Below are 144,179 nucleotides of genomic sequence, written 5' to 3' on the forward strand. Positions count from 1 at the left end.
CGCGGCCATTAGCGGCGCATAGAAATTGTGTCATCGAAGGAGTGTGAATCGAAAGGCTTGTGCGGCGAACACGGCGCCGCAGAAAAAGATGAACATTTTCATCTTTTTCTGCAGCGCCGCCGGGCGCCGCGCCTCCACAGCCAATCAGCGTTGAGATTGCCCGGTGGCGGTGGTCTGCAAGACGAGGTGGGCGTGTGGAGTGAGGACATTGGGCTTCCAATACATTCTGCAAATATGTGTATTTTGCATCTGTTTAGCTGTTTGTTGTACTTTAGCCAAGGTAGCGCCGGTTAGCATAGTGAAACTCACCCAGCTGTGTGCTGCTCCTGAGGATAATATGAACCCAAAGTTGACGGCAGTGTCCGTGTGGAATTCCATATAGGCTAGTACAGCGAAGCACCGGTGTTGTCCTCCGTCAGCCGGCACACTTTCACTTTCAGGTAGGCTGATGTCTGCCTTTATTTGTGCTGCTGAGCACACACTGCTGTTGTTAATGTGTTTAGTATGTTGCTGAATTGCTGTTAATGTGTGTGTATTTGCGATCGGGGTGCATGTTCAGGCTGTTTTAATGATATTTGTGACAAGACTGCCGCTGGTTACACAGTGAACCTACATCTGTATTTTTTGGCACACCTGGACCATGTTATTGTTGTTGTTGCACCGTAAGTGTGACAGGTCTGATCTCGGCGTCGGCGTCAGGAATATATGGCCCAATATGATCAAGCGGCGAGCCTCCTGCGGTCACGCGGCCAGCCGCCGCCTACGATGAGGCGGCGGTTGGCCGTGGCGGCGACTGCGGTGAACATGGCCCAATATGACCAAGCGGCGAGCCTCCTGCGTTCACGCGGCCAACCGCTGCAGGCGGCCAATGCGGTGTGTTCCCGGCTTTAGTCTTCATGGTTTCAAAATCTTTCACATAGTCTGTTTTTTCCTTTTCTTATTTGAATTTAATGCTTCTGTTTTTGATCCTTCCAGATTTTGCTTTTGGATACAATAGCTTGATAATGACTGACTAGTTTGACTAGATCTGTGTGGAAGAAGTTTTTTGGTTGAAGAAAACTTCACGAAAGTCCAATATGAAAACAAATCTTTACTTAGTTCCAAAAGACAATACAGATGATTATGGTCAGCATTCATGCATGGAGAGAAGACCATAGCATCCTGCTCAGAGCAATCAAATCAAAATCAAATCAGTTTTATTTGTATAGCCCAAAATCACAAATACATTTGTCTCAGTGGGCTTTACATTTCATACAATATGATATATGATACAATATGATACAATATGACACCCTGCCCTTACACCCTTAGCTCGGCTGAGAAAAAACTCCCAGTAAAAACCCTTTACCGGGAATAAAAAAAATTGAAGAAATCTCAGGGAGAGTCGACAGAGTAAGGGATCCCTCTCCCAGGACGGACATACTGTAATAGATGTCATAAAGCAATGCCAGGGTCTTGACTGAGTTGTATACACAAAATGAGCTGCTTTATACAAAAATGGTTGACATGGTCAGATATGTAGAATAACAATGGAACAATCAAGTTCGGCTCTTGATGACATCAATGCTAATCTGAATCTGGGAGCTTCCAGGATGGCCCACACCTAGGGTGTCAGCCCAATCTGACTGATTTAATTACAATAGAAAGTCCAGACAGGATACATCAGTAGTTAAGATCAGAGGAAATACACTTCATAAAATGATCAAATAATGAATGTAGAGACAAGAGTAGAATTAAACGAATCAATATAAAATTGGCTTCCACATCTGTGATTGGCTGGCAGAGCTGCTCAATCATGCCTACCCAAGAGGTGAATCCATTGTGATTGGTGCATCCTATAAATTGAGGTGGAACCAGGAAATAGTCAAGGAAACAGGAAAGACAGGATGCCCTTTCTTTATATGTCCATGAGGATGCCCTGACTCTGACTATCTGGCTAACTTGTGACTTTGAAAACAACTGCTGTTCACTGAAAAGAAAACATTTGTATTTCCAAAGGGTGTCAGGTCTTGCTGACTGCACCATGTTGGAAGATCTTTTCCAGTCCTTCACTTCAGTCTACCTGTTGGGGGCCATATTGGGCCTACTGGTCCTCCACCTTTTTAACTCCAGCTTCAGCTCCCCAGACCGGATAAAGGAGCCTCCAGGACCTACACCTATTCCCCTGCTCGGTAATTTGCTTCAGGTGGATCTCAAGAGACTCTACAAATCACTTTTCGACGTGAGTACTTTGTTGTTTGTTTCTATTTCTTCGATAGATGATTGTTCCTTTTTTATTCTTGTAGTCATTATTTAATTGCAGTCATATGCATTAGTGAATTCCAGTAAGTTTAATTTCTTACTTGCGTCTCACGTGTAACTGCCTCCACCTATTTAGCTGTCCAAAGAATATGGATCAGTGTTCACCGTCTACTTGGGACATAAGAAGGTGGTGGTCCTGGCAGGACACAGGACAGTCAGAGAGGCTCTGGTCAACCACTCTGAAGAGTTTGGAGACAGAGATGTCACTCCCATATTCTATGATTTCAACAAAGGAAATGGTAAGAAAACGTTCCAATGCTTTTATTTTATTTGTAATTAGCTTTTGTCCTGGTCTTAACGCGGCAACTGCTCTTTGTTTCCAGGCATAATATTTGCCAATGGGCCCTCGTGGAAAGAAATGAGGCGCTTTGCTCTAGCTACACTCAGGGATTTTGGGATGGGCAGAAGGATTATTGAAGAGAAGATCATAGAGGAATGTGGCTACCTAATTTCTGACTTTGAACAATATGAAGGTAAGACAATCTCCAATAAAAAGCACTGTACTTTAAATATGTTATGGTGGACTGTTAGTTAGTTTGGCTTATTCCAAACAAAGTGTGAGGTGTTTCTGCAACAAAATGTTGTCTTTTGTTTCAGGTTTTCATCTGGCATTGTCTTAGTGACATAGTAGAACATTCAGGTTCGAGATTTGAAGGTGCGAACACACCAAACGCGTTGGGTGCGGTGGCCAAAGCGCCCAACGCACCTGATCTGGCGCTTGGTCATTTTGTGTCAAGAAATGGTTCAACGCGCCCACCGCTACGCAGCTATAGTCTCCCCCCCCCCCCGATATATTTATTCCTCTAATCAACCATGGCTGCGATCAGACCCGACCCGACACAACAGCGTTCATGTCCGCACAAAAACAACAACAACAAGGCCAACAATTGTGCCAAAAGACAAATAAACAGCAACTGAACGGAACAAATAGCCTTAAAACAGCATTGCAGATTCACGCCACTCGGAAATGAACACAAACAGCAAGGCAGCACCATACCAAACACATTTACAGCAGCATTGTGCGCAGGGCAGTATAAAATAAAGGCAAGTAGCCTACATTACCCTACCTGGCTGTGACGGGACCGTGGCTGGCGTAGATATAGGCATAAACACCGGTGCTTCGCTGTACTCGTTGTGAAAGTTCTCCGGACTTAGCCGTTATGTTTGGGTTCATTATATGAAGGTGGTGGCCGCACACAACTGGGTGACGCTGTCCGACCGGTGCTAACTTGGTTTATCGGCTAAAGCACAGCCGCACATATTCACTGAATTAACCAGGAAGCCCATTCTCCTGGCTCACTTTCCCCACGTCTTCTAACCCAACCCCGAGCGGCTTTATATCACCAGCCAGCCGCAAATACAGTACATTTCCTACTCGGTGTTTCTCAGCCTCTGTGTTATCCTCCCACCGTGCCGATGTCTGTGACGTCGGGTCAAGCTCACCGCTGATTGGCCAACGTGGCTAAACGTCACGCGTTGGAGCGTTAAAAGTTAAATTTTTTGAACTCGCGCGATAGTGCGGTGACGCTTTGGTAACGCGGCTACCGCGCCCAAAGCGCCGCTTTACCGCGGCCAACGCATCATCGCGCCTAAACCAATGGTTCCCTATGCAAAAATAGGATTTTTCAACGCCGCCACCGCACCCAACGCGTTTGGTGTCTTCGCACCTTTAGATGTTCAATATCTTCAGTTTATTTTAAAAGCTCAGGTGGGCTCTCCAGATGGAAATTAGGCGAGACTCCACTTAAGGATAAGGCTTTCCGCCATGGTGATCTTCCATGAGAACCATTTTCACCCTATATTTTTCTTACTGGGTTACGATATAAATTGTGACCTCTGTGACTTGAGATATACAGAACAACTTGAACCACAATTGAACAATTTCATTATGTCATATGATTTTTTATATGAGATTATACAATCGATATGCCAAAACTTTAAAAAAAAAATCATTTATTTGAGTGTCATTCATTAACATAGAGGGCATTTGTCTATTATATGAACTTTGATGAAGATCAGTCACATTTTATGGATAAATTTATGCAATTATGTAGGTAATTCCAAAGCATTCGCTTCCTTTTTGTTGGCACTGTACCTTAAACCTTGAAATCTAAATCATGTCTATATTTTTTTTTCAGGTAAGGCCTTTGACAACAGCCAAGCAACGTGTTATGCCGCCTCAAACATTATATCAGCTATCATGTTTGGAACGAGGTTTGAATACAAAGACCCTGTCTTCCAGGCGATGGTGGCAAGAGACCACAAGTCCATCCATCTGACTGGATCAGCTCCCATCCTGGTACTACAAAGTGACTGATCATTGAATGATTGACATTGTTATGCCTACCATATCATTGCTCAGATTAATCGCTCATTCCATTCCAAGTAAAAATGTGTTCATTATCTTTTGGAAAGAGGGGTGCAGCTTCAAATCTAATCAAATCCATTACAGATCTACAACCTGTTCCCCTGGCTGGGCCCTTGCCTTAAAAACTGGAGGGATTTGATGAAGAATGTGGAGCGGAACAAGGAAGACACAAAAAGGATAATTGCAGATCTGAAGGAGACTCTAAACCCTGGGATGTGCAGATGCTTTGTCGATGCATTTTTGGCCCATAAGCTAAATCTGGAGGTGAGGTGTCCAACTCCCACGAATCCACCCTCTTATATTGATATTACAGATGAACCAATCATCCAGTATAATACCTCTTTTCTGTGTGTTATTCAAGGAGTCTGAAATCAAGGACTCCCACTATCACGATGAAAACCTGGTCAACACGGTACTGAATCTGTTTGCAGCTGGAACTGACACCACAGGAATTACGCTCCAGTGGTGTTTACTTCTCATGGCCAAATACCCTCACATTCAAGGTGCACAAATCACATCCACAACCGTGCTCGCAATTCATTTGGACTTTAGTAGCATCACATATTTGTCAAATTTGAATTCCACTTTTCACTTGCATACAGACCAAGTCCAGGAGGAGCTGGACAGGGTGGTCGGAAGCAGGCAGGTCCAAGTGGAAGATAGGAAGAAGCTGCCGTACATTGATGCAGTCATCCATGAGACTCAGAGACTGGCCAACATTGTCCCCATGGCTATTCCTCACAAAACCAGCCGAGACGTCACCTTCCAGGGCTATTTCATCAAGAAGGTTGGTTGACCAAATCAATCCAAATCCTCAAAATAGAGCCTTGATTCAAAAATGTATATGATACACAGTTTTTTAATATCTTTGCCTACAGGGGACTACGGTGTTTCCTCTGCTTACATCTGTCCTGCATGATGAGAGCGAATGGGAGACCCCACACACTTTCAATCCTTCCCACTTCCTTGATAAGGATGGTCAATTTGTCAGGAGAGAAGCCTTCATGGCCTTTTCTGCAGGTACAACAACTTTTTTTTGGATATGGATATAATTCTCTTAATGGATAATGGAACGATTGTAAAGACATGATCAAAGTTATCTCTTTGTTCTCACAGGTCGCAGGGTGTGTCCTGGAGAGAGTCTGGCCAGAATGGAGCTCTTCCTCTTCTTCACCTCCCTCCTTCAACACTTTCGTTTCACTCCTCCACCTGGAGTTACAGAAGATCAACTGGATCTCACACCAACTGTGGGCTTCACCCTCACCCCTGCGTTTCATGAGCTGTGTGCTGTCATTCGCAGATAACTCACACTCTATACTTATCATTGTATGATATAAATATATAGGCAAGGGACCCCAACAAACCATCACCAATCCTGTGCTGGATTGTATGGGAACTGGGGACTGGAGGGCTTTCAGAATCTGACTAGACCTGGTTTTTAAAGGTATTTACAGGTTTGCCATTTTTCTCGCAGGAGACAAAAGGTCCCAAATCTCCAGGACGCTTGAAAAAAGTATTCAGACATTTTTAGATTCTTATAGGGGAGAAAGGAACATTCTTGTTCTTGCTAAAGGGATTGTGGAATAGCACAAGGGGACCATGTCACATAAGTTGGTATCGTCAACATATTTAGTCTTTTTGAAACAGGGTGGAAGGCTTACTACCAAGGATACCGGGCTCTGGTATTGATGCCTTATTTATCTCTTTTTATTTTAAGGTTATTCCTGAAGACCTGTAAAACTGATTTTTTAAGTATATTGTTGACAGTCGCAGAATGCAATTTTACACTAGTACCTTGACTTTATGTGAAATAAAAAAAAGTTTTTAATTAAGAAAACTGAGACCAGTGACATTGTCTATTCATTCATTGAAAAAACTACTGACTTTTGCAATTACATTTCTATGTTTTTTTTTTGTTTTTTTTGGAACTACATTTTCACACCTACATTTTTCCATTGCTGACTTAATCTTGATTGACACTGTGATGTTATCTGTGTTTGTCTGAATGGCCTGCTGTGCCTGACAGAGTATAACTGGTGAAGGTGTCTAGAGAAAGGTGGGCCCAGAGTGGTTTACTTACGCATTCTCTTTTTAAAATATCAAAAATGGCATCTTTCCTCAGATTTCAACATCTTGTAGATATCTATTAATTTAACAATTTGAGCTCACTTACTGCTTGTAAAAGGGGTCATGTCTCTGTGACTGTACGATAATGTTTTAAACTTTGGTCTCCCTAATGGTAGCAAATCTTGGCCTGCTTGTCCTGCATCTTATTTAGTCCAGCTCTGTCTCATTAGAAAAGAGAAGGGAGCTTCCAGGACATAATTGAACCAAAGCTTGCCTGCATTGATATGCCGATGATATAGGAGGAAAATGAACACACAGAATTTTCTGATAAGATATTATGTTACCGATGTTAGGGTAGATGTTCACAGAGAAGCTGTGATGGAAGGGGTTTCATGTCATGTTCATGTAAAGTTGTTACGGTCAGAGCAGTCATATGAGTTACATGAATGGAATTGTGGAATAACGTTGACACCATCGGATAACTAAATTGGATACAAATACATATGTTGATTGGAATTGAAAAGAAGCTTCTCTATCACATATACATGGGAGAATACCTTCACAATAATGCATTATACTATCACTGCGGAAGAGTGTGAAGATGGTGATGTTAGAGTGAGAATATTAGGAGCTGTGTTTTGGCCATAGCCTCAGTCACAGAAGGACTTTCAACAACAGAACAAATATCTTCACTGAACACTTTAATGAACACTCACCGGCCACTTTATTAGGTACACCTGTTCAATGGTTTATAAAAACAAAAAGCTAATCAGCCAATCACATGGCAGCAATTTAATGCATTTATGCATTTAGACGTGGTCAAGACAATGTACTGAAGTCAAACCGAGCATCAGAATAGGGAAGAAAGGGGGTTTAGGTGACTTTGAACATGGCATGGTTGATGGTACATGGCAGGATGAATCCATACTTTCATGTTGTTTACGCCAAATTCTGAACCTGCCATCTGAATGTCTCAACTGAAATCGAGACTCATCAGACCAGGCATGATTTTTCAATCTTCTATTGTCCAATTTTGGTGATCCTGTGAGAATTGTTGCCTCATTTTCCTGTTTTTAGCTGTCAGGAGTGGCACCCGGTGGGGTCCTCTGTTGCTGTAGCCCATCTGCTTCAGGTTGGTTGTGTTTTGCGTCCAGAGATGGTATTCTGCATACCCTGGTTGTAACGAGTGGTTATTTGAGTTACTGTGGCCTTTCTATCATCTCCAACCAGTATGCCCATCCTCCACTGACCTCTGACTTCAACAAGGCATTTTACGTCCACACAAATGCCGCTCACTGGATATTTTTTCTTTTTCGGACCATTCTCTGTAAATCTTAGAGATGGTTTAGAGTGAAAATCCCAGTAGATCAGCAGTTTCTGAAATACTCATACCAGCCCTCCTGGCACCCTCAACATTGCCATGTTCAAAGTCACTTAAAACCCCTTTCTTCCCCATTCTGTTGCTCGGTTTCAACCTCAATAAGTTGTCCCGTCCAGGTCTACATGCCTAAATGCATTGAGTTGCTGACATGTGATTGGCTGATTAGTTATATGTGTTAACAAGAAAATGAACCGCTGTACCTAATAAAGTGGCCGGTGAGTGTATTTCTCTTTTCTATTTCCACCATGCTGTTGGGGACTGATACTCTGATACAATATGTCAAGCAAATTATGCAACATTCAATATTATCCCTTATATGTCACGTATCAACGTATTAAAACATACAATGCCCTCCAAACTTATAAAAGATTAAAATAAATGTGAGTCGAGAAAAGAAGGAGACCATACACATACGCTCACAAAACAGGGGGAATAAATAAAGAAGTGGCTGGTTTGACCAAGCACAAACGAGAGACGGCTGGCTTGACCACAGTTGTTCCACAGCCCGATAGTTTGACCCATATTCTGGTTGTCAATTATAAACTAACTGATTTGTGTCTGCTTTCTTTCATCATGTATTTATAAGGTTTGAGCTGTGTGGTGCAGACTGGAACAAAAACAGTTGTACAAATGACCCACATACATGAGTCCAGAAATAAACAAAATTGGGACGTGTTCATTTAAATCTGTGTGTCATCCATTTTGGCCAAACTGGAGCTCTTTCTCTCTTTCCTTCAGGCGTTTTAGTTTTACTGGTTTTACCTGGAGTGAAAGAGGATTAACTGGATCTTATATCAGCTTGGGGCTTCACCCCCAATCCTCACACAAACCAAAAACACAAACACTAAAGTTTAGAACTCACTATTGCTTTTGACTTTGTGATCAGAGTGACACTTGACATTTTTGACTGTAATGAAAAACACTAACAACTAACCCTCTCATTACAGGATCACACTGCTAAAAACTGCAAATATAAATAATCCGATTTTCGCATTTCTATAGGCACTTGAGACTGGTTCACAACTACAAGTAATGAAAGGAAAAATGTATTTTGTCTAGATCTAGATGTATTATCAAACTCCTTGTAGCCAAATGTGATACTTGTTTTGTCAATTTCATTCAGAGGGAAAGGGAAACCTAACAAGGGTGTTACTCTCACACACACTGAGACCAGATACTTAACGGCAGCACACGAAAGCAGGTGAGCTCTTATTCTAAGATTGAGAGTGTTTGATTTACCATGACACTAGGGCTATAGCACAAACTGCGCACTTTGTGGTCATACAAGATGTGTGTAATTCACAGTCCAGAGAGCTCTGCAAAACAGAGGGTCCTATTTGCCTGCTTTTTAAAACAAGCAACATGTAAAATAATGGGAGAAATAAAAAAATAAAAAGTCAATTAGAACACACCATCTTAATTTGCATATGTATTCTTGTAGATATTGATGCATACAGAGCAGCTTTGTGATGATGCTCCTGGAGGACTGAGCAGAACAGATTGTATGGCTCTAAGCTTTTGCATATCCTGTAAAGCTGGGAACACACTGCACTGGCCGCGCGGCGAGATTACATACAAAGTCAATGTACTAGCGCGTGGCCGCGCGTCCACCCAATAATCGGCGTCCAGCGGCCGGCGGCGGGGGCTTGCGCGGTGCGTGGCCGCGCCTCTCTCGGGAGCGCGGCCATTAGCGGCGCATAGAAATTGTGTCATCGAAGGAGCGTGAATCGAAAGGCTTGTGCGGCGAACACAGCGCCGCAGAAAAAGATGAACATTTTCATCTTTTTCTGCAGCGCCGCCGGGCGCCGCGCCTCCACAGCCAATCAGCGTTGAGATTGCCCGGTGGCGGTGGTCTGCAAGACGGGGTGGGCGTATGGAGTGAGGACATTGGGCTTCCAATACATTCTGCAAATATGTGTATTTTGCATCTGTTTAGCTGTTTGTTGTACTTTAGCCAAGGTAGCGCCGGTTAGCATAGTGAAACTCACCCAGCTGTGTGCTGCTCCTGAGGATAATATGAACCCAAAGTTGACGGCAGTGTCCGTGTGGAATTCCATATAGGCTAGTACAGCGAAGCACCGGTGTTGTCCTCCGTCAGCCGGCACACTTTCACTTTCAGGTAGGCTGATGTCTGCCTTTATTTGTGCTGCTGAGCACACACTGCTGTTGTTAATGTGTTTAGTATGTTGCTGAATTGCTGTTAATGTGTGTGTATTTGCGATCGGGGTGCGTGTTCAGGCTGTTTTAATGATATTTGTGACAAGACTGCCGCTGGTTACACAGTGAACCTACATCTGTATTTTTTGGCACACCTGGACCATGTTATTGTTGTTGTTGCACCGTAAGTGTGACAGGTCTGATCTCGGCGTCGGCGTCAGGAATATATGGCCCAATATGATCAAGCGGCGAGCCTCCTGCGGTCCCGCGGCCAACCGCCGCCTGCGATGAGGCGGCGGTTGGCCGTGGCGGCGACTGCGGTGAACATGGCCCAATATGACCAAGCGGCGAGCCTCCTGCGTTCACGCGGCCAACCGCCGCAGGCGGCCAATGCGGTGTGTTCCCGGCTTTAGTCTTCATGGTTTCAAAATCTTTCACATAGTCTGTTTTTTCCTTTTCTTATTTGAATTTAATGCTTCTGTTTTTGATCCTTCCAGATTTTGCTTTTGGATACAATAGCTTGATAATGACTGACTAGTTTGACTAGATCTGTGTGGAAGAAGTTTTTTGGTTGAAGAAAACTTCACGAAAGTCCAATATGAAAACAAATCTTTACTTAGTTCCAAAAGACAATACAGATGATTATGGTCAGCATTCATGCATGGAGAGAAGACCATAGCATCCTGCTCAGAGCAATCAAATCAAAATCAAATCAGTTTTATTTGTATAGCCCAAAATCACAAATACATTTGTCTCAGTGGGCTTTACATTTCATACAATATGATATATGATACAATATGATACAATATGACACCCTGCCCTTACACCCTTAGCTCGGCTGAGAAAAAACTCCCAGTAAAAACCCTTTACCGGGAATAAAAAAAATTGAAGAAATCTCAGGGAGAGTCGACAGAGTGAGGGATCCCTCTCCCAGGACGGACATACTGTAATAGATGTCATAAAGCAATGCCAGGGTCTTGACTGAGTTGTATACACAAAATGAGCTGCTTTATACAAAAATGGTTGACATCATAGACATTATAAAGGATAGACGCCGCATTGGGCGTTGAGCGCGAGAAATGCGGGCGCCATCTTGGACCGGTCACACGTTCCACTCAGTGTAGTCTGTTTGGCAGGTGGAATGAACTGTCAGCGCATGTAATTAATCATATCTCATTAAATACCAAACTGATTTTCACGTGGGTTTCTTTGCTGCAAAGATCATACATGTAGCTAAGATACAGGGCACAAGTTTCGACGTGTTTTAATATTCATAGTGGGCTTAACAGTCATAGAAGATTCTGATATGATATAAGTAACCAGACGTCCGAGTCACACACTTCGTCCGGGAGGAGATTGAAACGGAGGATGTGTTTCTGCTTGGGGAACATATTGAGGAGACACAGTTTGGAATCGACAACCACCATTCCGACTTGTTGTCATTGATTGTGTCTGTCTTTCACAAATTAAGGCTGCACCACATTGCCAAACTCGCCTCGCTTGAATTTCTCTTCGGAGTAAAATGCGATTGTAAGGATGGTTAACTTTATTTTATGCATTTGAGTATTATTGTTTGCTGTTGTTTGATTTTCCCTTAAATTAATACTTTTGATTGCTGTGGTTTTGTATTGAATGTGTTTTTAAATGTACCGCGCTGCAAGGCACGCATTGATTTCCTGTCTGTGTCTGAGGAACCAACTCGAGACTAGACTGAACTTGGTATTCCCCCCTATAGAACATTGGACAACCAAGAAGACTTTGCTTTTAAATAATCCCGTCCTCTTTTAAGAGGCAATTGCCTAACAAGCTTGTGCTTTAAATTAGAGAAATAAAACATATTTTTACATGAACACTCATGTTGTCCTTCTCTTTTAATGAGATATTATATACACTGGTTTTTATTTATAGGCTATTTAATGCCTTCATGGGAAACATCCACCCTTCATATGTACCATGCTCGACTACTCCTTCTAAATTGCCCCGAGCTAACTCCAGTTTAGGAATAACTGCCTTTTCATGTAGTGTCCCTAATTCATGGAACGCTCTGCAGAGCAACTTAAAAATGACTGCTTCCTACTCTTGGTTTATTTGAATCTATGATTTCTGAATTTTACACATCTGACTGTAACTCTTTTAGCTGAATTCATTGTTCATTTAGTATTTTATTTTTGCTCTTGTTTTGTATAGGCCTACTTTATTTAAATTAATATATTTTATCCTATTTTATTTCTGTTCTCTGTTTATGTTATCCCTGTGATTGTATTTATTGTGTATGCTCGTCACTGTACATGAATAAATATATGTATATATAGCCTAATCATATATTTTTAACTTATTAAAATAGCTGACTTTACTGCCCCTATCTGTTTCTGCTTCCCTTTTCGGGGGATGTTCCTCGTTTTGATCTCGGACGTCTGGTTACTTATATCATATCAGAATCTTCTATGACTGTTAAGCCCACTATGAATATTAAAACACGTCGAAACTTGTGCCCTGTATCTTAGCTACATGTATGATCTTTGCAGCAAAGAAAACCGCGTGAAAATCAGTTTGGTATTTAATGAGATATGATTAATTACATGCGCTGACAGTTCATTGCACCTGCCAAACAGACTACACTGAGTGGAACGTGTGACCGGTCCAAGATGGCGGCCGCATTTCTCGTCAGCGCCAATAGGCAGTAGCGGCCAACGCGGCGTCTATCCTTTATAATGTCTATGGTTGACATGGTCAGATAGGTAGAATAACAATGGAACAATCAAGTTTGGCTCTTGATGACATCAATGCTAATCTGAATCTGGGAGCTTCCAGGATGGCCCACACCTAGGGTGTCAGCCCAATGAGACTGATTTAATTACAATAGAAAGTCCAGACAGGATACATCAGTAGTTAAGATGAGAGGAAATACACTTCATAAAATGATCAAATAATGAATGTAGAGACAAGAGTAGAATTAAACAAATCAATATAAAATTGGCTTCCACATCTGTGATTGGCTGGCAGAGCTGCGCAATCACGCCTACCCAAGAGGTGAATCCATTGTGATCGGTGCATCCTATAAATTGAGGTGGAACCAGGAAATGGGCAAGGAAACAGGAAAGACAGGATGCCCTCGCTCTGACTATCTGGCTAACTTGTGACTTTGAAAACAACTGCTGTTCACTGAAAAGAAAACATTTGTATTTCCAAAGGGTGTCAGATCTTGCTGACTGCACCATGTTGGAAGATCTTTTCCAGTCCTTCACTTCAGTCTACCTGTTGGGGGCCATATTGGGCCTACTGGTCCTCCACCTTTTTAACTCCAGCTTCAGCTCCCCAGACCGGATAAAGGAGCCTCCAGGACCTACACCTATTCCCCTGCTCGGTAATTTGCTTCAGGTGGATCTCAAGAGACTCTACAAATCACTTTTCGACGTGAGTACTTTGTTGTTTGTTTCTATTTCTTCGATAGATGATTGTTCCTTTTTTATTCTTGTAGTCATTATTTAATTGCAGTCATATACATTAGTGAATTCCAGTAAGTTTAATTTCTTACTTGCGTCTCACGTGTAACTGCCTCCACCTATTTAGCTGTCCAAAGAATATGGATCAGTGTTCACCGTCTACTTGGGACATAAGAAGGTGGTGGTCCTGGCAGGACACAGGACAGTCAGAGAGGCTCTGGTCAACCACTCTGAAGAGTTTGGAGACAGAGATGTCACTCCCATATTCTATGATATCAGCAAAGGAAATGGTAAGAAAACGTTCCAATGTTTTTATTGTATTTGTAATTACCATTTGTCCTGGTCTTAACGCGGCAACTGCTCTTTGTTTCCAGGCATAATGTTTGCCAATGGCCCCTCGTGGAAAGAAATGAGGCGCTTTGCTCTAGCTACACTCAGGGAATTTGGGATGGGCACAAGGATTATTGAAGAGAAGATCATAGAGGAATGTGGCTACCTATTTGCTGACTTTGAACAATATGAAGGTAAGACAATCTCCAATGAAAAGCACTGTACTTTAAATATGTTATGGTGGACTGTTAGTTAGTTTGGCTTATTCCAAACAAAGTGTGAGGTGTTTCTGCAACAAAATGTTGTCTTGTTTCAGGTTTTCATCTGGCATTGTTTTAGTGACATAGTAGAACATTCAGGTTTGAGATTTTAGATGTTCAATATCTTCAGTTTATTTTAAAAGCTCAGATGGGCTCTCCAGATGAAAATAAGGCGAGACTCCATTTAAGGATAAGGCTTTCCGCCATTATGATCTTCCATGAGAACAATTTTCACCCTATATTTTTCTTACTGGGTTACGATATAAATTGTGACCTCTGTGACTTGAGATATACAGAACAACTTGAACCACAATTGAACAATTTCATTATGTCATATGATTTTTTTATATGAGATTATACAATCGATATGCCAAAACAAAAACAAAAAAAATCATCTATTTGAGTGTCATTAATTAACATAGAGTCAGTGCATTTGTCTTATTTGTATTATATGAACTTTGATGAAGATCAGTCACATTTTATGGATACATTTATGCAATTATGTAGGTAATTCCAAAGCATTCGCTTCCTTTTTCTTGGCACTGTACCTTAACCCTAAAACAGCCAACGTGCACTGGGAGATACATACTCTTTAACATCCTGTAGGGGGCTTGCTGGAAGGTTTTCACTAATCTAGTTAGCATTTATCAAAAGACTTGTCTGTTATTAGCATCTAGGTGACATGATTTGGTTCAAGCTATCTTTCATTGTTTAGTCAGCCTGATCAGAAATCAACATGGACGCCAGTGGTGAAGCGCCAGCTTCCCAGGGTGTAAGTAATCATATATTAGACATACTTATTTTTGTTAAAATAACAATCTAAATACATAGATTGAATTAGGACATTTGTCTTAACATGCTGATGAAGAAAAAATAATCCATCTGTGTTTGAGGAGTTTTTAGCAGAATTTGAAATGTATGTATCCCCAGAGATATGTTGCCTGAATAGGAGGTAGACATTTGGTCAATGTTTATTATTCTGAATTTTATTTAAAACTTGAAGGCATGTTGATAATGACTGCAGAACCATATATTATCATGAACAGTTGTGTCCATTACAACATTATTACTGTATTTCACTTTAAAAATTATCTTTCTATATTTATGTATACTTAGGGCAGTGCTGCCTGGAAGGCCCTAACCCTAACCGTTGGGGGAGGGGAGTGCCTTCCAGGCACAAAACACAAACTTAACTGCCCAGGGATGGCCAACGCCACTGGCAGGGAAAGTAAGCTGCTGTTTATTAAAGATATTATTTCAAGCTGGTGGCTGCTGGTCGTTCTAGGCGCACAGTGTAGCATCATGCCTGCATCGACTTCAGAGGAGCATCTGACACACCTGTGGCAGCTGTTTGAAAGGATCAGGGTGCAGTGACTAATAGTCAATCCTGCTTAGTTAGTTTGGCCTGTCATCCATTGACTTCCTTGGGCACTGCTTTCCACAAAGGGAGCCTCTAAACTGGTATAGTAGGACACCGTGCCAGGTTCATGCACACCGCACCATAAAGTCCCTGCATTCCTGTTGAACCGCCTCCATTTCACTGCCTTCGTGGACCACAAGCCACTGACTTCCGCAATTGCAAAGACTTCTGAGCCATGGCCCGTCCTCCAGCAACATCAGTTTTCCGCCGTCCCTGAGTTCACCACTGATATTCAGCATGGCTGGTAAGGACAACTTTGGGGTCTGTGCACTTGGGACTAGACTACGCTGTCAGGACTGCAGACCAGGCCGCTGGCTCAGATGTCCCTACTACACCATGTCCTACAACTTCAGGTCCGTGGCTGCTGTGCTGTGTTTGATGACAGCAAGGCTCCTGTGCGATGTCTCTACTGACCAGCCCCGCCCGATGGTGCACGTGGGTTGGGGGCGCCTATTTATATACAGTACCTGATCAATGGTTTATGCAATCTGGGTGTTAAGGCGTATACGAAGCTGGTGGGTGTTACATTTGTCTGGCCCCGCCTCAGGAGGGATGTAAAGACCTGGGCTAGCTTCAGTTTGACCTGTCAGCGTGTTCAAGGTACACATGATACCAAAGCCCCCTTGGCGCCGATTCTGGTCCCCGAGAGGCATTTCGACCAGGTCAAAAAGCACCTGGTGGGCCCCCTGCCTTCCACCCGTAGGCTCACTGACCTCCTCACCTTGGTGGGCAGCACCACCAGGTAGCCGGAAGCCATTCCTCTGTATTTGCTGAAGTGGACAGGGCGTTCTTCTGGTTGTGGGTGGCCCGTTTTGGTATGCAGGCTGACCTCACCTTGTACAGGGGCCCACAGTTCACATCTGAGCTGCATGGCTAAGGGATCGCAACTGGGTTGAATGCCTCCCGTGGTTAATGTTTGGCCTGCTCTCTGCCCCTAAGGAGGACATGCAGTTTTCATCTGCTGAATTAGTTTACGGACAGCCACTGGTGGGCCCAATAACTTTGTAGTGGACATGGGAGATAAGATAGAGCGGGTCACTATCGACCGTCTCAAGCCTGCCCATCTGGATGTGGCTGATCAAGTTTGATGAAACTAGATTGGTAAAACTGATTAAATTTATTTCAAAAGTAGTATTTGTAATTTAAATGGACAAGATAAACATCAATTTATCATTTCTATTCATCAACTTAAAAATTTATATTTTTACCATTTCGGCTTTTTTTACACCTTAATAGGGCAACGTATCCTGGGAGATACAACTCGTAAAACCCAAAATATACAAAGTATAAAAAAAATTGATGTGGAAATATTTTTCTTTGGTCTTGAAGAGATGAGTGATAACATGAAAATATTTTTAGAAACTCATTTTCCACTGTTGCCTGTTTCAGGGTTAAAGGTCCCATATTATGCTAAATGCACTTTTTAAATTTGTTCTAACATATCCATGGGCCCACGGTGTGCCTAGAGACTGCCAAAATATAAAAAAAGAACAATCTCTCCTTTTCTCATTCTCCCCCTTTCTGAAACCCCCACCCCTCCCCCCCAATGTACTCCGTTCAGAAATTCTTCCCGATATGTCGTCACAGCGAGAAGAAGCCACTTCCCCATATTTTCTTTATATGTCCATGCTTCATGATGCTTCCCCCCCACATTAGTAACCAGAAACTTCCACCGTGCAGTAGTCTATGATAACCCCCCCCCCCCCCCCCCATTTCTTATTGGTCCACGGCCTCGAGATCCTCTGGAAAATATTCAGAGCGACAGCCATGTTGTTTTCCCTGCTAAGCGACAAGATGCCCGTAGTACAGCAAACCATGCAGAGTGTTGCATAAACCAACACGGAAGCATTCTGCTCATAATCCACTAATTTATCTTAATCACAGCAGTCTTAATAATGCCGCGTTTATAACGAGACAAAGCTTAGGGAGCTACTTGTGTAGTAATTCCATCGGTGAAACTAAAAGGAATCTCCTCAATGGTTGTTTGCCTGTTATTTACCTAGTGTAGCATGTAGCTTCGGGAGTAGCACCCAACGTTTGCTTCTATTACACAAACTTAGCTTTCCCATTGCAGTTTAATAATGCCTCGTTTTTAACACCACAAAGGGTGGGAAGTTATTCCTGTAGAAATCAAACTGTGAAGGTACTGTTTTCACTGGTTTTAAATAGTCCGAGTGTTATTTTTAGCCGTTAGCGCACATGTAGCTTCGGATGTAGCATCCAACGTTTGCTTCTCTTACATTAACTCAGTGCTTCTCAAATGGTGGGGCGCGCCTCCCTGGGGGGGCGCCGTGCGTTGTCAGGGGGGGCGCGGGCTGCCTTGATTTCCAACTGACCAAAAAAAGAAAAAAAAAATATATATATATTTTTTTTTAAGTGCTAGCAAGGGTGATGTGTGCTTGTGTATGGTCATATCCGCGCGAAAGGCCGCGATTTGCAGTAAATAAATGTCCACGTGTCTCTGTAGGCTATTTTAAAAGAAATCAAGCAAGTAGACTAATAATAACATAATGAATTAGTGTTTATCACATCACTGAAGGCCTATTGGCCTATGATAAAAAAAACACCACCTTAACTATGTTTACAGTTTAAAATGTTTTGAATGAAATGCAAACCTCTGTTTCTCTGTCCTGAGATTCACACAGACTGAGTAGTCTTGTTTAAATGTTACAAATTGAGCTAATAAACTGAACTTTGAATTTTTTTGCTGCAGAAGTTATCTCAGTTAATTTTTGTTATCTAATTTGATAATAAGGTGATTGTACGGAGAATGCTCGTGCCAGAAACTCATACAGTGGTTTTGTACAGATAAATAAATAAATATTAGCAGGTTCTCAATAGTATTTCAATTTAGGGGGTGGGGGGGCGTGAAAAAAATTCTGTCCCCTAGGGGGGTCATGACAGAAAATAATTGAGAACCAATGCATTAACTTAACATACCCATTGCAGTTTAATAATGCCTCGTTTTTAACACCACAAAGGGTGGGAAGTTATTCCTGTAGAAATCAAACTGTGAAGCTACTGTTTTCACTGGTTTTAATCATGTCAGGTCATGTCAAACTGTTCAAAGTATGGCTTCGCTCCGGGTAAACACTGTGTTCGCAGTCACGCAGTGTCTCTCTAGTATCACGAGAGCACGGCAGAGACGGTGGGAGGGGCCAGCCAGATCGCAGGCTGCAGACACCAAGGTCATCATGAGACCAGAGGAACATCAGGGTATAGAGGCTTGCTACAATAAATGATCTGAACGGGTTTTTCAGCAAACATTTAAAAAAATAAGTATTAGGGACTACTTAGACCATATAAAATTGACAGCAAAGTGCATAATATGGGAGCTTCAAACTTGAAATCTAAATCATGTCCATATTTTTTTTCAGGTAAAGCCTTTGACAACAGCCAAGCAACGTGTTATGCCACCTCAAACATTATATCAGCAATCGTGTTTGGAAAGAGGTTTGAATACAAAGACCCTGTCTTCCAGGCGATGGTGGCAAGAATCCACAAGTCCATGCATCTGATTGGATCAGCTCCCATCCTGGTACTACAAAGTGACTGATCATTGAATGATTGACATTGTTATGCCTACCATATCATTGCTCAGATTAATCGCTCATTCCATTCCAAGTAAAAATGGGGTTCATTATCTTTTGGAAAGAGGGGTGCAGCTTCAAATCTAATCAAATCCATTACAGATCTACAACCTGTTCCCCTGGTTGGGCCCTTGCCTTAAAAACTGGAGGGATTTGATGAAGAATGTGGAGCGGATCAAGGAAGACACAAAAAGCATAATTGCAGATCTGAAGGAGACTCTGAACCCTGGGATGTGCAGATGCTTTGTCGATGCATTTTTGGCCCATAAGCTAAATCTAGAGGTGAGGTGTCCAACTCCCACGAATCCACCCTCTCCTATTGATATTACAGATGAACCAATCATCCAGTATAATACCTCTTTTCTGTGTGTTATTCAAGGAGTCTGAAATCAAGGACTCCCACTATCACGATGAAAACCTGGTCAACACGGTACTGAATCTGTTCGCAGCTGGAACTGACACCACAGGAATTGCGCTCCAGTGGTGTTTACTTCTCATGGCCAAATACCCTCACATTCAAGGTGCACAAATCACATCCACAACCGTGCTCGCAATTCATTTGGACTTTAGTAGCATCACATATTTGTCAAATTTGAATTCCACTTTTCACTTGCATACAGACCAAGTCCAGGAGGAGCTGGACAGGGTGGTCGGAAGCAGGCAGGTCCGAGTGGAAGATAGGAAGAAGCTGCCGTACATTGATGCAGTCATCCATGAGACTCAGAGACTGGCCAACATTGTCCCCATGGCTTTTCCTCACAAAACCAGCCAAGACGTCACCTTCCAGGGCTATTTCATCAAGAAGGTTGGTTGACCAAATCAATCCAAATCCTCAAAACAGAGCCTTGATTCAAAAATGTATATGATACACAGTTTTTTAATATCTTTGCCTACAGGGGACTACTGTGTTTCCTCTGCTTACATCTGTCCTGCATGATGAGAGCGAATGGGAGACCCCACACACTTTCAACCCTTCCCACTTCCTTGATAAGGATGGTAAATTTGTCAGGAGAGAAGCCTTCATGGCCTTTTCTGCAGGTACAACAACTTTTTTTGGGATATGGATATAATTCTCTTAATGGATAATGGAACAATTGTAAAGACATGATCAAAGTTATCTCTTTGTTCTCACAGGTCGCAGGGTGTGTCCTGGAGAGAGTCTGGCCAGAATGGAGCTCTTCCTCTTCTTCACCTCCCTCCTTCAACACTTTCGTTTCTCTCCTCCACCTGGAGTTACAGAAGATCAACTGGATCTCACACCAACTGTGGGCTTAACCCTCACCCCTGCGTTTCATGAGCTGTGTGCTGTCATTCGCAGATAACTCACACTCTATACTTATCATTGTATGATATAAATATATAGGCAAGGGACCCCAACAAACCATCACCAATCCTGTGCTGGATTGTATTGGAACTGGGAACTGGGAACTGGAGGGCTTTCAGAATCTGACTAGACCTGGTTTTTAAAGGTATTTACAGGTTTGCCATTTTTCTCGCAGGAGATAAGAGGTCCCAAATCTCCAGGACGCTTGAAAAAAGTATTCAGACATTTATAGATTCTTATAGGGGAGAAAGGAACATTCTTGTTCTTGCTAAAGGGATTGTGGAATAGCACAAGGGGACCATGTCACATAAGTTGGTATCGTCAACATATTTAGTCTTTTTGAAACAGGGTGGAAGGCTTAATACCAAGGATACCGGGCTCTGGTATTGATGCCTTATTTATCTCTTTTTATTTTAAGGTTATTCCTGAAGACCTGTAAAACAGATTTTTTAAGTATATTGTTGACAGTCGCAGAATGCAATTTTACACTAGTACCTTGACTTTATGTGAAATAAAAAAAAGTTTTTAATTAAGAAAACTGAGACCAGTGACAGTGTCTATTCATTCATTGAAAAAACGACTGACTTTTGCAATTACATTTCTATGTTTTTTTTTTGGTTTTTTTGGAACTACATTTTCACACCTACATTTTTCCATCGCTGACTTAATCTTGATTGACACTGTGATGTTATCTGTGTTTGTCTGAATGGCCTGCTGTGCCTGACAGAGTATAACTGGTGAAGGTGTCTAGAGAAAGGTGGGCCCAGAGTGGTTTACTTACGCATTCTCTTTTTAAAATATCAACAATGGCATCTTTCCTCAGATTTCAACATCCTGTAGATATCTATTCTTTTAACAATTTGAGCTCACTTACTGTTTGTAAAAGGGGTCATGTCTCTGTGACTGTACGATCAAGTTTTAAACTATGGTCTCCCTAATGGTAGCCAATCTTGGCCTGCTTGTCCTGTGTAGCAATGTAGAAGCATTTCTAATCAGTATTGAACCTAGTGCTCTTGAACACAGCCTGCAAATGGCCCAGTCCCCTAATCAAGCCCTGTATATAAAGCAGGTGTGTTGTGCCAGTATGGTGTTGTCTCTGCTGTGGCTGGTGACCATGTGAGTATCTGTTTTTAGAAGATGTACTGAACGTAATTTTAAACAAGCATCCATTAATTTGGTATCGTTTCTTTTAGCTTTAGGATAGCCCCCCTGTGACCGAGTGAATTTCATGCTTACCCCCAAACCCGTGGTGGTGAGTAGTTTGTAGGCCACACTAATTGATTCAAGTATGCAGCATAGTGAGCCAAAGTTAACTTTATTTTCCTCCATGTTGTAGGTTCACTTGCTGCTGTTTTGCCTTAGTTTAGTATTTAGTTGTTTGTCTTTCTTTTTGAGTGTTTATTGAACCAACTGGGGGTTAATTGTTGTTTTTGATTGATGTTTTAATAGTTATTTTGCTTTAGGCTGGAGCTGGGTGCCAAACTGTAAGGAGGCTAGGCACCCCTGGTGAGGTCCCGTCACTTGCATGCGAGTTAAAGCACAGGGATATAACACGTTTTTCACCAGTTTTAGTGTGTAGTGACTATTGACGTGAGGCACTTGTGGTGAGTGGTAGCACCCCTAGGCACTCCTCGGCGTAGTTTGCCTCTCAGCAGTTGGCCTCAGCTTTAGTCTGTTTTGTTTTGTTTAAGTTTGGGACTGCTACTTTAGATATTGTGACTTTTAGACGTTCTATATAAATGAGTTTTAGTAATTTTGTAATAAAGAATATTTTCTCTTTAGTTATCTTGTTTGTTCATTTTTACACACTAATCCCTTTTTTATCCTTAGTAGTTCCAGTTCCTGCACATTTTATCTGTTTTCCATCAAAATAAAGATTTGGTTTATTTTGAATTCCCGTCTCTGTCTGTCAGTTTAACGAATCTGTTTGCTTTATCAGCATTGTTCATATTATTCAACACAAAACTTACATCCCTTATCTTTACTTTATTTCCAGGGGTGTAATTCCCCTGGTGGCGTTGTCGGTACTCTCCCATTCCCCCCCCCAATTCTTCCCCCTTTATTGCCCCACTCGCTACAATCTGGCGTTGTCGGCAGGATGCTGTAAAGACAGAGACGTGTAGTTTAAAATTTTATTTTTTGGTACCCCAGTTGGCTCATTTATTTGATTGTAGAAGCTTTGTTGTGTGGGCAAAACAGCAGCAGGTCCTCGAAGGATCCGTGAATTGTACCCTGATAACCTCTTCTCTCTTCCATCATGGAGGAGGAACTCTCCCAGCTAAAAGACTTGATAATGCAGCTTCAAGCTGAGAATCGACAGATGCGTGAGGAACGAGAAGGCAACCAGCCGGGGCCCAGTGCGGCATCGAGTGCCTCTGCCCCAAGGAACCCAGTAAACGAGAGACTGATTTTTGTACCCAGAGACAGAAAGTGCCCCATGTTTAGGGGTAGAACAGGCCTCAATATTGTTGAGTGGGTTGAAGAGCTTCAGGCTTGTACACGTTCTAGGCGTTTGTCATCAGTTGAGAAAGCAATTTTCATTTATGATCACCTGGAAGGAGAAGCAAGAGAAGAAATTAAGTACAGATCTCAGACAGAAAAGGAAGATCCAGACAAGGTCCTAGCTATACTTCAGGAACAGTATGGGTGCACTAGATCATATGTGTCTCTGCAGGAAGATTTCTTTTCTAGGAAGCAACAAGAGGGAGAAACTCTGCAAGAATTTTCACATGCACTAATGAGTCTGATAGAGAAGGTTGTAAAGAAAGCCCCTAATGGTCTACCAAACAAAGATGTATTACTCAGAGATCAATTTGTGGAATATGTGTCTGATTGTACTCTTCGCAGAGAGCTTAAACAATTTGTTCGGGGCCACCCTGCTACCACCCTGATAGATGTCCGCAGTGAGGCCATTAGGTGGGAACAGGAGGGAATGCCAGGGGGTGGGAGAGGTAGAAGTCACTCTGTCCCCTCTGCTTTTGGGTTTCAGCACACTGTCCAGGGAGTCAATCCAAGCCACAGCAGGATGGGTAACCCATCAGGTAGCTCCGAGCTAGGTGAGTTAAAAGAAATCCTTAAGTCTCAGCAAGAGCAGTTAAACCAGCTTACCAGAAGTCTTGCAGCCATCACTTATGCCCCTAGACCCCAGTATGATAAGAAGAATCTTATCTGTAGGAGGTGCCAACAGCCTGGTCATTTTGCTAGGGAGTGTAATGGTGGCCATGTAGCTGCGCCATCCAAGCTAGCTACCACAGCAGTACAATCCAGCTCTAGGGATGAGCGCTGTCCACCAAACCAGGGAAACTTTCACCCCCTGAACTGTTGAGCCAAGGTTCAGGTGGGGGCTCTACGTGCTCCAAGTCTCAAGTTCATGATCCGGGAAATTTGGTTTCAGCTTGCCCTAATATTATCATAAATATGGGTGGGGTGGAGGTTCCATGCCTGGTTGATACAGGGTCAATGGTGTCAACCATAACCAAGAGTTTCTTTGAAAAGCATTTTGAACCCTGGGGCTCAGAAAAACTCCATTCCTGTAACTGGTTAAGGCTTACTGCTGCTAATGGGATAGCCATACCTTACATAGGATACCTTGAGTTAGATGTGCAGCTTTGTGGCAAGGAAATCGTTAAGCGGGGGGGTTTTGGTGGTAAAGGATCCCCCACACAGTACAGCTACAGTTCCTGGTGTGCTGGGAATGAACATAATTAAGGAATGCTACTTGGAGTTGTTTGTGCGGCATGGCCCTGCTCTTTTTAACCTACCTTCTGTGTTGCAGGCTCCCCCCCTAATTCAGCATGCCCTCCAGCAGTGTCACCAAATTCAGGCTACTACCCCTCCGGACTGCTCGGGTCGTGTAAAAGTAAAGGGAGGGAGGGTATGCAGAGTCCCCGGGGGTACCTTGAAAATTGTTGCCGCCACCTGTTCCCAACACTTAGCAAATGATGCCTTATTCGAGCCCCTGAGTAATGGCCTGCCTTCAGGGCTACTAGCCTCCCCAGCACTGGTCCGTGTGAGTAGAGGTACTGTTTACATCCCCATTGTCAATGTAGGGATTCAGGATGTTTTACTCTACCCCAGTACTGTCCTAGGCACCCTAAGTGATGCCCATCTCGTGAGTTTACCTGCAGGGCTTGAGGAGAGGGAATTAGCAGCCACAGTTTCCTCCCAGACAGTGACTAATGAAGTGCAGGATAAGATTGCTGCAGTTGATCTAACAGCTCTATCAGAGCAGGAACAAGGTCAGGTCAGAACCTTATTGCACAAGTACAGTGACGTATTTTCTGCAAACGAGGGAGATATAGGTTGCACTAACCTCCTTTCTCATGACATTCCTTTAGAGGATGAGGTACCGGTACGTCAAAGATATCGGCGCATCCGCCCTTCAGAGTATGAAGCAGCCAAGGCCCACATCCACCAGCTCCTTGAGGCACAGGTTATTAGAGAAAGTAGTAGCCCCTTTGCTTCCCCCATCGTGCTGGTCAAGAAGAAGGATGGCAGCCTCCGCTTGTGTGTGGACTACCGGCTCTTAAACAGTAAGACTCGCAAGGATGCCTTTCCCTTGCCCCGCATTGAAGAGTCCCTTGACTCTCTGTCAGGAGCCTGCTGGTTCTCCACCCTGGACCTTACTGCTGGGTACAACCAAGTACCAGTCACTGAAAAGGACAAAATGAAGACCGCATTCTGCACACCCTTTGGGCTGTTTGAGTGGAACCGGATGCCCTTTGGATTGTGCAACGCCCCAAGTACCTTCCAGAGGTTAATGGAGAGGATCTTTGGAGATCAGCACTGTCAGTCATTGTTGCTTTACCTGGATGATGTTGTTGTTTTCTCCTCAACAGTAACGGAGCATGTCGAGCGCTTGGAGTCTGTACTGGGCCGCCTACAGCAAGAAGGTCTCAAGGCCAAGTGGGAAAAGTGCTGCTTTTTCAAACCAGAGGTGAGCTACTTGGGGCACATCATATCAAAGGATGGTGTGTCTACTGACCCTGGCAAAATAGACGTTGTTTCAAAGTGGCAGCGACCTAACCACGTGTCAGAGTTGCGTTCCTTTTTAGGTTTTGCAAGCTACTACAGACGCTTCATCGATGGGTTTGCCAATTTGGCAGCACCCTTGCATCGCCTGGTGGCTGAAATGAATGGCACGAAATCCAGGAGACCATCTAAAGAGAGCCTACTTGTTGCATGGACGGAGGAGTGTGAGCGGAGTTTTGAAGGCCTTAAAAGTAGGTTTGTGACTGCTCCAGTTCTGGCCTATGCCAACTTCTCCTTGCCTTTCATCCTAGAAGTTGATGCCAGCTACAGTGGGCTCGGGGCTGTGCTCTCCCAAAATCAGGATGGTAGGGTCAGACCTATAGCTTATGCTAGCCGGGGCCTCAGACCTACGGAAAGAAACATGAGTAATTACAGCTCGATGAAATTGGAATTTCTGGCCCTTAAGTGGGCCCTTACTGAAAAATTCAGAGATTACCTGCTTGGACAGAAATGTGTGGTGTTCACGGACAATAACCCTCTCAGCCACTTATCTACAGCCAAGCTAGGTGCTACAGAACAGCGTTGGGCTTCACAACTTGCTGCATTTGATTTCACCATCAAGTACAGGCCTGGTCGAAGTAATCAAAATGCAGATGCACTCTCCCGACAGCACCCACCCAGCGCTACTGACTCTGAACGTGTAGCCTCTGGCAGTCATGTCCCAGAAACACTGAAGCAGTTATTTAAACCTGATCAGACAACCAGGGCTACCCAGGCCACCATCACTGTTTTCCCCTCTCACTCCCCATCTGATTTGTGTATCTTACAGGAAGCCGACCCTGCAATAAAGGAATTCCAGAGGTTTTGGACCCGGAAGAGGGGCCCAGATGCAGCTGAACGGCACCAGACCTCAAAGGAAGTGCTTGGGCTAGTCAGACAATGGGATCGAATGATGGAAAAAGATGGAGTATTGCACCGCGCGGTCTGCCACCCCAAAGCGGGGGATCTCCTTCAATTGGTGCTCCCCATGTCGCTCAAGAACCAGGTCCTTCATCAGCTGCATCAGGAGCATGGGCATCAAGGCGTTGAACGGACAACTGACTTGGTACGGCAGCGGTGCTATTGGCCAGGGATGCACCAGGACATCAAGCAATGGTGTCTGGACTGTGAACGATGTCAGGTAGCCAAAGATACTCATCCTGCTACTCGTACATACATGGGACATTTACTTGCTTCTCGCCCAAATCAGATACTCGCTGTTGACTTCACAACATTGGAGCCATCCAGTAATGGGATGGAGAATGTCCTTGTCATGACGGATGTCTTTTCCAAGTATACTCAAGCAGTCCCAACCCATGACCAAAGGGCTACCACAGTGGCACAGGTGTTGGTGAATGAGTGGTTCTATAAGTTTGGGGTACCAGGGCGTATTCATTCGGACCAAGGCAGAAACTTTGAGAGCCAACTCATCCAACAGCTCTGTGGTATGTATGGTATAGACAAAAGCCACACCACTCCCTACCACCCAGCTGGCAATGGCCAATGTGAACGTTTCAATCGCACCCTCCACAACCTCCTACGCACCCTGCCTGTTACCAAAAAGAGGGATTGGTCCTGCTACCTCCCGCAAGTGACATTCTCATATAACACAACAGCACATCAGTCCACTGGTGAGTCCCCATTTTTTCTGATGTTTGGGCAAGACCCCCAGTTACCTGTTGATTTTCTTTTGGGCAGAGTGCAGGAACCTGTAGCTGGCAGTGCCCATGATTGGATTGCTGAACACCAGACCCGGCTGGGCCATGCATTTGAGGGTGCCACCAAGAATCTCGCGGCTGCGGCTGAGCGGCGCAAGAAGCTCCATGATCAACATGTGCGGGATCCATCCTTACAAGAAGGAGAGCTAGTCTTCCTTAGAAATGTCGGGCTAAGAGGTCGCCACAAGATTCAGGACATCTGGAGCTCTGTAGTGTACAAGGTGTTGAAGGCCCCATCAGGACAAGGACCAGTGTACTCCATTGCCCCTGTAACTGACCTACATCAGGTAAAACATGTTCATCGTGTATTACTTAAAAGAAAATTGGATCATGTGACTGACTGCCTCTCTAGCAAGCCACTCCAGGAGGTAGAATCTCTTACAGAGGGGACTGCACAGGATGGTGAATGGTTCCTACTGGCTCCTTCAGCCTTGGACATCCAAACCAGTCGGCAAACCCAAGCCACCCCTCCACTTACTCCATCAGAAGTGCAGGTACCACCTTCTAGCCCACATCAAGCAAGTTATTTACCTGATATAACTGCTGTTTTTCCAGGCACCAGTGAGGCACCCCCGAGGAGGACCAACCGGACCAATGCCGGGAGGCACCACAACCTCCATCACCAACCTCAAGCGGCTGGAAGTAGAGCAATAGGGGCTACGAACTCTCAGGTGCCCAGTCCTAGCACTTTATTTATGTTTCGGCCTTGGCAGTAAGTGTCAATCGTCGGGCCGACGATTTAAAAACCTAGGGGTAGATTGTAGCAATGTAGAAGCATTTCTAATCAGTATTGAACCTAGTGCTCTTGAACACAGCCTGCAAATGGCCCAGTCCCCTAATCAAGCCCTGTATATAAAGCAGGTGTGTTGTGCCAGTATGGTGTTGTCTCTGCTGTGGCTGGTGACCATGTGAGTATCTGTTTTTAGAAGATGTACTGAACGTAATTTTAAACAAGCATCCATTAATTTGGTATCGTTTCTTTTAGCTTTAGGATAGCCCCCCTGTGACCGAGTGAATTTCATGCTTACCCCCAAACCCGTGGTGGTGAGTAGTTTGTAGGCCACACTAATTGATTCAAGTATGCAGCATAGTGAGCCAAAGTTAACTTTATTTTCCTCCATGTTGTAGGTTCACTTGCTGCTGTTTTGCCTTAGTTTAGTATTTAGTTGTTTGTCTTTCTTTTTGAGTGTTTATTGAACCAACTGGGGGTTAATTGTTGTTTTTGATTGATGTTTTAATAGTTATTTTGCTTTAGGCTGGAGCTGGGTGCCAAACTGTAAGGAGGCTAGGCACCCCTGGTGAGGTCCCGTCACTTGCATGCGAGTTAAAGCACAGGGATATAACACGTTTTTCACCAGTTTTAGTGTGTAGTGACTATTGACGTGAGGCACTTGTGGTGAGTGGTAGCACCCCTAGGCACTCCTCGGCGTAGTTTGCCTCTCAGCAGTTGGCCTCAGCTTTAGTCTGTTTTGTTTTGTTTAAGTTTGGGACTGCTACTTTAGATATTGTGACTTTTAGACGTTCTATATAAATGAGTTTTAGTAATTTTGTAATAAAGAATATTTTCTCTTTAGTTATCTTGTTTGTTCATTTTTACACACTAATCCCTTTTTTATCCTTAGTAGTTCCAGTTCCTGCACATTTTATCTGTTTTCCATCAAAATAAAGATTTGGTTTATTTTGAATTCCCGTCTCTGTCTGTCAGTTTAACGAATCTGTTTGCTTTATCAGCATTGTTCATATTATTCAACACAAAACTTACATCCCTTATCTTTACTTTATTTCCAGGGGTGTAATTCCCCTGGTGGCGTTGTCGGTACTCTCCCATTCCCCCCCCCAATTCTTCCCCCTTTATTGCCCCACTCGCTACACCTGCATCTTATTTAGTCCAGCTTTGTCTCATTAGAAAAGAGAAGGGAGCTTCCAGGACTTAATTGAACCAAAGCTTGCCTGCATTGATATGCCGATGATATAGGAGGAAAATGAACACTCAGAATTTTCTGATAAGATATAATGTTACCAATGTTGGGGTAGATGTTCACAGAGAAGCTTTGATGTAAGGGGTTTCATGTCATGTTCATGTAAAGTTGTTACGTTCAGAGCAGTCATATGAGTTACATGAATGGAATTGTGGAATAACGTTGACACCATCGGATAACTACATTGGATACAAATACATATGTTGATTGGAATTGAAAAGAAGCTTCTCCATCACATATACATGGGAGACTACCTTCACAATAATGCATTATACTATCACTGCGGAAGAGTGTGAAGATGGTGATGTTAGAGTGAGAATATTAGGAGCTGTGTTTTGGCCATAGCCTCAGTCACAGAAGGACTTTCAACAACAGAACAAATATCTTCACTGAACACTTTAATGAACACTCACCGGCCACTTTATTAGGTACACCTGTTCAATGGCTTATAAAAACAAAAAGCTAATCAGCCAATCACATGGCAGCAATTTAATGCATTTATGCATTTAGACGTGGTCAAGACAATGTACTGAAGTCAAACCGAGCATCAGAATGGGGAAGAAAGGGGGTTAAAGTGACTTTGAACATGGCATGGTTGATTTTGCACGGCAGGATGGATCCATACTCTCATGTTGTTTACGCCAAATTCTGAACCTGCCATCTGAATGTCGCAACTGAAATCGAGACTCATCAGACCAGGCATGATTTTTCAATCTTCTATTGTCCAATTTTGGTGATCCTGTGAGAATTGTAGCCTCATTTTCCTGTTTTTAGCTGACAGGAGTGGCACCCGGTGGGGTCCTCTGTTGCTGTAGCCCATCTGCTTCAGGTTGGTTGTGTTTTGCGTCCAGAGATGGTATTCTGCATACCCTGGTTGTAACGAGTGGTTATTTGAGTTACTGTGGCCTTTCTATCATCTCCAACCAGTATGCCCATCCTCCACTGACCTCTGACTTCAACAAGGCATTTTACGTCCACACAAATGCCGCTCACTGGATATTTTTTCTTTTTCGGACCATTCTCTGTAAACCTTAGAGATGGTTTGGAGTGAAAATCCCAGTAGATCAGCAGTTTCTGAAATACTCATACCAGACCTCCTGGCACCCTCAACATTGCCATGTTCAAAGTCACTTAAAACCCCTTTCTTCCCCATTCTGTTGCTCGGTTTCAACCTCAATAAGTTGTCCCGTCCAGGTCTACATGCCTAAATGCATTGAGTTGCTGACATGGGATTGGCTGATTAGTTATATGTGTTAACAAGAAAATGAACCGCTGTACCTAATAAAGTGGCCGGTGAGTGTATTTCTCTTTTCTATTTCCACCATGCTGTTGGGGACTGATACTCTGATACAATATGTCAAGCAAATTATGCAACATTCAATATTATCCCTTATATGTCACGTATCAACGTATTAAAACATACAATGCCCTCCAAACTTATAAAAGATTAAAAGAAATGTGAGTCGAGAAAAGAAGGAGACCATACACATTTCAAGTCCCGGGGTAACTGACAAATCTGACAGCTGGAAGTGTGAAAATGGACTAAATTATTTCGCAGGTACCAGTGTCATCTTACTTCAACATAAAACATAACAATTCACCATGTGTGTTATACTTGCACCGAGCCGTCTCTGCGCCTAATACGCTCACAAAACAGGGGGAATAAATAAAGAAGTGGCTGGTTTGACCAAGCACAAACGAGAGACGGCTGGCTTGACCACAGTTGTTCCACAGCCCGATAGTTTGACCCACATTCTGGTTGTCAATTATAAACTAACTGATTTGTGTCTGCTTTCTTTCATCATGTATTTATAAGGTTTGAGCTGTGTGGTGCAGACTGGAACAAAAACAGTTGTACAAATGACCCACATACATGAGTCCAGAAATAAACAAAATTGGGACGTGTTCATTTAAATCTGTGTCATCCATTTTGGCCAAACTGGAGCTCTTTCTCTCTTTCCTTCAGGCGTTTTAGTTTTACTGGTTTTACTGGATCTTATATCAGCTTGGGGCTTCACCCCCAATCCTCACACAAACCAAAAACACAAACACTAAAGTTTAGAACTCACTATTGCTTTTGACTTTGTGATCAGAGTGACACTTGACAGTTTTGACTGTAATGAAAAACATTTTCCTGCCTAATAACATAATAATGTTATTATGTAAATGTCCAGCCATCATTATACTGAATAAGAACCATAACTATTTACCGTGAAAAAAACATGAGCATCCTCAAACATGTTTTCACTTCCATCATATGTTAAGGGAACTACAGTGCTTGTTCTGATTTAATCTGTTCTTCGACACAGGTTGTGGGCTTCCTCCTCACCCCTTTATCTCATCAGCCCCTGGGCAGGGTCTGACAAACATTTCAAACAGTGAAAGATTCTACAAAAATGAGTCGATAATATTCAGTTTATGTTGTTAAGAAGTATAGTAGTAGTTCTGGTGATTTATTAAACTACAGCACTAACATTTCACTCCTCCAGCACAGATCACGACACTAACATAACCGCTACGTAGCTTCAGCTGTACTGCCAATATGCTGATCTCACTGTCGTCACTGTACACACAACTTTGAAGCACGATAATGACGATTTAACGTTTTTATCATAAAGTGTAATGGAAGATTTTTTTGTGCAAACACACACTGTCCGCAATGTGCTTTGGATCATAACAATCTCTTTATTTGTTTAAATCAGTAAGCATAGAGGTACGAAAAGTAACAGTTCCTAATGCCAGTCCTTGAGATACAAAAAATAATAGTTATAAAATAAACAAGTCTATAATAAAATAAGTGTTTTTTAATAAATAACCAAGTACCTGCATATAACTCGGATCTAATTTTGTCTCATCTAAAATTGCCTATAGTTAAGACAAATCACCAACACATTATCATTAAAGCATTGTAATCCCATTATCGTATTGTCTTAAAATGTACTTGTGTTTGTTGGCTTAAATAAGTATTCAAATCGTGACTCTAAAAGCACATCCAAGCTCTTATGGTCCCAATACACTGTTACACTGTGGCATTTCAAGCCCTCTACGGACCTTCCACTTTGACAGTATTGGTCTGTTGAACCTGTGAAGTCATTGCCGGCGGGGTGGACAAACTGCAGTCCTGGAGAGTCCTCGCTGAACAGCTGCTTGGGAAATCAGAAGCTTTCCCCTCCAACCCTCTGAAAGTCTGAGAATGTGGCTGGCTGTATGTGGAGACATAGGACTGTGTGTAGGGTGGCATGAGCGTTTGACTGTTTGGCTGCGAGTATGCTGCTGCATACGCTTGTGTTTGAGGGGGAGTGTGAGTTACTGCGAGGTTCTCGGCATTGCTACATGGTGGAAAACCATTCATGCCTGAAGAGCTATGTCCTGGCAGTTTAAAGGCCTCTACGTTTTCTAAACTCTCTAGAGAGTTGTAGCTGGGCTGGTTTTGGCCGCACTGAGGGTAGGGGCCTTGACTGAAACTAAAGGTGTTCTGACTGAAGGAGGTAGACGCAGGAGCTGTCTGCAAATTGGCGGGCGATGGAGTTTTGTTGAGCTGCTGCTGGGCACTACTACAGCGTCCCAGTTTAGAGGCCAAGCTCTGCAGAGTGCTGAGGATCTGCTTCTGGATCTGGGTCTGCTGCGCCTGCTCCCTCTCCATGCGGCACTGCTGCTCTACCAGCATCTTCACTGCCAGACCCAAGCTGCCCACCTCAGTGCCCAGGCTCTGAATCTGATCCTGCAGACCACTTCTCCCTCCCACATCCAGGACAGCCTGCTGGGGGCCGGGGTTCCCCTCACTACGTGCGACGCCCTGACTTCCAGGCGCCTGTAAACGGATGGCGGCCACCCCAGGAGCCGAGCACGTTAAAGGTGACGGTGAGCGGTTAGGAAGACGAATGCCAACCCGAGGGAGCGGGTGAAAGGAACGGACAGGCACACCAGGTCTCTGTGTGAGAAAACGCCTGGGGGCTGAGCCTCCTCCAGGCTGACCCTCCATAACAGTCTGTGCAACCTGAAAATGAATATCAGGAAAATAGTAAAACACAAAGAAATGTTATAATGAAATCTTAATAACAAAGGAATTAGGATCAAAATTAAAGGTGTCAGGTTCCCAGGATCAGATGAGAACAAGGTGGAACCTACTTAGTACAAGCTACTGGTGTAGAGGTTTTATTATACACAGATAACATTGGACTTAATGGGCACTGTGGCCCGGTCACAAGACGTGACAGTCAGTGATAACATTCAGGAACACACTTGAGTTAAGGTTAATTGAGGTTTCTCACCTTTTCAGTGGTCAGGTCATAGGTTTCAGATGGCTGTGGCCCTGTGCTTCTCAAATCAGCACCTTCTACACTCAAGGGATCTCTCCTCAACAATGAGGCCACCTGGTTAAATGACTGAAAGGCAAAGCAACATATGCAACTTCATACTGAAAGATGATTTGATTCTTATGATATTGAAAACATAATTCAGCTTTTGTGCTATTGTAAGCAGTAATTACAAACCTAAACATTGGGATTGTGACACATGTAATGAAAGACATTATGTGTAAATAGTGACCTTAATCCTGTGTGACAGCGCTTTATCCAGAAGCCTCTTTCGAGCCGCCAGCATTGCATTTGTGGCTGGAGAAGGAGTGACTCTCCTCCTCATCAATGATCCAGAAGTAGTCAGAGTAGAAGACGCGGCGCCCCTTTCTGCCATTGTAACACTGGACTGGGCACTTCTTTGTTGGCAGTTCTGTGCGAGCGAGGTAACGCTGACAATCTGGATGTCATTTTCCTCCTTATGTCCCACTTGTTGCTGTTCAGGCCTGCTGCCTCCGCGTGTCTCTCCAGACCCAGATGGCTTAGCGCCAGTGTCCGGATTCGAGGGAGTCCGGTTGGCTAAGTTCGCAGCTGCTGTAAAGCCGGAGCGGAGAGACGCCTCTCGCATAAGGTTCTGAATATGAGCGCTACTCCAGCTCTCTTGTATCGCTCCTGTTCGAGGCTGCACCTGTGCTGGTGTTGTGCTGCTTCCAGCCTCCAGAGGTCTGACCCTCCCGGGCGGCCTCCCTTGGTACTCCCTCAGGAACAGGTAGATGGCCTGGGCAGACACCTTGATGTTGTCCAGCTCCAGCACAGCTTTGATCTTACGGAAACTCAGACCCGCCTTCCGCAGCTCCACCACTTTGTGTTTGGCGGCATCATCCAGCCGGCCCATGGTCTCTCACTCTACAGGAACCCTATGAGTTTGGCTGTTAATCTTTAGAAGATCAATAAAATAACTACACAAACTAAATTAAACTTGTTGTATGTTCAATAGATAGATAGATGGGTGGATGGATAGCTACTTTATTAATACCTAAGATAAACTTGTGTTGTTGCAGTACTAAAACAATATTTATAGGACTATTTATTTATAATATTTATTAAAAATGAAAGATTAAAATGGGCATAGTTCATGTCCACTGATTGTTGAAGTAGGCCAATATGAAAGACAAGAGAAGACTAAATAATACCGATAAATAAACCTAATCTGCTCAGTTTATAACGATGTTATGTTGGATTGGAAGCATCGTCGTGGTTGCAGGAATGTAAACAGAGCAATCTTAGGATAACAGCTAGCAGAGTACCGTCATAAAGTCAAGCGCTCATCGCGACGACAAGAGGTTAAGATCGGTTACTGTCTCCAACTCTTTCAGATCATTCCCCGTTCCATAGTTAAACAGTTTGGCTCTGCATTGCTGCGATGTTGCTGTCACACACACACGCTCACATCTATCTTGACAACAACATAAATAAACAAGAGTTGGTTTTAAGAGGCGCTCGGCTTGTTACGTAACTTCCGCTTTGTCGTCATCACCGCGCGACGTCTTCTCTCTGGACTCAAGCGAATTAACCTCGTCCGAAAAATATGTAAGTTTTGGCTCTGTATTGTGTTGCAATCGAGCTTTTTTCAATTCCAGTATATGTTTTGTGAAACACGTGAAATCTGCGTCACATTTTATCGTCGTTCAGGCCAGTTTGAGCCGGGTAGTTGTCGATTCACGGCGCCCCCCGTGCTGCTTGCCACCACCGTGTTATGAGGAGGCAGTTGAATGAAAATAAATGGCGGCGGATTTCAGTCCGAGACTACCAGCTGTTTGTACTAAAGTTGAATAGTCGGTGATGTTTAAGTGAAAACACCAGTCATTTTAAATGCTGTAGGACCCATTCAATAGCTTAATTATGTAAATGCATATAACGTCAATCATGCAATTCGTGCAACGTTTGCTAAGGTTATGGGTTTTCGTATCGTCACTTACTTTGCTTTTGATTGTGAAGTCATTGTGCATGTGCTAAACAGAACCACATTTGATAAACTGACAGAAAATGTGTGGCCCACAACTTTGACTATTGAGTAATCATTTAATCAATCATCAGCCATAATTCTCATTACTATTGGTACCAGCTTCTCCAATGTCCTGTTTTATATAATAGTGGTTTGGATCTGGTGGTCGAAATCTAACTTGCCTCAAGCTGTAGGGAACCCTATCTTGTACTGACAGAGTGATTGACATTGTAAATAATAGTTGCAGAACTACACCACACAAAAAGTATATATATATGATCTCAAAGTAACAGCAGCTTGCCTCTGATTTTAGGGCACCATCACCCACAAAGCGGAAAGAAGAGGAAAAAACTAAAGACAGAGGCAAAGAAAAGACTGCTACCAAGGACGGAGACAAGGAGAGAGGACGGGACAAAGCAAGGAAACGCCGCAGTGCTTCTACAGGCAGCAGCAGCAGGTTGGTTCGCCTCTTTATGTTATTAAATGTTTTCATGTTAATGGCAAAATCCAGTTTCAATGGCTGCGTTCCAATCCCCATACTATCTACTATTTAGTATGGTAGAAAAAAGATTTAGGATGTCCCCATTCTTGTGGCCAGATTTAGTATGGTTAGAAATACCCGGATGTCTACTACATCCGGCCGAGATTTGTGTTAAAAACAGCATCCTGTTTGTCCGATTCTGACCCACAATCCAGTGCTCACCAGAGGTGACGTCACATCGACTGGAGTTTCCATATGAAAACAAACGGGGATGCGACGATATAATAGCAAGAGGCAAGATCAATGCGCAATGTTATGATGAAATGAATAAGTCAAAGTCTGTCCCAATGGTATACCTACTGCATCCTAACTAGATTATTTGTATGGTCAAATGTAGTATGTAGAATAGAAGAAAGAGAGTATGTGATTTGGTGCAGGTAATATTAGTATTTTCTTAGCTCTCATGCTGGTTGTATATTCCAGGTCCAGCTCCAGCTCCAGCAGCAGCTCTGGCTCTAGCTCTGGTTCCTCCTCTGGCTCCAGCTCCTCTGGCTCCAGTCGCTCTGGTTCTTCCAGCTCTCGCTCCTCCTCCTCTTCCAGCTCCTCAGCCTCCCCCGGCGACAACCGCAGACGCCGTGACAACCACCGCCGCTCCCGCTCAGCGTAAGTCAATTCATTTAATTGTTCAGGACAATATATTTCCCAGTGCCTTGAAACATGCCATTGTAACACCTGTGTTTAAGTATGGGGATAGGAAAGAGGTGGGCAACTATAGACCTATCAGCGTACTTCCTGTCATATGGAAGGACTTTGAAAAAGTGTTTGCAGGACAGCTGGTAGCCCATCTTAATGCAGAGGCCCTGCTACATCCTGGGCAGTTTGGGTTCAGGTCAAAACAAATTATCTGCCAGAAAATCCCAACAATGCGGCACCGTTAGCTCATTTGGTAGGGCGTTGTCGTCCCACCCCCCCCCCCCGGGCCGGGAGCAGTAGACCCGGGTTCGATTCCCGCCCGCGGTCGTTCTCTGCATGTCACTCCCCTCTCTGCCCCATTTCACCTCTGTCTCTCTGCACTATCAATAAAGCATAAAAAAATCCCCCAAAAAATATCTTAAAAAAATAAAAATAAAAAATCCCAACAATCACCACTGTCAAATACTCTCTCCTTTCAACATGCTAAACTTTAAAAATGTTGTCAGATTTTAATAGAATAATAAACAATTTTCTCCCTTGAAAATGTTTTTCCTAACCATCTGTTGAACTACAGGGAGTATTGAGTCCCTAAAAACAAGTTCTACATTTGGTCAGTACTCATTTTCATACAGAGCAATAAAAGATTGGAACATCATTCCAAATGAGCTAAACGTTTTGTCAGACTTTCACTTGTTTTCAGGCCAACTCAAGAAATGGATTGTCAATAACCGAACTTGCACACACATTAGTTTAGTTTTAATAGTGTTTTTTTATTGATTTTGTTTTTGTTTCAATGAGTGTAATTCTTAAATGGTTTTTTGGCATATTGTGATTTGATATGTTATATTGTATTCTGTGTTGACCTGCACAGGGACTACAGATGGAAATGAGCTAACTGCTATAATCTGTTACAAAGCATATTTTCTCGGTGAGATTGTTACTTTTGTAAACGGTCCCTACAAATAAACTAAAAAACTAATACAGCTACACAATATTGATACACTGCATCTGTGGCTTTTTTTTTCCTTTTCTTGTTTGAGTCATGATTAAGCTAAACAGTGTTCTTTGTTTGTGTTTGTGCAGGTCCAAAACCCAGAAGAGGGGAGAAGAGAAGGAGCGGAGGAAAAGAAGCCCAAGTCCCAAACCAACTAAAGTTCACTTAGGACGACTGACCAGGAACGTCACCAAGGTCAGCGGAGAACGCTTTCAATAGCTGAGCACATGACTATGATATAACATGACAGTATGGCAGCTCCTCAACAAGACTTCTGTTTGGTAGAAAGGATCATTTTCATTCCATTACACTTGTCAGAAGTCTTATTTTTAAAGCATATAAATTCAGATAACTATGTACATCAACAATAACATCTCCCCTACTCAGTTTTTCTGTATAACGGTTCTGATAGCTGCACTGTTATCTGTCTTTATTTGCATAGGACCACCTCCAGGAGATATTTGCCACGTATGGTAAAATCAAAATGGTTGAAATGCCAATGGACCGGTTCAACAACCACCTGTCCAGGGGCTACGCCTACGTGGATTTTGAGACCGCCGACGAGGCCCAGAAGGCCCTCAAACACATGGACGGAGGTAAGCCAGAGTGTTTGTTTTGTTGTGCCTCTGTCTCTCAGGATCACGTTCAACAGCTTACCGTGAGTACTCTCTGATTGACAGGTCAGATCGACGGACAGGAGATAACCGCGTCTGCCGTTCTGCCTCAGCGAGTCCGCCCCCCGCAGCGCAGACCGTCTCCTCCTCGCAGAATGCCCCCCCCTCCGCCCATGTGGCGCCGCAGCCCGCCACGCATGAGGAGAAGGTACATAGGATGATTTTCCCCCCACACCTGTACATTATGTTAACATGTGTTTATGTGCTTTGGTTCCGACCGTTAAAGACCTTACGGTACTTCACCAGTGGAAATATGAAGATGGATCAAACTGTTGAGATCCTATGTAGTATAAATGTGCAAACATTTTAGAAATCGGTTCATCCTTGCCTGAGAAAAGGCAGGAAAGTGTTTTATGGTCTCACTGTCTAACCCTACATATTCCCATGTGTGACATCACACATGGGAAAATGTAGGGTTAGGATTAACAGGACAGCTGGCGCTAGGGAAAACTGAGGGAAGAAAAACTTTGTTCATTATATTATAATAGCAATTTCTATAATGATAGAATGCCGGTTCCGTATGGGTGAAGTATTCCTTTAAGGCTATAAAGTATTCCTGCCTTCCCACAACCTATTTATTTAATTTTTCTGGTTGTGTCCTTGCAGGTCCCGTTCCCCCAGGAGGCGGTCCCCTGTGCGCCGTCACACTCGTTCCAGATCTCCTGGCCGCAGGCGTCACCGCTCTCGCTCCAGTTCTAACTCCTCCAGATAAGACACCATTCCTGCCTCCTGACAACCAACTCATCTCTAGGAGTCTCTGGCACCGGAGCAGCTGGATGTCTTGCTTTTCCCAGACCCAATGGACTCACAACAAATAAAAACCATCTGCATTGTAGCCGACATAAACATCAGCCTGCATATAGAAAGCAGATTTTTTTTTTTTTTTTTTTTCCAACAGATGTGAGATTTGTTTGGTATTTTGTGTTAAATGATTGGTGAAAAGCCGGCTCAGTGTTTCTGTTGTGTTTCAAGATGTGTTTTGGCTCCACCGAGAGATCTTTTTTTTTTGTGTAACTTCTTTTACCATGTACTGAATTTTTAGACATTTTTAAAAAATAAAACCGCTGAAACATTCCCAGTTTGTGAGTTCAGTTTGTTACAGCCGGGTCATGATTTTGAAAGGTCTTGGTTGTTCACCTCCTTGGCTGAGTGCATGCTCGCGCTCAACTCTTATGCAATCTTTGGAGAACATGTTATTGTACAACATGTAAAGCATTTTAGAATGGTAGCCAGAAAGCTATGATTACTGCAGATGCAGCTGTCTTAAGTATGGTTTACCATAGCACAATACAGACACAATGCAATTCATATACTCTTAAAATGATTTAATTTACATTATGTCTTCCTCCACAACACTGGATTCAAGACCCCTGGTACAATTGAGGACAGCAATGTATGTCCTCTGTAAAATATATGACATAAATCATATATTAACTTTTTCCATAGCAGACATTTTGAATGGGCAAAGCGTTTAATGTTGGCTGATCCATTTTAGTGTACCAGCAGTAAGCCATTGTGTCAGTAAGTCAGCAAGCAAAGTGTCAACTTAGGTCCTGAATGGAGTGAAGCTTAATGAGTTGCAGCCCAGTTGGATATTCTGAATTACACCAGTTTTTCTTTTGCTGTGCAATGCAACTGAGAACACCTGTGTGACATCTATTGTTAGGCTAAATATTCAAATCAAACAAAAATAAATATGAGTCTTTGCCAAAATTAGGCTATAACGGGCAGACCACAAGCCCTCTATTTAATTTGTATTAATTTTAAATGTTTTCCTTAATGAACGTTTGATCTATTATAATATTATTTATTCGCCTATATCCTGACATTATTAATGATGACCGCTGGGGGTCTTCCTTCTATGCAAGAAGGCTATAATAGCGTCTGTAGGATTTTATATTTTATTAACATCAGTCTGACTGTGCTCCTCCTCAAATGAGTCAGGCTGTAGTTGTCAAGGCACGTTGCGACGCGCTCCTACACATTCAGTACAGTGCGTCCGGCGGCAGATCTTTTACTTTTGATGCGTGGTGAGAGTTTGAGGAGCGCAGCCGCTGAGCAGGCGTCTGAGCAGGGCAGGAGAACACTTCTCGTTATGGCTTCGGATCCAGAAAAGAACCGAGAGCGCCTGAAAGAGCTTCTGGGCAAACCTGGGAATGGAAACTGTGTAGACTGCGGGGCTGCAGGTAGGAGGAGACGAGAGGGTGGAGAGGTCACTGACTGATGCTGGACTATTTTAGGTTTCAGACCCATTTAACGAGACCCTTTGATACTTCCATCTGTTTGTTTACTTTCTATGATCATCCCACTTCTTCTTATTTATGTAGAGAAATGTAGGCTATATTCAACTATCTCGCAGTGTGCCTCCAGCTCTCGGACATGGTCGTTGAGTCGTTTAGACGATCACGATGTGGCCTAGGGCTAGGCACGTAACGTTTATGAACTATGAAACAATTGACGCAAGAGGGATCATCATGAGAGCATGAGAGCAATGCTGTTGGCAATATAGGCCTACACTAATAAAAGTCCAAAATAAGTAATTCATGGGTATTTAAAAAGAAACTTATTTAGTAGGCCTGCACTTTTAACAGTTTTCATCGATAACTTTTCTAAATAACACATAGAACTGTGAGTTCTAAAAAAAAATTGCATTCAACTCTCTTTTGCATGTAGCCTACACGTGTGGTCACACAAACACACCCTGATGGGCACACCTAGTAGCCTAGGTTACAAGAAGTGAGGCAACAAAGAAAAAAAAACACAGTCAAACGGGTGTGGTGGTTTGTGAAATAAGGCTCATCTTTTGCCTGAGTGAAAATCAGAAAAGGTCTGCTGAAGCTCTATTGGATGGGTTATGCCTTACTTGGCCTTGCTCCAGACCTAAAAGTGTAAGCGTTTCTAATTACTATTCGAACATGTTGAAACATTGACACTCCTGAGAGTTTCCAGTGACGAGTCCGTACATATATTTGAGCATTTACTCAATCATCTCTCCTCAAGTCCATTCAGTCAGATGTCTGCTAACTAATGTATATATATTTTTTAATTATGTGCAAAATATTGATTATTTGAAATCAGAAAGGTCGGAAAAATGGTAGCCTAAAGAAAACTAAACAAAACAAAAAGACAACCTCCACAACTTTCCAGAGCCCAAAGTGACATCTTAAATGCATTTAGTTTGAAGAGACTCATCATGTTGCAGACCCTTTTCAATGTCTCAACCACACCCCATGTAGTGTTTCTTACTCTCTATCTGCTAATTGGCTGTCTGTCTTTGTGTGCATCCATTTTTTCTTGGAGAGTGACTTCTCTATAGAGACTAGTGGATTGTCTGGCAACACAACAGGCCCACATAATCCAGTGAAGATAGGAGTGGGATCCGCTACACAGCAGCCTCTTGTCTCTTGTGTGCAGATGCAGTCTGACATGTGTGCGGCTTTGTGATTATGCACAAGGAAGTACTAGTTTTTTTCTTCATAAGCAATGGTCGAAAGGGCTTCAGCACACTGACACAATCTTCTTGACATTGCCCCAGTTCTCTTGCTCATTTACAAAGAAAACAACACAGCCTACACACAAGCTTACCCCATGCGCTGATTGACTTAAGGAGAAGCTGTGTTTTCTTGTAAACAGTTTTGACACACTTGCTGCAACCCTTGCTTATTGTGTATTGGCTCATTGAAATTGATTCTTACCACACCGCACAATCTTTCCACGTGTGCCTTCCTCAAATGAGATGTTTTTTTTTAACTCTGTGATGGTTTGACCTTTCACTGAACCAAAATGTCTCAACACTGTATGGTAACTGGATTACGTTAGGCAGGTGGTGGAGGTAGCAGTGACTGTTATTGTGTTTGCTAGAGTGTGTGAATGTAAGTGTGAATGACACCTTGCAAACACTTGTATGTGATAAACTGTAGATATACAGTATACAAGCATTTTCAATATCAAATCTGATTCCAATTCAAACGATGGGGTATAAAGGCATGCATGTCATTTGTTATGTAATTTTTATTTGCATCATGGAAACACACATTTCAATAGATGTAGGCTAATATCTGTAATATGTAGAAGGTATATTAAGGTGCCTGTCTCTACAGATGCAACACTCTTAACTTCTAAGCCGCTTGGTTGCGGACGGCAAATGTGTGCTGTTGTTGTGTATACTGTTGTTTAGTATGTTTGTGTGTGTGCGTGCGTGTGTGTGTGTGTGTGTGTGTGTGTGTGTGTGTGTGTGTGTGTGTGTGTGTGTGTGTGTGTGTGCGCGTGTGTGTGTGTCCGCATGCAGAAATAGCAACGATGAAATGTGATTCAGGTTGATTCAAAGTAAACGGACAGTGTAGGGTCAACCCTCTCACAACTGACACAGTGTTGGGTAAAACAGGGAAACACCTCACACAAAACCTAAGTACAATCCAGATCTCAATTGAAACCATTTTCACATAAATATTAATCATCTGTAAAACTGGGGGAAGGGTTTTATGATCACACCGGGGATGTGGACAGAATTATTACATTTAGGTCATCGAGATAAGCTCAGTGCACTTTGGGTGACCTGCTTCCTGTATGGGCTGAAGTAAGCACACTTAGAACATGCCCTTTTTTAAATGAAATGACTTGGTATTGAGGGGAGTTACCAGAATGTGTTAAAGACATTGACGGACAGCATGCCTTACGTTTTGTGAGATAGCTCCATCTGCCAATAATGTTGTCAACCGTTATTTTTGTGATCTGTAGTTTACTCTTGTCATCTTTATCTGTCAGAAGGAAGTGTCAGTGTGTTCAGTTATTTCAAGCTTTAAATGTGTTGTTTTGTGTGCATGTACTCACATGTGTCTTTATGCTACATTGCAGATCCTGAGTGGGCATCCTACACCCTGGGCGTGTTTGTGTGTCACAGCTGCTCAGGCCTTCACAAAAACATTCCACAGATCAGCAAGGTGAAATCTGTCCTGCTGGATCCCTGGAGCTCTTCTGAGGTGGAGGTGAGAACTGATGTCTCTCTTGTGTACACACACATCCTGGACAAAGTACAATAGCTTTGTGTTTTGTGAGCAGAAAGTAATGTCTGCAGCCTGTGGCCTCACCCTGCTCCCTGGAAGAATAAGACAAGTCTCAATTCAGTATGGCCATGAAAGGCATGAGCTATACTGTAGCAGCTGGCAGATACAACCGATATCTTTGTGTCTGTGATGAATCCTTGGACTCTTGGACCTTTAAACTCACTCTAAAAACACATTGATTACACAGTGAGTGAAATGAATGATGTATTTTTTTTTATACATCTAGTCCAGTTGGGCTAGAACTGTTAACTTGTGTGCAACTTGTCCTCATCAACCAACTACACACATCTTTCTACACACACAGATGACTTGTAAACATCTGATGATTATCTTCCTCCCTTCTGCAGTTTGTGGACTCTATGGGTAACAATGCTGCCAAGGCCAAATATGAACAGCTCGTTCCTGCCTTCTACTATCGCCCCACACACAAAGACTGCACGTAAGTGATGTGTTTGCCTCCGCCCACGCTTATTGTCTGTATCTGCCACATCTTTACTAGTGGTCACCTCAAAATGTAAAAGTGATTAATACGTGTCTCATACTGTTTACATGTTGGTTTTGACCTCATTCTGAATAGCCATGGAGGTGGTTATCATACACACGTTTGCTGCCAATTCAGTTTTCTAAAAGGTAGTTAAGGATGAAATGACTGAAACCAGGTTTGTTTAAATGTTGAATCTGTCACATTAAAACGTGACACTTGAGTGTCATCGATTACAAGAACAATGAACACTTTTGCTTATCTACTAGAATGCAGTTATTTTGTGCGAAGACAGAGTCTGTGTTTACATATAGCATCAGGACTGCTATCTTTGTTCCACATATACTGTATGTATGCTTCCAGTAACATACAGTTGAGGATAGCATCATTAGCTCCCCTATGAAAATTTCCCTTTTTTAAAAGTATTTCCCAAGGGCTGTCTATGCTATGGCTCTACAAAAAGGTCCGCTCTTCAGGGGGCTAATCATTTTGACCCTGGTCGTTTTTGTTTTTTTGTGAAATAATTTATTTCTGTGTGCAAAGAAAATAAATGCAATCATCCAAAATAAAAGTAGGATGTTTGGGAACACTTTGTTAAACATTCCTTGCTCTGTTTGACAGCACTTGGGAAATACTAAAATTGTGAAATAATTCTGCCCTCAACTGTTGGTTAAACAAGTGGTTCTGCTAGCCAGGCTGACATGCAGAAACCCCTCAGTGATAAGACCAGCCAGTTCCTGTAGTTTTAACAGGAAGCAACAGTTGAGCACAAGGGTTTCTTCTCAACCGTCCAGTGATATGAATAACACTGAGCTGTGAGCTTTATTTGAGAGTGGATCTGCATTGTGTATGTGAAGGGCACATGTTTAGAGCAGTTCAGAAAGGAAATGATGAGTGGGTAAAGGAGAGTAAAAAAAGGGTGAGAAAACCACCAAGTCTGAATACTTTTGAGCACTTGGGGGGAGAGCTTTACAAAGCCATTGCATTAAATAGTGTCATGCTGATTTGTGGAAAGTGACATGGCATCCACTATGGATGGCCCCTCATCCATAGTGAAAGGATGAGGGGTCTTGTGGCAAAGCGTGCTGAAGATGCAAGTGAATGCAAAGCTATTTTCAATGAATGATAATCGCTATGGAAATAGAAAATACAGAGGAATGAATAAAAAAAGAGGGATATGATATGATTAAAGCAGAGCACAAGCCGTATAATCAATATCATGATAGATGGAGGTCAAGGGAGATTCGAGTGATAATTACGAGAATATTATTCAAGTAATATTTGATTGCTTTTGTTTAGCGACTGCATGTAGTGTAGCTGGGATGCTCGACATTCACGTCAGTTGATGTGACGTTTTTAACAAATAAGCTCAAACGTGATGTGAACGAACCCTGGTTGAGCTGAGTGTCTAACACCAACTGTTCTACAGGCTCCTGCGAGACCAATGGATCCAGGCCAAGTACGAGAGGAAGGAGTTTGTGTGCGTGGAGAGGCAGGAGCCCTACTCGGCAGGTAAGGATTACTACGTACGTCTCAGGAACTTGAAGGAATAGATCAATATTTGGGGGAGTAATAATAATAATAATGGTTTCAACATTTAACTCTAAATTACAATTTTTTTTAAAGGATTCTGATAATGTACAGTTAAAATAAAGATATATCAATTGAGAAGTAATCCTTTAGGTTGTTGGGGTTCACTTTGTGTTGAAGGAGCTGCTTTATTTAAATGTTGTATTATGTCATGTATGGTGGTAATTACGTGTGATAAAACTGTTCCATTCGTACAGTATATGTATAAGAAAAAAGAAATAGTTTTATTGTGATAGGTAAAGAGTAAAAAGTTGGGTTCCGGTTTTATTGTGAAAAAACCAACGGAAGAGGTGTTGTTTTTTTTTGTTACCAGAGTGTATTTATTAGAAGTAATTTGTATACGCCTACTATGACGAGGTAGGCTCCTCCTAGGAGGTTTCTCAGGAATGAGACGCCTTCTTGTCTTAAAAAGAGGGAGCAGAGGAGTTTGAGGCTGGGGGTTTTTCACAACACGGTGATAGACGGACGGACATGCAACAAGCATAACCTCTAATCTTCTCTCTACTCTATACACACGAAAATGACTTGATCAAGAATTTTTAGAACTAGAAAAACGGACTGAGATGCAGGGGGTTAGATGGACACTAATGGTTATATGGGGCCCGTAGCACTGGGACTTGTACTCGCTAGTGTGTACCGCCATGTGTATAGTGTCTGTTTAACTCACTGTAACTTTTCTGCAAAGGGATAGACTGATATTGATGGTTATATGGGGCCCGTAGCACTGGGACTTGCATATACTAATATGCCGCCATGTTGTACAATATCTGTCTAACTCCTTGTAATTCATGAAGTTTTGTAGCGCGGGGAATAATATTTACAGGCACGCAAGTGTTTGGGTATTGTTTCAAGAGTTACAACAAATTTAGAAAATGGATCAAGTGAACAAATATAATGAGAAATAGGACTAAAACATTTAAATAATATGTAAGCATATACTCTCTTTTGTCTTTTCTGTCTCTCTGTTATATGAAATTGTAACAATCATGTAAGTTTGAATAAATATAAGTAAAACGTTCCGCGAGTCTTTGTCACAGTAGATTAAGTTGTGGGAAGCAGGACCTAGAATAAGGTTGTTTTTTATCCATCACGAGCGTCGCCCCGAGGAGAACACGGCGTAAGTATAAGACATCTTGGCATCGCCCACACGCTGACAACACAACAATACATAATCTCATACACCTAATCTTTAAACGTGAAAGAATAGGTTAAAAATGCCTTCTTAGGTTTAGACGAAGATGTTTAAATCCTGAAAATATTATATATGTTATATTTTAAACAGAAGGGTGGTTTACAGACTAAGTTACATACAACTTACGAACAATAAATTGTGAATTGAAATCTTTATTCTACTACAAAGAGAAGGTTTTAAAAAGCAATAGTTAAAAGTGTTAATGATTTAGCGGAGGTCGACCTTATTATAAGCAGAGGTGGCTCTGATAAAATAGGAATTTTAAACACAGTGTTATATATTGAACATTATTCCTTAAGTAGACGTAAAACTCAGGTTAGTCTAGAGGGTAAATGCCGCGCTTTTAAATAAAGGAGACCGGGGTTCGAGTCTCTTTCAGGGCCTATGGTGTGAGAAGAGTTGTTTTGATGAAGGAATGATAGACAGTTAAAGCATTGTGCTACAAAGTTGGTTAACAAGAGTTTGAGAGGACATAACTAATAAACTTATGGGACTGGCTTTTCATTTAGATTAGACTTTTATAGTCGAAATCGTAATAATTATTATTTTTCTTATCTACCTTTTTTTGTTATTATCTACACCCACTGGTTTCTCCTTTTTCTGTGTTACATGTGTAAAATCATTTTGTACTTGGGTTAAGCTGAGCATTTCATTGGATGTGAATTTCGTAACCTTTATCAGTGTTTTGTGCTGAATCGTGTGCCTGTGAGTGTCACAAATGTCTCCTGGCTAAATGCCCAGTGTAGGCTCATTAAAATAGAGAAAGTGACACCTACCCGACTATCAATAAAACTCAGCTAATCAGTAAGATTGGGTCATCATGATATCAAATGATGGTGTCCAAAGATTCAAAAATTGCGGAACTGTATTAGTGACAGAAAAAAGATTGACCTATTTAAAATGTTTTGACCACAGTTTAAAGCAGATGTCCACTATTACTACACTCAACAAAAATATAAAAGCAACACTTTTGTTTTTGCTCCCATTTTTCATGAGATGGACTTAAAGATCTAAAATTCATTCCAGATACACAATATTACCATTTCTCTCAAACATTGTTCACAAATCTGTCTAAATGTGTGATAGTGAGCACTTCTGCTTTGCTGAGATAATCCATCCCACCTCACAGGTGTGCCACATCAAGATGTTGATCTGACATCATGATTAGTGCACAGGTGTGCCTTAGACTGTCCACAATAAAAGGCCACCCTGAAATGTGCAGTTTTGTCTCACAGCAAAATGCCACAGATGCCACAAGCATTGAGGGAGCGTGCAATTGGCATGCTGACAGCAGGAATGTCAACCAGATCTGTTGCTCGTGCATTGAATGTTCATTTCTCCACCATAAGCCGTCTCCAAAGGCGTTTCAGAGAATATGGCAGTACATCCAACCGGCCTCACAACCGCAGACCATGTGTAACCACACCAGCCCAGGACCTCCACATCCAGCAGGTTCACCTCCAAGATCGTCTGAGACCAGCCACTGAGACAGCTGCTGAAACAGTTGGTTTGCATAACCAAACAATTTCTGCACAAACTGTCAGAAACCGTCTCAGGGAAGCTCAACTGCATGCTCGTCGTCCTCATCGGGGTCTTGACCTGACTCCAGCTCGTCGCCGTAACAGACTTGAGTGGGCAAATGCTCACATTCGATGGCGTCTGGCACGTTGGAGAGGTGTTCTCTTCACGGATGAATCTCGGTTTACATTGTTCAGGGCAGATGGCAGACAGCGTGTGTGGCGTTGTGTGGGTGAGCGCTTTGCTGATGTCAATGTTGTGGATCGAGTGGCCCATGGTGGTGGTGGGGTTATGGTATGGGCAGGCATCTGTTATGGACGAAGAACACAGGTGCATTTTATTGATGGCATTTTGAATGCACAGAGAAACCGTGATGAGATCCTGAGGCCCATTGTTTTGCCATACATCCATGAACATCACCTCACGTTTCAGCAAGATAATGCACGGCCCCATGTTGCAAGGATCTGTACACAATTCTTGGAAGCTGAAAATGTCCCAGTTCTTGCATGGCCAGCATACTCACCGGACATGTCACCCATTGAGCATGTTTGGGATGTGCTTGACCGGCGTATACGACAGCGTGCACCACTTCCCACTAATATCCAGCAACTTCGCACAGCCATTGAAGAGGAGTGGACCAACATTCCACAGGCCACAATTGACAATCTGATAAACTCTATGCGAAGAAGATGTGTTGCACTGCATGAGGCAAATGGTGGTCACACCAGATACTGACTGGTTCTGAGTCCCCAGACCCCCAATAAAGCAAAAAAATGCACATTTCAGAGTGGCCTTTTATTGTGGACAGTCTAAGGCACACCTGTGCACTAATCATGATGTCAGATCAGCATCTTGATGTGGCACACCTGTGAGGTGGGATGGATTATCTCAGCAAAGCAGAAGTGCTCACTATCACACATTTAGACAGATTTGTGAACAATGTTTGAGAGAAATGGTAATATTGTGTATCTGGAATGAATTTTAGATCTTTAAGTCCATCTCATGAAAAATGGGAGCAAAAACAAAAGTGTTGCTTTTATATTTTTGTTGAGTGTAGATTAATTAACATTCAAAACAATTGGCAACACTTTACTTTAACCTGTTCTATTTAACATTTATGAACAATATATTCATTTAAAATGGTTTAGAACACCATAATGGAATTGTAAGGGCTATTACGAATTATTTATTATTTTATAGTATTTGTACTTGAGAATTTCGTTCTGCTGCAGCTTTTCACTAGGCTTAGCATCGTCATCAGAGAGACAAAAAGCTGTCTGCATGGTCAGACATGTATGTAGGCCCTATATGTTCTGCTGATGAACAGTGGCGAGCTTAGCCATTTGGGGGGTCAAGGCGAACAGTCATTTGGGGGCCCTTGCATCTACCGGTCTAATGTACGCATAATGAGATGACACATCCTACTGCCCTCATGTGGCCACAATGAGGTACTACTTCCACGGACATTTATGGAGTCAGTCCAATAGTTCTCAATCAATTAAATCCTATTCAGGGCGTGAGTGCAGGCGCCCTCCTGTGGCCATCAATCATTACTACAACCACACTGGTCGCTAGGCGTAATTACAAGCAACATGTTTGGTTGAAAAAAAAAATGTTGTGGTTGTTACTAAACTTGCGTTGTAAAAATGTATTCACCGTTTTCATAGCATCAATGCACTAAATCTTTCATTCTCAGATACTAATCTGAGAATGAAAGAGGACAAAACACCACCTCTATTTCGACAGAGCACACGAAAAACCTTTTGTTATTAGGAGGAGTGTGCTACATTGTGTTAGCTTCACTAGCTTAAAAGCTAACGGTTTGTAACAGTTGGCTAATAATCAGGTTTAGTGGAGCAAGAACTATTGCCACTAACTTCTTCATGAGTATTAATTATTCTCTTGTAGTAACGTTACTTTGAATAACATCCAAGCGAAACGTCAGTCCGCATTGTAGTTTGTATGGAGTATCATCTCATTATGCGCACATTAGACCGGTAGATGCAAGGGCCCCCAAATGGCTAAGTTCGCCACTGGCTGTAGCCACAGTGTCAAGTTCACACACTGGGGCCGTGTCCGGACTGCCATACTAACGTCCTACTCATACTCATTTTGACTTCAATTTGAGTATGTGACGGTTGGGTATGTGAGAAATTCCCGGATGAGTACTAACTTCCGGGAAGATTTTGGGTATGAATCGATTGTATACTTTTCCTACTCAACCGCCCCACAATGCATTGGGTCAATTCTACCCGCCCAGGAAAATGAAATATTTTCGAGCAAGTTGCTAGGCAACAACATTGTTTGGGGTTCCGCGGTCTGACAACTGTACGTGCAGTCATTCATAAACTCTTACAATAGATAAGAGATGAAGATAAATACCTAACAACATTAGAGTCACTAAGTGAAATGAGTGAAGTGAGTCTGATAGTGGAGAGAGATTAGAACAGATTGCTGTTCCACACACCGCGGCTCGTCCAGCTCAACTCACAGACAGCTGAGTGCTGATGAGCCGGACAGAGAGCGTCGGAGGGATCCTCCGCCTCAAAACATAATTATAAAACAAGAGGTCTAAAACACAGATGATGAACACAGGACTGTAAAAATCTAGTTCATCTAACCTGTAGAGGGCGGTTATAAGCTTAACAGTGTCTAAACTGCCTGAATCTTATAAGAAGAAGAAGAAATTCTTCATTGCTCGAGTATACTTCAACTGAAAACGTTTCAACGCAGCTCGCATACACAATCGATCTTTGAGTAGAGAGTATGCAGTATATAGATGGTGAGTATGTAGGATGTAGGATGCTAGTATGGCAGTCCGGACACGGCCTGGCTTTCTGTGATGAGGAATGTCACGTTTCTAACGTCAACATAGTTCCCCTTTATGTTCTCACACACGTTCTAATTTAGAAACCTCTCACATTTCAGTTCTAATATCATCAGTTTTCAACATTGCCTTAACTCTGAACTGAAAAGCCAAAATACAGCCGGACATTTCTCAAAAGCACAGTCTCATTTCAAGGTAAACAAGATGGAGCACTATACTAGGAGTCTCATGACTGTCAAACTCTTGCTCTCTGTGTGTCTCTGTCTCCCTGTCAATGGCCTCAAGTGTTGTGCTGTGCAGAGGTTTAGGAGCATGTGGCTGTGTGTGTGTGTGTGTGTGTGTGTGCCACGGAAGAGAATGGCCTCTTTTGTGTGCAAACTTCAACATTTCGACTTGATTTGAGGCCAGGAAAAACTATTAGTGATGTGTAGAGGACCTGAAAAAAAAGACAGAGGCTGTGGTCCAAAACATATCTTTGCTCTCCCAAATAGTTTGACAACCCGATGTAACAGCAAAATAATTCTCCTGTTCTCCTTTGCTGCACTGTGTTTTGTGGACAGTCTAACTCCCTGACTCATACTATGCTGTACAAAGAAGCAATAAACTGAGGGCAAGGGAAGGGAGGTAGGGAGGGAGGGAGAGAGAATGGTGCAGGTTGACCAGCAGAAAAACAGCCTGTTTTTTATTTTCTCATCCATCGCTCAGAGGAAAGTGGCAACTAACATAATTTCTCTTTTCTTATTTTTATTTTTTTTAACCTTTAGGTCATACTAGCATTTGACTTGGTTACTTCTCAGTAAGAATGCTTTTCTTATACTGTTTGTTTAAGGCAAAGTATTTTTTTTTATAGATTTCCATGTAATCAAAAGAAAACATTTAAGTGCGATTTATGTGAGGCAGTTAGTAGTCATCAAACGGGTTCAACACTATGAATGATAAATCGCCCTAAAGAAATGACTAGAACAACTCAAATAAAAAAAGACTGAACAATGGTTGAAGTCTCTTATTACTAATACAAATGAAGTACCCTGTGGCAGTTCCGTCACAGAGCTGCTGCACTGATAACGCCTATGGAACAATGCCTAGAGCCCTGTGGCTGTGCAAACAAATGTTCTTTCTTGAACCTGCAAACACTTCATTGAAAAAAGAAACATTAAATTGTGCAACCTTGAATTGAAAAAAAGATCTACTTTATATTCGCATTCAATAATACAGTTCTCATATATTTGGAGAAGATTTGTCCCGTTCTGTTATGCAGTACATTGCTGAGTTGTGTGTTCATTTGTGTGTGTTGGCCTGGTGTGCATAGGGCAATGACAATGCATTTCTTTCTGAAGGGCTGTTTGTGTTGGCTCACGCTGGGTATGGGCAGAGAGGCCAGTGTCAGGATTAGGTCCAGTAACAGAGCGCGCGCGTGTGTGTGTGTGTGTGTGTGTGTGTGTGTGTGTGTGTGTGTGTGTGTGTGTGTGTGTGTGTGTGTGTTAGCAGGGGAAAAGAGACAGTTTATTTCAGTAAAGTTTAGGCTTGTGGGGGAAGCCATCAGTTGAAGCTGAATTATTTATGTGTAGTTAAAGGAGTGGAGCTTCCTCCCTTCACCTCTGAGCTGCTGTGAACACAAGCTAAAAGCGTGCATGCACACAAACACACTATAAAAGGTTAACCAATTATAGGAGCTTTAAGTGGTCTCCGTCAGATTTTTTCTGGGTCAGTTGGTTAATGTTCTCTGCTCTCTCTCTCTCAATACACACACACACACACACACACACACACACACACACACGCACACACACACACACATATATATATATTTATATTTACTGGCCACTTTATTAGGTACACCTTGCTATTACGGGATTAGATCTCCTATGGCCTTCAGAAGGTGTTGGAAACATACCTCAGAGGTTTTTGTCCATATTGATATTGACATGATAGCATAACTCAGTTGCTGCAGAACTTCAATGTATTGTTAACACATATAACTAATCAGAAGATCACATGGCAGCAACTCAATGCATTTTGGGCATGTAGACCCTGGACAGGACAACTTGTTGAATTTCAAACCGGCTGGTTCGAGATGATAGAAAGGCAACTGTAGCTCAAATAACCACTCGTTAAAACCAAGAAGGGGTTGCAAAGGGGCGGAAAGTTTACATGGGGAGTTAAGCTGGGGAATTTTGGAAATATTGGTAATAGGGGATTTTGGGAATTAACTGGAAATGGGTGTAATTTAAATGAACTGGATCATATCCTAACATAAATATAATCATTTGGTTTTGTCATAGGCAGTTGTGAAGTTAATTCAAGTGAAGGAAGTTTCTCAATTGATTCCCAGCAAGATAAAATAATCTTTGGGTTTTGAGACATTGTATTTAGTATCTTTATCTACAGTAGTTTTGTTAAAAGTCTGTTGTGTCTTTTCTTCTGTTTTATTCCTCTGTGTCCCTGCTCCGTGTAGGCTACAGGGAGGGCTTTCTGTGGAAACGAGGCAGAGACAATGGACAGTACCTCAGCCGAAAATTCATTCTGTCCGAGCGGGAAGGGGTTTTGAAGTACTTCAACAAACACGATGTGAGTGTTTTTCTCTCTCTTTCAAATGTTTCCCTAATCCGTTTAGGATCTGCTCATCTCACTCTACAGTAAGAACGGCCTGAAAAAAGTTACTCTCATTTCACTCCTATTTTGAAATGTTGCTCTAGCGGCATTAGAACAGGAACATGGTTCTGCAACCAACCCGTTCTGCATCATTTTCAATATTTCTGTCCCTAAGAAGGATGGAAGGAGAATCAATACTAATATCATGACTGTCTTTTTTTCTAAAAATGTCTTCCCTTTTTTTGCAGGCCAGAGAGCCCAAAGCAATAATGAGGCTCAATACTGTGAATGCCACATTCCAGCCAACAAAAATCGGCACTGCCCACGGCTTGCAGATCACCTATTTGAAGGACAACAGCACTAGGAATATCTTTATCTACCATGAGGATGGAAAGGTGAGGTGTGTTGTTTTGCAGGGCTGTGTCTCCCCCTGGTGGAGATGGCTTTTCACTACAAGTCAAAGTGGAATGGAAGTTTACTTGTATAATCCTTAATAACGGCGTCATAAAACACATACAATTGCTTATCAAATGGCATTTCTAGTAGAAAAGACACTTAGTTGGACATAAGTAGGGGCCCCTCAGTGCCGATGATGTGTGAGGAGAGGGTATTGTATTAAAAGTTGGTGGCTGAAATATTTTTTTTTTCTGTTTTGTAGGAAATGGTGGACTGGTTCAATGCCATCCGAGCAGCCAGGTTTCACTACCTGCAGGTGGCTTTCCCCGGAGCATCCACATCTGATGTGAGTACATGTACACCTGCACAAATACAGTATACATGCACATATACACAGGGCTATAGCAAGCTACACTGACATCACATTCTTTACACATTTGTTTGGGGATTAGGGTGCTTCGGCAAACTGGGCATTACATTCTATAATTGAAAAAATAAATACAAGTAATGGTTATTTGATTGGACATGTTTTCAGACCATATATCTCTAAACATTTTGTATGTTATGTGCAGAAGGGTTTAAGGTCTAAAAGGGAATTTGTCCTCAGGGGCAATTGCTCACGCACGCACGCACAAACACACACACTGAGTTTATCAGTGACCAAGTGTTTGCTCTTTGTTTGTCCAGTTGATGCCAAAGCTAACAAGGAACTACTTGAAGGAGGGTTACATGGAGAAGACCGGTCCAAAGGTAACGCATGTGGAACGTGTTTGGTAGTTGCAACACTTTTTAACCACATGATTTGTTAATGAAGAACAATATGCAAAGCCCATAACAGTGTCTCAGAGCATGAAAGCTATGTTAATCATTTGACATTTGTGGCTCTATTATAGTTGAGCTGCCGCGGCCACATGTTTATCTCTCGTTTCTGTCCCACAGTTCACTGAAGGCTTCAGGAAGAGATGGTTCACGATGGATGACAGGAGGCTCATGTACTTCAAAGATCCACTGGTATTGAGGCTTCATGTCATGAGAAAAATCTGCTGTAGCTGCACCAGCAGATGTTGCACTCAAATAGAATTCAGAAGTGCATGTTTGTGTGTTCCTTAAAAGTGCACTCTGTTAGTTTGGGTGTGTCATAGAAGTGAACATGTTCTAAGGTATATTCTCAGAATATCCAGAACACTTTGTCAAAATCATCTTATTATAAGCACTAAGAGCTGATACAAAGAATGACATGGAGAACAACTGTTTTGTAAATTAACTGCAGGCTCTGTAAATGTAAGAACCCCCCCTCCCCCCCTGTGAAACTACATAGTGCACCTTTTAACAAAACTACAACTGTTTGTTTCACTTAACCACACTGAGTTGGGTTGTAGATGATCAGACTGCCTTTGTTCCAGGATGCTTACGCACGAGGCGAGGCCTTCATTGGCAGCAAGGAGAACAGCTACACCGTGCTCCCCGGCCTCCCCCCCAACATCCAGGGTTACCATTGGCAGTTTGGAATCACCATAGTGACCCCGGACAGGAAGTTTCTATTTGTATGCGAGACCGAGGAGGATCAGCAGGACTGGATCGCTGCATTCCAGACCGTTATCAACAGACCAATGCAGCCTCAAGAGTACGCAGGTGAATTCAACAACCCGGTCAAGGCATTATTGAACTCTTTTTCTCTCAATTTCTGAATCTGATCTATTCTCTTCTCTTTGCAGTGGAGGCCTATTTCAAGCACAAACCATGACTGTCTTAGTGATGGACTTGGGAGTGAGGAAGAGAAAGTGGAGCTGGGAGGAAGAAAAAAGGACCCGAGATGCATGTACTTGATAACTCATTATGACAGCTTCAATACAAACTTAAGTGTGCCAGAGAAAACGACCTAACAGTGAGACAGCTTTGACCACAGATACCATCCACTACTCCTTTACTGCTCAAACTCACCTGCAGTATGTGCAAGACCCATTTTATAGGGAGTCACTCCTAAGATCATGAATGTTAACTTAACTCACTCGTCTGTTGTGAGACTTCCATACTTGAAAGGGGTCAGCCACCCTGGTCTGAATGTGCAGGTGTTAGTTATCTGAATGGTTGCTGCTCAGTTTTTCTTTTCTCTGTTCTTAGTAATACAGTATTAGATATATTATATAGTAATACTTAAATTACTCATATAACTGAATTCACTTTGCATTTCAACCAAGTGTACAAACTGTACCCTTCCGAGCAGACTAAAACAAACATGATCAGACTGCCACTGGACTGCGATGTGTCAGCAAGAAGAAATAATGCATACCAGGCCTGCAGATATTATTTCCAAGTATGAATGGGTAAAATCATAATTCATTCAATGTATTTATTTTTTTAACCTAATTTGCTCTATGACGCTTGTAATGTCATGGTGCCCGGTGCTTGTGGGTATAGAAAATACATTATTATTATTTTTGTTTTACATATTTAAGTGGCTGAATGTATACTGATTTGTGTAACATGTTCAAGAATGGGCTTGCATTCTTTTTCTTGTTTTTGTTAAACTGTATAAAAACTTGTGAACCAATCTAGCGTTAGATTTTCATGTGGTGTAGTTATTTACCCAGCAGAGGGTGACAGAGGCAAGGTCTTAAAAAACATTATTAAACATAAATGTATTCAAACCTGAACCCTGGCGTCAAGCACCATGTGCCACTGAGAAATACTTTGAATCCCCACCACCAGCCTCGAGGTCTGAACTGACTGTGGAGTTGAGGAAGAGGAGACTGTGAAATATGGTCACTATTGAAAAGGTAAAAGACACATCACCTCCTGTCTTTATTCAAGTTAACCTTCTTTTTACAAGACACAATTGCACATTGCAAAGTAATGAACACAAAATACATCTGAACATCGATATCTGAAAAAATAGTACAGTTAATGCTGTAGTTACTGTATGACTAGGATGATATCTACCAAAGCAACAGTCATACAAAAAGAGGCCTCTGCTTCTTTTATAAAGAACAGGTTAAATACTGTCAAGATAAGGAACCCACTGGTTCATGTTTCTTATAAAACATGGCACTATACATCCCATTTATATGTAGTAAATTAGAAATAAAAGCAACAAAGCAGCCTACTGATGTTTGCACATTTGACTACAAATAAAACATTCAAGAAAACAACACACAGCTGTGTTTGATAGACAATATTTCAGGTAACACTGTCAACATACTGTAGTTCCTTATTCCCCCAAAATCCCACCAACGCTCTTACAGGCAGAACAAAAAAAGTATTTACATAATGTGTGTAAACACCCACAATACAAACGGTATGTTTGTATCTGTTTTTGATTAATTGTACAGTACAATACTTAATATATGATCAAGAGAGTTTGCATTGGGCTAGAGCACTCAACATTGATCCTCTAATATTTGAAAAATCCCCAAAATGTTTTGCGTTTGTGACCCATGCAGTGCCATGTTTCTGAAAATGTACTTAATCTGGATACTTTTTTTTTGTTGTTGCATCTAGCAGGAACTCCAATCTATTATGAGAATCAATGGTTTTGGCTAATGATATTGCTCCCTTGTTAATGTCCTTGTATACAAAATAACAACAGCCATTTAATTTTATGCTGAGGAAATACATCTTTCTAAATATCCACAGCTGAATCAAGAGATGCTTCGATTGAGTTTATGCTGGTGAGCTAAACTGGCTCCAAAGAGCACTGGAACATGGACATACGACCCTTCACTATCTATTATAGGAAAACTCATCCACACCCTCACCAAGACGAGAATGATCAACTAAAATGATGACCGTCGCTGACATTTTCAATGAATGTGACCTTTATTTTCTAAAAAGATAATTCATCACATTATGGTGTGATTACATGTGTTCACTATAAAACACCTGCAAGAAGCGAAAGGTAGCTGTCCAATTCAATGCTGGGGTTGAATGGTACAATGCAGCTATAGCTAAGGGAGGAAAAGTCCACTTATTATTATAATATTGATGATAATTAATCGATTAGTTATTGACTGGTTATAACTGAGGTGAGCAGTGGCTAACTTTGTCTTTTGTAAACCATTAGATGGGGCTACATTCACAGCTGCAGGGGAGGGAGCAAATGAGGACATTGGAGTAGGACATTGTGATGAGTGCAGGACAACTAATATGTGTGTGTGTGTGTGTGTGTGTGTGTGTGTGTGTGGGGGGGGGGGGGGGGGGTGCTGTGTGGACTGAAACAGGGAGGTTTGAGTGTGTAGAAACAGATGGACCAAAAAAAAAGGTTATACCTCGCTGGAGCTGACTCCTCCTCTCTGACCAAGTCAGATAAGAACACCTACTGTATGAACGTTCATGATCAATGCGCACACGCACACACACACACACACACACACACACACACACACACACACACACACACACACACACACACACACACACACACACACACACACACACACACACACACACACACACACACACACACACACACACACACACACACACACACACACACACACACACACACACACACAATGACTCGGGGCAGGCTTTAAGACCTGCAGCAGCCTGTGCCCTTCTTCTCCTTGTCAACGTACTCCTGGAGCTTAAACTTCTCACTGGTGTCCTTCATGGACCGGTGCTTCAGCTCCCTGAGAGAGAGCAGGAGGATGTACGAGGTTAAACGTTGCCATGCATCAATAACATGAGAAGTGATCAGCTTTATGTCTAAAGTTGAGCCAGAAATGGAATTAGGAAGCCCTTAATGTAACAGTAAAGTTACAAGATGAACGGTTTTTCATTGTGACTAAATGTACTATTTTAACAAGTCCCTTTACGTCTTTACTTGGTTGTTTTGGCCTCCACTGTGCACAATGATGTAGCCTACAGTGTGTGCAGAGTTGGACACTTCTCAGTTGAAGACGATACTCACTTGGCCACAGCGTTGAAAGCCAGCTCTACATTGAGACCCGACCTGGCACTGGTCTCCATGAAGGGGACTCCGAACTCCTGCCAAGCAATGACATTCATAGCAGACGTGTGTATGATCATGTAATACTTAAATAAGGCCTTTGGATGAACATTCAATTTTATCAGCAGCACTTCAACGGCACAATGGTCATTTTTGTTGTTGCTTCAGATTCATTTTGGCACAGATGAGATACATTTGTCTCGCTGCTTTTTTCCTTTGTGGGGGAATTTGTCTTAGCACACCACAGTGATGACAACGGATTGTGCTTTCTTCCATCTCAGGCTGAGCCTCGAGTTACTTTGCGTCTCTTTACGGCTGCCGCTCCTGCAGAGTATTGGTACTCGGCTGCTTTCTGTTTGTTTTGTGTGCCCTGCTGTGGAGCAACAGGCACGGCGATTGATCAAAAGCAATGCTTGCTCCTGGGGTCAGCGCTTAAGAGGTTGTTCTTGTGGCTGCCGTGAGGTTTATCACATCAGCATGACATTTCTATGGATGATTGCACCGAAGACAGGACTCTATGCAATACCTATTCGGTGTCAAATACGTATCATCTACTACAGAAAGGAAATGCTTCGGAGTTGTCTGGCCCTTTTTTTGTGGAATCTTTTTCGTTTTGCAGTGGTACGATTTCCTCACAGAGCACAAAGGAATCTGAGATAAACAGCAGGAGTCAATATGAGAAGTGATCTCTAGATAATCCCAGTTTTTCGTAATTTTCATAAAAGTATCGGTAACACTTTATAATAACTATCCGTTGTAACTCGTTAATAGATCATTAGTAAACTCTTAATTAATGATTATTAATGATTTGTTAAGTGTTTGTTAGCAGTTTGTTAAGGATTTATAACAATGGTAGATAGTTAATAGCTTAATAATTGAATCAGTTCATCTGGGAGGTAATCCCAGATTAACTGATCACGTCACGTTCAAGTCCATGGCATGCACAGTGTGCATTGAGTTTATTTAAAAATATTTGAAAATGGGGCTGCCCTCAGTTGCCCATGCACTGTGTATAGTCTATAGTCTATTTCAGCCTCGTCGGTATCTCGGATTACCTCCCAGATGAACTGATTAAATTATTAAGATATTAACTATCTACCATTGTTATAAATCCTTAACAAACTGCTAACAAACACTTAACAAATCATTAATAATCATTAATTAAGAGTTTACTAATGATCTATTAACGAGTTACAACGGATAGTTATTATAAAGTGTTACCAAAGTATCACAAAAATGACATCAGTCATATACATTCCCTTTTTCAAAAACAGACATGAAGAGGGGAATTGCCAATTTACCTTTGCAAGCCTCTCTCCATCTTCTCTCCTCACCACCCTCTCGTGAGTGGCATCAGCCTGGCAAGACATGATCACACATGCAAGCATCATGCATCAACATCAGTGCTGGAAAACCACAACATCCACCCACCCATCAGGCAGCTCTGCTTGCTATTTGTCCACATGCTTGCTGGTGTTTGGCTCTCAGTGTGCTAATGAAGGGCTGATATGGAGTGTAAGAGACTGGAACTAGCCAGGACTCCAGGGCAGAGACATCTGCTCAGAGGGGGGATTGTGAATGGCAGTTTTTTATAAAAATCAAAGTGCAACACTGATATTTAGCCAATGGTCAGGTTTAAGATAGTGTCAGTGTGTGTATTGTGGCTGAAATGAACTCGGCTAAAGGACTTGTCAAAATACAATCAGGCAAATAGTCTGCAATGATCGTCTGACTGAGCTACACGTTGCTGTAGTTTCTTTCTAATGTGTGTCTCAACACTTTCTGAATTCCCTACAGTGTGGCCCACTTTTAAATGAAGACATGAATCTTTATTAACAGTCACAAATATTGACTTTAATTTTTCCTTTTAAATCAGCTGGGCACTGTGGTTTTTCAGGACACATGAATCAAACAGGAGTCAACAGTGAATTTTATCGGGGACCATTTGTTCACCATAATGAAGGAACATTTGCCCAGCAGGCATTGCTCAAAGATTGAATAGTTTTTGGACCACAGTGGAGGTCTAGGGCGCAAAAAGAATAAGCTAGATCCCACTTTGGATACACAGACACTAGGCTACATGCTTGCAAGGTAATTTCCCAGTTGATTTGATCATTTCATTAGCCTGGCATTCCCAGACATGCCACTAGGCGCTGGCAAATTAAATTTGCTGCGCCTGTTGGTCTGGACACTCTACGTTGAAGCTTTTTCAAGAAGACCAGAAATCCGGGCTCACGTTTCAATTGGTTCTATCTAATATGGGCGCGCCAGAGCCCTTTGTATGGTACTCTGGGGAGGACGTAACCGGATGAGGACAGTGACGTGCATGCAACGTCGAAGCCGTGATAGTAAACATCAAATATGGCTGCGGATATGTTGTGTGAGTTTGAGACTGCTTTGGCCTCGACCCTTTACGATTTGGAAGACGGCACTCAAATCTTTCATTAGCAAGTAAGTGGAATGTTCTGTTTTGCCGACCGACAACGGCAAAAGTTTAATTTAACAGTTTAACAGCTGCTCGCTAAACGAACGGGGCTTACGTCACCTTGTGCATCGCTCTGATTGGTTGTAGTGCTATCCAACTGCGTGCAGTGGCATTTGAAATGCACGAGTAGGAGCCGCCCCTTGAGTTGGAAATTACTATTGATCGTGGCCAGACCCTCTATCGTTCAAGATATCAGAGTCTGGATTTCCAGGCTATCATTTCATGGTATTTGAAAAAAAAAAAAAAATATATATATATACAGTCATATGAAAAAGTTTGGGAACCCCTCTCAGCCGGCATTATAATTGACTCTGCTTTCACAAAAAAAAAGATAAAAGTGGTATGTCTTTAATTTACCAGGAACAGCTAAGTACTGGGATGTTTTCCAAACAAAGATTTTTTGAAAAGCAGTATTTGGTTGTATGAAATAAAATAAAATGTGAAAAACTGGCTGTGCAAAAATATGGGTACCCTTGTGGTTTTGTTGATTTTAATGCCTGTAACAGCATGTAAAACTGATGACTTTAAATACACAGTTGGTTGGATTATGTTGTTAAGCCTTGAACCTCATATAATTGTCTGTTTAATCACGAGAAAATGTATTTTAGGTGCCTAAATGCAAGTTGCACTTCTCTTTGACTCTCTGCTGAAGTGAAACAGAATGGGATCATCAAAACAGCTCCCAAAAGATCTGAAAAACAAAGATTGTTCATTGTCATGGTTTAGGGGAAGGCTACAAGAAGCTTTCCCAAAGGTTTCAATTGTCAATTTCTACTGTAGGGAACGTTGTCAGGAAATGGAAGGACACAGGCATAGTGGCAGTTAAACCCAGGCATGGCAGACCAAGAAAAAAACAGGAGCGGCATAGGTGGAGGATTGTGAGAATGGTTGCACACAACCCACAGATCACCTCCAAAGACCTGCAAGAACATCTGGCTGCAGATTGTGTATCTGTACATCGTTCAACAATTCAGCGCAATTTGCACCAAAACATCTGCTTTTTATAAAGACCAAATAACTTAATTTTTGTCTCATCAGTCCAAAGCATTTTCTTCCAATATGAAGCTAGCTTGTCTAAATGAGCTTTTGCATACTCCATGCAACTGTATCTGTGGCGTGGGCGCAGAAAGGGCTTCCTTCTCATCACCCGGCCATACAGATGTTTTGGTGCAAATTGCACTGAATTGTAGAACCATGTACAGATACACAATCTGCAGCCAGATGTTCTTGCAGGTCTTTGGAGGTGATCTGTGGGTTGTCTGCAACCATTCTCACAATCCGCCGCATATGCCGCTCTTGTACTTTTCTTGGTCTGCTAGACCTGGGTTTAACTGCAACTGTGCCTGTGTCCTTCCATTCCCTGACAACGTTCCTTACAGTAGAAATTGACAATTGAAACCTTTGGGAAAGCTTCTTGTAGCCTTCCCCTAAACCATGACAATGAATAATCTTTGTTTTTAAGATCTTTTGGGAGCTGTTTTAATGATCCCATTCTGTCTCACTTCAGCAGAGAGTCAAAGAGAAGTGCAACTTGCATTTAGGCACCTAAAATACATTTTCTCATGATTAAACAGACAATTATATGAGATTCAAGGCTTAACAACATAATCCAACCAACTTTGCGTTTAAAGTCATCAGTTTTACATGCTGTTACAGGCATTAAAATCAACAAAACCACAAGGGTACCCATATTTTTGCACAGCCAGTTTTTCACATTTTATTTTATTTCATACAACCAAATACTGCTTTTCAAAAAATCTTTGTTTGGAAAACATCCCAGTACTTAGCTGTTCCTGGTAAATTAAAGACATACCACTTTTATCTTTTTTTTGTGAAAGCAGAGTCAATTATAATGCCGGCTGAGAGGGGTTCCCAAACTTTTTCATATGATTGTATTGTCAGACTTATCACACAAACTCATTGTGTCTTCCTTTATAGATCCCATAAAATAACTCTAAATAAAATAGTATTACATCTTTAAAAAAAATTAAGTCAGAAAATATACAGTATCTAATAATTATTTGATACTGTGTGCTGGAGACAAATTTCATACATATTGTATTGTATACAGTATTGAAGATTGATACACAGCTGTGGCGTGAATATTTTGTTTATACCACCCAGTCTCTACCTCACAGTCACAAATATTTCCCATAATGCCTTGCCTTGTTTCCAAGCAGCATGAGCACCACGTCCTGTTTGGCGTACTCATGGATCTCAGTCAACCAGGCCTGGCGACAAAACAGGAGAAAGAGACACGAGAGAGACAGAGAGAGAGAGAGAGAAGAGTATCTGTTAGACAAGCAAGAAGACATTATGGGTGGGAACACTTGAAAACGGAACAACCCGACATACGAGACAAGAAAGATTAAACGTTTAGTACACATAAAAAGGGGCTTCAGCAAAATAAAAAGTAAACACTCCTGGGACTCGACAAGGACGAAGCCTTGGCATTAAATCTAATAACAGGAATAAAGAGGAGGAGGAGAGCCAGGGCGATGGCAGCATTTAGAAGATGAATATGGGTCAGGGAAGAAAGTAAATGTGTCCAGATTGGATGGATGAAAAGCTAAGGCAAGGACAAAGAGATAAAAATGCAGGAAAAGACAGAACTAGTGAGATGAAGCGAGAGATACTGCAACTCATCATCATTTTAATCAACACTGTCTGTTCTAGTTTAACTACAGAATGTGCACAGGGGAACAGTGAAGGTTTACGATGGGGGAACAACTGATGGTGTGAGCTCTGACAGCACCTGAACAATCCATTCTACAGTTTCGTGAGCGTTTCATCAGCACAGGCACAAGACACCCGCGGACCCCCTCTTTGCTGAAATACTATACCTCATCTCAGCACTAAAGGCTTAATTGTCCCCTTCAGTGAATTACTCCACATTGGATTTTCAGACAGGCTTGCTGATCAATCCGCAGTAGTCCCTTCTCCTGAGCTGTATCCTCTCTGACAACTCCTCTGTAATTAATGCAATTCTGGCTACGGCAAGTGTGTTTGTAAAGGGATTTCAATAGGGTCACCTCCAGCCAAGGGTCATGGTTAAATAACAGGAGGTGAGCTAGAAAATGTGCCGACGCTTATGTGGATACTTGCGATTAAGGGAGAAAATATGCACGAGTCACTTTTCCTGTAGCATCATCATGAGGATGAAAGTTTGAATTTTCTCGAGGTTTGGTTTGTATTTATGTGAATATGAAAGAATAATAATGGTTATTTGACGATGGTGAAGAAAAGTAAACTGTGATAAAGTACCGTTCTGGAAACACAGGATGTTCCATAAATACACTTTATAAAAATAGCATTGTTTGCTGTTACAGGTCATTTATGATCATCAGAGGAAACATTAGACTGTTTCATCAACATTTAAAAGTTGCTCGTAGGAGTTTAAAACTGATTTTGGATATGGACATGGATATCTTCCCAGAAACATTAATTGTCCCCTTTGCTGCCAACAGCATTTCTCTCCAAGCGTTCTAAAACATTCTCCCAGCCTCTCTTATCCTTCAGCTATATGGTCAAACCATTCCACGTCCAAACTCTGGAGCTGTTAAACTTGACGCTTCACATCCAACAGAAAAATGCATGGCCTACGAGATATTATTCTTATTCTACAAGATAAGCATTATGAAACCATGCTCGCTCGCACGCACACACACACACACACACACACACACACACACACACACACACACACACACACACACACACACACACACACACACACACACACACACACACACACACACACACACACACACACACACACACACACACACACACACACACACACACACACACACACACACACACACACACACACACACACACACACACACACAATTTCCCTCTGCTACATTGCCATCATACTGCAAGCTCATGCAAGTCACTCACTTTCACAGAGGATGTTAAAAGGATTATTGCTCATAAGGGACAAGACAACATTTCATCCTAAATAAGTCTCTTATTTATTCATGTTATACTGTATATGTATTTACTACTGGAATAACATGACTATGACTAAAAAAAAACAGTCAGATATCATCAGTAACCCTAGCCATAGAAATGCACGTTCCCTTCATGTTTAATTTATTTAAAAAGTGTTTTAAGGAAGAAATAAACAATAAAACCACAGACAGGAAAGGAATATAGATGAAATTCAACTATTTACCAATACAGGGTTTAATTTAAAAGTGCGCAACACTGCTGCGAATAAAGGGACTTCTCAGGTTATCACTTCGTAGAACATTTAGCCAAAGTCTAATTGTTTTTGAGCGAGCTTTGTTGGCGTACACAGAACTTTTGTCCTTTATCCGATCGTGTAATTTATTGTGTTGCCTTGAAAATCAATGGTGAAACCAATTTGCGTTTGCATTAGCATTGTTGGACTTAATGAGGTCAGGGAGCTTATGTGGTTTGAGAAAAACCAGGCTTTGGCTGTGGAGGTTCTTTTACCGAGAAACATTTTGCATGTGGACAATTACTTGCTTCATGCATAATTCAACTTTCCAGTTGTTTAGCTGAGTCCGGTGCTTTCTCATTGCTAATCGTCTTTCTGTGCATCCTTTAAAAATAGCATTTGTATGCGGTCAACTGTACGGGTATTATTAGTTTTCTCCCAAGTTTGCAAACTTTCCTCTTCCCACAACGAGTCTAAGCAAAACTTTTCTTGACAGACAGCTTGAGTAGTTATATGCTGCAACTATACAGCCGATCAACCATAGCTTGTAATTAGATCATTCATGTGGTGACGGCTAGGTGCCATTCACCTAAGTGTATTTGGAATTGTGAGTTATCACTGCCCTCTGGTGGCCACAGTAAGAAACTGCAAGACTTTATTAAATGTTTAACTAACAAAAAAAAGAGTTAAATCAGTAGCATCATTATTAAGTTCAATATGTGCTCATTCTAAACTCACCTACTGTTATGCTGTGGAGACCAATCGCTGCATTCATTTTATTTTCGTACTAGCACCAAGGCAGACCATGAAACCATACAAGCACTTCAAGTAAATGCTTACAACACAACAAGTAGATTAAAACAAACACATCTAGCAGTATATTTAGAACAGCAGAGCTTGGAGGAGCAAAACAAAGTAAGTCAAATTCCCCTCAGTGGCAATGACTGGAAGGAATGGGGCTGAGTTCATATTTTATTCAAGACTAATACCAGCAGGATCTGTGGCCAACTCAGGGAGCCACAATGTAAATGTAAATGTGGAACGAGTGGTGATATATTTCTCTGCTCATAGCACTAGCAGAGCAAGTTCCCAAACAGTGAGGTAAAATCAAATGTGGCTAGAAGTTTGTTTGTAATGGTCAAACACATTTAGGACACCAGGTCGAATTGTATTTGCCCAGGTCCTGTATGAGTAACACCATCTAATGAGCTCGGATCTCAGTAGTCTTGAGCTCTGACTCATTCAAAAGTTAGTTGGAAAGTTTGTACAATGTTTTCAAGTAAACCTCTAAGTACATATGACCAAAGTAAGAACTCATTATGAATTGGCTTGCATACGCACTACTGAACACCCACACTGTGTAGAAGTAAGAGACATTAACAATGGCTGAGACTGATGCGACAGGAGGAGAGAAAAAAGGGCAGAGTTGTGACACAAAGACAGAGAGGATGCCAAAAAGGCAGCAAGATGGAGGGAAGGACGGTGACAGTGAAAGATAAGACAAAAACCAAAAAGATCTGTATCAGAGAGAGAGAGAGGAAGATAAAAGCCAGGCAGACAGCTGCAGGCGGCTGCATTGTGACACGAGCGAGACAAGTTGTCATTGGCATAGGAGGTAAGTGAGGGTATGTCTGAAAAAGAAGGGCTGTGTGTCCTACTAAAAGATACTAGCCATGTCATCTGATTGTATGGGAATACATGTATTTCTTTCTAAAGATGGTGTTTGATATTTTATAAACAGCCAAATGTGGAGATACTGTCAGGTATTCGTGAGGTAAGAGGACAGAGATAGTCAAGAGAGAAGGATCGAATAGAGAGGAGAGTATAATAAGTAAGTTAAATGCATGAGCGAGAAAGAGTCGGATAAATAGTGGAGCAGATAAGTGCTACAATCTTTCAATTTGTGATACAAGCGTGAAAATTGGCACGAGCAGTCTCCATGTGTCACTTGACAAGAAAATTGTCCGTGACAAAAGATGACGAATAAAATGTTTTAATGAAAAAAAAACCTAATACATTGCTATGAGAAACTTTCAAATTCACAATTTTAAATCTCTCAGACAATTATCTTGTCAAGTCCAGTGACCCATGGAGACTCATGCTCATGCCAATTTTCACGCTTTGTATCATCAACTGAAAGATTCTGTCGAAAATAAGCACTTAGCCGCTCCACTAAAAGGGAGGGCAGAAAGAACAGATGAAGCCAGAGAGGAGGAAGAGAGGGTGCAGATGTTGCGACGGACAAGTACAGTATCTCCGGATGAGATAGGGTTGTTAGATTTAGAGAGGGAGAGAGAGTAGGAGATAAAGTGATCGGATATATGGAATGGGGTGGAGTGGTAAATATGAGGTCAAGCTGGTTACCAGCTTTGTGAGTAGGTGGGGAAGTAGTGAGTGAGAGATGAAAAGAAGAAAGTAAAAGAAGTAAGTCAGATACATTTTCGTGTCACGTATGTCGCTTACTTAAAATATGAATTTCAGTGACGACACCATCTTTGTTTCCATATACTGTACACCAATTAACAGTGGGAAAATATCCACTGTTTAGTCACTGACAGAAAAGTATGCCTTCATTTGACTGTATACAGGTTCATTTTGCATCCTATTAAAACGTAGGTCATACTTTATTTGAATACAATAACCAAACTGAGTGAAATTCTCCAAAGTAGTCCTGGAGTGTCTTTGAGTCCCACCCTGACCTTCCCTGTCGCACTTTTGTCTACGCAGATTTACAATGGGTGACGAGGCTATTCTCTGCCAAGCTTTGATCAGAGCATTACACCAACAGACAGAGGGGAGAGGTGTTGCTTCCAACCCAGGGAAGAAAAGTAGGACTTCTCCCCAGAGAGGAGGTTTAAGCTCCGCGAGACGGCTGAGCTAAATGGAGTGACACTGTGTCCACTTGAATGGTTTAAGTGTTGTCTTATTGGCTTGTGCAAAGCTGGTCAAACAGTATGTGAAATGAGACATTATCATAGCATGCATGTATACAGTATCTTGGCTGCATCAATGGTCATTGAATTTCTTTTAGAGAGAAAATTCGATAAGTTAAACTTAACCCTGTGACCAACTTTTTTTTACATGAGATTTTAAGGACCTAGGATTCATAGGATTCAGTTTAGGATTGTTTCGTTCATGTGATACTTATGTTTTCCTGCTTCCCTTTTCCCCTGTTTCTAATTTGAATTTTACAGGGAACGTAACACTTCAAAACCAGGGTTTGTAATGTTTGCATTAGCATTTGAACATCGGCAGTTATGGAGGTAGACCTACTTTATGCGCGTTTTCTTCTTACTATATTATAGTCACACACAGTAATGCTGATAAAAAAAACACACATCCGTAATAATGTCCCCAGTGTTATACATCAATGCCTTGTAAGCTGATTTCTGTGGCCTGACATCAAAGAGAAAAGCTTTTATTTTTATGGAAGAGCAGCAGATGTAATAGGCTTTGAAACTGTCTATATGAGTGTAAGTGAGAGGTGTTAAGAGGACCTATCCTCACTTCTCTGTATCATCTTCATGCTTTTGTGCTGTAGAAACTGAACATAAGCACTGATCCCAAACCTGCTATGTGTCTCTTTCAGTCGGTGATAACTTTACATTGTTTTGAGGAGCGTTAAATAAACCCAATAAAAAAGGCTAAGGATAAAGTAGGACATTGGCAGGCAGTGTCTGCTGTCAAAAGGTATGTCCTGTTCGTGAGACTTTCGCTACATCAAACCTGAATTTTTTTAAATGTGATTAATAAAACAAATGTTCAGATGAAAAATATTTCAAATGAATAAAATGTTTGCTTTGCTATGAGGAAAAACGTATCCTTGGTCTTTCTCTATTCATGTCCCTTCTTCAGATATACATGTGATTCAGTTTGGCCCCTCCGAGCAAACTGCAAATGACAAAGAGTGTGCAGGTTGTCAAAATATTTTTTTTCTTTTTACTGTTGAACTTGGATGAAGGTCTTTTTCTTTGGAGCAAAACCTAGACAAAAGAAAATACTGCAAGCAATATTCTTAAATAAACCTGCCAAGCTGTCAACCTTGTCAGTGGATTTTCTACTGCTACGAAATTATGCATATGATGGAAGAAAATCAATAATTTAAGGTTTTCAATATGCTATGAAGGAAGAGAACGGAGCGGGCAAAATGTCAAGTGCCAGCTTAATGGAGATTCAGTGGGAACAGGCTGAAAGGTCTCAAAGCTGAAAGACAAATAACAGAAATCATTAACCTGCCATTGTGTCACTTTGCTCTGTTTTTATTAGAATAAATTGATCCATACACTATCTAACCTCATATTTTGCAGGAATTGTATATACAGAAGTTGCCCTGTTAGGTGTGTGCCACTTTTTGAGATAGTGCACACAGATACAGTCCTAAGTATCATGATATCCTGCGTACTGTGTGTCAGGGGGTTGCAAGGCTCCGTGCCTTCCTGTCAATCCAGCTGATAATCTTGACAATTGTCCTGTCAGCCCTTGTAAACACAATTCCTCTCTTTGAAATGTGCTTTTTCTTTGGTCTGAAGGAGAGTCTATTATTCTCCTATACTTGAAAGTTAATTCCTTGTATCTCTGGACAAAGTTATTTTGAATTTAAAATTTTAAGTTCACAGGCAGTGATAAAAAAAGTACATTAATTTTTTTTGCAAAATTCAGTCCAAATTAGATAGAAAATCTCAACATTTGTCTTTTAGCGGATAAATTATACCAAAACTAAGAACATTGTGAAAATAGGTTGTTCATATCTATGATATATTTGCCCGTTTTTCTCTTTCCTTACCAATTCTGCGATATGAAAAAAAAAAGATTACTATTAGGGGTACGAATTTTGTGGAACTTTTTTTTCTGGCCCTCTAAAGCCAGCTAAGAGTCTAGAGCCAAGCTAGCAGCTTTGCAAGTCTGTAGGCTTAATTGGCACAACCTAACGTCACAATGTTAATATGCTAAAAGTGACAACGCTTATATGTTAACCCACCTAGTTTAGCGTGTAACCATGCAAACATTTGCACAACACACAAACCAAAGCTAAGGTTGATTGTAATGTCATTCCCAAAGATAACCAATTCATCAATGTGTGATATTTACTGCTGAATTAAGGATACAGAGCAACTTGCATATGGGTTGGGTTCAGGTTTCTGTTATCCACTCAAATTCAATTTGTTTTTGTCATGTTCAGATTTCCATTTTTAACTATTCATATTTTTATTACAGAGGCCACTTACTCTGCTACTCGTATGTAGCCTACAATTGAAATCGCTTTTCAAACAAAAAAACTATGAGACCCTTTCTGTCTGTGTGATAAAAGGATTGTAGGACTGTGATGACAAAACCAGAGTATACCAGAGTATACCGCGACAAAAGCAATGACGCCTCCGCATTTGTTCGCGCCAGCTGGAGATAAAGCACTCTAAAAAAGACAAAGGAGAGAGTGACAGAAAAATACAGAGCTTCTGTATACATGTTGGCTTTTGGGCTTGGTGTTTCTGTGAAGACAGACAGTATTTGTCTTTCACCCTATTTGACTTGTAAGCAAAAAGCCAAAGCGTATCTCAGTGCACAAAAGTACGACAGGGAAGAAGAGTAAGGGAGCTGTAATATCAGGAAACAGACGGCCATACCATATAAAAGTTTACAGAACCGGGTTTAAGACGCTTAGCTTCCCTGACCCTGTAGGGCTATGGTTGTTCTAAGAACAGAAACATTATACAGAAACAGACAAACAATACAGGCGAGGATTGGATGACTCATTTTGTGGCACTCAGATTGTGTGATACGAGTTTGTTTTTGGGGGGACAACATCAAAGTGTTGTCCCCCTCCGGTTATGGGACATTGCTCAAAAAACCTTTTTGGTCTTTGTTTCACAACAGCTTATCTATGCAGTAAAACATTTTTACGGATATTAAATACAACACTCTGTACCCAAGGCTAATACAGAACATTGTTTTTCATCAATCTGGCCTCATAAATGGGCAGAGAGAGATGAAATGGAGAGACAAACTCTCTATCCTTGAATATTTCTTAGTCACATAAACAACTATCACCATCAGTTTATACACAAATATCAGGGTATCAGGAGTGCAAACAAAAATAACCTAGTACAGGCAAGTCCTTCTTGGATACTTTTTGATAGACTATTGTAGACTTGCAGTTGAAAAAGTTGGAGGGGCAGTGGAGCACTTCAGTCGATGATAAAGCTGTCTTTGAGTTTTCTCAAAAAGTTGCTGGTGCTTTTTGATGATGAAAGAAGCGATAGAAAGAGAATCCTCAAATAATACCGTCTCTCTGATTGGCTTTGACCTTTGTCAGCTCCCTCACAGGTTAAAGGAGCTTCTTCTTCTGCAAGGCACATTCATGGTGAGCATGCAAAAGTTCAATGTTGTGTTACAAAGAGCAGATGATTGAGAGTAGAAGGCCAACTAATTTTTTTTAAAAACTCAGCAACATAGGGGGGCCTTTCTTGAGCTATACAAGAAAACCAAACAATGCGCAACAGAAGACATAGAAGGGCAGGATTCAGCATTGTGTCACACATTCTTAAGTTATTTCCATAGAGGTAATCAAACACTAGTTATTCGTATTCCTTCCTTCTGGAAAATGTAACTGATCTAACAACAAACTAATCTTTACTCAGCTTACTGTTTTTGATGACAGTAAAGTGACAAAACAGATGGGCCATTTTCCCTTCCAAGACTTGGCCTCTGCAGAGCTACGTTTGACTGGCTGCATCATATGTGACGTATATCTACAGTCAAGGCCAGGCATCTAATATACTGAGGCAATTGAGCTGATACACTTAAAATGCTCAAGGCTGGAGACTAAATTATAGGTGATGTGTGAGTGAAAAGGTAATAATCAAAGATTGCTGCATCTCATGCCCTCACCTAAAACTTGTAGACTTATCCACAAGACGTTTTTTTCTGCCTCAAGCACTTGCTTGAAGCTATTCACTTCTAAAGTGTCTGAATCTCTCCACTGATTATACATGAATGTGATTTGAATTCATCTTACTGCACTGTTCACCTGACAGTTTCTCTCATCACCGTCTGGAGCGGTGGGGCCATGACATTATGAGGTAGGCTGGCAGCAATTTCACCTGAACCCAAGCAGAGACCGAGAGAGGAATGGAAGTTCACATGAGTGTCTCATCTCTCTCTTTGCTTTTATTGGGTTTTGTACAATCAAGCAGACAGAGAGACAGACAGACAGACAGACAGACAGACAGACAGACAGACAGACAGACAGACAGACAATTCAATAAGAAACATTTTATTATAATTAAAGATCCAGGTTACAGCTATCGAACCGCACAGTCAATGTGAAACACAAGGTTTTATGAGATTGCATCACTTGGATCAGTGCATGAGCATTGATTGATTCTAATGGCTTTCTAATGTTTTTTTTGTCTTCCATTAAAGGTGCAATCAGCTTGTTGATATTTGAACTGAGCACCAAAACAAACACACCCCTCCCTTCCTGCTCCATCAGAGGCTCCGACGCACTTTGCCTTGGAAACAGCAGTTGCACAGAGCTGTATATCTTTCCAGTCATTTCAAAATCCTAATCCTGTTACCATAGCTGAACGCTCCACTATCCCATTATATCTCCACCCATGAAGAGGTGTTTTTTTTAAAGAACGAATCAGTGAAGCCCGGAAGTGAGGCGGGTAGCACAAACAGCTGACAACAGTATCGCATCGCTAGCCATTGTTTTAATGTGTTTGTTTGTTTCGTTCAGCGAGTACTCACATGCATCAACCCTTGTTGACTGCTCGACACCATGCTCGACACTCTCTGCTAAAAATGGTGCTCTTTATGGTCCATAAATATAAATATGTATTTACATCTATGTTTATGGTCTAGAGAGCCGTCCCATCATTTCCGGCTTCCGTATTTTTTTGGGCCACAGTACAGATTAGCGCCGCCTGCTGTTATGGAGACATTACGTCCTGCGTCCTGATTGTTTTTTTTTAACCACCCAAACATGTGTCCCATCTGTGATGCAATAAAAAATATTTGAAATTTTCATATCGTCTCATACCTTCTCCTGACAGGAAAAAGTACACGTCTTGATATTTGAAAAAAATTATGAATTTGATGTTTGTGTGTCTCTTGCCAACATCGCAAGCATTCCCATAGCTTTGACAGATGGCATGAGAAGATGAGAGCTTTTTCTCCCCAGAGTAACCCAGATAAATGATTTGCAGCAGAGGACCTAATGGACACTTACAGTCTCCCTGAAGAACTGCTTTCTTACATGGAGACATTCATTACATTACTAAATTGCTTGGGAAATTCTACTAAAAATGGCCTACACCAACAAATCCTTTCCACTGCATTGTAAATACATAATTGATTCATGGAGTGGACCATATTGGACTACATGAAAAAAAAGTACACTTATCTGGATACACATTTACTACCGCTGATATTTCAGATGAAGCATGTCAGAAGTTACCAAGATGAAGACTTTTGAGCGATTAATTCTCTATTTCTCTCTCAGATGATGGACGTTAATGCCTGGATTTCCTAAATGTCCCCATGCTGAGGAGACAATACTACACTAGGGGTTTGAGGGGTGGCAGAGGACGTGAGAATGATTTGCCACTCTCATTTCTCCACTCTCTCCGTCAGAGCAGCATTCATCACCATTAGCGTTCAATTAACATGAGTTAGTGCTCGTTAAGGCCGCAGGTGTCGCCGCCAGTGTTTTCTCCTCCACACAGTGAGAGACATTGACTGAGTGTGAGAGAGAGAAAGAGAGACGGAGGGATGTGGAGAGGACTAAAGGAAGGAGGAAAGGCTGAGCAGGGCAGGGACAGAGACCTGTCAATATGTGTCATCCAAGATTACCCCCAAATGTATCTCTGGACAATTTTAAAAACTGTAAGATGACAACAAAGCAAAGAGACTAAATTAATTGACTTTAAGAGGTCGGGAAAGGTAAGGGAGATGTTTACTATCCATTTTATTTACTTTAATTTCTGATAGTATTTTCAATGATTTAGTCCAATCTCTCTCTGCAGTGGCGGACTCAGACTGTTTGAAGGGCAGGGGCGAAAAAATTAAAAGGGCACCATGTGGACACACAGTGGCGTTTGTAACTCGATGGTGTTTTGTTCCCCCAGCGGAGCCTTAAAGGCAGCGCTGCCTGGAAGGCCCCGTTCGGGGCACCTGTTACATCTCCATGTAGCACTTACTTGTGGCACTTTGTAGTTTGGTTTATTTGCAGCTATAGTACTGACGTGATTCTTGTTGTTCTGAGTTTGTACCTTCATTGTTGAATGCACTTAATGGAAGTTGCTTTGGATAAAAGCGTCAGCTAAATAGAATGTAATGTAACGAAACACCAAACACTGTGTTTGTAGATGTTAAAAAAAAACTGTTGGGCTCATACAATTAAAAGTGGGGTCAGGGGCCCCCCCCCCATAAAAAAATGTGCTTCAAAGACACTGTTTCCCCTAATTCTAGCGACTTTATAAACACTAAAATGAGTTGTTCACATCATTGTGCACTTTCACATTTTAGCCTAAGAAGGGAGGATGCCTTGCTGCTTTCATCTTTACTAACATTTAAGTAAATTAGACTGGAGAAAAATCAATGTGCCGCTACCATACAGTCTTTGACCGCTGACAGCCAGCTACGGAAATATTGAAGGAAGTTTTCCTTCATGTTGAGATGATAGCTGACTATTATCGTCTCTCTTGCATGAAATGACCTACACTTGAATGAGGGCCGGATCTTGACATTCAAAAAATGTATATACATTTTAAATGGATTATGCAAACTGAAAATATTAAGTTTTTCTAACTTGGCATCTAATTGCTCTTTTCCACTATGGATACGGACGGACATACTCTTAATCCGCTTTTTGCTTTGTTATCCAGTAGAGATTTAAATACCACTCGATGTAGCTGTTTGTCATAGCGACGCCACATGAAAGCAACGCCTCTTTCGCATTCCCCGTTCGTCGGCTACCAAAGAGAGGAACGTCTGCACCTCATTAGAGTACCGCAACATATCTTTTCGGTTTGCCGTATTCTTGCTCCAGAGGGCTCATCATCATCATTTAAGCCTATTGTATGGAGGCGCAACCTAGGGCACTCAATAATTTTTGTTCACATGTAAAGGGCAGCCAATAAGGCACTTTCTCTCATTTTCACCACCATAGAGGGCAATTTAGCAACACTTTTTCAACCAGATGGGGAGAAGGACACTAGAAGGACCAGAAGGGCACTATTAGGGCACTAGAAGGACCAGACGGCCAGAAGGGCACTAGAAATGCACAAGAAGGACCAGACGGGCAGAAGGGCACTAGAAGGACCAGACGGGCAGAAGGGCACTAGAAGGGCACTATCAGGGTACTAGAAGGGCATTAGAAGGGCACCAGACGGGCAGAAGGGGACTATAAGGGCACTCATTAAGGCACATCATCGAATTTTCTTGTTCTAGAGGGCACATCATCATCATTTATTGTATGAAGGGGCATCCTAGAGGGCACCCAATCATGTTTTGCACGGGAAAAGGGCAGCAAATAAGGCATTTCCTCTCGTTTTCACCACTCTTGAGGGCACTTTAGCGTGCTTTTTCAACCATTGAGCAGCGTTCGCCCCCCCCTGCCCCCCCCCTGAGTCTGCCACTGTCTCTCTGTACACTTACCCGCCCCAGTTATTTTTAAACCCATCTCCCTTTTTACCCAACATACCATGATACAATACGGCATGAATTTCTTGTCTGTTTTTTGTCTTGTTTTTGCTTGCTTGTTTTGTCTGAAATCTGTTCATGTAGTATCATGTCACCCACACATTACACCCACACGCGACTACATGTGTGTCAAATCTTTTCCTTCAGCCCCCTCAGGCAACAGAACCAGAACCAACGGACTAGTTACCAACATTTTACAAATGGCCAAATGTGAGAGCATGTTCCTAAAATAATAAGCTATGGAAATAATGTAAAATATACAGACACTACGTGTGAAGAAAAATTAAAGATTAGAAGCAAAAAAAAATTTCTGTTAAAATGAATAACCAACTACTTTGATGATTGACCATTTAGTCATTTAACAGGTTACACTATACCATTTTTTCTCTCTCTAATGTATTCATAGTTAAATACTGATTAATTGAAAAACTTTTGGGTCTTGGATTTGTTGGCCAGGAAAAAGAAACACAAGCATTTTGAAGACGTCTAAAAATAAATAGAGCATATTACTTAATTGATCCTTATGGTTATAGATTTTATTGTTATATGATTTATTGAAGAACAGTTAGTTGCAGCACTACACTGGATTAGATTAAACAAAAGGACACACTCACATTGATGACAAACTATTAACATCATCAGCATAACTGTACAGGTCAGTTCTTATAGTGCTGGACTGTTATAACTGTAGAGGGCAGTTTGAATGGAAGCACAGGTACTCTCTGCGTCAGACAAAACCAGAGCCTGAAGCAGTTTGTGTTGGGTTGGTCCACTGTAGGAGCCACTCACCAGTGCTGGAGACATTGCATAAGATGGTTGACAGTTACTCAACCTCTCCTCTGTTACCATCTGCACAACATATAAGTGTCCTTCCCTGTCCACCTTCTATATTCACACACACACACACACACACACACACACACACACACACACACACACACACACACACACACACACACACACACACACACACACACACACACACACACACACACACACACACACACACACACACACACACACACACACACACACACACACACACACACACACACACACAGAGCTAAAAAAGCATCTTCTGCTTTAATGAGGCTCCGGCAGAGACTGGTGACAGTCTGTCCTTCCTTTAACAGCCTCTCTGTTGCACTGACAGACATTCTTCCTGATGGCCAGTGTCAATTAAAGCCGTTGGAAATAGCCACCGCTCCTGTTGACGGGTAAATGTACTACGCTAAAGGTAAACAGCAGGTATGATGACAAAGTGACAGCAGCTGGCCTCACCCCGGTTCATCTGACAGCAGTGGCATCATAAAGGAGGGTAATGGAGGACATACTGTACACTGCTAGAGATGGGACCCATCCTATCCAATATCTGTATTGGGTCTGATGTGGCTGCAGTCTACTTATCGGATATCAGATAACTTCAATAAAACAAATTATACTGTATATATTTTTTTTAAGACCATAGCTATGTGATATAGCACATATTAAAAATAATTTAGCAATCAAAAAGCCGAGTTCTGATGTTCTTCTGTATTCAAACCGTTCAAAGCAGTTAAGATAAACCTTTATATATGTTTGGATATTTGTTGCCCTTTTAAATTAGATTTGCTGTGTTGCTTAAGCCTATATAACCTTACACTGGAAAACGTCACCAGCAACAAAGAAATGGGTAAGACTTTATGAACATATTTTATTTATGAGTGATTCATAAGTCATTTGTGAGTCATATATATAAGTCATTAGATAATGATGAAGCAACAAAACACAACACACATACATTTCTCCCTTTCAAAACAGCTGGCCTGCAAAGCACATCATTCTCATTTCTTATTAAGATATTAACTATTTGTTAAATTAACTCAGATAATGTAATCACAGTTTGACTTCCTCCTTGTGTTGCTGATATGTACAGTATATATAATGCATATATGTATATATATTAAAACAGGGGTTTTCAAAGTGTGAGAGAGTGAGCCCCCCCTCAGAGAACAAATTTCAGCGGAGCCCCCCCCCCCAAACACATTTTAAACATATTTTTGAAACATTCTAAACATATTTGTGCGTTTTAAAACAATTTTTTAAAGACATTTGAACATCTTTATCGAAGTATGTTTAGCTTTTTTAAAATACATTTGAACATCTTCATCCAGTGGTTTAATCCTGCTTCCTTTAAGCATGGATAGTAGCGACTGAGTGTGCAGCGGAGTGAAAAAGATAGGCAGACTTGCCCAAATTATTGACTATTGTTAAATGTCATTCACACAACAAGTGCCTCCAATGTCCTGCTGGGTGAAAATAGTAGCAAGCGGAGAACCAGACTCTCCTAGGAGGGTCCGGGGGTATGCCCCCCCCACCCCCCGTGAGATTTTTAGATTATTAGGCTATTAACTATTCTAGACCAAAACGTTGTATTCCTTTTTTTGTATCATAACTTACATTTGCTTAATATGATGTTAATATCAAAAACACAAACTCTTAAAAAATAATATATTATTTTAATAGCTGGATTTAGAATGTAGGTAGATGCAAATAAAAAAAAACAATGAAATGCAGAACAGAAATACATTTGAGGAAGCAGTCTCTACTGCTTATCTGAACACAATGCCATTATAGCTGCAAACGCACACTGCAACAGTTTTTCCCCGCTGCGTATATATATATACATACACACACACATAATTACTATATGATAAAAAATAAATGTATTAAATTCCAGGGTTATCTGTCCTCTTGCATTGAATTCTCATTTTCTTTTAATTAGTGGAATCAATAAAATTAAATATGTCATGGGCGCCCAAGAGTGGATAGTGATTTGATTTGTAACTGCCGCGCTCTGCAGAAAAAGACTGCACCAGACAAATGAAGCCATATGCTCACATGGCCCAGTTTCCATACAAGCATTTTCATGTTCGCTTTGGCTTTAGGAAGCTATGTAGCTGTGGAGGGAAATAAAATTCTTTGTCCTAATAAATGGTTTCCTGTGCATTAGAGCTCAGGTGATTCTTATCAGCTTCATGCTTCATCATCTAATGTGTTTTTGTCAGAGTGCATAAAGCCACAACATGCCACAGCAGTCAGTCCCAACAGGCATGACACCTAACTCTAACCTAACTTAACCTTTCTGTATGGAGTTTGAATACTCTCCCTGTGATTGCTTTCCTCACAGACTCTAAAGACGTGATCTTAGGGTCAAACGCAGAAAGAAAAATCTCCCTGCAGGGGCTAATATAATATAACTGAACTCAACTAAATTGCTTTATAAAAGCCATTCCTTTTCATTTTAATACAATTGGATGGAACGTGCTCTGGGAGTTTCAGAGAGGGCAGATATAACCCGACTATAATCACCCCTCTTGGGTTACCATCTAGGATTTTAAACACATTCATTATGCTAAATGATTACTGACTTACTCATTATGGTATATGCCGCTGGCTCTGAGGGCAAATATTGGATTCTAGGAAGGAAAGCAGCTGCGCCAAGTCACATTAAACACCAAATATTCCTCCCCTCGTTGCGGGCTTGGAGTCCATTGCCTTTTGACTTGCAGCTGACTTTGCTATCCCCTCACTAAATCACAGTCACTCTCCTGTTCAGAGAATACTCTGTGCTTGTTTAACCGTCATTTATTTCATGTATCAGACATTACCAACCAAGCGTTTTGTAACAACACCCGTGTCCATGATCCAGCCACAGCCTTGCAGTCTAGGAAATTAATCTAATGGGCCCAGATAAAGTTAATTAAAATGAATAATTTTAATAACAAAGTTGTACCATGACAAATGACATGGCATGACATTTGGTGCACATACATACGGACGAAAAACAATGTCCGTTCATGTGAAGTATGAAAAAGAAGTGAGAGAATAGAGTTTAGTGAGTAGCTAGAACACACAGTAAAAACAACAAAAGTTAACCCACCTGTATGTTGTCAAAGGATGTCTTGTTGGTGACGTCGTACAGCAAAAGCAAAGCTAAAAGAAACAGAGAAAAGTTCTATAAGTGCACGGCCTACAAAGTTCATGGCCGCACATCATTTACATACTATAGTTAAATGGCTTGATGGAAATAATTCCCAGCAAAATATATGTATTAAATCTTTCACCTTGATCTCTCAACTGCCTATAAAATTAAACCACAAAGGAGTTCATTTTCAATCTAAGCACAGGACTAATTCCTTTGGGTTCTCCCTATATCTCTTCTCATGGCCCGGTACAGTCACCTGCATCTCAATTAGCAGGACTCACCCAGACTAGAGGTAAGACTTGCTGCGGTGAATTTACTGCACATGCGTTCTGCTGCAAGTGAGGGGACACATTGGATCAACCTTGAATACATGTCAACTTGTTTAAATTGCGTCAGGATTTCAAACGTTGATGATGCAAACGTGAGGAAATATAATGTGTAGAGCATTTCAAGCTGCAGAGATGCCCCAGTCCGTATCCCCCCCCCCCTCTCTCACCCTCTCTCCACAGAGCAGTTTGGCCCTGCGGGGAGTGTGCAGGTATCGGAGAGAGAGGCGGTTGAAAGACTGAGCAGCTGAGAAATGAGATGAGCATGATGGAGACTGGCAGCTGGGTAATAAAGCTCCGCTAGACTTGTCCTGGAGATGTTTTTCACACTCTTTCGCTATCTCGTTTTCACTCAATGGTTGAAGTGAGGTCCATGAGACAGATAAAACTTCTGCAGCTGTGTGCATAATCATCATCATGCACACCTTCTGACAGCTGTATTAAACATCTTTTCAAAAAATACTAGTCCCCTATATTGCAAAGGTCAGCCTCAATTGTTGTTAGGGAAATAAGTTAACCAAATCAGAAATATACAGGTGTAAAACACACATAACTTCTCTTTTTCTTTTTTTTCTTTGGCGCATTGGCAAATGGAACAGTGAAATGAATGTTTGAAGGAGGAGAGGTGAAGAGATTGCCAGCACAGAACAGAGCAAGACTTGATGAGAAGAGAAAGAACAAGGTGGAATGGAAAGCAATAAGAAGGGAAAGTTAAACGCGTATCACTAAAAATTGGAAGAACATTGAAGAGAAAAAGATACAAACAAAGACGGAATGGCAGCAATAGGAATTTGAGAAAACCTCTATGACGAGTGTGTATAGTCAGTGGTGTAGTGGGGGGTATACGCAGGTATACGGCGTATACCCACTTATTTTTCAGGCGACATTGCGTATACCCACTTCTAACGGCCGCGACTGCGGGACTTGTTGCCACCCGTCCCGTTTTCCCCGAAATTGTTCTCTTTTTTTCACCAGCTGTCCCGGGAAAAGAAAAATCTCTCCCGGGACACAATTTGTCCCGTTTTTTGGGGAAAATGCCAGAACCTCATTTGATTTCCTTCGTTCAGCAGTTCAGGCCGTTTCACACGGGCCGAGGCGTTTGTTTCGCCCACTAATGCATTCTCAATAGAGAGGCGAGCGGGCAGAGAGAAGGCGGCAAGCGTGCAGGGGCGGTCTTAACGATCTCGGGGCCCGTTTCAAGACCCTGTGGGGGGCCCCCACATTTTTTTTTCTATGAATAATGCTTGTGCATGCTCCCCGCAAAAATAAAAAAGATTGTGGAAACCAGTTGGTTCATAGACGGATTATGAGATTTAAAGTAAAATGCATCAATCTGATGCACTTTCAGAGGAAAATTTAGATTTAAATCAAATCTTGAGCTGCAGAAGGAACATTATTTTTCTTAAACTGGCAGCACTCTTTACTCTGCAACTGTAAAAACATTTCAGTAGATTGGTCTGCAGATCCATGTTATATGATGGAGGGGCCCATTGCAACAGATACAGGATGGAAAGCTACTTTTTATGAACAGTATATAATTTACACGTATAAAGCTTATTCCTGTATGTGTGTGGGGGCCTTAGAGGCCCCTCATGAAGCCCATAAGACATAGCTAATAATGCTTTTGTTTTGCACTTGCTTTTCTATTTTTCCCCTGCTAGGGGCCATGATGATTTATTTCCTATTCCTTTTTGGACCTAGGCTGTTATTGACATGAGTGACTGAGCTCTTTGACAATGCGACATGTAAAGTTACTATCAGTATCTCTGGCTTAGGGCCCCCCTGAGCCCTTGGGCCCCTGGGCCTGGTTGCATGCAGTTTTCTTCTCAAAGTGCACCAGATTGATGAATTTTACTTTAAAAGGTTGCATTTTTTTCTTCCGGGGGAGCATTCCCCCGGACCCCCCTAGAAGGTCCAGGGTCCCCACCTCAGTCTCCCTATTTAGCCTACTGTGCAAACAGTGATGGTCCGGCAGACCGTAGCGGCAGTCAGCTGTCAGGACAGTGAACTCCCCCCCCCCCCCCACTCGCACTAATGGCTGTAAATGGAGCGGACACGGAGGCTAAACATATAGCCGTTCTGCCAGCTACGCTCTCTATATCTTATAGGCTATTCATGCATTAGGCCTGTGTTGGACCACTACTCGCGAGTGGCTGTGTGAGGCAGCGCAATTATGGGAAATATAGGACCGGCAAAAGCGGATGCGCGCGCAGTACAACTTAGAGTATACCCACTTCTCCAGGCACCACTACACCACTGTGTATAGTGTCTCTCCTCGCTTCAGTCACCGCCTCACTCACACATACATTCAATTAGAACACATCTGTGATTTAGTTCTCATCATTTGAAAAGTTGTAATTTGTTCTCACATAGGGGATACAGTGCATAATATTCACAAAAATACTTCCTTCCCCACGCCTGTCTGTCTGTCCTCTTCCAGAGTCTCTCCTAACTCACATGCTGTGTCTCAATTCAGGGGTCGCAGCGTTCGAAGGCTCCATTTGAAGACCGATTGCGTCATAGTGCCACGTCAAGGCTTGTCCCATTTCGAAGGCTCCTTCATATGCGGCCGAGAAATGCAGCCTTCGTTTCACGGTTTTGAAGGGTCCAACGGATGGATCCTTCACGCCCCAACGTATCCCAAGATTCATTGCGTTTTTTTAAGAGATGGAATAAAATAAAATAGAAAATAACAAAACAGCAACATGTTGCTCCATCATCTAAACTTTTATCTTCCTTTCTTTTTTTCTTGTCTTTTCTTTTGTTTTTCTTGTCCTTCTTTCTTCTTGTACTTTTTTTTTCTTTGTGTCTGGTAGGCAACTTCTTTTTCTTTTTTCCTCTGTTGACAAGGCTGTCTCCGTTGGCAGCAATCAGGGTTGCTAGGCAGCACAGGAGCGGCGAGTCGTCACGCAAGGTAACGGCTTGTTACGCAAACCGGAAATGCTCGTATACGGAGACCTGCGGAGACCGTCTCATTTAACAACACTCGTTCGGCCTTCGGTTCGGCGTGGCCTTCATAGACCGCGTCCTTCGAAGGATGCGGCCCCTGAACTGAGACACAGCTACAGTGTCCATCCTCTCCTCCTCTCCCACACTGATCCTCTCTCTCTGAATTCACTGGCCTGTCTCTGTCTGCAGCTCTGCTCCGGCCCTATGAAGATTTACAGCAGCAACAATTAGCTCCATTCATCATACTACTAGACTAGACCCTCAGCTTCATGTGTGTGTGCGATGTCAAACAAAGTGTGAGTTAACTGATTCAACATCATTAAATATAGCGCTGGCAGGAACTCCCAACTGTGTGGTCTGCTTATCATTAAGCGCGTCACAATGTCACCGTCATTGGCTATAACAACATACACCTTCTTGCAAATATTTATAGTAGTAATAAAACATTAAACAGTTAAAGTAACCCACGACTGGTCCAAGTCTTTTTGGGACCCTCAGCAGAATTTGATTTGTGGCCGTTTGGTGGTGCAAGATTCTTGGCATCGAGTTAGCATAATTTATTGTAAAACGCTTAAGGCTTTGTCAGGCTTGGCAGTCTTGTCACAGCATTGTGCGTTGGTGTTGCTAAATACAGCAACACGTTACTGGACTTACTAACGTTCTGTTAAGTAAGTTGTATATTTACTTCAAGTAAAACCAAGATGTCAAAACAGTCAATCCATTCTGTAAAAGAGTAATTCTAGGGATAATAGACGAGAACAGGATTAACCATTACAGTGTCATTGTTTTGTTGTTAGAACTAGTTTCTGTATTGCACCTTTAAATCTACCTGCTAACAGATTGGGTGAACAATGTGCCACACAGAAGTTAAAAAGATTCAGAGCACAAAGATACTGACCGTCTGTAGTGTTTATGCACAGAAGGTGAGCAGGCAGAATGTACATGCTTTTGTTTGAACAAAGTACTGAATGCGGGTAAACCACAGTTGCTATACTTTTCAGAGACTCCAAAAGCTTGCTGACAGTTTGTTGCTGAAACAGAAGTGTGTTCAGGTCAGACCAAGTCAGAGTTAATGACTTTAAACAGTAACATTTATAAACTTTGCACCTTAAAAATTCAGGTGATGATCAGAGTACTTTTCAGTGTTGTATTGCCCTAGCCTAGCCTAGGTTCTGAAGAGGGTAACGAGCCTGTCAACTCGTAGAAATCCGTCAAGGGCCACCAATACAGTTTAATGTAATCAGATTTATTTTGCATATTCGAAAAATTCCAGAGGCATTTTCCTAAATCACATTTTCACGGCCCAGACAGGTGAGAAGGTTGGTCAGCATTTTAAAAAGGTCCACACCTCTGAAGATGCGTGGAGATCCCTGATGTAACACCGTGCTCTGTGGAGTGCAACTTCTATCCTGTGGTTTATGCTTCAGGGCAGTGATGGAAAAGTAATTGAAAACCCTGCCGCTGAAGTGTCTGAGGCTATACACTCCAAGGATGTGTGATGTGGTTTTCTCAGAGGAAGATATGAACTCGAGGCGTCAAGCCTGAAATTCGACCTGCTAAAAAGCCCTCTGGAGTCTGCTGTAATTATGCAGGCTAAATGCCCAAACCATGACATGTATGAATAATAAGAATAAATCTCAGCCACAGATCATCTATATACTGACTAAGTCACGCACACACATACCTTGTCCCTACTAAAGTTGCAAAGAAACTTATACAGAGGCACAGATCCAGACAGTTAAACTTCAGTTTGATCACAACAGAGATCCATAAGTGCCCAGAGATTAAATAAATCAAACGAGGAGGGGATGCATTCACCATACAGTATAGGAGACAACAGCATCCTTGTGTGAATATCAAGTACCCCAATAAAAGGAGCATTCAGCAGTTCTTCAGCAGAGTGTGTCAAGGAAATGTAATGTACACTCTGGGGATTCACCTAGACCTGTTTACTAGCTTTGATAGCCACCAATTGTTTAAACTAATGCCTATATCAACCAACCTGATTCACCGGTGATGACAGACAGGTCAATTGGTAAGACTCAATAAATGGGTTTGTAATGTTTTTATTAACAACTATAAGAGACTCATAATGCTTTTATTAATGTTATTAGAGAGCAATACATAGTTAACCATTTTCTTTTAAGTGCTTATAAAAGTCTTATAATCTCACAATAAACCTGTTTATTATGTTATTATTTACACTAATATAAAGTCTTATAAACACAACTTAACGTTAATAATCTATTAAAGGGGTAGTTCAGGATTTTAGACATAGGGCCTTATTCCCAAATTAGCCTTGGTGTTCTTTATCAGTGGAGACAGTTTTTAACACATTTAATTCAGTCCTTCTAGTTGCAGAGTGCGCTCGTGCTAAGCTAGCGCACGGCATCGGGGGGATACCTAGCCTGCTACTAAAACAGTCTTACCCACTCCACAGTACACCCGAGGCCAATCAATTATAACGCCAGACTATCGATGTAAATGTCTGTGTTGATAGAATAATTTTAGAAATAAAACCAACCTCGCATATTGCATTTTGAGGGACTTTATTCCTTGTAGGCTGCGGCAGCGGCGGACTAATACCTAGGTTACAGGCTCTATAATAGTTTGTTTACCTGCTGCTGTCTTACAGACGCAGAGTACAGTGCACAAAGGAGTTGTATTAGCCTATGCAATAAACAAGATATGGCCACATTTGGAGGACTTACCAATGTGTCTGCTTTTGAAGACGATTATGAGGAATTTGTTGTATCCAACGAACCGTAACTGTACGAGCCGGAATACACTGATGAAGAATTGAGAGGGATGCTCAAAGGGCAGAAAGAGAAAGAGCGTCTGTAGAGACAGCCCCCGCTGGAGCTGCAGCAGAGAACCGGGACAGAATGACGGTAGACTGGTGGCAGTGCAGTTTCAGTTTCTGTCCCACGCTGCTCTGTTTACTTTCTGCTGTAGTGATTCGGTTACACAGCAAAGTAAAAGTCCGCTGCTGCTAAGAAAGTAGTCCCTCAAAATGCGATAATTCATGCGATGCGAGGTTGGTTTTATTTCTAAAATTATTCTATCAACACAGACATTTACATCGATAGTCTAGCGTTATAATTGATTGGCCTCGGGTGTACTGTGGAGTGGGTAAGACTGTTTTAGTAGCAGGCTAGGTATCCCCCCGATGCCGTGCGCTAGCTTAGCACGAGCGCACTCTGCAACTAGAAGGACTGAATTAAATGTGTTGAAAACTGTCTCCACTGATAAAGAACACCAAGGCTAACTTGGGAATAAGGCCCTATGTCTAAAATCCTGAACTACCCCTTTAAGGGCCTTATGACATATTCATTAATGCTTGTTACAAGGACCTTAATATAAAGCGTTACCCAGCTTTCTAAGTGAAATCTCATGACAGGCTATACAGGGACATCATGATGAATAAAAAGTCAACACACACACACACACACACACACACACACACACACACACACACACACACACACACACACACACACACACACACACACACACACACACACACACACACACACACACACACACACACACACACACACACACACACACACACACACACACACACACACACACACACACACACACACACACACACACACACACACACACACACACACACACACACACACACTACAGATCATCAAAGAGTCCCATGAATCCTGAGTGTGTTTTCCTTCAATCCTTGGAGAACAGCTACAAAACCTCAGCACCTGACAAAACTGCGCAGAGGAAGAAAACGGTCTCCTCTCCACACCTTCACACTGACACGGCTTTGAATCATAACTGGTATAAAAAAATATATTTTCATACCATATCAAAAATACGGTCTATACAAGAATAAAAAAAAGAAAATAACTCAATTTCGTTGTCAAACATATGTGCACGGAAATAGTTTTCAGTGTATATAAGAGAAATACTTATGATTAGAGCTTCCTTCACAACTGCCATGAAACACGCTGTACTCCATGCATCAGGTGGTAAAAAACAAACTCCAAATTGTAAAACTAAAACTGCTGCTTAATGAGGCCATCATCTGCATATTAGGACACTGGATAAAACCTATTGCTGTTGATTTCCCTCAGAGTTAAAAAGCAATCCCAAATCAATACACAACAGTTATGAGTGTGTGTGTGTGTGTGTGTGTGTGTGTGTGTGTGTGTGTGTGTGTGTGTGTGTGTGTGTGTGTGTGTGTGTGTGTGTGTGTGTGTGTGTTAGTATGTCACCGTTGGCGTCGCGGTAGTAGGCATGGGTGACACTGCGGAACCGCTCTTGTCCAGCTGTGTCCCAGATCTGCAGAGAATAAGAGAGGGAGGTTAATCACTGGATAGTGGTAGAATTTCGATCCGTTTAATAAGCCTTTAGAACTCCACACTTGTAGAGCAGCGAGCTCAGGTAATGATTCTCTGCTGGTTTATCATTACATGCAGCCCCTTTTACATTACACATGTTAATTGGATGCACTGTAATATAAAACAATATATTGATTGAGGCCTTGTACATTAATCAGCGGCGGTCGATTCCATTTGTCCCATTGTCCAACCTCAGTGGAATACGGTTAATGAAATCATTCTTTTCCCCCATTAGGCAGCTCATTCTGTCAACACAATTGAGCTCCAATGACACTTCCATTTTCTTCTCTTTCCACTGAAACTCCCACTTTTTGCATCAACATCATTCCCATGAATTTCTAAGATATTCTCTTAAAATGATTCATTCTGGACTATCTTCTTCTTCTCTCTCTTTCTGAGCCAAGTCAGCCTGGTGCCAGCTGTGCCTCCTGATCGCCCCATGGGGGCAACCGTCCCTCCCAGAATCCATGTGGTGGTTTTGAAGAACAGCAATTACAGGCAGAAATAAATAGCTCTGCAAACAGACTTTTGAGCCAATTATGGGCCAGAATGAATATGTTCCAGAGCAAAAGGCCCACTCCATCCGTCAGCCCCCTTATGAAGATCATTAGGGATAATTACCTTCCCCTGTATGACAGAAATATCACATATCCAACAGTGCTGAGTTGTTCACAGTATGGGCACTGGGCAAAGTGTGGAGCAGGTAAGAAAAGTGAAAGCCCCAGTAGAAAGTACTCATGGAGATGTATAGAAAAATAGTTCTCTTTTTTAAGGGGGTATTTGAATGAAGATCACACCACGTCCTCATCCAATAACACCACAGACGGATCTCTCATTCATCTTGTACAATTAGACACAGCAGCTGATTGAAGTAAACAGCAGACACGGCTAAAGCTAAAATGTTTTTTTTATCGTGGAGTTAGGTGGAGTTGGAAAACAGGATCTGAGAGGAGATTAGAGACTGATTTTCTTTTGGTTGACAGCATCTCTTGAAGACATCAATACGTTACGCTATGAAAGCTGTTATTTTATGGCTGTCAGTATAAAGTAAGGTTCTTACCTGGAGCTTCACCTTGACTCCATCAATGCTCAGGACTTTATTCTGGAAATGAGAAGAAATAAATCATAAGTGACAGTGCCTAAATGTAAACATGTTTTTCCAAGTTGCAGAACCCTTTTTCAGCTTCCTCATAAACCTGTCTGAACCATCTCTTCCACTTCCTATCAGCAAGCCACACTCTCCCTTCTCCTCTCTTCATCAATATTGCATGTCTCCACCACACTTTGGACTCTTTTGATGAATCCTGAGGTTAATCCCCTCTGCTCTCCCCACCTCCGACTGTGTCTCCTTTTCTCTCATCTCGGCTTTGAATCTGCTGCACAACATAGCAAACATCTAGCTCAGTCAAATAGCACCAGCATAGTCTACCAAGTGTAGAAGTCTTTGTTCACTTTGGGCTCTTTCATAGTATCAGATGTCAGAACAGAACTATATTTTTGTTCATTTGACAAACGATTTGCTAATCACTACACATTACAAAACATTTTGCAGTGCCTTGGCCCAGTAGCTCATTTGCAAACCTGACCTCTGACAAAAAGTCGAGCCGGACAGATGAATCAGTGTTGAGGTGTGGGACCTGCAGTGTGCCCTTTGCCCTTCAACTCATCGACCAACATCACTCCCGTTCCAAGAACTGCAGGATCATTACATCTTATTGATCTGGGGCCGGTTTCCCAAAGCCTTCGTAGAGCCTTCTTAACGCTACGTCATTCGTAACCCCTACGTAGAGTTCCTACTTAACATTTCGCCTGTTTCCCGAAACGTTCTTTGCTACGAATCTCTTTCGTACGTCCTACGTTGGTAAGGTTGGTCTGGAGCGCCCGCAGAGCCTTCTTAGCTCTACCGTAGGGATGTTTCAGCTCTCATTTGTGTCATTTAACTAATAAATCTGACTGTATTTCATATCAAACGGACACAGCGATGACTGTATTAAATAACAAACTGTTAAAAACGATAACTGTATATAGCGTACATATCACATTTAAAGTAAGCTATATATGTTAGCAGAATACCATTCACTCTGATTCACAAAGTGTTCAAACTATAAGTAGCCTACATAGTCATCTAACTGACTTGACAATCAGCATTAACTGATTGGATGCGATGTCCGTCAATATGAAAATAGGCTACTTTATACGTGATACACTACAGCCTACAGTCGGATCGTTTTTATCAGTTTGATATTTAATACAGTCATCGCTGTGTCCCTTTGATATGAAATACAGTCAGATTTATAAGTTTAATGACAAGTGAAGTCCCTGCGATCGCTGTGGCATCGCCAGAGATAGGCTTGGCTACTACAGACCCCCACATTTCCTTCCGTAAGCACCATGCGTAAAACGGACACGAGTGACATCCCTGTTGCGCATGGAACTGCCACAAGTCATTCATGAAGAAAATAATTGCTGGAAACAATCTTAATCTCCTCCGCTGTTTCTATATTTTTCTATAGCCTAGGCTACCTTTTTTAAATCAGTAGGCCTATAGGCTATGGTAATACGTTCGACCAAGGTTAACACTAGAACCATCGCATTGTGTTCCACACACTGCGGAGCTGTCAGCTGAGCCGGCTCAGCTGACAGCTCCGCAGTGTGCGTCGGATTCTCCGCCTCAAAACATGTAAACGTGTGAAAAAATTAATGAATAATCAATTAAAGCTTACCTTAAAATAAGTGTGCCATGTTACTGTTTATTGTATTTAGGATTGTAGCTCATTTGGACGCTGTTTGGGCCGTCTGTTTTTATTGATATAGGCCATTGGCGATATTCTACTTTCAGTTTCCTTACTGACCCACCACGAAACGTGATTATTGTTTTTAAAGATACTTAGATTATAAAGCAAGAGGTGTTAAATAAATGTTTCGGCTTAGAAGGATTTCTAGTAATCTTTTATTCGCAAAGACTTGTCATGCAGCTTTGCATGAAATAAGCAGGAAATGGAAAATCGAACTCTGAGCCATCGATTTCAGCACTGGACAGCGCCGTGTACGAGCCACGTAGGGACTGTTTCTTAAGAAGACTCCTAAGAGACCGTTCGGGAACCACGACTACAGAGGTAAACAACTTTGGTAAGTCATAACGTAGGAGTCTTCGTAGCACGCTAAGAGATGACGTTATCGGGAAACCGGCCCCTGCTCTATACGGCCAAAGCTACATTCTACAGCTTCTCCTGTTTTTGAGAGGAAATTAAAGGGCTGTAACTGATTTGAACGGAATGCTAACATCAGAATGTTCACATGCTCACAATGACAATGCTTGCTAAATGTGTACAGAGTTCACAATATGTTTAACTTTAGTATTACAATGTAATCACCTGGTCAATTATCAAATTCCTTCGTGGTTTTCTCTACTTATGACATCTATTGCAGGAGAGGGATCCCTTACTTTGTCGACTCTCCCTGAGATTTCTTCAATTTTTTAAATCCCGGTAAAGGGTTTTTACTGGGAGTTTTTTCTCAGCCGAGCTAAGGGTGTAAGGGCAGGGTGTCATATTGTATCATACTGTATCATATTGTATGAAATGTAAAGCCCACTGAGACAAATGTATTTGTGATTTTGGGCTATACAAATAAAACTGATTTGATTTGATTTGAACATTTGCAAACTAGTCATGCTGAGGCTGATCGGAATGTCATTAGGTTTGCATTTGGTCATAAACCAATGTGTTGACCATCCTGAGGGAGAACATGAAATCTCTTAGCATCCATCCAATAGTCGTTGAGACATTTGACTCAAACCCCCAGATTTGAACCTGAACATGACTTAAAACAAAAGGAAAAAAAGATTTTAGGCCAATCCATCTGCTCAATCTTAAAATAATTCACAATAGAAAACTTGGACCTGTTAGTGGCACTATCTGATTAGTCTAACCCTAACCCTATGGGGATCTGTACCAAATTTCATAGCAGTCAATACAATAGTTGTTGAGATATATCAACAAAAAACTACAAACTTATGGAAAAGTCAGGTGATCACCAATGTCAGTAAGATTCACATATAGTATAACAACTTTTGATATTCTATATTTCCTGGACAATCAACACATCTGTCTCATACATCCCATGTTCTGTGAACACTCACTGCCATAGACAAGAGGTGCCAAGATGTTCTTCAGTGACCCACATGTAGGCCTCCAGGTAGGCCAATATGGATGACATAACGTCAACACTCAAAAACACTGCCAGAGGAGCACTCAGAAATAGATACGGTCTTTGTTGACGTGTTCAATTGATATACCACCTTGAGAGTCGCAAAGGGAGAATCTCATAAATATATGTATGGGCAGGTTGAGCTGCAAGCTAGTTTGTAAGCGTGCTCTGATAGGAATCAGAGTCTCAATGGGCTCCCTCACTGTTCTTGTTGTTGATGGCAAAAAAATAAATAAAAAATGAAATGAAATTCATAAATATTTAGTGACCTAGAAAAAGAGGCTAATCACTGTGGTAAGGATTCCGGGGGCTTAGTCAACCTTGATTGCTCCAACAATTATTGTGGATTTGTTAAGAGTGAATATCCTGAAATCACCCAGGAAAGAACACAGATGTAATGAGCACTGAGGCTGTGGACTGTGCAGGATAAAACCAAGCCCTAACCACAGCGAGTTCTACCAGCATCCAATGCGGAAGTGAAAAAAAATTCAGTTCATCGAGTGGCCACTACGAGGTGGTAACAAAATAACCAATTTCTCACTGACTCCCATGTTAAATAGGCCGTTTTCACAGCATTATTAAACCTATTTATCTGGTGCAAAAAATGTGGAAAAGTTCAAGGGGGATGAATACTTTATCGAGCCACTGTATGTATATGTTGACAACTTCCATAAACTTCCACCTCTGTGATGTATGTGACTGTTTCCTTAATTGGTGGTAAAACATCCCTTGTTCAATATACAATATAGCATATAAGAAGAGGTATTAGTAACGCCTCCAACTCCAATTCTCTAGATCCTGGACTCTGGGTGTCCTGGGTACCTGGGTGACCTCATGGAGACTCGGATAGCACAATAATCACACTATAGACACTATGGGATTCCGTTATATAGATGGGCTACATTTGCTAACTGTAGCTCATGTGGTAACAATGAGTTTGACTGGTGAAAATGGCCTGTATGCTAATTGTGTTGAATAGCCTGGGGAAATAAATTAAATGAAACTGGCACACTTAAGAAATAGCTATACTTTATTACTTAATTATACCCAATATAACTGAATGTTAATTGATTCTGGGAGGATATGCAGGGCTAAGAAGAAAGGTTTAGTCTCAACTCTGACTGAACAAGTCTATTTCCCCAAAGCTTTCCGGACTGGGCTGTCAGTGTAATAGACAGAACTGTCCAGCCATTGACTTGCTCAGTTGGGTCCTCGTGAAGTTGAAAACAGAGATTAATTGAAAGAGCAGTGAGCCCTTCCACAATGGCAACTGCACTGCTGCAGAACCGCAGGCTTCCTCAGTCATTTCCCCGCTATACCAAAGGGGTCTGGTAAAAGAAAAAGTCCTAGATCTTAATTTTCCATTGCAACATCATCCAGCAACACAAAAACGATGGATGATATGGTTTCATGCAAGCACAATATCCAGTTAGAACACCTGGGGGTGTCTTCGAAAAAGGCAAGGCCACTGATTTACCTTGATACCTCTGCTCTTTTAAAAAAAGTCCATGTTTCACTAGTCACTGGTTTGCAGTTGTACCTGTAGCAACACACACACACCGTCTGTACTCCAAACCTGTCCTGAGGCAGTAAACACACACTCACACAGCATTGTGTGATGCTGTAGCACAGATCCATTATTCAGTTGAATAGTGTGTGTGTGTGTGGGGGGAGCCTTGACCTCACTGAAGCTCTTCCCCGAGGATCTTTTCACACACTGGGGTGATACAAATCAAACAGCAACACAACAGTACATGGTTGCTGTGGCTGAATCCCAGGATAGAATAGGCTGTGGGGCGAGCTGTTGGCTTGAACTCCAACACACATATTGTGTGTCCTTCAAATTTCTGTTTTTCCTCACCTGCCGCTCAGACATGAATTCATGAAAACAGCACGTAGTATACAGGGCATTAGTCTGTAACACACACACACACAAAGCTCAGATTTATTAGTTTCCAGGCACATTTCCAGACATTCTGCGCAGCTTTCTCGAAACTATAAAACGCAAAAAACCTGCAGAAAAACTTGACACACATGGCACCCACGCTAAGTTGCCTGAATGGATTACTTATAGTGACAGTGATCCATAAATCTTAAGATTGGAATTAATTAGGATATGTATAGTGTGTAGCTGCACAAATCCAAAGTGAAACACTTAGTGCGGTTACATGCAGACTCATAACCGGGTAAATAAACAAATAAGACCTCAACAGGACTGGTAAAATGCAACTTTATATGATCTACTTCGCACACAAATCGGCACTTTAACGGACAAGCGATGTTGTTTAAGAACACCTTGATCACTCATTCATAGTCTACATTCTACCTTCATGTATACAGGATCGCATATCTCATATCAGAGTTCTAGTTCTGCGCTTGCTCGAGAGTTCCTTGTCGGGGATTTCACAAGGAAGTGGACGGAGACCACGTAATAAATAGTAGTGTTGTTGCCGGAAAGGAACCGGACGTGGCTCTATAACCACTTTGAGAGGGCCACAGCGCCACCTAGCGTAGCGGAGTCAGCCATGCTCTGGCCATTTATGGAATATTTGAAAGGCCATGTATACTCAGACAAGTGACGCGGTCCGTTTGAGTAGCAAGTTCGGTATATGAGTTAATCCAATCTAGTTGTCCCATGTAACCACACTGACTGTAAACAACAAAGAGGAGTGCATTCAAGAAAAACAAACCTCAGTTTAAATTAACATCCTTTCTTCCTAGTCAGGCCACAGAGGACTGTCTACATCAATCACATGTGACATGACATGAGGCCTGTTCCATGCAGCAAGGGAATCTGTTTGTGGATTGACTTTACTTTGATTACCCTACATTCATTATACCCAGATCATTGGGAGTTAATTGAGTTCAAGGTAGTTATTGACCACAGAGCTAAGAAGCTGTGGTAGCCGAATCCCCCGTTGCGACCAAGACAAAGGGTGGGGCCAGGACAATCATCATTGTGTTTGAAGAGGTTTATTTCAGGAGATTTCCATCAGACATCAGACATAGTATTTCATGGTAGCAGCAGGCTGAGGCCGCAATGGCACTGAAGTTGCTAGTTACAGGACCCGTTTATATCTGTGTGTGTGGGGTATCATGTGTCTTAATATCTGCAAATAGACATATCGTTTCATTGCCTGTGCAACACCCAGTCAAACACACGTCCATCTAGGGATCTGATGTTAACCTTTAGAGTCTATCTGCTCAGCACTCTTGATGAAGACCATTCAAATCTACCACAAAGCGTCATTTTTACCAGTGGGCCCTCATTATGTTTGTCTCGTAAACACAAGTGACATTGTGAGGAACACTGAACGTAAACATAATACAATTCCATATGGTACCTTTAAAAACAAAAAAAGAACAAATCTGCATAGTTCTGTTCTGTATGTGAAAATAAAAAGGTATATTGCACTCCTAGTGTTGTGGTAATTGGTTGTTTATTTTTGGAAGCTGATGAAATGTTTTGAGAGATTTTCTCTACAGAGTACATATCTTTTATTATCTAGTTATTAACTTTTACAATAGTGCGTCGTGAAATCCATTTGTGAGTTGGTGTTGTTACCTCAAAACTTGGATATAAAAGATAAGTCAATGCAGAAAATTGCAAATGGCCACACATTATCTGCTTTAGCTACTTCATGAAAAAAAAAAAATCACGTGCCCCGATTCAATGGGGCGACTGTGGCTCAGTTGGTAGAGCGGGTTGGCCAATGATCAAAGGTTGGAGGTTCGATCCCCGCCCTGCCACTTGTGTCATAGTTGTTGTGTCCTTGGGCAAGACACTTCACCCACCTTACCTCGTGTGAATGTCGATAGTTAACCTGCTATCGGTGTATGAATGTGTGTGTGATTGGTAACGTGGGAAAGGAAAACAGGTCTCCCTTGCAAAAGAGACTTCGGTCTCAATGGGATTTACCTGTATAAATAAAGGTTAAGAATGGACTGCTCACCCCATCCACCTGCTATCCTTTTCATCTTCTGTTTCTCAGTACAGGTTTGTCTGTTGAACAACATCCATCTCTCCCCACTTTAGCTTTGTGTTTCTTTAGCATTTCTATCATGTCATCATGCCCAGGTATTCTTACAGTTGGCTTGGCACCTCTTTCATGCCATAGTTAAATATTCATGCCGCTCCTCGGGGCTTGATTCTCCAGATCCTCGTGACATTAGGGCAGCAGGTGGCAAAGCTGCTTTATATTAATTACAAACCACTCCCTAGGCAGAAGTGTGCCCCCCTCCATCCACACAATAACACACACACTCACAAGTTTACACGTGCATGTACACACATACAATTTCACTTTCAATTAAGAGGATATGAATGCTTGATAACTTTAATACGCATTTGTTATACATCTACACAACAGAACAGCTCATTCAGACAGACAGACAGACAGACAGACAGACAGACAGACAGACAGACAGACACACACACACACAGCTCAGATATATTAGTTTCCAGAAAACAGAACAGCTCATCCTTAATTGTGGAAGTAGACAAACAAACACATACTGAAAAGACAGCCTAATGTATTGTAAACACAAGTGTATGGAGTGCCTTCTTTTGGACCCCCTCCTTCCCTCATGTTATACTGCAGCTCCTACTTCATCTAAATGCAATTCCTTTTTTCAAACAGAAATAACATTAGTGTCACTTGATGGCATGATCAAGCTTGGCACCTTAATTGCACCCACTCAGAGAAGACGGACAGGCAGACTGGCTGGCAGGCGGCAATGTGGATAATGGAAAAATCAGTCAACCATCCCTCTACCCCTAGCTCACTCGATCTATCTATCTATCTATCTATCGATCTATCTATCTATCTATCTATCTATCTATCTATCTATCTATCACATACAGCAGTTGGAAACAACAAGTTAAAGACAGAGGCATAAAATGGCGTCATAACTGAGGCGATGGACTGTCAGTGACACACAATGGCAGTGGAAGTATCAAAGAGAAGCTGAAGGCTTTCAGAGCAAAAAAATTTAATCATCAAGTCGCAGCTTGATTTTCATGATGGGTCCTTTATCGTCCTCGAACATGCCAGAGGTGCCTCTCTCCCCGCTGTCTGCTTTTCAACACTCACTCTCTAAAATGTGCACAACAGCCCCTTACAGGCTCATGTAATGGGGCTTGCAGGCTTTAACTTTTCTAAGTTCTTCCGAGATCTAAAAGACTTACATTAAGTGGATACAATTTTCTATTGTCCCCTGGGGAGAGATAAGCAGTTTGAGGTTTAAAGGTTTGAAGTGGAACACGGATAGTTTAGTGTCAGAAGCCTAGAATGCTCATATGTCTGCAAGTCAGCATGCCTTGTTAAAATGTGGTAAGACATGGATAACTTACTGTACTTAAGATATTTAGCTATTTAAATGCCTAACATACATTTATATAGACTACTGGCACACTGTCAACAGGCAAACACAGAAATGTTATCAACTTTATATCGAACAAAAGGAAAATTAAATCGCTTGTTGTTCGGCAACATTTTAATGAAAAGTACGCAACTGATTTGTTTGGTCGTTTTTGTAGTAATTCCGTGATCATCGACACCCACGACATCCACTTGAGTCACTGTCAGAGGCACACTGTCTGAAGATGACGACCTCATGTTCCTTTGAACAAAGAGATTTTCAGCCACTAAACAGGCACTTTAAAATGCAGAGTGTAATTACGCACTCTAAAATGTCTCTCCAACACACACACACACGCGCGCACACACACGCGCGCGCACACACGCGCGCGTGTGTGTGCGCACACACACGCACGTCAAAGATGGAAAGGCATTTATAACGTGTTTCTCCTGAATTCATTGATTTCAGAGTGCTGCCGCGAAGAATGGACAGGCTCATGAACCAAGGGTCCAGAGGATGATGGCTCAATCAGCCTGAATGAGTCCGTCTGTGTATGCAATGCATGCTGTGTATGTCTGAGACGCGTCTTCAGCATTGACGTGTGCAGGCATCATTTCATGGTTGTTAATGGAGTGAAGACATTTGACCTATTTTATACTGTTGGATAGTTTGAAACGGGTATAATTAATATTTTCTTCATAAGCTTATCATGTTTACCACTTTATAGATTATTTTTCAAAGACTGTATAACTGTACCCACTGAACATGTTGACTAGTCAGGAGACAGTGCCAGTGTTCATGAACATTATTTGCCGGCAGTGATTTGGGAGAGGCAGTGCACAATGTGTGGTAACAGTCAGAAGAGACACACAGAAATGCAAAACAAAAGCTGCATGCCTGAATCTTTCCTGGTTCATTTATAGTTGCCACAATCCTTTCGGCATTGTAATCAGAGTTAATTTGTATAATGTTTTGCATAGGTGTCTGTCCGTCTTGTCTGTCTGTCTGTCTGTCTGTCTGTCTGTCTGTCTGTCTGTCTGTCTGTCTGTCTGTCTGTGTTCATTGACAGCCAGTAAATGTGTCGCAGAATGTGTGACTGAATGGAATTGATATGAAACCGCACCAGTGTCACACTTAGTGATTTAGCGCTATAGCGAGACAGAGTGCCATCTGTCAATAATAATCTATTGATGGAGAGAAAGGGTTGGGTAACAAGAAATCTCAAATTTCCCTAGAACTGTGGATTTTTACAAAACACAGGCATTTAGAGAGTCTGTGTATAGGTTTCTAACATTTGCATACTTCATCCAAGTGAACATCCCCCGGACATCAGAAATATGGACTCACCTCTCACCTTCAAATCCCACCTCAAAACATATTTATTTAGGCAGGCATACTCACCCATGGACTGAAAATCTGCTGCAAGCTCTGTGCTTTTTAAACTTGTTTTAAAGCTCCCATATTATACACTTTTCGGTACTATTATACACCATATTATCTGATCTTAGTGGTCCCTAATACGTTTTTCTTTAATTGTTTGCTGAATAAAACTTTCAGATAATTTATTGTACTATACTGATGTTCAGCTAATCTCACAATGGCCTATTTTTTTAAAAAGAGCTGCAGCTCCCCTCGTAAATATACAATCTTTGAGCTCCCCCCGCCCCCTGTCCAGAAGCAAAGCCAGATACGCCTCGCCCTCTGTCTGTCAGGGCTGTGGACCAATAAGAAATAGGGGTGTGGGCTGCACAGTGGAAGCTTCTGGCTTTCCAGTTTGTGAGGTCAGAAAACGGGAAAATTCTGACTGGAGTATATTGGGTGGGGGAGGGGTGGGGGTTTCAGAAAGGGGGAGAGTGAGAAAAGGAGAGTGTTATTTTTTAAAATATTTTGGCAGTCTCTAGGCACACCGTGGACCCATGGATATGTTAGAACACATTTAAAAAGTGCATTTAGCATAATATGTGACCTTTAATTGTGTTTTTGCCTCAATTGTTTTATGCATGTTAGGCGACCTTGAGTGCCTTGAAAGGCGCCATATAAAATAAATGTATTATTATTATTATTAACATGTTACAGTCCATAACAGTTGTACTTATCTGCCAAGACCTGCAATACAGACCAGATGTCACATCAACACAGTAAAATGCAACACCAGCAGAGGAAGCACCTCCAATATGATCAAACATTGAGTTCAACGGCATGGATCTGTTTGAATGTCCACACTGTGGCACGCTGACACAAAACACAGATGAGCTAACATTCACTTTTTATATTGTAGGTAAACGAATGATGGCTACAAATGTCACCAGTATATATTATTGTATTTGATGTAAGTTGTAAATAGAGTTGGTTTGTAATTACTTTTCTTTATCATTACTTTATATCAAAACGTTCTATTTCATTTTATAAATGAAGGGAAAAAGAAAACACACACCTTGTCACAGTTGACATTTTACGGATACAACCTTAATGTGCTAAGAATAAAGATAGGCTAGTTTTTCGAAAAATATCTGGTTTAACACACACACACACACACACACACACACACACACACACACACACACACACACACACACACACACACACACACACACACACACACACACACACACACACACACACACACACACACACACACACACACACACACACACACACACACACACACACACACACACACACTTTCTTTTTACCACTTAAAATAATCCCAAACCATACTAATAATATCCTTGTTTGTTTCTCAGATGTACTGTACATATTTTCTTTCCCAGTGTGTTTTCACAATAGCCTCATCTTCCTGGAAAGGTCATCAAAATGAAATAGCATCCCCCTCTCTTCTTGGTCCCTAGCTTCGACTGTGGGCTCAGCTAAGATGAGAAGTGACTAACACATTTTCAGTCCATTTAGCCGCTAAACTGTTATTAGTGCTATTGACCACACAGTGAGGGCTAAGTCTTACAGTGTAACCGGACACTTCAGCAGTGTGTCTACGTTGGACAATTGGCTGGGCATTATGGGGGTCACGGGTCAGGGCCGAAATCAATGTTTGCAGCTTCAATTTAAGGAGGTATGACAGAGACACTCAACAATCTGAGAGCGATAAGTAAGATAGAGTCTCAAACAGACATATTTTGCCTCCATGGACATTAAATGAATAAATTCCTTTGAGTGATATTTCCTAAAAAGTAAAGCATTCTCCATGTAAAGCATTCACAGACTGGGTTTTAAAGCCCTACTGAGGCCTGTTTCAGGAAGCGGGTTTTGAGGCCATTCAGAGTTTGTTCGCTCAGAGTTAGTGGGAACTATGGGCTTTCAGTTTCACGAAGCAGGTTCAGCACAACTGCGGCAACAGACCCAGTGAGACTGACCTGGTAGGTTTGAGGGAACCAACTCTGAGTTTGTGTCTCTTGACGCTGCAGCTCCGACTGAAGAAGCGTGTCACATCCCTACTGAGCCCCTGAAGTGATATGGGCAAAAACAAAAGTGCTCTTAAATGCAGGAGCATGGTGCCTAAATACCACTTCAACTTATCTTAACATCAGATACTTTTTCAATTGCCTGATTCATAGCCCCCACCCGCACATACATACTAAGTAAACCCAAAAATAACATCAGAGGCAGTGAAATCTGGGGCCGTCTGCTATGAGTGAAACATTCCTGCTGTGCTCAAATGGAAACTTGATTTTACATTTGTAAAGTCCAATAGCGAGGAAACCTCTGGTGCAACTGTGACACACAGGGATTAGAGGGTCATGTACATGGGAGAATGAGGGGATACCTGTTATTACAGAGCAATATATATATTGCTCTGTAATAACAGAGCTATATATATATATATTCTGCGCCTCCAGTACTTTTAAGGTTCAATGTTTTCCATATAATTTTTATTCATCTTCCGATCAAAAAAAAAAACTCGACTCAAAAACCACGAATGTCAACATCATGGTGGCACAATAGGTGATGGCAATAGGATTTATCCTGTAGGGAGCACTATTGTCTGCTCAAAACTGAATAGAAATCCATCAAGGAAGCTGTCGAGATATTTGCGTCTGGACAATATGGTGGAATGACATTGCCATTCCATAGAGCCTGCTAACATGAATAAAGAAACATACGTACCTCACTCCAGCATTCATCTGATATGTTAGGCACAGTTTCTTTTAAGGCATTGTTCAATGTTGAACTCAAGCCCATCCACTGTAGTAATACTCCATTCCTATCCTAGAGTAATGCTTCAAAGGTATATTATTCAGATACAGTTCTTGTGTACAATGCAGACTACACACAGGGTGAGATACTGTAAATTAGTATGCTAGGTGCAATCAGGAACAGTGAACGCTTTAAGTCAATCATTGGAGTAGGAAGGCAGTGTTGTGGGGTTTCATCAGTTCTGGGCTGCAACATGCCGTCTGTTATAACTGACTTCCTCCACCGAATCAATGTAAGATAACGCAAATCAGTTCATTCTAAAAGGGTACAATTTATCCAATCCAGCACTAGCTTATTGGTGGAACTTGAAATATTTCAGTAGGAACTTTCACTACGGTCAAGGTTTTTTCGAGCATGTCAAATCAGAGAGGTTCACGTGGTCCAAGGCTGATTTTCTGCTTGAACTGACTGAATGACAAGCATGCTGAGAAGTAGAGTCTAAAAGGCAATATATAATACTGAATACTGAAGGTATAGCTGAGTTTTATAGGAATTAGTTTAGCAGGTATTCGGAAAAACAAATAAAACAATTGTGCTGGATGAAAGGTTCAAATGGACCACTAATATTATATTACAATTCATCCTGAGGGGATCAAGAATATCACAGCATTACTGTAAACAGTGAGCCGCTGGTGGTGCTAGAGAAAACTCCTGTTTTTATAGTATGAATTGAATGCCTAATCAATATGTCATGGCAGTCCATCCAATAAATTTGGATATTTCGGTTTACATTTAAAGAGGTGAGCCAACTACTAGACCAACCTTGCTATATCCCTAGAGCAGGGGTCTCCAAACTACGGCCCACGGGCTGCTTTTTATTGGCCCGCGGCCGATTAAAAAAAATAATGCAATATGGCCCTTTTAATTTTTAATTTTTTTTTGTTGGGGGGGAAAATCCATGTGTCCTTCTTCAATAGCTTCTAACTCATCTGACACAGTGTCTCCAAATTATTTTTTCATAAATTCTTCAGATTAAGCCTCTTAATTTTCCTCTCAAAGTGCACCAGATTCATAGCCTGGCATTCCCAGACCTGCCACTAGGCGCTGGCAAATTAAATTTGCTGCGCCTGTTGGTCTGGACACTCTCCATTTAAGCTTTTTCAAAAAGTCGAGAAAACCCGACTCACGTTTCAATTGGTTCTATCTAATATGGGCGCGCCAGAGCCCTTTGTATGGTGCTCTGGGGCGGACGTAACCGGATGACGACAGTAACATGCATGCAACGTCGAAGCCGTGATAGTAAACATCAAAGATGGCTGCAGATATGTTGTGTGAGTTTGAGACTGCTTTGGCCTCGACCCTTTACGATTTGGAAGACGGCACTCAAATCTTTCATTAGCAAGTAAGTGGCATGTTCCGTTTTGCCGACCGACCACGGCAAAAGTTTAATTTAACAGTTTAACAGATGTTCGCTAAACGAACGGGGCTTAATACGTCACTTTGGGCATCGCTCTGATTGGTTGTAGTGGTATCCAACTGCGTGCAGTGGAATTTGAAATGCACGAGTAGGAGCCGCCCCTTGAGTTGGAAATTACTATTGATCATGGCCAGACCCTCTATCGTTCAAGATATCAGGGTCTGGATTTCCAGGCTACCAGATTCATACATTTCACTTTAAAAAGTTAAAAAAAATCTCCCGGCTTGGGCCGGCTCTGAGGGGAAATGTGTCTGTTTAATTTGCAAGGAAAGTGTTGCAGTGAAGAAGGATTACAATTTACGAAGATACTAAGAAACTAAACATCAGAGCAGCTACATATCCTGATAAATGTGTTATTTTTTATATTAGGTATCATGAGGTAGATGAATTATGAAGAGGGACAGGAAGGCTTGTTGGAGGATGCATGATGTATATATTGTTAATTGGCTCGCCTCTGAGTCTCTTTGCTTTTCTGCTTCTCCTCGGTATGGTTTCATTTTCTGTATCACTCTCTCCCATTCAATAGTCTTATTCTGACTCTCAGAAATGCTCTTCAGTCTTTGTTAAAAAGGGGAACTATTTGACCACAATGGAGACAGAATCCTCGATAAAGCTCCAATACTGTTTTTCAGTAAATAAGATTTGGGACTCACAATGTGTACAGCTTAAGATACGTTCTCCAACTTAATTCACAAAATGTGAAATAGCTGGCCAGGTAGGGAGAGTGTCAGAAAGAATTAAGCAAAATGAGTGTATGATATATTTAGATAATAACAACATGGGAAAGTCTGAAAATCTCATTGCAGTTGATGAGGATAGACATGCCTGACATGTAGAATAGTTTGGTCATAGACTGGTGGCCTTATACGTAGGAGTTCAGCACCAAGGACAGCTCCGACCATAAAACAGAATTATTTGCCCACCTGTGGCAAACATTTATTTTTTTGTTACATAAATGGCTGTGCATTAGCCTTTCAGTAATGTGTAGGACCAACATATACAGCAAAGATATGTCAAAGATGTTCATATTCTTATGTTTATGACAAAAAAATCCCATCAAATGATAAACAACCAACGATGATGAATATATCCTAATAAGTAAGAACTGTCTGTGTAGCCAAAAATGAAACAAAAAAAATCAAATATAACCATACATTTCTGACCTGTTTATATTTACGATCTAGCTATATATCTTCAGTATGAAACAGTCGCTTTGGGCCTGAGTGCTACAGGTAGGATGGGAAAGTATTGAGAATGACTAAGGCATTGTTGTTTCTAGTATTTCATTGATTTGTTGACAGTATGAAAAGAAATATTGAATAATGCGCCTTAATAATAATGATCGTAGACAGCCATAGCGTGACGTCAACCTTCAGCAAAAAACTGCTATAATGGCTTACAGACACAAAGCTCAGACCTGATTGATTTGAACATTGTCTCTATTCTTTGCATCAATTGCAGAGTAGTAGTTCTGATGCCACAGGTCATCACTTTATATTAAGCGGTTAAGTGTTTGCTAGCTCTGTCTTCACTACTTTGAAAGCTTCATAAATATCTAATTCAATTTAAACAACATTGGTATGAGCTGTGTGACTCTAATGTGTCTATATAATTACAATTATAAAGAAGGACAAGTTTGGAGGAACATAATCACTGCTTACCATTTAGAGAGTCCTGCAGAGCAACTTCTGATTTATTTCCTCAGAGAGACTACAGTTCCCCTTCGCATTCTAGGCATGTATGTACGTAACGCTGTATGCCTTTGGGGTTGGAAGAAGTACATAAGGTGATGAGATGTGCAATGATGCAGAGAGAAATGGAGAAAGAAGAAAATGTCCTGGGGACTTACAAGGGTTGTGAGGTTTTTTATGCTTGCGTGTGTCCATGCACGGTGCAAATCCACATTTAACCCAAAACCTTGAACCGACACGAGCATGAAAGAAAACATCAGTGGTCCTTTTAGCACAGAGAGCAAAAAGCTATGCACATTTTACCAGAGCAGTAGGAGTCATTTACCACAAAAGCGATACCTTTGAAAAGCTACTTATGAGTAAAAAAAAAAAAAGGAAAAAAGAAGATGAAAATCACCAGCACTTTGGCTCTCAGAAGCCAATAACTTTACTGGCCACACAATCAAGCATAAAGACAAGCCTTACCCCCCCCCCCCCCCCCCCCCCACCGCCCCCCGCCCATTCAACCCCAGTCACCTGATCATCTCTTAGCACCTGCATTACCATGACAACTGATGACCTGGACATGCTGCATCGTGAGTCCCCCGACTCTCTCTGGAAATACTTGGTTTGAGAGCGAAAAACCTTTTAACACCGCTATGGAAAAATCACGCCCAGTCAAGTCAATTTCATTGCAATGTTGAGGAGTTTCTGATGAAAATATTAAAAAGGTTAAGGTATCACTGTTAAGATTGACCTACAAAAGGGTTTACATTTTAGTTTTCAGGTTCCAATAATCCCCTTACACATGCAACAGAGTGATGTCTACGTTTAGACGTATTAGCATAATAAGACCCATATTCTCCATGCAGTGATAATTATATTTCTGGTATGAGCAGTGCTTTTATGTTCGATTCACTAGGGAGCTACAAGGCAAAATCCCATCCAATTAACCTGATTTGGTCTGTTATGTCATTGCCATAAAAGCATAACAATGAACACATAGAAATCTGTTTTTCTACTTAGCAGTAATTATACGTCTGAATGAAAACAGATTATATAACAAGGTAAGATCTACATGGAATGAATATGATTAAGACTTGTTTTCCCACTCTTAGTCTATTACATTTTCTTTGGTAAATTCTATAGTTAGACTGTATAACCAATTTGCATTAGAGATGTATTGCTTATTCCAACTCCCTGTATTTTAAGCCACACAAACCCACGAGTTGCCGCTCTGTAATCCCCAGAACATGCCGAGGCTTTAACAAGATCAGACACCAATAAACAAGAGGGGTAAATAAAAAAATAAAAAGAAATAGTATCTCGCTGCAGCTTTGAAGTGGGAACCGGATCAAATCCCCATTCGAAGCCAATTGCCTTCTGCTTTCCCACCAGCTAACAGGGATCAAGACTGTCTCTTTTCTAAATATAACTATGACTCCCTGTCTCTCCCTTTGCATCCTCCATGGGAAGACAAACACCAAGGACCCTTCATGTTTTCATACCCAACAAAGTCCTCTCTCAACTCAACACATTCTGAACCTGCCAACATAGCCATAATAAAAAAAAATATTACATGTAATACTTAAACCGTAAGCCTTGAGGACGATAATGCAATTATTTATGTGACAAAACTGCAATTAAATTATAAGTCAATATGACAAAAGAGCAGACTAAGCACTGAACGTTATGAGGTTTTCTTTTGTTGCTTTCTTCACCAGTAGTTGATGCAGCAGGAAAAGACAGATTTGCTTGGCTTAGACTGGTCCAAATCTACACCTGGGCTACAGATAGTTTTTAGGGGAGACGTTACATAAGAAAATAGATCAACTGCTCATCCACCCGCACACGCGCGCGCGCACACACACACACGCACACACGCGCACACACGCGCACACACACGCACACACACGCGCACACGCACACGCCGGCCGCCCATGCTGGTATTCCTCCCAAGAGTATAAATAGTTTTAATGTTGCACTGACATTTTATCTAATGGTGTTAACTTTGAACATTTTAACTGCATCATTTCAGAAGCAGTTAATATAACGTGTTAGGTGGAGGAGATGGGTGTCAAGATAAACCTACATTGAGAGTTGAGGGAGATTGGTGGAGGAACAAGGCAGCAACTGGCAGGCACTGACTAAAAGTAATGAGGGAGGGTTGGGCAGTAAAGCGCAACCGTTGAATGAACAGCCGCATCAGCGAGCAGCTCATCACTGTTGAAACTGCAAATGTGTTAGTTTAACACTGAATGAGAGATAAAAAGAAATTGGCTAATAGATGAAATTGGCCAGAAAAAGCCCGGTGATTAAAACACTTCTCAGTAGATCACTGCAGAGCCTGGTGGGAGTTAACTGTCTCGTTCTGTGGGTCTTAGCACTGCTCTAAGCCATGGCCTGTCTCACTTTCATGGGCAGGAAGACACACCTGAGTGGGATCATTAAAAAAGATGGACAACTTCTTTCCTAGGCTATCTTTCCATGTGGAACGGCATAACTGGCACACAAGAGACACGGCTATCGCCCAGGGAGACTAAAAAAACTAAAGCATGTCAAACTAATTTAAGAAATCAATATCTTATCTTGTGAGACTTCTGACACTGGAAATAATCCTAGCTACAAGGCATATAAAGACAGAGAAAAGCTTAGAAAAATACAGAACATCACACTAGAATGTATGGCCCCGTTCTATGAAGGGTACTAAACATGAAAGTGTGTTTGTACATGCTAACCTACAAAGCCAGAAGTGTAGTATCTGCAAAAATGTGCAACTGAAAAACTACATCTTTTTGTGTTTTTCTCTTGCCAAATGTAAGCATCAAATGATATTTGACCACTATGTGTATGATTGTAAAGGTGAGAGTTCAGTGAATTTCAAGCAATTTGTAGTTTAAGTCTAATTATAAGGCCAAACAGTGCTAAACTTCATTAACTGCACTCATATCTTAGTGTTAATGTATAAGTGGACAAGGAAGATGTCTTTTCTATTATATGCTTTTTTTAATGAAGTGCCATCTTTAAGATTTTTGTTTCTTCTGTCAAAGATTTCAATCACTTTGTCCAGGATGTCAGTTAGTAACTAGCCTCAAGGTTGTGCAGTATGTGAACTTCCTCGTGGTTAGACCAAGGTAAACTGGGCAGTATATCTGACATTCTGAATGGCAGTTAGTGCAGTAACTGCCATCAAAACGTGTAGATACTGCACTTTGACTTTGTATGGCAGTATGCATGCATGTGGGTTTTGTCTCATTAGTTTCCGGTTCCACTGATTCAAACTCACTCTAAAGTCGATGCCCACAGTGGAGATGAAGCTGCCAGCCAGGAAGGCTCCATCTTTAAAACGGACCAGCAGACATGTTTTCCCCACTCCGGAGTCTCCAACCAGCATCACCTGCACAGGGAAGAAACAAGCGAGAACTCAGCCAAGGATGACAGACAAGCAAAACTAATACGAGCAACCAAAGCCAGGAGTGTGGGGGAGAAAAAACCTCAGGCCGTGTGACAAGCGACAAACAAGAGGGAGCTCATAGGTTTAAAGCTCCCATATTATACACTTTTCGGTTCTATTATACACCATATTATATGGTCTTAGTGGTCCCTAATACGTTTTTCGTTAATTGTTTGCTGAAAAAAACTTTCAGATAATTTATTGTACTATGCTGAAGTTCAGCTAATCTCACAATGGCCTATTCCCCCTCGTAAATATACAATCTTTGAGCTGCCCCCGCCCCCTGTCCGGAAGCGAAGCCAGATACGCCTCGCCCTCTGTCTGTCAGGGCCGTGGACCAATAAGAAATAGGGGTGTGGGCTGCACAGTGGAAGCTTCTGGCTTCCCAGTTTGTGAGGTCAGAAAAAGGGAAAATTCTGACTGGAGTATATTGGGGGGAGGGGTGGGGGTTTCAGAAAGGGGGAGAGTGAGAACAGGAGAGATTGTTATTTTTTTTATATTTTGGCAGTCTCTAGGCACACCGTGGACCCATGGATATGTTAGAACACATTTAAAAAGTGCATTTAGCATAATATGTGACCTTTAAACCATCAGGTGCTTGGCCTCTGTATGAGAGTATGAATTCATCAATGCTCATCATGGTCGGTGGAGATCGGATCTTTTAATCCTTTTCTGAATGTATCCATATTCAATGCACATCTTCATATATGTGTGTGTGTGTGTGTGTGTGTGTGTGTGTGTGTGTGTGTGTGTGTGTGTGTGTGTGCGCACATACAAAAAAAGACAGACACACTTGGGGATTCATTCCCACTGAATGCCACATCCCGTTTGATTCTGAGCCGTGTTGAGGTTAAAAGGGTTTGATGTGATTAGTTATCAGTTTAGTGGAGGGACTGCTGTGTGGGCCCACTAACATGGACAGTCCAAAGTACCTCTTGAGTGGTATAGCAAAGGTTATAACAGGGTCACTGAGCATATTAAAAACATGGCAAAGGGTAAATATGTCTGACGATCTATACCTTCCACTTCCCTGCATATGCTCCATATTTCCCCCTTATGTCATCTCCCTTAAATAGATCTACAGTAGTTATGTTTGCAGGAGGAGGCACCTGGTCTCTCCATGATCGTATTAGGTGTAAATACATAAAATGCAATCCATACAAATAGGAGGAAGAGTTATTAGTTATTAATTTTAATGGAATATCATTGGATTTATGCCTTAACACGTACACACTACTTGTCAGAGAACTAACAGAAGGAACAGGTGGCTGTGTATGGCATCAGAGTCTAAATGTGGCTATTATTCTGATCTGGGCTGCAAAGAAGATGTTGTTGGCTGGAAAATATGAAGTCAGCCCACCAACAAAATAACAATGAATGAAGAACATCTACATTTCACAGAATGGATCAATCTGTTCAATTGTTATGCAAAAATTTAAAAAAAGAGAGGAACACAAAGCTGTCTGTGCGCTCACATCAAACAGCTGCTTGAAAACAACAGAGTATAGGTTGCAAGAGTCCCCTTGAAGCTGCATTGGGAGTAGCTGTAGCGCGCACGCACACACACACACACACACACACACACACACACACACACACACACACACACACACACACACACACACACACACACACACACACACACACACACACACACACACACACACACACACACACACACACACACACACACACACACACACACACACACACACACACACACACACACACACACACAGACAGAGAGGCTGTGGGTGTGGGTGTGGGTGTGCATCCGCATTTGAGTAGAGGTGTAGTGAAATGACAGCTTCTCTATTCACACAAGTGCTCACGCTCGGGGGAAAGAAAACTCACACCAATGGCTAATAACCTATGCTGCTGAGACAAACATGCATCCAACCAGTTGCACAGTATATTTACATTGTGTAGTCGATGCCCACAGTGGAGATTATATAAATATATGTGTGTGTGTGTGTGTGTGTGTGTGTGTGTGTGTGTGTGTGTGTGTGTGTGTGTGTGCGTGCGACTGTTGTAGGGCGGTGTGTGTGCACTTTCCAAGGTTATCGATCGTCTATTGACACAGCTGCTGTCAGGGGCTCGCTGCTCTCTTATGAATAGAGGTGGCAGTAAAGCGAAGGACCATGAAAGCTAAACAGATAAACAACACAGGAGACGCGTAAAGTTGATCACAAACAAGGTTTACTGAGCGTATCTTATCTACTTCATATATTCTGGAAGTGTAGGGGAAACAATGACCTGTAGCCTATGTGGTATAATTTATGTTTAATGTATAGTATAAATGATAGCCTCTATGGTGTAATGTAAATGAAGTACCTTGCCTTTACAATTTGTTTTGTGTGTGTGTGTGTGTGTGTGTGTGTGTGTGTGTGTGTGTGTGTGTGTGTGTGTGTGTGTGTGTGTAAAAATAATCAAATGCAGCCTACTTTTACGCCAGCTTGCATGCATCATGCGTATGCTATAGTGTTTAGGCTACAGCAGCAGACAGCTTACCTTGAAGGCGATATCATAGAACTCGCTGCTGTTGCTGATGGAGGGTCTGCTGGGATGGACCACGCCATTCATCTGAACGATGCCCGGGCTGATCCTCGCAGCTTTACCGGTGCCTTTCCCGGTGGGGCTTCCACCTGATGACGGGCTGTTGGTCGCGGCTTTGCCTTTGGCAGCCTTCTTGCGAGACATTTCTCCCAAAAAAAATAAGTATCTCTATGGATCCTTGCAGTAAGTCAAAGCAAAGCAAAGCAAACAAACAAACCTTGCCTTAAATCTGTACAAGGTGCGGCTGAAAAGTTGCAGCAGCGAAGAACTCGAATTGACAGATTTTTTTCACCTGCGAGTCAGAAGCATGTTCCACCAACACCTCTCCACTCAAAGTAGTGGCATTATCCCGAAATGCAAAAAAACGCTCTCGCTGCTTCCGTTGTTGATCAGCCGCTTCCTGCACCTGGCAGCTTGCTCGCTTCAGGACGTCAGCTTCACTCGAGCAGCACCTGACCGATTAGATGAGACGAGGCAAAACAAAACGAACTCAGAGACGCCATTTCCAGGACAAACAAACAAAACAAACCTCAGTACTTTAAATCCACATGATAAACTCCCTGTAGTCGTCACAGTGTAGCCTATATGTGTTTTATAGCCTGGGAAGTTTTAAGGGTGAAACTTATGCAGCATCATCACCACGTGACTAAACGTTACCCGTTGACAAGGTAACCGTACAGTAGGACCATCACTGATGATGATGATGATGATGATGATGATGGTGATGATGGTGAGGGCAATGGCGGCAGGTTCAACGTCATCATCCAAAAGTGACTTTTACAGATACAACGATGATACACATCAAGCCGTACAAGGACGAACGTATTGTCATAATAACTATGATAATAAGATAACCTATTTACTATGGTTTTAATAGCCTAGGTTTAATGACCAAATGTGTAAAGAAAATATGAAGCATGTGCATTTGTTTGTGTGTGTGTGTGTGTGTGTGTGTGTGTGTGTGAGTGTGTGTGTGTGTGTGTGTGTGTGTGTGAGTGTGTGTGTGTGTGTGTGTGTGTGTGTGTGTGTGTGTGTGTGTGTGTGTGTGTGTGTTTGGTAAAAAAAATAAAATACTGTTATACTGCTGTTATTTTTTCTTTGTAGATTATTTCTCGTTGTGTCAGTGTGTGTCAAAAAAGAGTGCACATACTGTAGAGATGAAATGATACATTTATTTCTTATTTCTTAAAGGTCATTACGATACATAATCATAGTAGGCCTAGCATATTATCTTGACTGATTTTTTTTATATTTCAAAATGTATACATGTATGGCCAAAACAAGGGCAGGACTAATAAAACAGCAAATACGATTATATTGTATTAACTTTCAATAAGGAAGCAATGCAATTGCCACACAGATGTTATTGTTTAATGTCATTAACCCAAGTAGCCTAGTCTGTTTTTGAATTATCAGCATGAGAAATAATTGATGCAAGAAAGATACCATTAAAAACCAGCCACCTGTGGAATGTACTTGATGGGGAGGGCGGTGATTTCCACAAGACACCACAAGAGGGCGATGTAAGAACATAGGATGACAAGTCACAGATAAAACAGGCTATAGACACAGCAGAGAAAAGTCCACGTTTCTCACATAGGTGCATGGTTTCTTTCCCTGTGTCCACCGCCTTTGGCCCCACAGTAAAAACAACGGATCATTATAAAATGAGTAGAAGCATGACAACATGACATCACAGTTTCAAACAGACCAATAACCCAGTGTACTGGATGTAACCTCGCTCTAACCCTAGCTCTAACCCTACAACAACAACAACCATCAACATACACTGTTCAATGAGATCAAGGTCTTTAACATCACCCTAACCCATTATTGTCTTTCATCCTACCCTTTAACAAGCTGGTTGTGATTAGAGCCGATCAGTCAAAGAGATGGCCACCACTGGCCTCTCTGTGACTCTTACGCACACCCGTTCTAATTCACAACACAATCCAGTCTGTCGCGGGGGCCCACATATTGTCTCCATTTGCAACAAAAGAACGAACGGCAGCGTATTCTGATTAGACCCTGATCCTCTGCGGCCAGTAATGAGATGCTGTTGTTTCCTCCCTCTGTAATCTAGTTTGTTATGCAATATGAAATTTGTGTTTGATACAACATGCCTTTCTGATCCACTGCCAAGCTGTCCAGGCTCATTAGAATATGCTCCAAGATCATAGTCCAGAGACCTCGTTTGCTCCCCGCAACGATGTGACTGAAGGGAGCTTGTATTACCTCTGAACCTGTGCAATGTTTAGCATGGATAACACTGGGCTCGACCTTCAAAGACATACAGTATATCTATTTAATTTTAATTTTCCATTCAAGCTAAACTAATTCAGAAAGAAACACCAGAGCAACAAACGGGGTCGTGAGCCAAAACGTTGCAGTTTGAACATATAAGAAGAAGAAATGACTATACTCTGTGTGTCAATGATTTGACCCCAGAGCTCCCCGGTTCAGAGCCGTTTGGTTGTGAACCAACACACAGACAGCTGTAGCCTCTGGTTTCTGTCCCTAAATCTGCAGCCTGTCAGCAGTTTTTCCACACTCCACCCTATACACTCAGCGCAGTGGAGTAGTGGAGCGGAGTGTCACCCCGCAGTCCACCAACCCCCGAGCACAACTCCCCCCCGACAGCTGAGATTGGTTCTAGCCCCTGAAGCAGCTGTCTGCCACGGCAACAGCTGGGCATTTTGGAGGGAAGAAGAGGGGACGCGGATAGAGAGAGGGCTCGTTGGAATCCGTCCGGGGTTTTCGGAGAAATTAACAGCCTTGTCAAGATGAGATGAATATGCCCCGACGTGGTGTACTGTACATTACGAGGCTATAATGTGTACTTGTGTACCATATGCTCGTGCTTGTCTGTGCCAACGTTTACATATGGCAGCACAAGGGACATGAACATAAATGGATCTATGAATAATACTGTGGAGGCAGTCGAGATACATCTAATCAAACACATGCACTTTTTCTTGGCTAAAACAAACAAGGCAGTGATCAAATTACAGTTATAGGGCTTTTTTTCCTCCCAGTGTGTTGCAACTTTTGGGGATTCAGCTGTCAAGAATGCAGCAAATAACATGTCAATTAGGAGTAGGCCTACATTACATCACTCTGACATGGGTGCAAACATCCTCAGAGATTTCTCATTTACTGTAAATGATAATAAGTCAAAGGGCCTGAGGAGGAGTGTAAGTGAGTGCAATTGGAACGTTCTTGGTCTGATGCTTGAAAAACATTGTAACTGGGATCAAAAAGCAGGCAGAGGGTGGCTATGAGTGCATGTTTGTGAATGTGTGTGTCTGTGTGTGTGTTTGTGCCCAGTGGTGTGTTTGTGTGTGTGTGCCCAGGGCAGTAAGGTCATCCCCTTGCAGGCGCACCCAAAGACCAGGCATTTGTCAGTTTACCCAGGGTCAGGTGCCCTGAACGTGGACCGGCTTGGCGTGCGGCCGCCTGGCCAGTCGCTCAACCAACGTCACAGCAACTGTTGATCTGTTGGCCGCTCTTCCTCTCAGCTGCCTGGGGCCCCGAGGGCTGTGGGGAGGGGCCACGGGCATCCTGCCAGCTCGGCCTTGGCCAGAGCCTCCATCAGTGGACTGGTACTGCCTGGCACCTTTAACGCTCCCTGAGGCATCTTTAATGAGAGAAACAGAAAGTGTGTGCATGAGTGTGTGTGTGTGCGTGTGTGTATGTGTGTGTGTGTGTGTGTGTGTGTGTGTATGTGTGTGTGTGTGTGTGTGCGTGCGCACGATTGAGTGTGCGTGTGTGTACGACTGAGAGAGAGGGAAAGAGAAAGGACCATAGGTATGGTTGCTGCCTGTTCTATAGGATATGTTTTAATAATACGAAATCCCACAGTGTAATACCTACGCAATATAACTGTCCTTGTGTTTAGAAAAAGTAGTGTGTCAATGTGACAGTGTGAAAAAGTTTGCTGGTAGAACCAGAATGAACCAGGTTGTAAAATAACATAATTAACAGTGCTGCACGGCACACACTTCAATCAAATGTCCACAATGAACCTAATAACCGTTATCTGAAAAAGATAAAACTATACCAATATTTCACCAAAACAGGGCCACAATTAGATTAGTTACCTACACAATCAATGAGAACAAATATTTGCAAGCTGTGAAAATTGTATTTGTCAGTGGTCAAGAAAAGTGAAATAATTCTTCTTTCCTTTTCTATCTCACTCGCCTGGAGAGGTCTGTCCTTGGAATCAGGATTGACTGATGTAATGCACCAACAACTAAATAAAGCCAGTCACTCAATTGTCACTCAACAATTTGTTATCAGACATATGGGATTTCAATGACTTTCATTTCAGTTAAATCCTCCCTGATAAGACCAACCCAAACTTTAAACCTGATGTGATTTATTAACTTTTCTCTGCTTCTGAATATCATCTTGGGAGACAAAAGTAATGCAATAATGCTGGAAAAAAAATCAAATTTTTAATGTCCTCACTGCGCTGTGTGTATGCAAGAGCTGGATTCTTCAATGTGCGGTTGCTAAAACAAATGTAAGAGTAAATACAGAGAAATCAGCCTTTGCAAAAAAAAACAAAAATGTGTTCTGGTGGCTTGAAATTGCTTTGGCTTGATGGTTTTTCTCGATCTCGCCATTTTATTTGAATGTGCTAAACCAATGAAGCCAAGCCCAAACTTCAAAATCTCTCATCGTACAACATTTTTAATTCACTTTTCCTCTACGTCGTAAAAAAGGTGACACCGTTAATTATTACCTTTCCACAGACGTCATCACATATCGGTGTCACACTTGCAATTTCCACCTCAGCTTTAACAGTATTTTTCTCACTCACAGCTTTTTACATCTTTAATTTTGCTGTAGCCCAGCAGGGGGTCTGTATTAGTGAGGCCTCAGAGAGCTGTAGCAGGGTTTAATCTGAAAGTGTTGAAAATAATACAAGCCCAACTCTCGCCGGACCCTTTAAAAGATCCAGACATAAGAGTCTGAGCCACGGTACCAGGATGGAAAAAACTCTAGGAGGGTAATAATCACTACCAGGGGCCCAATTTTCCCCCAATATCTGCTCCTTATTTCAGTCCCCTTATTTATTTGGACATAGGCCCTTTAAGTTAAATTTAATTTGAATCTGCTCTGCATTTTCTATGGCTGGATGGAAGGTACAAGACACTTTAGTTTCCACTTGCAAAAAAATAAAAAAGATGGCAACCTGTTGTGGTAAGAAAGAGGGTACTGGGTGCATTCACTAGTGATGGGTATGTTATTCAAGACCCAACCATAAATCCTTGCTAATCCACGGTGCTTCCTGCAAGTGTCAGTGTCGCCGAATTCTGTTGCTGTGGTGATCAGATTTATGACCTCACACATGGCGTTGCTGTCAAACTAAGAAGCATTTGGTCGTTAAGTGCGCTCACTCACTCTTAGGCCTACACAAGAAAAAAACATGTACGCACAGAAGTGATTTCACACACTGATCTTGAGATTCCGTGGCCAAGCGTTAAAACGTATGGAGTTGGACATTTTTGGAGCAAAGAGTAAAGGGGCGAAAAGCAGAGAAAAAGCAGAGATGCACTACAAGGCGTGCCTAAATTGCCCACTGCCATTTCAATCCTTTCTCTGCTCTAGGACGCAGAACAGATCTTCAGAGAGTTAAAGGTGGACGTAATTTTTCACAGCTTAGAGGAGGCCAGAATAAAAATATGACTCACTGGCCACTTTCTCTCTCATGCCTTAGGACCAGAGGTGGGCACTAGGCTACGTGTCGGAGCTCAGCTGGAAGCATGGCAATATAAAAGCGACGATAACACAGACAGACACACACACACACACACACACACACACACACACACACACCCCTGCAAGCTGCGGCAGAGAGTGGGCACACGAGCACCAACTGGAGTGAGCCATGGTGAGCGGGAAAATGTGTGAGCAGGGAAAGTGGTGTGTGTGGGTGAGTGTGAATATGCAAGAGTGTGCGTGTGTATTTGTAGAGTTTTTGCAGTTGTGACAGCTGGGATGAAGGAGTGGAGGCGGCGCGTGTGATTGGAGGACGTGCCAACAGAGAGCAAGTGTCTCTTTATTTTCATCAAACACACAAGTTTGTATCTGTGTGTGCATATACTTAATACATATACTGTATATATAGATACAAATATATTTACATAAATATATGTGTTAATATCTGTCTTTGTGGTAATTAAGCCTACTTGTACAGAACTGTCTGATCCTGTTTGATACGATGGCAAAATGGAGCAATCGCACAATGTATACAAAATGTAAATTAAGCTCATGTTTGCATGAGACGTAAATGAGACAAAATGTTGATTATAGACATTTCAGCAAAGCCTCAGACTATAACCAAACCTTTTCTACAATGTCTGCACGTGGGAACTGTAGTGTGACTAAGATTATGGTTACAGCAAATAAACTATGACCGAGGTATGGTTAACGTGTTTATGTTAGGGAAGGATCATGGCTGTGGTTACTGTAATAAAGTCATAAACATTATAGCAGGTTGCTGACATAATACCTTTCATCTTGCTGCATGCTAGGCCCAGTTACTCTCAACAATCCACAGGCCTAACTGTGGACACCTTTCATTGGGACAATTTATTTTAGCTTAAAGTAGTTCCATTAAAACTGCCCATAGCATGCTCTGTGAATTTCTCAAGGTGAGCGAGCCTGTGTCTGGAAGGACACATTGCTGTTCAAGTCATTACAAACTCATGATCATTACAACACTTTAAATGATTTGAGCAGTACGCAAAATTCCATCTCCCTCCTTCCGACACCTAGGCAGATAAAACTAAAACGCTCTGCACGGCCACATTGCACAAGCCAAGTAGAAACATGTCTTAATGCAATTTGTGTGAACTTATCCTTCAAGGTTTTGCATGTTTTGGGTACTGCCCCAGTGTATCTGCTTATACTTTGCATGTGATTGTGCGTGTGCGTGTGTGTGTGTGTGTGTGTGTGTGTGTTGTGTAGGTGAGGTCACTCTGTGTTGCTGTTGCAGTACCGGGCCATGGCAGCAGCTGCAGGGAGGCAGGCGGGCAATGATGAGGTCATTCAGCAGGCAGGATTAAGGCAGTGACAACTGGTGCTGCGGCCAGTGCCAGTGCTGACGGGGGCAGTTGTGCGAGTGGGCACGGTGCTGCGGCCCCCGGCTCCACACCAGCATTAGCCCACTGTTGTTTTTTCATTAGCTTGGTACTGGCCGAGGGCCCTGCGCGGCTTGCCAGGCACCACAGTGTGAACCCACAGTTGTTGCAAGGCTTTAGGGCCTTCTCACTCTGTCTTTCTATTTCTCCATGTCTCTCTGTTGTCACACACACACACACACTGACCGCGGACGGTCCTCACGGGGAATATAGGATCAGGTTACCAACCAACACACTCGTTAACTCAATTATGCAAGCCTTTAACGCTTTGATGTGTAGCGATAACGCTGGGATTATTGAAGGGACAGATGCCGTCCGACCACAGCCGAGCTTTGTTGCCACATGCCTCAGCTACAGGCGATGAAAGACGAACACTATGGACTGGTGAGGGGTCAGGAGAAGGACCACTTATAACCTGAAGGGGTTGAGAGATCGGGGACGGACATGGATGAGAGCAGAGAGGAGGAAAGCTTGTCTGATCTTCACATGTGACCTTGACATTCTGGGGTGTGAAAACCTAAAATAAGCTAATGATGAAACAGCTCCAAATACTCTTAACCTAACATCTGTTTCATACATGAAGGAGTATCAGGAAGTGCTCATGTGTGTCTTTAAATGAGGTGATTTCGGTCTCCATTTGCAATTTTAGGCACACCTTCCCCCCGCAAATTGATGAAAAAGCATAAAACACAGCAGCTAAAGCCTGTCATTGGTTCCCCACTTATTCTGGAGCTTGGACATAAACCTAAAACTATTAGCTGCACCACTGAGACCAATTAGCAGAACATGGCCAAACAAGCCTTTCCCTTGCTTTTTACAACATGTTCTCTCTTTGTTTTAATACACTCTCTTTCCTTTCCTCCCTGTTGCAGACTGAGACACAGTTTCAAAGCTCTTCTTACCATCCTCTAGGCTGAGTAGTGATTGGTTTATATTGAGGGTTCTTGATGCTTTGCAAACTGCAGTGATGCTCTCTCATGGCTCCGAGGCCTGACATATTGATGTCTATCTCCCACATAAGCTCCAGATGTGAACTCGCTGGCTCCATGTTTGGTTGGAGGAGCTCAGCTGGTAAAACTTTACAGTCGCAGACCGACAAAACTGACCCTAAAATAGCTAGTAAAACAAAGAGATGATGGTGACAGACACACTACAGCTAGTCTAGGGCTCCGTTATATATTCATCACTGCTGTACTTCAGACATGTGTTTATGGGACACACACACACACACACACACACACACACACACACACACACACACACACACACACACACACACACACACACCTCTGTGTATCTGAGGACAGGGAACCTTCTCTCCCACTAGGGGGCAATGCAGCTGCAGACTCACTGAGTGGAGACAAACACCTGTGGGATCACAACATCTCACTTCAGGCTTCACCCTGCTGTCTCCTTCTTTGTCTTTTGGAACGTGTTAGATTTCCATTTGGGCAAACACAGAATTTCACTTTTAGCTGCCGGAAGCCTTTTCATTTCTTTGTTAAAGATATAAGGGAAATGATGAGGAAGAGAACCTTTTTAGCTGAGATTTGTTGAACTTTTTTTGTAAAAAGGATTTCAAACCAAAAATATTTTGTCAATGTAATCTAAATTTGATAAATGTCCTCGACAACTAGCTGCTATGGAAGTGTTGCATTTGAGCCCAGCAATTTAGTAGCATTTTGACATTTTATACAAATAATGACATTACATTGTCATCCAGAGGGTTTTCTGTTAAGACATGTTCATGTCATGTTCTAGCTGAAATTAAAAAATATTAGGAATCCTATTCTAATGTCAGATTTCTTAACTGTGTTTAAATAAAAAGACACGATTGTGGTAAAGTTAGCTCTCAAAGCCCAATTCATATATTTGTTGTTTGCAAACACAACTAAAAGAAACGACATACAGCCCAATACAGTTACACTATAACCCGATAACACTTAGTGCTTTGTTCCTATATGAAGTCATGCAATACAATTTCATTATCCAAAACTTGCTTTAGATACAATACAGTATATGTGTATATATATATACATTTTACATAGTTATATTTTTACCTTATATAAATGGTCCTGAGCAAGATTTCAAAAGGACAGGGAAATTGTTTTTGCAAGTTTCCTATTTTTTTTGTTTATTTTATTCCAAGCTTTTTTAAAACAAAACAAAGACACATACACACACAATACACCAACAGCAAGTTTCTTATTTCTTATTTCTGCGTGACTTGTAATTCTTATCATTGGTTGGTTTGGTTAGCATACATACTCTGTGTTGCATTTAAACTTGACTGCTGTTGAGTGACACTTGCATACACAGAGAAAAGAAAAAGGGCCAGACTGTGGACGATAATGTCATCATACATAGCTGCAGCATTGCCTAGGAACACCAAAGCACCTGCCCAGCCTGCATCACATCCAATGGAGAGTGTGACCGTGTTCATGACGTTGAATGCTCATGTTACCAAGACAGTAAACATGGATACGCTCTGAAACCCCACGGGAGGTAAAGTCTTTCTCCTCTTGCACAGCGCTGTTAAAGCTACAAGTAGAAAACTAACGGCCGGGCGGTAAGAAAAGGTTCGACTTGACCTTCTCACCTTTTTTTTTCAGTTGGACTTCCTGTTCTTAAACTACTGCCAGAAGAACAACAAAAAAACGGTGTTTGATGTTGTTAGCGATGTCTCCTTTTTCCCCAACTGCCTGGAAGTCCCCCTTTTTCTTCCTAACTACCACCAAATGGTGTCCTGTAAATCACAGTGTGCATGTGCATCATCGAGAGAAGACTAAACCCAGAAGCCTGACATTGGGATTTTCCTCCACCACATGAATGCACTGTAAGCCCGGACAAGTAGAGTTTACTCAAACTTTCCAGTAAACCGGTTGCCTTAAAAAAGTAAGTAATGTAAAACTAAAACTTGAGTTGATTGCAATTGTTATTTTAAGTTCAATACAATAAATGCAAAGTTGATTTAAATTAAAATCTTTTGTAGTATTAATTGCTTTGCACAGTAACTTCACTTGAATTCTTAAGTTTGTGTGAATATTATTTTTAAGTTCAATAGATTATATGCAAATTTCATTTAAATTAAAATCTCTTGTAGTATCAATTGATTTACCCAATTTCTCCACTTAACATTTTAAGTTTGGGAGTAATATTTGTATTTATACTTTAAATGATTGATTTGTTAAAGAAAAAAGTACAACAAAAGTACATTCTTATTTAGATTGATTTAAATCCAACCATATTCTTGGAAATAAAACTTAAAATTCAAGGAACATTATCTTTAGCTGGATGTACCGTGCTGATCTGCTAATATCACTGGATTCACTTCAGGGGTGTCGGCTAAAACACCACTTAAGGCCAAACACGTCAGACTATGAAGCATGAAACAATGAGAGGAGGAGTAAGGATTTATCCGCTGTTTATTTCCTTCTTTAACATGCACAGCAGCATACAGATCCCAGGAAAATAACAATAGCAATATTCGGCTCATGATGACACGCTAAACAGCTGTTGCAACCGGCGAACCGCGGCCGTTTAATAACGTGCATAAATTATAATTTATAGAGATCGGGAAACTCAATGCACTTACTCACAAGGGCGATGCAAAAGAACTCAGGGAGAGCACGTTTCAACCGTGGATTGATAGATGGTTACTGCGGGAACGTGCACTCTCACACAACAGAGAGAGAACAAAAAAGAAACTTCCCTAAACAGGCGCTCCGGCTGACTGACGTGATGGCGCTAACTGACAGTTAAAATGTCATCCACACTGAATAAAACACATCAAAACAATATAAGCCGTTATTTTAAACAGCGTTATTCCCAACTCTGAACATGTTACTATAAAAGTGTAAGCCCTCAAGCTCGAAAACACCCCTGCCCCCTATCACATTCCTTCCAAGGTTGAGCATTACATGCTGGATGAAGTGGAAAGTGTTCTTCATGTACTTAGGATAGTCCAGGTGAAGGGCATAAATCAGTCCGAAAAGGGCACAGAAGTCTTGAAGAAGGTTGGCCAGATCTTCCACTACCACACTCCCCTCCAAGACGACTCCTACTCCGGAAGGGCTGAGTTGAGGATTTTCTTGATCGACGCTGAGAATCCCCACTGGAGTTTGGCTGTAGGAGTCATTGTCGTCCACATCCTAACAAGAAACAGATTCACAGGGAGAAGACATATTGAGCTAATGCTGTGATTGTCACCCAAAAGTACCTCTGAATGTTTATAATGAAAAGCTTTGTACAATATAAATGGCACTGAAAATTATTATTAAAACAATACTGGTCTTAAACGGACGTTTTGTCAACTGCCATATTGGATATGTACATTAAAATGAATGATTTTGTAGCTTGGCAGCCAAGGAGCTATTACCAACCTTCAGTTGACATGAGTGCAACTTTTAACCACTGACAGTACGGGGTGTGTGTGTGTGTGTGTGTGTGTGTGTGTACATGTGGATAAATATTAAAAGGGAGTCATACAACATAAGTTTCTGGGAGAGGTTTTTCAGAACTTGGACTTAAAAGTGGGTTAGCTCTCCTTAGCTGCCAATCTACCAAACCATATTCGATGGCACACTAGCTAGAAAATGATTTGACAGACACACACAAAGTAAAAGACAGAAGCAAGAATCCAAGATCAAAATGATGTCCATTGTTAATTTGAGCTCATTTTCAAAAGTCAAATCTTTCCAGTTTCAGCTATGTCATAAATAAACAACGCAGATACTCAAAAATCTTTGTTAAAATGCGTTTGTCCATAAAAAACAAGTCTAAGTCTGGGAAATACTGAAAGCCAATTAAATGATTCTGAGAATTAATAAACAAGTCCTCATTAACAAACTAAATTAAATGAACTAAATGTACAACAATTACTTACAGAGCAGGTCTTGAAAAAGGCAGAAGGATCATCCCCCAAGATGACAGGTAATCCCCGAAGGCAAAGGCACCCGATATCCGTTGGATGTGTTGTCTAGAAGATAGTGAACAGTACAACACAGTTTGCTGGGATATTCACATGTATTTATCAAATAAATTCCAGAACTGACATACCATCTTTTATGGCTAAATTGTGCATTTTCAGGACTGCAAGTATAGAAGAGTACAATAGCAGATGTTAAAAAAAGTAAGGAGAGGAGATAAGAGGAAATAAAAAACTGTGGAGAAAAGAGAAGAAGAGAGAACAGACTGAATAGATAGGAGCAAGGATGAACAGAGAGAGTAGTCAAATGAACCCACCTTTGTCTAACTAAAGAGTTGAGTCAAAAGCTGTCCGGTGGAACCTTTCTTCTTCCTGAAGAGGTCCATCAGGCCCGGAGAGAAATGGTCACGTGCATCAAAGAAGTTTTTTTCCCCCACCACTCTGTTGAAGGAATCAATTAATTTTCCTTTTCTAAAATGTATTTGCTTTCGATGTAATCCAACTGTGGCACAGTAAGCTTAAAACATTTACTCCGACTAAAAAAATACATGCAAATACTGAGTATAACTGTTAAATGTGGAAGCACAGCTGACATACCTTTAACTGCTTAGATCAATTTGGGGAGTTTGGGATGTCACCCTCTGTTTGAGCCTGAATAGGAGGTAGTTAAGAAGAACACAAACATTTTAGGCAACTATTCAAAAGTACACACTATCATCACTACACCTCAAATGTTGTTTTAAGTGCAGGTGAAAGATATGAGGCCTTAACCACACAGTGCCCAGTAATGAAATATGGATATCAAGGACAGCAAAGAATGACAACATTTTGGGTCAAAGCTAAACTCGTATTAAATGCTCTACCATAATACTTTTTTCCACACATAACATGCGAGAAAGTAAAATGTTGACAACATCCCTTTGAATTAAAGACATTGACCATCAGAAAGTAAAAAAAAGGGGAAAATAGGCATAGCAGAACACATCATAGTAATTGACAAGTAGGCTAATCTATATGCACAAAAATAATATGTTTTACTGAAATCTCAGTTACAAATACATTGTATGAACTAAAAAGGCGAATTATCTGCAGATCAAGTCGATTTAATCTATTATTGAAAGCTGATGGCGACAGAAACTGTCAGCGTTAAGAGAGATGGGAGATGAGCTTCACGTTCAGAGCTTTGATAAAAAGGACCGTCGAGCTGACGGTGACTCAGCGGAGCGGGGACTGACTTTACTTTAGGGGGGAGAGGGGCTCGGAGACGGACGCTCTGCCATGGCCGAGGTTGCGCTGAAGTTAAGGCGGATCGCGCTGCTTCAATATAGTGCATAAATTGAAAACGACAGACTATTCAGCTATACTAAAAAAAAAAAAAAAAAAATCAATGAGAATCTCTCAAGTCACATAATTGTATGGTTTAAGTAATTGTGTCGCAGCAATTTGCTGTATTCATTTTCCACAGACAAATGTAAAAAGCTGGTAGGCCTACTTAGGACACACAATCATATAAATCACATAACTAATACTATCTATAACCATTTTAAGGTAGACCTACGTTTTACTCATTTTAAGCTATTCCGACACACGTGATTAAGGGCCTGCATCATCTGCACGTGGATATACACAGCGCTACAGCATGACATTTTTTTTAAAATAAATGCTGGGGGAAACACTCCATATGCTGCATTAATATTAGGTTACTTTTGAATCTTCTGGCACATGTTTATCAAAATTACGTTATCAAAGTTGAGTTGAGCTTCGACCATGATGCTAAACTACTTAACAGCATGGTTGGCTATCAGCAACAGTTGCAAGTAAGCTAACTAGCTCCGCGACTAGCAGTGAGCTAACGTAGGCCTAAACCTCGTGCATTAGGCTATTACAACAAGATAGCAACACGGTTTGCACAGGGATAAAATAGTTACTCACCACAGCAGTGTGCAGAGAACAAGAAGCACGATAAGTCCGATGAAAATAACCGTAGACTCTAAAGCGAGTACCAGCTGCACCACCTCCTCCCCAACCATGTTCCGTAGAGTGAGAGTCACGTAGCACGGCCAAGTACGTGAGGACCGATCTGCGCATGTCTGAATGTTTGAAAAAATAGGCTCCATCTCAACAGACTGTCTAAAACTTAAAAATGCAGGTGACCATGACTAAAACTTTAACATGTCAAGCCATTCAACTTAAAATCATTCACACATACAACTATGTCTACAAAAAAGTACAATACACTAACATTTATTAGTTATGCAATAAAACTCAAATCATTAAGTACATTCTAATAAATATTTTACGTAGATATAACATCCGGGCTAACAGTGTGGACTGCCATATTTAATGTTAACAAATGGCCAATACAATAACATTAACAAAAATAAACAAATCAAATTTTTAAATAACAATAAATCAAGGGTGTTGTTGTTGCCCCCTGTGGTGTTTTCAACTGGGTTCTTAAGGACTTTGCGGTCTGCCCATATCCGCGTGTTTACTCAGATCTAACAGGGGCACAGACAGAAGAGACGACCAAAGAGGAAAGGAATCGCGTCAAAGCGGGATAAAGTGGCTGCTGAGACAAGAGGGAGAGAGAGAGAGAGAGAGAGAGGGGAAGATGGGAAATGGAGGGAAAAAAAGAAGGGTATAAAAAAGTGAGCATGAAGAGAGACGAGAGAAAAAAAAAGGAGACGAGCCTGGAATCAATAATCTGGTTTTCTCTGGTCGGAGAGCGGAGTGAGCGAGCGCCGCCTGAGGACAGCAGACCGCATCCTTCCTTTCCTGCGAGGCAACACGGGGACAGGATGGGCCCGAGGGGGGGAGGGGGAGGGGGGGTCACTCTGGCCAGTGATTCACTTCCGTACAGGGTCGCCGGGGATCATGGGATAAATACATCCGGGTCGCGCAAAGGAGCCACCTGTCTGCGATTGTCTCCCTCTGCGATCAACCCCCCACCACCACCACCACCCTCCCCAGCCTCCCCACCTCACAATGGCAGCCAGGTGGGGAATAGATGCAGAGAGAGTGGGATGGGTGGTCCGGGAGCATGTGACAGAGTCCTGGAAGTGAGGGCTGAGGTGGCGTCGTACTGAGTGTGAAGAAGAAGACAAATGAGCCTCTATGTTGGCACTCATTTAAAGAAGGACAAATCGATTCTCACGCAAGAAACCGGTGATCTCCTCTTTTGTACCGAGATTTCCATCATTTCATTGCAATCTTTACAAATGGCGACTTTCTTATTGACTTCTGAAGGAACTTCTTCTCAACAAGTGAAGGCCTGCCTTGGAAAGAAAATGATTAATCCAAAAAGCCTTAGGAAGCATATTGGGGGGTGGGGGTGGGGGTTGGGGAGTTCCAGAGTGGAAATACAATTGTTGATGAGGGTGAAACAAAGGGTTTATACATTGAAATAATACGCACTGGATGGAAACATGCACCAAAGGATTGTGGCACTCTGGGCTAGAAAAGTGGACAAACTTTGCCACTGTGATAGAGATGGGGGAGGGGGGGGGGGGGGCTACGACGACACATAAGCCAGCTGAGAAGCATGTGTGTGTGTGTGTGTGTGTGTGTGTGTGTGTGTGTGTTTGTGTTTGTGTACGTGTACGTGTCTGAGTTTTTTGTGTGAGAGTGTGTTTGAGAGTGTGCCAAGCCGACCAGAAAGCGCTGGCAATTTCCTTGAGATGCAGAGCTTCACCACAGTCCCCAGGGGGAAGGCCAAATAAACCTCAGATGTGCAGCAGGATCTGTCCCCCCCCTCGCCCCTCCTCCCTCTCTGTCTCCACGCTCCACCTCCAAAGACTACAGAAACACATTAGAGTGAAGAAGAGGAGAGGGATAAGAGGACAGGGAATGGGCGAGGGAGGTAGGGAGGAAAGGAGAGATTCCTGCCGTTACACCCCCTCCCCCCCCCCCCAACCCTTGCTGTAAGTTGTCATCGTTGTCAGCTCCGGGGAGGTTTGCAGATGTTTAGCGTGTACAAGAGGGAAGACAGGAGAGAATCATAAATTGTTCCACGATGCATATCCAAGGTCACAAGTTCAGACCCATAAAGTACACGGGTAGCCCTACAGAGGGTCGTTATGCAAGGAAACTGTGTGTCGTGGGCCGGGAGTTTTAACCTTCCCAACCGGTCTTCTGAATCATTTTGGAACAGACGCTGGAGAGATGTGTGGACATAAGCGCACGCACGCACACACGCACACACACACACGCACGCACGCACACATGCATGCACGCACACACACACACAGTAAGGCCAAAACAGTCATTTGTCTGTACTCAGTTTACTGTAATAAGTGCACAGTTTAAACTAAAGGTAGCAAAATGGGCCTAATGAGCTTAAACCATTTATGGAAAGAACAAGCATGCTCCAATCTTGCGACCACATTGTAATCATGTTTGCACAGTGGCCGTCCCTAATGCTGCTCTTGTCTAACCTCATTCATTTAAGACATGGCTTTGGCAGACTCACCTCTGCAACAGACTATCTGAGTAACACAACAGATTTTAATTTGACCAATTTGGGAATGACCTTGTTTTGAGAAAACGTAAAGAGAAACCTGTGATGCAATCTCTCTTAAATCAGCTGTCGGTAAAAGCCTGGCCAGCAGGTAGGGCTCATTTCCTCTGGATTAATAAGGGGGGACGCTGTCACACACCCAGTTGCAAACCACAATGTGTCCTCTTTATGGAGGCTGGAAACACACCCCACCACACACAGAGGCACATACACACACCTCTTAACACCCCACCCTGTCCTGAGAGTCCCCTGGCAATATCTGTGTGTCAACACACACACTGTGGGAAAACAAATACACGTGCCACCAGGGCGTTGACCTGTTTACCCACTGCGAGTTACCCTGCCCCTTAGGACATGACTGCATTGCTTCACAGCTCAAATAAGTATTATTGAATAAATAACAAATAAACTATAGAAGCCAGCAATTGTATTCAAATGGTAAAACAAATAGACCATAATAAAAATAGCATTAATAGATGCAGCGTTTGACAATTAGACAACAATAAGACCCACACACTAATGAGTCTCCAATTGGCCATATATAGCATAAAAACATGAAGCATAGTGGCTCACAGACAAAAGCTATAGGGGAGAACGGGGGAATCTGAGGCATCGGGTAATGTGAGCGACCCCCTGTATCTAGGCAACGGAAAACATTTGTGGTCATGTTTTCAAGCCCCTTTAATTTCCCCATGGCCTTGAAAGAGAGGACCTCATGGTGCTGTGGTAAGCATGTTTTTTTCACCAAAATATGTATTTTGCATGTAAAAGTAAATTTTCTTGCTGTCAACTTAATCAACTGTTGTGCCAAAGCAAATGTATTCACGTAGAAAAACTTCTATCATACGTGTTGATGAACTACCAACATATAAAAACCATGTGATGATATTAGCTAAAGATTAGCCTGAAATGCTAAGAGAGGTAGTTTTTTCTCAAATTGTGGTGGTGGGGGAAAGTGAGCCAAATGCTGTGGGGGAAAGTGAGGCACTGTCTCACTTTCCCCCACCATGAGGCACAAGTTAAGTTTAGTCTTAAACATATTTTAATGTAATATTACGTAACATATGTTTTATTTTAATGTCATACACATCGTAAAAAAGCCATCATGCCAAGGAAATACACCAGGAAGACAACCTGGGGCAACCACACAGCACCTTCTCATCTTTCCCTGTAACCTTCAGGGCTGGAATGTAGAGTAGGCCTAGTTGTAGAGTATGACAGGCTGATGTTATAATCCAGTTGGGATTCTTCTCCTGTGTTCTGAGTCCCACTCTGTTCTCGCTGGTTCTGATTTTCCTATGCTTTGACACCCAGACACTAGCTGGCTCTAAGGGTCCTGTGTTCTGACCCCCAGACTGTGTTCTAATCTAACTGGTTCTATCTTTCATTTGAATCTTATTAAAACCTTTGAATTATAATATGTTGTATTTGATTTTGTTCAGAGTTACTTTCAAGTGTTTTTTCAAGTGAAAATTTGCTTTGCTTAATTGACCAAACCCCATCATTCTTTTACTAGTCCGACATTAGTTCTGGAATGTGTGGCTAGCTTTCAGGATTCTAACTGTTACAATATATGCTATGGTAGTTTCAGAGTGGAAAAAGTAAGTGGATCAGTTTACCCCTAGCTGGTTCACTTTACCCCCTTGATTTTTCTGGTCTGTCTCAGTTTACCCCACAGCTGGGGTAAAGTGAGCCACATGACAACTTTTTTTAAAACAATCATATTTTCACTCCCCTTTGTCTTGAAAACATTCTGCTAATGCCCATTTCTAGGAAACATCCTGAATTAATGGGAAATGTGTACATTTGAGTGATAAAATCATTTTAGCTCGCTTAGAGGGGAGCAAATGTAAAAAGTGGCTCAGATTACCCCGTTCTCCCCTACATATTATTCCAATACGGAGGAAATCATTTCTAGACAGACAGTAGACAGTGTGTATAGAAAAATGGCAGTGTGAAAAAAAACCCACATATGGACTTATCATCTGTTCACAATATCGCTGTGTTATCAGGACATGCGACATAGTATGTCATGTGTGCCGTCAGATGTCCATAGAATGCACATATGTGGAGATATGGAGAACAGATTCATCCTACATGTCATCAAAGGCCGGTCATAATAGAAACATTTGTTCAGTCAGCCAAAGTGCAGTGTCTTTTTGTATTTGCACCTTCAAGGATTGGAATACAAATAGGATATGGCTCTATGCACATTTTCTTCTTCCTTTATTCTTGCTTTTAGGCCTTTTAATACACCATCAATGCCCATTTTACCCAAGACTTCAACATTTGTAGTGTAGGCTCTGCTGCCATGGTTTCCAAGCTCAGCCTTCCAATACTGCCAACCCCGTTTTATCAGCTTCCTGCATTCCTAGGGACACTTATTGCCAACACTGATTGTTCTATATATATATATATATATAAAATAAAAACTGAAAAGCTCTGGCATGATTCATACTTGCATCAATCTAATTCCTGAAAGTCCAGTATATTATTGAGGTGATTATTGAATGTCACTCCTGTAAACACGCGCAGTGAAACACCATGCATTAGCCTGAAGGTACGGGCAAACCAAACAGGCTTCCCACAGATCCCAAAACCAACTTACATAACCACAGCAGCACCTCGTCCCCACTGGCGCTATAGCTTTATTTTCCCTTCCATCAACTTTTTTTCTGTTTTCGCAATCATCATTTTAATAAAGTCTGTAAGCTGCAGCAACAGCCAAGACTTGTGGCTAGAGATATGAGCATGTGATGGACGTGGTGTTATACTCTTGCCATACACACTACTACTGGGCTCACAGTGGGAAGTATCCATTTACCCCTGGTCTCCTCTGCTCATAGTCAACTCTGGGAAGGATGCCTGTGAAGCAGTGAGTGTATGTGTTTCCATTACGCCTATTGCGGCCCCTGAAACACTAGAAGTCTCATTTTGGGGATCCAGTTTTATTAAATCAACTGTGTGACAACGTTTGGGTTGTTTCCACAACATGAGCAGGTACGGTGGGTGTGAGGTGGCCAGACAAAGTGCTCTTTGAGTGCTGCGGTCAGGCGCTCTGCCAGACACCTTTCCACACCTAGCACTTGGGGAGCCTAATTGAGAGTATGGGCCGAGCCTTTCGTTGCCTTTTTACCATTATTGCACTCAACACATGGCCAAGAGGCTCTGATAGCTGCAACACTGTTGCTACCAAAGGGATAATTTCAAGTGTGTGTGTGCATTTTTGTGTGTGTTTACAGGTAGACTGTTTGAATGTTTCTACTTCTGTCAGTGTTGAATGTCGGTCGCTGCGTGAATGTCCTGTCGATGATGTTACACTACAGTAGCTGAAATCACTTAAAGATAGAATATCCAGTCTGAAAAAAAAAATTAAAAGAAAAAAAAAACAGGTGACAGGTGTGTGTCTGAAAAACAGTAATTATATTTGTGTGTGTGTGTGTTTGTGTTTGTGTGTGTGAGGGAAAGCGAAGCCTGATGAGAGCAGCAAGTGAGTCCTTTTAACCGTATACAGAATAACGGAGAGGCTGCAAATCATAATGAGAGCCTAAGTAAATAAATAAGGGAGAGATTATTTATTTGATTTCGGGGAAGCCGGAGCAGTAACTCAATGTCTCATTGGAGTTGGCGCCGGTGGTGGTGTGGTTTCCAACATGGAGCCTCCTCCCTAGTCCCTGCACAGCTCCACTCTGCTCAGACTCAAGGCTCAAGTTCACACCAAACCATACAGCTGCTGACACCCTGTACAGCACAGCAAGCAAAGGGGCAGGCACACAGAGAAAGATGGCCCCTATCACGCTGTCAATACAAACACTCGCAGGGTGGGGTCGTGACAGTTGGTAAACCAAAATATGTCAACACAATTTTCCATACCATTCAGGAAGAGATAGAGTACATTTCTTTTTTGGGGGGCATTTTCAAGCTTAAAGGCATCATAGGAGATTATCTGCAATATGCACTTTTTAATATGTTGTGAAAAGTGCTTTTTACACCCCAACAGCAATAAATGACTTATGGGCAATGAAAAAGAAACGAAAAACCCCCAAATTCTGTACCTTCTATAAACCTGTTAAAATGCTGACCAATCGGAGACGATGGACCCGTATCTAAAGAACCAATCACAATCCTGCGCGTTCTCTCCCCTCTGTGTGCGAGCCTGAGCGCGTTCACGGAGGGCAGAGAAAGCGTTCGTGCCATATCGTAGTAGGCTACCTGGCAGTGGACTAGACCTAGTGGAAGTAGCATAACAAGCTTACACAATGGAACCTACACAGAAGTTACCAGAGGTGTGGACTAGACTCGAGTCATGAATTTGATGACTTGAGACTCGACTTGACAAAATGTAAAGAGACTTGCAACTTGACTTGGACTTTAACATCAATGACTCGTGACTTGAGCCTTTTGACTTGACAAGACTTGCTACTTTCCCCAAAACCCAAAGATTAAAAAGTAGGCTATATTTTTAAGTAGGCTACTGCTCTGTATCTTTCATCATGTAGCCTAGTGTAGGGGAGGAAACTGGTGGATGTCGCCTACCGGTACCGCGCTGATCTGCTTATCACTGGTTTCACTTCAGAGGTGTCGGCCAGAACACCACTTAAGGCCAAAAACGTCAGACTATAAGCATGAGAAGAGGAGTATGGTTTTTCCGCTCTTTATTTTCCTTCTTTCACAGGCACAGCAGCATAGATCGCAGGAAAAGAGACACAGGCTTACATTCCGCTCGTGAGGAGACGTTAGAACAGCTGTTGCGACCTGCGAATCGCGGCCGTCAATAACATCCATAAACTGTAACTTATAACAGCGATCGGGACTGCATGTACTTTGGCCTACTCACACACGGCACGGGTGATTCACATACACGTTTCAACTGTGTCGACTACTGCGGCAACATGCGCGCTCACACACCTGACCGAGAGAGAAGAGAAAAGGAAACTTACTAGACAGACCCTCCGGCCGACTGACGTCACGGCCACTAACTGACAGCTATACTGTCATCCACACTGAACAAAACTCATCTCAACACTCTATAAGAAATAACAACACTGTAACCTATAAACTTTGGGGCCTTTTCTGCATGTAGCCTATGTGTGAGTGTTTGTGTGTGTGAGTTAAATGTTAACAATCACTGGTAAACAATTGGGAAGTGCAGCCAGCAGCGCTCGTGCACGGCTGTGTGTCGAGGTGTGGGGGAGGGAGTCCCGAGGGGAGAGGGAGGAGTTAAACGGAACTCCGAGGACAAGCTAATTTCAAATCATGCTAGCTCTCTCAGATCGTACAGTATAGCTTTAAGTTGACAGTATATGGAGAGAAACAGAGTTGAAATGCAGAGACAGAGAGAGAGAGAGAGAGAGGGGGATGACATGCAGTAAAGGTCCATGAGTTGGATTTGATCCCACGGCCACTGCAACAAGGACTAGGTCCACATGGTATGCTCTCTACCCACTACGCTAACGGTGCACCCAGATACAGTACATTTCATTTGTACAGTATGTTACATTCTGTAGTTAATGCAGATAAATGATTCACCTTCTTATTTAGAGGTAAAATGCATCCGAGGAGGATAATGGTGAGAAAGAATGTGACGGTTCAGTCAAGCCTCTTCTCATGTTCTCACATGCTGTCTCTCTGCAACAGGAGGTATTAGAGAACATCACTCTTACGTTTGCTTGGATTCCAATCTTATCCCTTCTTCTTTGGCTGTTGATATGCCAGCTGAACAGTGTACAGGGCGGCTGCAATTTTGGCAGGGGGGAGTCTTTTCCCCTACATAGTTATTAAAGTCAGATTTTGCCCCTTTGGCTGAGGTCTCCTGAAACAAGGTGTGCTCAATCACTGGATAGGCCTCAAACTAACCTGGGCGCCATTCAGAAAGGAGTGCCGTGATGCATGACAAAGAGCTGGCTGGTGATCAATGTTATGTCACAGCCAGATATGAGTATGGTAATGTATATTACTTTGACCGCATGTACATAAATGCCGATTAGGACAAGCCATCTCTGGTGTATGCAAACCACCCACCCACCCACCCACCAACCCACACATGTGTGCCTTTCATACTCTGAGAATGACATGTAGAAATACCTTCAGGGGCAACAGTGATGATATGGGACGGAAGACAACACGTTTGCAAGGTAGCTTGTGAAAAGCCTCAGTGTCAGGCTGGGTCACGCTAGATGAAAGTCAACAACCAAAAAGAGCAGTTGCGGACATCACATGTCTGCGGCAGACACACATCAGTGTCACATTCACATACATGTAAGTGCAGACAAAAGAACACATGCACACATTCATGGAAAAACAGACATATATACAGTGGACACCGAGAAAACACACTTGGCTGCAAGAGCATAGTCCAAATGGTGATACGTACTTCTCCGGGTGAGACAGCAGCCTCTGGCCTGCGGGGTTAACAATAGGATCCATTCTGCACTGTCCCCTAGGCACTGTTTACAATCCTCCCTCTCCTCCCTCCCTCCACGCTTATGACTAATGACCTCGGGGCAGGGGTAAGTTAGAGGTGAAGGGGGGGGGAGGGGGGAACCACACGCAACAACATCATCACAGGATTGTCTCCTCGAACCTACAACAACAAAGTTTTTAGACGTCTTAGGAGTAAACAAACTCCCCGAGAGCAAAATTCATGTTCAAGCACTTCTATTGAAATTGCCAAGCAATGGCATATGTTGTGTCAGTCACTGTCTCTAAGCAATGCTTTCAACATCGATGATGTCCCACAACTGATGTCCACCAGTCAGGAAAGTTACGTTTTAGGACAGATGAGGGACACTTTGGCCGGGCTGCATTTGCTGCTTGGCTGAGCATGCCAGAAAAGGCTTTGAACATGTGTTACCGTGAAAAGAGATTCCATATTAGGGGGCCATCAGAAGTGCCATTATGGTAAGTGCGTTACATCTTCCTCTCAATCAAAAAAGACGTTTCGAATAAAAAAACAACCATATCACATTTCCCTTTAGGAATACTTTAAATAGGCAGCAGGACCGTATAGCTGTCTGAGGTTAGCGCATGTATCACTCAGCTGGAGGACTAAGGGAGGGTGGCACGAGGCCAAGCCCAGTTGAGGGGAACGTGTGCGGGGTGTGGGGGCCAGAGCAAAAGGCTTGAGCTGGAGCACACAGATGTGGAGGCACTGACGGATGTTTCCCCGACAGATGTTAGCTTTGCTCAAGCATGTGCAGCTGTGTGGATGTGGGTCTTTGCGCAGTCGCGTACAGCACTTGCGTGTGTATACTGTATGTAGTCTGTAGTATATTCGTTTGTGTGGGCAGAGATCATCTTTTGTGTGTGTGCTAAGTTAATGAATGCTTCAGTCTGAACACGTTTGTAAGCTTCATACTACGGTATGGGTACTTGGGCACTCTGTCAGCTCACTGCTCACTTTTTGTTGCATGTGTGATGGTTGTAATTGTAATCACAGCTTGCGTGTGTTACATGCATGTCTGCATCCATGTGCCGGTGCGAGCCTGTGCAGTTCTCAGTCAGGCCCTAATTGAACGGCCTGCCTCAGCTGCCTGATTGCAAACAGACCCAGGTGAGTGTGTGACGGCACCTTCCACCTCTCCTCCTCCCTCTTCTCTCCTTCTCTTCCTCCTTCACTCACTGCAGCTAACCCATTCGAATCAGTTCGGAGACACATGTCATGCACGCTGCTCACTACGTTGCTAATGATTACAATTTGCCCAGCCGTCTGATTAGGCGAGTGGCTATTAGAGCGCCGTGCCACACTTAAAATCCTCCCCCCACTGGCTCGCCACTTTATGTGCACCGGTCGATGGAGTGTCACTGAGTATAAGCTCTGCGCCATCAAGGCTCTAATGATCCTTAATAGCATATGCATGTATTTTACTACTGCGCTGCTCACAGAACAAAAAAGAAATCACACAATTATATGTAATATCATTCACAAGGTGTTGTAAAACGTGTGCATTTTGAAAGGAGGAGCTTTGAGTGTGGTGTTAGGCACCCAGACAGGAAATAAATCCGATTTTTTTTAAAGGGCAAGGGCACCCAAAAGTAATTACATATACCATAGGTTGAGGCCTGTAATAAACAATTACTTGGATTACACCAGCGTCTTGCCTCGTAAACACCGCGGGTTCTGAACTACACCTGAGTTTTCAGCCTGTCTGCTGGCTGCGCCAACGCCCTACCTCACAGGAGAGCCATGTCTGACTGCTTGGCGGTCCTCCAAGCAAGCGAGTACAGGTTCACACGTTATACTTAATAATGATTTTCGAGAGTGGGGACAAATAATAGAGCAGAGAATGCGCTAAGAAATTGGTAGCAGACCACATGGGGCTCAGACTGATCCGGAGAGTAAGAAGAAGGGACAGGCTGGGGGATAACTAGCAAACCGGGTTGACAGCGAGGGACAGGGATCTGTGACACGTGATGCTCTTTTAAAAAACTCGAGGATCATCCAAAAATAAAGTAGAGAGCATGTGGTTCCCTCTACACAGCAGCACAAATGTTCTGTTCTCGGTCCCGCTTAAGGCCGAGAAGACAAAAAGACAACATGGCCTCTACAACACACTAACCCCCCCGGACACATTCCATCAACCCATTATCTTCTTCTGTCTTTAAATGCATATATTCCCCACATTTCTCTTTGCTCTGCACTACACTGTTCTTCTACATTCAAGCCTTCCATATCTGTTGTTAAAGAAGCAGTCAGCGATTCTGCAGAACGCTTGATGTCAAAATCCCTTTTTCTTTCGAATCAGTGAATATCTCCTCACGATCCTCTACCTGTGTCCTTACTGTGTGTGCTCAAAATAAAATCTAGTTTCAATATTACAGTGGTATAGGCGGAGAGAGGTGGAAAAAGTGATCGTGGATTCAACGTGTTTGTCTTCCAACCGATCGGCACCTTTTTGTCATTGCGCTCCTCATTCCACCCTCTCCTCCTCCTCCTTTCCCCCTCTCTGCTTCTCTGGCCTGCTTCCCGGCCTCTGCCAGTATATGCGTAATGCTGGAAGGCTCCGCTCCTCTCTGTGTCGCCTCTGTTTGCCTGTTAGCCCCCAGAGCTCCGGCAGCGGAACAGGCCAGCAACCCGAGACCAGGCCAGGCGGCGCGAGATTACCATGAGCCCAGGAGTCATTACACTGCTCCATGAGCCGTGTCCAAAGTAACAACTTTTATAGCACCTGTAACACACCAGCTAATCTGTCTGACACCCCCTGACCAAATAAACAGAGCCAATGTCACTGCAAACACACACACACAAACACACACGCACCACACACATGCATGCATGCACGCACGCACACAGGCACGCACGCATGCACACACACACACACACACACACACACACATGCACACACACGCGCACACACACAGGCCAGACTTATGTTGGCTTTGCACACAAGCAGCACTGATTCAGGAGTAAAATAGCATGTCGCCGTTAGCGTGTGCTTAAAACACAGTTGCTGAAGGTGGAGTCATGCTTTTATGATTGATCATATGTTTATTGACCTTTAACACTGAGGATGGTTTCTTGAAGGCAAATTGCAGCAGCAGGATATAGCATGCACACACATGAGCCAGACCTTGCCTCTCTCTGTCTCCACCAACACACCACCACCTCTGTCCTACCCATCAGTCAATGCCAGGGATAATCAGGAAAAATAAATCCAATAAACCAAAACGCAGACCCCTACATTTAATTACAGGAATTGGGAATCTTGGAGGAGAGTGGCCCTGCCAACACACATACTGGCCCCTTTATCGACAAGCATGCTGCACTAATTGCAGCCCCTGTGATTATATAATTTAACTGTATTTAACCGCATTAGTAAAATAGTGTGCACTACCGGGAGTGAAAATAATCCCGGGGAAGAGGAGAGGTATTATAATTGAATAATTTTCAATTCACAGACTGATAAGGAGCGTCGTAAAAAAGGAAGCAAACCTCTCCATGTTTGGTTGCAATCCCGCACCATAGTCTTCTCATTAGAGCGTGGTCAAAGGAAGCCTTGTGGTGGGTTTGCCCTGGGCCGGTGACTACTGCTCAGCCAGTGAGAAGACGGGAATGATGGTGTTCCCAGGGAAGCTGAAGGTTGGAAGGTCACCAGTGATCGAGGTACAGTGATGGTGTATTGTGTTTGAAAAGGCTGCACAGGGTCAGACACACTGGCATAAAAAAAGGGAATTATATCGTGCTATTTTGAAATAAAAGGTTTGTTTTGCTTAGAAATCAATATATCCTTGGTACTTTTTGGACTTGTTTGGTCAAAACTGTTCACCTAAAAATACTGCTTATGGCCCCTATTCCTGCACACTGGGTTGGGATTATGATTTGGTTCCAAAGTAAGGTGTTGGTATTGGTTGGTCCAATATCCACAGTAGGCCTATAGCTATAGGCATTGGTGTAAAATGATTTTATTCCCACTTGTGATTAAGCATGTACATTTCAAATCATGGGATATTATAATTAATGAAAGAAGCTAGTTAGCCTAGCTCGCTATAACTTTCACTTTTTAAATAAAATACAATCTGAACGGTTCAGTTAGTCCTTTCAAAAGGTTCAAACAGAAGTCTTTAATACTTAATGCTATAGCTACACAAACTCCACTGTGTGGGCCTGCTGAAAAAGGTGACAAAATATCTTTAATCAGTCTTTATAGGCTACTGTGTATGCACCAGTCAGCAGAGCACCACGGAAGTTGAGAGTGTATCTCTTGCCGACCTTTAAATGTGAGTAGAGGGAGTTGCCTACCTGGAGCCTAAAGGTGACAGCTTAATTGTCTAAAAACAATGTAAGCCTATAAACAATAGTTTTTATTATTATTTTTTATTTATTTTAAATTATATTTCAATTATCCTTTTAGAAAAATTTGGCAATTGAGGAATTGTATACTTTTGCCGTGATAAGAGGCAGTAATGTAGTGTTACACACACTTGATTGGTGCATACAGCATAAACAAGTCAGTTACAGACAAATATGACTGGGATTTTCATTTTTTTCGGGTACATAACCCGCCAAACAACACTTATGTTTTTGCTCCCATTTTTCATGAGATGGACTTAAAGATCTAAAATTCATTCCAGATACACAATATTACCATTTCTCTCAAACATTGTTCACAAATCTGTCTAAATGTGTGATAGTGAGCACTTCTGCTTTGCTGAGATAATCCATCCCACCTCACAGGTGTGCCACATCAAGATGCTGATCTGACATCATGATTAGTGCACAGGTGTGCCTTAGACTGTCCACAATAAAAGGCCACTCTGGAAAGTGCATTTTTTTGCTTTATTGTGGGTCTGGGGACTCAGAACCAGTCAGTATCTGGTGTGACCACCTCATGCAGTGCAACACATCTTCTTCGCATAGAGTTTATCAGATTGTCAATTGTGGCCTGTGGAATGTTGGTCCACTCCTCTTCAATGGCTGTGCGAAGTTGCTGGATATTACTGGGAAGTGGTGCACGCTGTTGTATACGCCGGTCAAGCACATCCCAAACATGCTCAATGGGTGACATGTCCGGTGAGTATGCTGGCCATGCAAGAACTGGGACATTTTCAGCTTCCAAGAATTGTGTACAGATCCTTGCAACATGGGGCCGTGCATTATCTTGCTGAAATGTGAGGTGATGTTCATGGATGTATGGCACAACAATGGGCCTCAGGATCTCATCACGGTATCTCTGTGCATTCAAAATGCCATCAATAAAATGCACTTGTGTTCTTCGTCCATAACAGATGCCTGCCCATACCATAACCCCACCACCACCATGGGCCACTCGATCTACAACATTGACATCAGCAAAGCGCTCACCCACACGACGCCACACACGCTGTCTGCCATCTGCCCTGAACAATGTAAACCGAGATTCATCCGTGAAGAGAACACCTCTCCAACGTGCCAGACGCCATCGAATGTGAGCATTTGCCCACTCAAGTCTGTTACGGCGACGAGCTGGAGTCAGGTCAAGACCCCGATGAGGACGACGAGCATGCAGTTGAGCTTCCCTGAGACGGTTTCTGACAGTTTGTGCAGAAATTGTTTGGTTATGCAAACCAATTGTTTCAGCAGCTGTCTCAGTGGCTGGTCTCAGACGATCTTGGAGGTGAACCTGCTGGATGTGGAGGTCCTGGGCTGGTGTGGTTACACGTGGTCTGCGGTTGTGAGGCCGGTTGGATGTACTGCCATATTCTCTGAAACGCCTTTGGAGACAGCTTATGGTGGAGAAATGAACATTCAATGCACGAGCAACAGATCTGGTTGACATTCCTGCTGTCAGCATGCCAATTGCACGCTCCCTCAATGCTTGTGGCATCTGTGGCATTTTGCTGTGAGACAAAACTGCACATTTCAGGGTGGCCTTTTATTGTGGACAGTCTAAGGCACACCTGTGCACTAATCATGATGTCAGATCAGGATCTTGATGTGGCACACCTGTGAGGTGGGATGGATTATCTCAGCAAAGCAGAAGTGCTCACTATCACACATTTAGACAGATTTGTGAACAATGTTTGAGAGAAATGGTAATATTGTGTATCTGGAATGAATTTTAGATCTTTAAGTCCATCTCATGAAAAATGGGAGCAAAAACAAAAGTGTTGCGTTTATATTTTTGTTGAGTGTAGTTAGCAACCCTTTTTCAGTGTTTTCAGGAACTTAAAATAATGGACCAAATTTAAATTTAGCGACAATGAAAACAGCAAAACTTTATGACGACGAGAAGGATGAGATTGATGTTGCAACATGAACCCGAGAGAGGAGCAGAGAGGAAGTGTGGGTGAGCAGCCGACAGTCCAGGACATGTGGTCAGGGTCCAGAGTCACATCACCCCCAGCTCTGCTCCCCCGCACCGCTGCACACAGGAAGTCCGAGTCAACACACACACACACACGCACACGCACACGCACACACACACACACACAGACACAGACACAGACACAGACACAGACACAGACACAGACACACACACACACACACACACACACACACACACACACACACACACACACACACACACACACACACACACACACACACACAAATGCAAAGACATGCACAGACATGCACAGGGACACACACGGCAAGGAAAAATAATTCCTAGGTCGCTGCTCCAGGGCTGACCCAGGAACAGTCCCCCTGCAGCAGCCGTGTTCTCAGCGCAGTGATGACCTGCTCCTGGAGCTCGTAAACACAGGCCACCCAGAGAGAAAGAGAGAGGGAGAGAGGTAGGCGGGGGTGGAGGGAACTTACACTAGCCTAGAGGCTGCTCTCCACTTGCCAACTGTCATGTCCTGTGACCTGATCTACTGGACCTAGAGCTGTAATAACACACACACACACACACACACACACACACACACACACACACACACACACACACACACACACACAGCTCTCACACAAACACTATTGGAGTAAATCCAGCTCAGTCAGGAGGACAGATTCTGTTACTGATGCTGCAAAAGCTTTTGCTCAAGGGCTCTTCCTGGGGATAAATCACTGGAAACAAGATACCAAAAAGGTTCAGTTTTCACATGCAGGTTAATGAGGAAGAGCTATAACTCTAGACGTGCAGATCGGTGTGACAGGTGGCATAACGTTAGTTCCTCTAATGCAAATATCCAGTCAGGTGAAGGAGGAAGTGCACCTGTTAGCTGGTTAACCACGTAGCCCGCTATTGCACACGTGTTCCTCTGCTCGCGGCCCGGGCAAACCAAGCCTGATGATCTCACTGCTGGTTTGTTGGCCAACAAGACAACACTAACTCACATGATTTATTTGCATGGCTTAGTGCGTGGCCGGCGTAGAGTTTTGTTTCTCCTCGTGCTTCGTAAATGTTTTGTATTCCCATTTGCATCCAAACTGGGTTCAACAGCATGCTGCAGATTAAAGCACACATAAACACACTGCTAAATACACTGCTACCAAATGAATTACAAATGTTCTTTTAGTCTAGAAAAAAAAACGTCCATAAATGGCTCCTTTCAACCAAAGTTTTTCTTGCTTGTCCAGAGTTTGCAAACAGAAGTTTTTTGTGGGACAGAGTTTTGTTTATGTGCAGGATTGGTACTGAGAGATTATGGGGGGGGGGGGGGTGTTAGATGTAAAAACAGTGTGATGACTGTTCAGAATCCCGCCACAGACACAGACTCTCATTAATGACTAGAGGTCTGGTCATGAACTTGTGACCCGTTCAAATAAAGAATGCATTTGTGGCCTGAAAAAAAAAAAAATCTCCTACTAAAGTAGCAACTCAAGGCAATGTTTTATGTCTGCGCTGATTCGTTTAGCCGCGTGTTCTTTTGATGCGATCTTAATTCAACTTATCAGTGCCTCAGCAGATGAGTGCGAGTTTGGCTGTGTGAAGGGGCCAGATGTGTTGGGCACCTGTAGTGTGCTGTCAACGCTCAAGAGAAGACCCAGCAGAAAGCAGGACAGTAGAGCTTGTCCGGGCAGACACAGATGCACAGGGTCACACAGGGCGGCCATTGTGCGGCCACAGTTTTTGCACACACACACACACACACACACACACACACACACACACACACACACACACACACACACACACACACACACACACACACACACACACACACACACACACACACACACACACACACACACACACACACACACACGCGAGCACACACACACACAGACACACACACACACACACACACACACACACACACACACACACACACACACACACACACACACACACACACACACACACACACACACACATACACATACACAACACACACACCTGGGATGGTAAGCAGCAAAGTGCAACAGTGTTGAATTGTATCAGGGAGCCAGCTGCTGTCTTGCTGTTACTGGAACCCACCAGTATATACCAGACTAGGAGCAGAGGCTGTCAGTGCATCTTTCAAATTAAACCAATCAAAAATAACTGCTAAATTAGAGTACCATGACCTTAACTGGAATCAAATTCGAGTCTCAAATCTGGTGACATAAAGACCCAACAAAGTAATAGTAATAATTTAAAAGAAAATACTTTAAAGGTTGAGCTCCGAGGAACTTTCAGGCATTAAGTAAAACTTTATGAAGATACCATTCTTTGCACTGATGGTCTCGTTTGATCTAACATGTAATTTATGTTCATGATCATGACAGGAAAAATGAGACTGTTATAGACACCAGTTGATTGCTGATGATTACATTAGCAGGATTTTCAAAGAAAGAATCTATTGCTGCATTCCAATACCCATACTATTTACTATTTAGTATGGTAGAAAAAAATATTTAGGATGTCCCAATTCTTGTGGCCAGATTTAGTATGGTTAGAAATACCCGGATGTCTACTACATCCGGCCGAGATTTTTAGTGTTGAAAACAGAATCCTATTTGGGGCGATTCTGACCCACAATCCAGTGCGCACCAGAAGTGACATCACATTGACGGAGTCACCGTATGAAAACAAACGGGAATGCGACGGATATAAACGCAAGAGGCAAGATGAAGTTGCAACGCTATGAAATAAATAAGTAAAATTATGTCCTACTGCATCCTCACTAGATTATTTTTATGGTCAGATGTAAATGGTAAATGGACTCCACTTATATAGCGCTTTTCCCTGGTTTTTCACAGACTCAAAGCACTTTACATTGTTTTGTACACATTCACCCAATCACACACACATTCATACACCAATAGCAGCAGCAGGTACCACGCAGGGTGCAAGCTAACTATCGGGAGCAATTCGGGGTTCAATGTCTTGCTCAGGGACACTTCAACATGTGGCAGGTAGGCGGGGGATTGAACCTCCGACCATGCACACCAGAGGCAACCTCCCTACCCACTTCGCCACTGCCGCCCGTAGTATGAAGAATAGAAAAAAGAAAGAGTATGCAATTTGGAACGCATGGATTGTCTTTAATTCAATGAAAATACTTTATTTGTGGTTGGAGTATGTTAACCAGATTCACAGTGTTTCTAAAGTAAATTATAAAGCAGCAATGTGCTGTTTGAGGAAAAAAAATCGGACAGCAAATCCCATAATCAAATCAACAGAAATAGTCGTATGTGCATCACCGTCATCGCAACAGCCTGAACCAAGTTAATAATAGCTGTTTCAGCATAGGTGTGATGCCAGCTGTTAGCTAGCTTCTCCCTAACAAACCTCATATCAAATGAGTTGATACATCGTAGGTATTGAATGGTGAAAACAATAATTTATATTGATCAGCAAAGATATTTGTATATGTAAGGGATAATGTCATGGGCAAAGAGGTTTAAATCTGATCATGCAAAATTCCTCAAGATTGTAGCAGTTGAGGGTGGACGATAACAACATTCCTCCAGAGTCTAATGCCTAGTTTAGAAATGCAGATGTCAGATAGTCCCCCTGCTCCCCTCCATCCCCTCCTTTCCTCTCTTCCACTCTTGATCTCTCATCTTTGATTTATTCATGTTCTATGTTGGCGAGCCAGCCGGAGAAGGACAATGGTATCTTTCATAACTCACACTACCCAGCACCCTGCAGTCCCCCCCTGAGGCCTTCATCCACCAGGCCCGTCTGATACGACCTGGTCATGGGGGACTGCTTCTATACTCTCAAAGGAAACTCATTCAATTATAAAAGGAGTTCTATTGGGTCATA

The 144,179-nt window shown here is 42.2% G+C and overlaps 4 protein-coding genes across 5 annotated transcripts; 3 read left to right on the top strand and 1 right to left on the bottom strand.

The window, feature by feature from the left end:
• The first annotated feature begins 2,013 nt into the window (after positions 1–2,013).
• LOC307263473 (uncharacterized protein) lies at positions 2,014–21,310 on the top strand. The gene is made up of 18 exons (XM_080044620.1): positions 2,014–2,221; positions 2,378–2,540; positions 2,625–2,774; positions 4,440–4,600; positions 4,754–4,938; positions 5,000–5,172; positions 5,272–5,456; positions 5,548–5,689; positions 5,786–5,965; positions 13,342–13,688; positions 13,845–14,007; positions 14,092–14,241; positions 19,105–19,265; positions 19,420–19,599; positions 19,697–19,838; positions 19,938–20,122; positions 20,214–20,355; positions 20,452–21,310. Exons 1-18 carry the CDS (start codon positions 2,024–2,026, stop codon positions 20,637–20,639), a joined length of 3,195 nt encoding a protein of 1,064 aa, XP_079900746.1. The 5' UTR covers positions 2,014–2,023; the 3' UTR covers positions 20,640–21,310.
• Positions 21,311–35,171: 13,861 nt separating this feature from the next.
• rnps1 (RNA binding protein S1, serine-rich domain) lies at positions 35,172–39,435 on the top strand. The gene is made up of 7 exons (XM_080044660.1): positions 35,172–35,233; positions 35,962–36,105; positions 36,613–36,792; positions 37,906–38,011; positions 38,259–38,412; positions 38,497–38,638; positions 39,097–39,435. Coding segments are annotated over exons 1-7 (834 nt in total). The 5' UTR covers positions 35,172–35,231; the 3' UTR covers positions 39,203–39,435.
• A 1,075-nt stretch (positions 39,436–40,510) lies between these two features.
• Positions 40,511–56,790, top strand: LOC307262582 (arf-GAP with dual PH domain-containing protein 1-like). 2 transcript variants are annotated; one of them, XM_080043518.1, is made up of 11 exons: positions 40,511–40,676; positions 43,345–43,475; positions 43,901–43,992; positions 45,464–45,546; positions 53,617–53,729; positions 54,002–54,148; positions 54,412–54,495; positions 54,837–54,899; positions 55,089–55,160; positions 55,553–55,781; positions 55,865–56,790. In XM_080043518.1, exons 1-11 carry the CDS (start codon positions 40,514–40,516, stop codon positions 55,891–55,893), a joined length of 1,206 nt encoding a protein of 401 aa, XP_079899644.1. In that variant the 5' UTR covers positions 40,511–40,513; the 3' UTR covers positions 55,894–56,790. The 2 variants fall into 2 exon arrangements, with proteins under 2 accessions (XP_079899644.1, XP_079899645.1); XM_080043519.1 differs by lacking the exons at positions 40,511–40,676; positions 43,345–43,475 and adding an exon at positions 43,495–43,739.
• A 1,887-nt stretch (positions 56,791–58,677) lies between these two features.
• Positions 58,678–111,107, bottom strand: LOC307263099 (ras-related protein Rab-26-like; the record flags this gene model as incomplete). Its single annotated transcript, XM_080044153.1, has 9 exons — positions 58,678–58,777; positions 59,059–59,135; positions 60,399–60,455; positions 63,748–63,813; positions 80,398–80,450; positions 87,962–88,028; positions 89,148–89,189; positions 108,240–108,350; positions 110,919–111,107. The coding sequence occupies 9 exons, from the start codon at positions 111,105–111,107 to the stop codon at positions 58,678–58,680; spliced, it is 762 nt and encodes a 253-aa protein (XP_079900279.1).
• Positions 111,108–144,179: the final 33,072 nt, after the last annotated feature.

Source organism: Ammodytes marinus, assembly GCF_949987685.1.
Source record: "Ammodytes marinus genome assembly, chromosome: 16".
In the NCBI taxonomy this organism is placed as follows: Eukaryota; Metazoa; Chordata; class Actinopteri; order Uranoscopiformes; family Ammodytidae; genus Ammodytes; species Ammodytes marinus.

What these genes read in the sequence shown, in the direction of transcription:
- LOC307263473 (XM_080044620.1), top strand. Translation starts at nt 2,024, where the DNA reads ATGTTGGAAGATCTTTTCCAGTCCTTCACTTCAGTCTACCTGTTGGGG. An exon ending in TCTACAAATCACTTTTCGAC is followed by an intron (nt 2,222 to 2,377) that starts GTGAGTACTTTG and finishes CCACCTATTTAG; the next exon opens with CTGTCCAAAGAATATGGATC. An exon ending in TGATTTCAACAAAGGAAATG is followed by an intron (nt 2,541 to 2,624) that starts GTAAGAAAACGT and finishes CTTTGTTTCCAG; the next exon opens with GCATAATATTTGCCAATGGG.
- rnps1 (XM_080044660.1), top strand. An exon ending in TCTACAGGCAGCAGCAGCAG is followed by an intron (nt 36,106 to 36,612) that starts GTTGGTTCGCCT and finishes TGTATATTCCAG; the next exon opens with GTCCAGCTCCAGCTCCAGCA. An exon ending in CCTCAAACACATGGACGGAG is followed by an intron (nt 38,413 to 38,496) that starts GTAAGCCAGAGT and finishes TCTGATTGACAG; the next exon opens with GTCAGATCGACGGACAGGAG.
- LOC307262582 (XM_080043518.1), top strand. Translation starts at nt 40,514, where the DNA reads ATGCGTGGTGAGAGTTTGAGGAGCGCAGCCGCTGAGCAGGCGTCTGAG. An exon ending in GGAGCTCTTCTGAGGTGGAG is followed by an intron (nt 43,476 to 43,900) that starts GTGAGAACTGAT and finishes TCCCTTCTGCAG; the next exon opens with TTTGTGGACTCTATGGGTAA. An exon ending in TGTACTTCAAAGATCCACTG is followed by an intron (nt 55,161 to 55,552) that starts GTATTGAGGCTT and finishes CCTTTGTTCCAG; the next exon opens with GATGCTTACGCACGAGGCGA.